Raw genomic sequence first — 144,179 nt, 5'->3', positions numbered from 1 at the left:
AGACACGGAGGGCTGGAGTAAGTTCAGCTTTATTCCTATCTCTAAGCCAGATACTGTCACTGTAAATGTCATCTTCTGGAATGAGTCTGTTCCCCCGCAGGACATTGTGGTGTGGCTCCGGAGGCATTGTGACCTGGTCTCTGACCTCACCAAAAGCAGAGACAGTGATGGTATCTGGACGGGAGGGTGGCGGGTTTTGGTGAAACTGCGCCAATGCAATAATATCACTGCCCATTTACCCAACTCCTTCTATATTGGGAGGGAGAGGGGTGTGTGTTTCTATCCTGGGCAGCCTCGTAAGTGCTTTAAATGTGGCAAGGCAGGTCACCTGGCAAATACCTGTACTGTGGTGAAGTGCAGCCTGTGTGGGGAGGTCGGCCATCTAGCTGCAGACTGCCAGAACATCAGGTGCAACCTCTGTGGGAAGATCGGTCACCCTCACAGGGACTGTCCAGACGCCTGGCACAATATCTGTAAGGACTTTCCTGACGAGGACTTGGTGGCAGGGGCAGAGATTCTGGAGGAGGCAGCTTTACTGTCAGGGGAAATACTGACCAGACCAGAGGTCCACCAGGGGTCTACTCAGCTAACTCCAGAGCAGCAGGGTTCAGGGAGAGAACAGGGGAGTATGGAGGTTGTACCTCAGGAGCAGCAGTCACAGGAAGGCATTACTTCAGTGCTACCATCCGTGTCTGAAGAGTATAGCAATAATCAGAAAAGGAAGAAAAAGGACAAGGCCTCCCGTAAACCTGAGGGGTATGACACTGGCCAAGGAGCCGGGAAGAAATTCCAGAGCTCTGCAGGTGTAATGGTCGTATCTAACAGGTTTGATGTTCTGTCTGAGTCTGACGGCGAATTTGAAGATGACCTTAAAAGAATTGACGCAGAGTGTGATAGGGACATAGAGGACTGTCCTCCGCCAAAGCGGAAGCCCTTACCTGAGGGCACTCGAGTAGAGTCTGAGATGGAGACCGGTGGTGAACAGAATAACTCCGACTCAGATCTGTGACGCTGTCAACCAGATAATGTCTGAACTCAGGGAAAATCATTAGGAGAAATTAGGAAATGTTAAGATAGAGAAGGATAAGTCACTGGGTAGGAACACGATGAGCTCTGTTTGCAAGTGTTTTTTTTTTTTTAGTTTTTTTTTTCTCTCCTCAAACTAGGAGTATGGACTCTAAGTTAATTTGATATGTATAAACTGGATATGTAATGAATGTATGTACAATCCTAGTGAATTCAGTTTTGTATTATTGGAGGAATGTTATTTGTATTTGTTTTGTTTTTACAATAAAAATTGCCCCTATGTAGAAGAATATAACTACTATAATACTGCTCCTATATACAAGAATATAACTACTATAATACTGCTCCTATGTACAAGAATATAACTACTATAATACTGCTCCTATATACAAGAATATAACTACTATAATACTGCCCCTATATACAAGAATATAACTACTATAATACTGCTCCTATGTACAAGAATATAACTACTATAATACTGCTCCTATGTACAAGAATAGAACTACTATAATACTGCTCCTATGTACAAAAATATAACTACTATAATACTGCCCCATGTACAAGAATATAACTACTATAACACTGCCCCTATATACAAGAATATAACTACTATAATACTGCTCCTATGTACAAGAATATAACTACTATAATACTGCTCCTATGTACAAGAATATAACTACTATAATACTGCTCCTATATACAAGAATATAACTACTATAATACTGCCCCTATATACAAGAATATAACTACTATAATACTGCTCCTATGTACAAGAATATAACTACTATAATACTGCTCCTATGTACAAGAATAGAACTACTATAATACTGCTCCTATGTACAAAAATATAACTACTATAATACTGCCCCATGTACAAGAATATAACTACTATAACACTGCCCCTATATACAAGAATATAACTACTATAATACTGCCCCATGTACAAGAATATAACTACTATAATACTGCTCCTATGTACAAGAATGTAACTACTATAATACTGCTCCTATATACAAGAATATAACTACTATAATACTGCCCCATGTACAAGAATATAACTACTATAATACTGCTCCTATGTACAAGAAAAATAACTACTATAATACTGCTCCTATATACAAGAATATAACTACTATAATACTGCCCCTATGTAGAAGAATATAACTACTATAATACTGCTCCTATATGCAAGAATATAACTACTATAATACTGCCCCTATGTAGAAGAATATAACTACTATAATACTGCTCCTATATACAAGAATATAACTACTATAATACTGCTCCTATGTACAAGAATATAACTACTATAATACTGCTCCTATATACAAGAATATAACTACTATAATACTGCCCCTATATACAAGAATATAACTACTATAATACTGCTCCTATGTACAAGAATATAACTACTATAATACTGCTCCTATGTACAAGAATATAACTACTATAATACTGCTCCTATGTACAAAAATATAACTACTATAATATTGCCCCATGTACAAGAATATAACTACTATAATACTGCCCCTATATACAAGAATATAACTACTATAATACTGCTCCTATGTACAAGAATATAACTACTATAATACTGCCCCATGTACAAGAATATAACTACTATAATACTGCCCCATGTACAAGAATATAACTACTATAATACTGCCCGTATATACAAGAATATAACTACTATAATACTGCTCCTATGTACAAGAATATAACTACTATAATACTGCTCCTATATACAAGAATATAACTACTATAATACTGCCCCTATATACAAGAATATAACTACTATAATACTGCTCCTATGTACAAGAATATAACTACTATAATACTGCTCCTATGTACAAGAATATAACTACTATAATACTGCTCCTATGTACAAAAATATAACTACTATAATACTGCCCCATGTACAAGAATATAACTACTATAATACTGCCCCTATATACAAGAATATAACTACTATAATACTGCTCCTATGTACAAGAATATAACTACTATAATACTGCCCCATGTACAAGAATATAACTACTATAATAATGCCCCCTATGTACAAGAATATAACTCCATGTGATGGTGTGATATGTTATGTGGATATCATTTTTTGTATATTCCTATTTTTAACAATTCCAGTTATTTTCATAGTGTTTTTCTTATTACATTGTAAGTCTACAGCCTCACTGTATCTGTCTCTTGATGACCCCCTGTAGTGCATTAATCCCTTAAAGGCATGTCACACTAAGCGATATCGCTGTGTCTGATACTTAACTACGACCGGCTCCCCCGCTGGTTATCGTTGATCGCACGAGAACGTCCAGGACTGTTTCTCGTCGTCAGCTTCCTGCGGCGCTTCCTGCTGTGACGACGAGCGACGCGTGGAGCCAGGCGGGAGGACGCAGGATCGCCTGGTGTGACAGGTAAGTAGCGATCCCCGTCCCCAGCGATGTCGCTAGTGAGATCTGCCTGTGTGGCAGCTCACTACCGACCACTTAGCGATGCACCAGCGATCCTGACCGCGTCATATCGCTGGTCGGGATCGCTGGTACATCGCTAAGTGTGACAGGGCCTTAAGGCCTTTTGTTCTCCTCTGGGAGGCAACTTGTTTGACTACCCCTGGACAAGGAAGGGGGTGGGGGGAAGAACGGCAGCTGGACAAGTCAGTTCCGGTAGAGACAAGATGGTGAAATGGCTGCATTTCAGAGAGAAGGACCTATTTTTATCCTCTGGTGCTAGAGTGTTTTGGAATCTCGTTTCCCTGGACATTTTATCCTGATACTGGACTGCATTCTTATTCTGGACTATCTTATCCTTTGTGTGGTGGACTGAATATGGACCTTTTCGTATTTTTGACTGAATAAAGGTCTTGGAATTGTTCACTCTTCGCTTGCTCTGTTGATTGTGTGATACCAGAGAAGGACCCCGTGACAACTGGTGGCAGCAGTGGGATCAACAGAGCGTCACCCAATGGAGAACCACCCACAGAGTGAGTACAGAAATTGGACTGTATGCAGTTTACAGGAAAGAGCCAGAGACCTGGGCCTGAACAACCAGGGACTGACTAAAGAGGCCTTAATCGATCTACTGGTGGGCGCTAGCCCGGCCACCTCCTCCCAGATGTTTGAAGGTCGGGCACTGGAGACAGGGATCCCCATCCAGAAAAGCCAGTGGTTGGTGTGGTACGAAGAACAGATGGCGGTTCTGGGCCCCGGCGTCTATCAGGAGTACAAGGAGGAGGCTGCCAGCCGGGCACAGCGGAGACAGGGAGCAATGGAGCTTGAAAAAGGGAGTAACGCAATGTGGAGTGTAACCCCAACAATCCGGGAGCCTGTATGGATCACCCGGACAGAGTTTAAGCCGTTTGATGAGGCTTCTGGAGATGTGGAGGGGTTCTTCAAAGACTTTGAGCAGCAGTGTGCTGTGATGGAGGTGCCCCACTCTAGCTGGATGCGTTTGTTAGTGGGGCTCCTGAACGGAAGCTTGGCGGAGGCTTACCGAACCATTGATGCACTGCGGAATCGGGATTATAACATTGTAAAGCGAACTATCCTGGATTACCATGCTATCACCCCAGACTCATATAGGGCCAAGTTCCGAGACCTCCCATGCACCACAAGGGGATAGTTTAGGATGTATGCACATAAGATGTCCGAGGCATGTCGGAGATGGCTGGAAGCAGAAAACGCCTTTACTATGGAAGATGTTATACAGGCGTTCCTTATAGAACAATTTCTTGCCAAGTGCCCTGCAGAGGTACGGGAATGGGTCCGGGAGCGCACGCCGTGTACCGTGGATAGAGCTGTAGCCCTGGCCGATGAAGCCCTTACTATCCGGCCGCAATGGAGGAGGCTTCTGGACAATGAACCACGGCCTGCTCCCGCGCCCCGTCCCCCTCCAATTATATCTGCCCTTCCACCTAGTCGCAAGCCGATGACAATCACGCCTCACAATCCTAGGCCCCAACAGTTCCGACCACGATCTGGGGGTATCACAGAGAGGAGGTGTTATGGGTGTGGGCAACCTGGACATTTGCAGTCTGGCTGTCCCTCCAGGATTCAGAGGGAGCCCCACGCAGCCCCACCTCATCCAGTGCATCTTGTACATTCCACCACACCTGAGGAAGAGCTACCACCACCCCCACCAGAGTGGACCACCGACCACGGCACCATAGATACCCCTCCTGGAGTGTACGGACTCCGGCCTCTGTCCTTTAGCTACTCAAAGCAACGGCAACGCCACCTGCAGGATGTCTTTATTGATGGATACAAAGTGTCTGGATTTAGAGACACGGGGGCATTCTTGACTATCGCTGCCCCCCGTGTGGTTCGACCCGAGGCAATTTACCAGGGTCCGGGAATTCCCATTGTCCTGGCGGGCGGTGCCCGCAAATATATACAGCGAGCTTCTGTGCATTTGGATTATGGTTGTGGAGAAAAACTGTGTTGGATTGGAGTTATGGAAGGACTTCCTGCAGATATCCTCCTTGGGAACGACATTGGGGAGTTACAGTGCCAATTTGTGGGAGCAGTCACCCGACTACAGGCCCTTCAAGCACTACGTCATCCGAACCCCACCGGGGAGCAACCACCACGAACCGCATCAGAGTCGGTAAGCAATACTTTCGCCGCTACTACATTGGGAGAGTCTTGGGACAGAGAGGAGTTTAGGAGAGAAATAGAGGGTGACACTACCTTAGCAGCCCTTAGGCGAAAGGCAGAAACTGGGCACATGGGAGATAATGGGGATGGCTTCACTCGAGAAAACGGACTGTATTATCGTGTAACAAAGGGCAGTGACCAGGGCAACCCTGACGCAACGACCAGGCAACTCATTGTCCCTCAGAAGTACAGGGCACAGCTACTTCAACTGGCCCATGACATCCCCTTGGCTGGGCATCAAGGGAGAAAAAGGACTGAAAAGAGACTCACCCAAAGTTTTTACTGGCCGGGCGTCTCGCAGTCGGTAGCCCTTTATTGCCGCACCTGTGATGTGTGCCAGCGAATGCGGCATCCAGAAGCTCAACATAAGGTACCCCTGCAATCCCTGCCCATAATTGAGGAACGTGTAGCCGTCGACATCATAGGTCCTCTGGCCCACCCCAGCAGGTCAGGGAAAAAATATATCCTGACCGTGGTGCATTATGCCACTAGGTATCCTGAAGCTGTGGCCCTGTCCAGTATTACAGCAGTAAAGGTAGCCGAGGCCCTTGTTACCATCTTTACCCGGGTAGGGTTTCCTAGTGAAATATTGTCGGATCAAGGCACTCAGTTCATGTCAGATCTGGTCCAGTCCCTATGGCATACCTGTGGTGTTCGAGCCATTCGCACCACCCCATACCACCCGCAGACCAACGGACTATGTGAACGCTTTAATGGAACCCTAAAAAATATGCTGAGGGCTTTTGTTGACGTTGAAAAAGACTGGGAAAAATACCTGCCACATCTCCTCTTTGCCTATCGGGAGGTTCCCCAAGAGTCCACAGGGTTCTCTCCCTTCGAACTACTGTTTAGCCGGAAGGTCCGTGGGCCTCTCACTCTTCTGAAAGAACATTTGGAGGGAGACATCTCAGATACCGGAATGCCCATCGTTCCCTATGTTCTAGAGCTCAGAGACCGTCTCGCCCAGCTAGCTACCTTCGCTAAAGAACATCAGCGAATGGCCCAGTCCAGACAAAAAACCTGGTATGACCGTAATGCCAGGAACCCGGAATTTATGGAAGGACAGCAAGTGCTCATGATTACTGCTTCCCCTGCCAACAAGCTTCAAGCAGTGTGGGAAGGCCCTTATCAGGTTGTCAAGAAAACTAATGACACTAACTATGTTATTGCCCTGGACTCTAGTGGTCGACGACAGAAAACCGTCCACATTAACATGCTGAAAGACTACCACGACCGATCTCTGCCTGTTCTAGCTGTCTGCCACCCCCCTAGTGATACCACCGACGACGAGTATCTCCCAGATCTCCTCCAGGTTGCCCAAGCGGGAGGATCACTGGAACAAGTGCCCCTAGGCTCCCATTTATCGGATATACAAAAGGACGATATTGTCGCCGTACTAAGGCCGAGGGCTGCTGCTTTCTCCTCAAAGCCGGGGAAGACTACTCTCACCAGTCACCATGTGGAAACCCCCGGACAACGCCCCATCCAGCAGGCTGCCTACCGGGTTCCAGAGGCTGTTCAAGGCATGATAAAGAACGAACTGGAGTAGATGAAACAACTGGGAGTTATTCAGCCATCTCACAGTTCTTGGGCCTCTCCTGTCGTCCTGGTCCCCAAGAAGGATGGTACAACACGATTCTGCGTTGATTACAGACGACTAAATGATGCCACCAAGAGTGATGCTTATCCCATGCCCAGGATTGAAGATCTATTGGATCGTCTGGCCAGTGCCCAATTTGTGACCACGTTAGACTTGAGCAAAGGGTACTGGCAGATACCCCTAACGGGGGACGCTCGGGAGCGCTCAGCCTTTATTACTCCATTTGGGCTTTATGAGTTCCTGGGAATGCCCTTTGGGATGAAAACTGACCCCGCTACTTTCCAGAGACTGGTGGATCGACTGTTACAACAATGTCAGGACTTTGCCTGTGCTTACTTAGACGACATCGCCATTTTTAGCACAACCTGGGAGGAACATCTTAAACACTTGGGCATAGTGCTGGACTGTATCCTTACTGCAGAACTGACCATTCGCCCTGATAAGTGCCAAATAGGGATGGCTGAGGTGCAGTACCTCAGGCATAGAGTAGGGGGTGGGACACTAAGGTCTGAGCCTGCCAAGGTGGAAGCCATTAGCAACTGGTGTAGACCCCAGACTAAAAAGCAGGTTTTTAGGAACTGCTGGTTACTATCGCAAATTTGTTTCTAACTTCAGCACCTTGGCCAAGCCCCTAACCGACCTGACCCACAAGAACATGCCTACGAATGTGACATGGACGCCTGAATGCGAGGATGTCTTTTCAGCGTTAAAGACTGCCCTCGTCACTGCTCCTGTCTTGGCTGCCCCGGATTATAAATGCAGGTTCCTCGTGCAGACAGATACATCCATCTTTGGGATTGGGGCAGTACTTAGCCAAGTGAACGCCGCCGGAGAAGAACATCCTGTTGCTTTTGCCAGTCGGAAACTACTGGATCGGGAAGTTGCCTATGCCACTATTGAAAAGGAGTGCCTTGCCATCGTATGGGCGCTAAAAAAATTGCAGCCCTACTTGTATTGCAGAGACTTTACAATTGTTACAGACCACAACCCCCTCACATGGCTGAATCGCGTATCAGGGGACAATGGAAGATTGCTGCGGTAGAGCTTGTCCTTACAACCCTACAGCTTCTCCATCCAATACAAGCGGGGAAGCCAACACCTGAACGCCGATGGACTGTCTCGACAAGAAGAACCATAGGCTCCCCAGGCCGACCTACCCCTGCCACTGTACAAGGAACTATAAATAACTGAGCAAAGTGGACTAAAGTGAGCAGGCCAGAGGTCTGTGTAGACTTCATGGTGTGCTCACTTATTATGGGGGGGGAGAGGTTGTGATGGTGTGATATGCTATGTGGATGTCATTTTTTGTATATTCCTATTTTTAACAATTCCAGTTATTTTCACAGTGTTTTTCTTATTACATTGTAAGTCTACAGCCTCACTGTATCTGTCTCTTGATGACCACCTGTAGTGCATTAATCCCTAAGGCCTTTTGTTCTCCTCTGGGAGGTAACTTGTTTGACTACCCCTGGACAAGGAAGGGGGTGGGGGGAAGAACGGCAGCTGGACAAGTCAGTTCCAGTAGAGACAAGATGGTGAAAAGGCTGCATTTCAGAGAGAAGGACCCATTTTTATCCTCTGGTGCTAGAGTGTTTTGGAATAAAATAAAGGATGGAATCTCCAGCACTGGACTTCAGTTAAAAATACATCATTTATTGTAAATTCTTAAAATCGAACAGAAAAAAGTATGGATAAGGACATACAGGCAGATGGGGTCTCTGGTGGTCTCCAACCAACGCGTTTCGACCTAGAGGGTCTTAACCATGAGTAAGACCCTCTAGGTCGAAACGCGTTGGTTGGAGACCACCAGAGACCCCATCTGCCTGTATGTCCTTATCCATACTTTTTTCTGTTCGATTTTAAGAATTTACAATAAATGATGTATTTTTAACTGAAGTCCAGCGCTGGAGATTCCATCCTTTATTTTGCTTCAGTCAACACCCCTGATCAAGGTGACTCCGTGCGCAGGAGGATTATGGATCGCAACCGAGACTGGTGAGCTGACCTCCCTTCATTTTCCCTATCCTTCTATAATTATAGTGTTTTGGAATCTCGTTTCCCTGGACATTTTATCCTGATACTGGACTGCATTCTTATTCTGGACTATCTTATCCTTTGTGTGGTGGACTGAATATGGACCTTTTCGTATTTTTGCCTGAATAAAGGTCTTGGAATTGTTCACTCTTCGCTTGCTCTGTTGATTGTGTAATACCAGAGAAGGACCCCGTGACACTCCCTATGTACAAGAATATAACTACTATAATACTGCCCCTATGTACAAGAATATAACTACTATAATACTGCCTCCTAGCTGTGAGGTTGTGTGTTTGTAGCTCTCCTGATGTCTGGAGCAAGCCCAGGGGGAGGCCACCCTGGGCGGGGTAACTCCCCAAGCAAGGCCCAGGCTTCCAGGCCTACACTTGGAAATAACGCTCAAGTTGTGTCTAAGGCGGATGCAAGTCCCAAAGTTGTTTCTGAGGGAAAGAAAGCTCAGAATGGAAGTAGCAGCAGCAGCAAGAAAGATGAAGCTGTGAAAGTGCAAAAAGTAACGGAACAAGGAAAAGCCATGGCTGTGGGTAAGAAAGCTCCAGTTAAGCAGTCAGCCAGCCAAGGCAAGCAGAGTGAAGGACAATTAGGAGAAATCCAAAAGAAATCTGGTGAGAAGCTGAATGGAGGAAAGCAGCCTGCAGCTCAGGAGCTGCCATCACCGGCCTCAGGTGTGCAGCTGACTCCCAGCAGGCAGAGGAGAACCTCACTGGAGAGACAGACACTCCAGGAGAACCTGCAGCAGAAGCATGTGGTGGCCAGCATGGCGCGCTCTGGGCGCACAAGGTCGCAGTCAGGTGGCAGCAGTAAAAGTGCTGTGGAGCCTGGAACCATGAAACCAGCGGTGGTGAAAGTTAAGGATACGTCTGGTTTCAAGCATCCAGGGACATTGCTGAAAGCAGGATCCCAGGAGGAGACGCCATGTGCACCCAAGCTTCAGGCCGCAGAGGAGAACCCAGGACTGGTCAAGAGGATCGGTGAGTTACAGCAGCACAAAGACTTGCTGCAGATACAAATAGACATGGGCTATAAGGTAAAGGCTGCTAATCCTGGTGGGGATCACACCTTTTGTGATCAGACTCTGAACATGCTTGGTATACAGCTGGCAAAAGTGGTGAGGGACATGGACTGTGTCCTAGAGAAGATGGGGCCCCTGGCAGAGACTTAAGGTACTGTCACACTTAGCGATGTACCAGCGATCTCGACCAGCGATATGACGCGGTCAGGATCGCTGGTACATTGCCAAGTGGTCGCTAGTGAGCTGCCTCACAGGCAGATCTCATCAGTGACATCGCTGGGGACGGGGGTCTCTACTTACCTGTCACACCAGGCGATCCTGCGTCCTCCCGCCCGGCTCCACGCGTCGCTCGTCTTCACAGCAGGAAGCGCCACAGGAAGCTGACGACGAGAAACAGTCCAGGACGTTCTCGCGCGATCAGCGATAACCAGCGGGGGAGCGGTCGGAGGTAAGTATCAGACACAGAGATATCGCTAGCAATATCGCTATAACGTCACTAGTTATAGCGATATTGCTAGCGATATCTCTTAGTGTGACATGCCCTTTATAGGAAGCAGGAACTGTTTATGTCACACAAGCAGGACTCTGCAGGTTCCAGCTCAGACATTGGCCCAGGTGGGCCCCAGAAGCCGATGCGGCCAGTGCTGCAGCCTGCAAGTTTCTGCTTCCAAAAGGGTCAAATACTGCAGCCGCAGCAGCCTGCGTCAGACCCCAAGCAGCAACATGTTATGCAGATTCCAGCAGGTGTACCACAAGTCTCAGAATGCCCAGCACAGCAGCCTGCAGCAGATTCCAAGCAGCAGCATGGACTGCACTTTCCAGCAGAGGTACTACAAGTCTCAGAATGCCAAGCACAACAGTTAGGCAGTGGACATGTGCCAGTCATTACTGATGGGGCCCAGCAGGGCTCTGATGCTGGGGATAACCGCACTGTATCTGGGGGGTTGGGGGCTTGGGGGAGCACAGTATCTTTGGTGGACGCTGCACAGTCTGATAATGACATTGATGCTGATGATAACAATGTGCATGATAATGTCTGTGATTTCCCCCCTTTAATTTAAAGCACACAAGGTGTGGCTGCCCCACCTGCTGCAGACATTCACCCCGTCAGTCAACCCAATGTGACCCCGCACGGTCCCCCCAGTAATGCCTGGAGTCGTGGTGCTCCGTCTTTTACCTCTGGTACCAATTATACAGGCCAGGCGTTGAAAACGGAGAAACATCGTGCGTTTCCGGCACAGAGGTGCCAAGGAGGACCTGCCAGACAGGAGGTTTGTCGTCAGGGAGCTCTTGTGCCACCAGATGGGGTTTGTGCCAGTCAGCATCCTGGCAGTGATTAATCTTCCAGACAGGCAGGGCTATGATGTCAGCTTTAAGCTCATGTCTGACCTGGACAGATTCTGGTCTAGTTTCCCCAAGTTTAGAGACACGGAGGGCTGGAGTAAGTTCAGCTTTATTCCTATCTCTAAGCCAGATACTGTCACCGTAAATGTCATCTTCTGGAATGAGTCTGTTCCCCCGCAGGACATTGTGGTGTGGCTCCGGAGACATTGTGACCTGGTCTCTGACCTCACCAAAAGCAGAGACAGTGATGGGATCTGGACGGGAGGGTGGCGGGTTTTGGTGAAGCTGCGCCAATGCAATAACATCACTGCCCATTTACCCAACTCCTTCTTTATTGGGAGGGAGAGGGGTGTGTGTTTCTATCCTGGGCAGCCTCGTAAGTGCTTTAAATGTGGCAAGGCAGGTCACCTGGCAAATACCTGTACTGTGGTGAAGTGCAACCTGTGTGGGGAGGTCGGCCATCTAGCTGCAGACTGCCAGAACATCAGGTGCAACCTCTGTGGGAAGATCGGTCACCCTCACAGGGACTGTCCAGACGCCTGGCACAATATCTGTAAGGACTTTCCTGACGAGGACTTGGTGGCAGGGGCAGAGATTCTGGAGGAGGCAGCTTTACTGTCAGGGGAAATACTGACCAGTCCAGAGGTCCACCAGGGGTCTACTCAGCTAACACCAGAGCAGCAGGGTTCAGAGAGAGAACAGGGGAGTATGGAGGTTGTACCTCAGGGGCAGCGGTCACAGGAAGGCATTACTTCAGTGCTACCATCTGTGTCTGAAGAGTATAGCAATAATCAGAAAAGGAAGAAAAAGGACAAGGCCTCCCGTAAACCTGAGGGGTATGACACTGGCCAAGGAGCCGGGAAGAAATTCCACAGTTCTGCAGGTGTAATGGTCGTATCTAACAGGTTTGATGTTCTGTCTGAGTCTGACGGCGATTTTGAAGATGACCTTAAAAGAATTGACGCAGAGTGTGATAGGGACGTAGAGGACTGTCCTCCGCCAAAGCGGAAGCCCTTACCTGAGGGCACTCGAGTAGAGTCTGAGATGGAGACCGGTGGTGAACAGAATAACTCCGACTCAGATCTGTGACGCTGTCAACCAGATAATGTCTGAACTCAGATAGGGAAAATCATTAGGAGAAATTAGGAAATGTTAAGATACGGAAGGATGAGTCACTGGGTAGGAACATGATGAGCTCTGTTTGCAAAGTTTTGTTTTTTTTTCCCTTTTTTCCTTTTCTTTTTTTTTTCTCTCCTCAAACTAGGAGTATGGACTCTAAGTTAATTTGATATGTATAAACTGGATATGTAATGAATGTATGTACAAACCTAGTGAATTCAGTTTTGTATTATAGGAGGAATGTTATTTGTATTTGTTTGGTTTTTACAATAAAAATTGCCCCTATGTACAAGAATATAACTACTATAATACTGCCCCTATGTACAAGAATATAACTACTATAATACTGCCCCTATGTACAAGAATATAACTACTATAATACTACCCCCTATGTACAGGAATATAACTACTATAATACTGCCCCCTATGTACAAGAATATAACTACTATAATACTGCTCCCTATGTACAAGAATATAACTACTATAATACTGCTCCCTATGTACAAGAATATAACTACTATAATACTGCCCCCTATGTACAAGAATATAACTACTATAATACCGCTCCTATGTACAAGAATATAACTACTATAATACTGCCCCTATGTACAAGAATATAACTACTATAATACTGCCCCTATGTACACTATAACTACTATAATACAGCCCCCAATGTACAAGAATATAACTACTATAATACTACCCCCTATGTACAGGAATATAACTACTATAATACTGTCCCTATGTACAAGAATATAACTACTATAATACTGCTCCTATGTACAAGAATATAACTACTATTATGCTGCCCCCTATATACAAGAATATAACTACTATAATACTGCTCCTATATACAAGAATATAACTACTATAATACTGCCCCTATGTACAAGAATATAACTACTATAATACTGCCCCCTATGTACAAGAATATAACTACTATAATACTGCTCCTATATACAAGAATATAACTACTATAATACTGCCCCTGTGTACAAGAATATAACTACTATAATACTGCTCCCTATGTACAAGAATATAACTACTATAATACTGCCCCTATGTACAAGAATATAACTACTATAATACTGCCCCTATGTACAAGAATATAACTACTATAATACTGCCCCCTATATACAAGAATATAACTACTATAATACTGCTCCTATGTACAAGAATATAACTACTATAATACTGCCCCTATGTACAAGAATATAACTACTTTAATACTGCCCCTATGTACAAGAATATAACTACTATAATACTACCCCCTATGTACAGGAATATAACTACTATAATACTGTCCCTATGTACAAGAATATAACTACTATAATACTACCCCCTATGTACAGGAATATAACTACTATAATACTGCTCCTATGTACAAGAATATAACTACTATAATACTACCCCCTATGTACAGGAATATAACTACTATAATACTGCTCCTATGTACAAGAATATAACTACTATAATACTGCCCCATATGTACAAGAATATAACTACTATAATACTGCTCCCTATGTACAAGAATATAACTACTATAATACTGCTCCTATGTACAAGAATATAACTACTATAATACTGCCCCTATGTACAAGAATATAACTACTATAATACTGCCCCTATGTACACTATAACTACTATAATACAGCCCCCAATGTACAAGAATATAACTACTATAATACTACCCCCTATGTACAGGAATATAACTACTATAATACTGTCCCTATGTACAAGAATATAACTACTATAATACTGCTCCTATGTACAAGAATATAACTACTATTATGCTGCCCCCTATATACAAGAATATAACTACTATAATACTGCTCCTATATACAAGAATATAACTACTATAATACTGCCCCTATGTACAAGAATATAACTACTATAATACTGCCCCCTATGTACAAGAATATAACTACTATAATACTGCTCCTATATACAAGAATATAACTACTATAATACTGCCCCTATGTACAAGAATATAACTACTATAATACTGCTCCCTATGTACAAGAATATAACTACTATAATACTGCCCCTATGTACAAGAATATAACTACTATAATACTGCCCCTATGTACAAGAATATAACTACTATAATACTGCCCCCTATATACAAGAATATAACTACTATAATACTGCTCCTATGTACAAGAATATAACTACTATAATACTGCCCCTATGTACAAGAATATAACTACTATAATACTGCCCCTATGTACACTATAACTACTATAATACTGCCCCAATGTACAAGAATATAACTACTATAATACTGCCCCTATGTACAGGAATATAACTACTATAATACTGTCCCTATGTACAAGAATATAACTACTATAATGCTGCTCCTATGTACAAGAATATAACTACTATTATGCTGCCCCCTATATGCAAGAATATAACTACTATAATACTGCTCCTATATACAAGAATATAACTACTATAATACTGCCCCTATGTACAAGAATATAACTACTATAATACTGCTCCCTATGTACAAGAATATAACTACTATAATACTGCCCCTATGTACAGAAATATAACTACTATAATACTGTCCCTATGTACAAGAATATAACTACTATAATGCTGCTCCTATGTACAAGAATATAACTACTATTATGCTGCCCCTATATGCAAGAATATAACTACTATAATACTGCTCCTATATACAAGAATATAACTACTATAATACTGCCCCTATGTACAAGAATATAACTATAATACTGCCTCCTAGCTGTGAGGTTGTGTTTCTGTGGTTCTCCTCATGTCTGGAGCAAGCCCAGGGAGGGGCCACCCTGGGCGGGGAAGCTCCCCAAGCAAAGCCCTGGCTTCCAGGCCTACACTGGGAGGAAACTCCCAACCTTCTCATGTGGATGGAAATCCCAGAGTTGCCTCTGGGGAAATTAAACCTCAGAATGGAAGTCCCAACAGCATGGAGAAAGATCCTGTGTTGAAGTTCAGCACAGGAAAGAAACAGGAGAAAGTTTTGTCTGTGTGCAAGGATGGTGCAGTTAAACCGTCGGCCAGTCAAGGCAAACAGTATCCAGAGCCTGGAAGGAAATCCCAGAAGGCATCTTCTGCTGAGAACCTGAGTGCTGGAGGGCAGGTGGCTGCACAGAAGGTGAGGCAGAGTCCATCACCAGTTTCAGGTGTGCAGCTCACTCCAGGCAGACAGAGACGGACATCTCTGGAGAAGCAAACACTCCAGGAGAACCTTCAGCTGGGACATGTGGTGACCAGCATGGCGAGCTCTGGACGCACGAGATTGCAGGCTGGTGGCAGCGGTAAAAGTGTTGCGGAGGCTGGAGTCACAAAACCAGCAACATTAAAAACTAATGTGTCAACCCCTAAAGCAAGACCCCAGAAGGAGCCGCCGCGTGCCCCAGAGCTACAGCTGGCAGAGGAGATACCAGGACTGGTCAGGAGGATGGGTGAGTTACAGCAGCAGAGGAATCTTCTGCAAATGGAAATTGACTGCATTTACAAGGTGAAGGCTGCTAATCCTGGGGATCACTCTGTATATGACCAGAGACTGAATGCACTGGGGGTAGAGCTGGCAACTGTGGTGCGGGACATAGACTGTGTGCTGGCGAGGATGGGGCCCCTGGCAGAGACATATAGGAACCAGGATCGGTTTAGGTCCTACACGCAGGACTCTGCTGGTTCCCGCACAGACATTGTCCCAGGGGGGACCCGGCAGCAGGTACGGCCGGTGCTGCAGCCCGCTAGCTTCTGTTTTAAGGAGGGTCAGATACTGCACCAGCAGCTGCAACTACCTGCGGCAGACCCCAAGCAGGAGCAAGAGGCTCAGATCCCAGCGGTACCACAAGTCCCAGCATGCCCAGCACAACAGCAAGACAGTGGACATGAGACTGCATCTACTGTTGGTGTCCAGGAGAGCACTAATTCTGGGGATATTGATACTGTTCATGTGGGGTTGGGGGCTGAAGGGGGTACAGAGTCTGTGGTGGACATTGCGCATCCTGATGACGCTATTGAGATTGATGATGATGATGTTGATATAAATGTGCAAAATGTCTGTGATTTCCCCCCTTTGGTTTCCAGCACACAAGGTGCAACAGGCCCCTCCGCTGCAGACCCTCGCCCTGTCAGTCAGCCCAGTGTGGCCCCACAGGTCCCTCCCAGTAATGTTTGGAGCCGCGGCGCTCCGTCCTTTACCTCCGGCGCCAATTACACCGGGCAGGCTTTCAAAAGGAGGAATGTGGTGCGGTTCAGGCACAGAGGTGCCAAGGAGGATCTGCTGGAGAGGAGGCTGGTGGTCAGGGAGCTTCTGTGCAGCCAGATGGGGTTTGCGCCGGTTAATATCTTGGTGGTCATCAATCTGCCAGACAGACAGGGCTATGATATCAGCTTTAAGCTTATGTCTGATCTGGACAGATTCTGGGCCAATTTCCCCAAGTTCAGGGACGCTGATGGCTGGAATAAGTTCAGCTTCATTCCAATATCTAAGCCGGATACCGCCACGGTTAACATCATCTTTTGGAATGAGGCTGTTCCCCCGCAGGACAATGTGGTGTGGCTCCGGAGGCATTGTGACCTTGTCTCCGACCTCACCAAAAACAGGGATGAGGATGGTATATGGACCGGTGGATGGAAGGTGCTGGTGAAATTGCGCCAGCACAACAACATCACGGCTCACTTACCCAACTCCTTCTTTATCGGGAGGGAGAAGGGGGTTTGCTTCTACCCTGGGCAGCCACGAAAGTGTTTTAAGTGTGGTAAAGTGGGTCACCTGGCAAACACCTGTACCGTGGTAAAGTGCAGCCTGTGCGGGGAAGGCGGCCACTTAGCGGCAGATTGCCAGAACATCAAGTGCAATCTCTGTGGGGAGATCGGCCACCCTCACAGGGACTGTCCAGATGCCTGGCACAATATATGCAAGCTCCTTCCTGATGAGGAGTTAGTGACAGGGACAGAGGCTCAGGAGGAGGAGGCTTTAATGTCAGGGACAGTACTGACCAGGTCAGAGGTCCACCAGGGGTCCGCTCAGGTAACATCAGAGCAGCTTTGCACAGAGGGTACAGAGGGGAGCATGGAGGTCGTCCCTCAGGTCCAGCAGCCACATGTAGCCACCACTTCAGTATCACCATCTCTAGCTGAAGAAAGTGGCTGTAATCAGGTAAAAAGGAAAAAAAAGGACAAGGCCTCCCGTAAACCTGAGGAGGAGTATGTCACTAGCCAGGGTGGCAGGAAAAAAGTCCAGAGTTCGGCAGGTGTGATGGTCATGTCCAATAAGTTTGATGTTTTGTCTGAGTCTGATGGGGACTTGGAGGAAGAGATAAAAAGAATAGAGACTGAGTATGACAGGGACGTAGCGGACCTTCCCCCTACAAAACGGAAGCCCGTACCTGCTGACACTGAGATACAGTCTGACATGGAGACCGGTGGTAGTCAGAACATCTGTGACCCAGACTTATGATGGCGGCTTTTACATCTCTGCTCCTCTGTTGTGGTATTGTGATGACGGATTTCTCATTAAAAGTAACATCCAGTAATGTGAACAGCATTAAGGTGAGGAGGACGAGGCACGCTGTCTATGACCATCTCCGATACCTGGACGCAGATGTCATCTTTCTGCAGGAGACGCGGCTGACGACTCGGGCTCATGAGGGAGGCTGAGAGGGAATGGCGGTCTGGTCCCTCTTTTTGGTCACTGGCTGTGGAGTCGTACGCCGGGGTCGCCATTCTGTTTAACACCAGGGATGTGACAGTACATAGGATGACGGAGGTGGTTATGGGAAGGTGTCTGGTCCTGGAAGTCACTGTCCATGGGAGGCGACTCCGGCTTATTAACATCTATGGGCCACAGACGGTGACTGACAGGATACAGTTATTTAATGATGTCAAGCCTTATCTGTTCACCTCTCTTCCAGTGATAATGGTGGGGGACTTTAATGCCATACTGACATCTGGTGACAGCTCCTCAGGTAGAACCGTGACGAGGGATGGTAGGATCTTGAATAACATAGTCCTGCAGGCCGGATTAGGTGACGTCTTTAAACGGGGAGGACGAAAGCCAAAATTAACCTATTCCTGCTCCAATAGAGGCAGTAGAATAGATCTGGCTTTTGTAAGTCCCATGGAAGTCATTGGTGCCATGAGTGAGAGAGTCGTCCCATACTCAGACCATCTTGCCCTATATTTCTGCCTGGGGGCCACTAAGCGAGCTGATGTTGGTAGGGGGTTATGGAGACTCAATTCTAGCCTCCTCCATGATGTCTCTGTCCAGAGTTGTGTCCACTCCCTTTTGCAGGGTCATCTACAGAGAGTGCACTTCTATGACAACATGGCCGACTGGTGGGAGGACGTCAAGGATGATATCAGATACCTCTTGAAGAGACTGTCAGTTAAGAAAGGCAGGAGTAAGTATAGCCAGTACCTAAGGCTGCGCAAAGAATTGGAGTCACTGTATTCGGAGGGCGGGGGTAACCAAGAGAAGATCGACCGGCTGAAATCTGAGATAAGGCAGTATCAGTACAGCAGGTATACCTCCTTGGTTCTTGAACGGGATTATGGGGTCTTAGGGGCACCTGATCCCTTTGAGAATTGCCGGGAGCGGGTGACCAATAAATTGGTCACAGGTCTCATTGACTCCCAGGGTGTATTGCAGGAATCTCGGGAGGGTATCCTGGGGGTTGTGAAATCTTATTATACTGACTTGTTTCAGAGGAAGGCTTTGGATAAACATAAAATGACTCAGTTCTTGGAGGCAACTCCAACGCCTGATACTAATGATCTGGACTTTTCTCCTTTGACAGCAGAATTAACGGTGGAGGAGGTTAAGGAGGCCATTGATAAGTTACATCTGAAGAAGGCACCAGGTCCGGATGGTATAACAGCAGAATTTTATAAGAAATTCAGAGACCTCCTGGCTCCAATTCTTGTGAATGTTTACAAAAATTGTCTAGAAAATCACCTGATGCCCCCATCCATGAGAGTGTCCTCATTAATTCTGCTGTCTAAAGGTAAGGAGCCAAGCGACATCAAGAACTGGAGGCCAATTGCCCTGTTGAATGTTGACAGGAAGATTCTGGCAAAGATCCTGTTTTGTAGGTTAGTCTGTTTGTCCTCGGCACTGTTGGCAGGCTCTCAGTTTGGCACGGTAAAAGGGCGGAACATCTCTGGAGCGGTCATCTCGATACAGGAGATGTTTGAGAGATGTAAAGCTCTGCGGTGTGGGAGATATGTTGTCAGTCTGGACCAGGCTAAAGCCTTTGACAGAGTTGATCATGACTATCTGTGGGCCACTTTGTCAAAGTACGGTATTCCAGGACAATTTGTGGATTGGCTGAAGATTTTGTACAGAGAGGCGGTGAGCTTTCCTCTGATTAATGGTTGGCAGGGTGGCACTTTTGGAGTTGAGGCGGGGGTGAGACAGGGCTGCCCGCTGAGTCCACTCCTGTATGTTTTTGCCATAGACCCGTTTTTGAGGTCACTGCAGGAGTGTAACTTTTGGGTGGTGCCGGTCCCCCACTGCTTGCCTCTGAAGGTGGTTGCCTACGCGGATGATGTGACGCTGGTGATATCTAATCCTCATGAGGTGCAGATGTTGTCTGCGGCCATCAGAAGTTACTCAGAGGCCTCCGGGTCTCTGGTCAACCTTGAGAAGAGTCAAGCTCTGTGGACATTGCAATCTGACCCAGACTTTGATCTGCCGCAGTTTGTTAAGGCCTCCACCCATATTAAGATCTTAGGGGTTAAATTTGGGAGGGAAGATAATGCCAGCCTAAATTGGGAGGAGAAATTGGAGACCGGAAATGCAAAGGTTCAGCGATGGAAGAACTGGAGGCTGACCTACAGAGAAAGGGTTGCTATGTTGAAGACTTACCTGGTCCCCGTTTTCTTGTATGTCTCTGTCGTTTTCCCTTTGCCAGAATCTTTCTCAGCGAGGCTCTTCAGCCTGTTCTTCCAGCTCTTGTGGGGGAACAGGATGAACCTGATAAAGAGGGGAATAACGTACCTACGGCGGAGTGAGGGCGGGCTGGATATGTTGAATCCAAGGGTTTTCTTTGACTCCTTGAAAGTAAATTTTGGGAGCATGGATTCAAACAGTAGCTCCCTGTGGGCGAATAGTATCATGTATTGGATATTGCCTTTTGCGGAATCTTGGGTGCGAGGCGGCAGTCTCAAGAGGAGGAGATGGACAGGTGACCACCTCCCCCAGTATCTGGAATATGGTCTGAAGTGTGTCAGGAAGTGGGGACTGGAGAAGTCCTACATTGAGAGTAATACGAGGAAAGATCTGTGTGCTCATATATGTAGGACTTTCTTCCACTCTCCACTGGCCTTAAGGGATTGTGCCACCAGGACCCTTCAGGACAGTCTCCGATTCCTCAATGGGAGGCGACTTCCAGCAAAGTTTTTTGACATTGCTTGGCTGTCGCTACATGGGAAGTTCTTTGTGAGGGGGAAATTAAAATATTTAAGTGTTTCGGATCGGAACTGTCCCCTTGGTTGTCAGCAGGAGGAAACCATGGAGCATTTTATTTGTGATTGCTGGGGAGGTAGGGAAATATGGACGGAAGTATCGACCAAGCTGAAAATCCCCAGACTGCTGTCCCTGAATTACCCTGACATTGTCTATGGAGTCCCATCCACTGGCGGTAACATCGACAGGGGGACAATGTACCTGATCATTACCACCATTAAGTATTACCACTGGCACATGAGAACCCGAGTGTCCCTCCACAGCGAGCCCTTCCATCCCGTCACCGCAGCCACACAGATACTGTCCGAGCTCAGATGGATAAGAGCGATAGAGATAAAGAAAAGTCAGAGTAATGAGAAACTGTGGAGGAATGTGTCTGTGGGATAATAACATGATCGTGTTACTAAAAGTGTTTATTTCATATTCTTCCATCCACAGGAGTGAATTCTAAGTTACCTTTATTCCTAATGTATTAATTTAGTTCTATAATTATTGTCTGATGCATTCATGAGAATTTATGTTTTGTATTAAGGAAGAATTCTGTTTATTTTAATTGTATTTGTGGGTTTTATACAATAAAAATTGCCCCCTATGTACAAGAATATAACTACTATAATACTGCTCCTATGTACAAGAATATAACTACTATAATACTGCTCCCTATGTACAAGAATATAACTACTATAATACTGCCCCTATGTACAAGAATATAACTACTATAATACTGCTCCTATGTACAAGAACATAACTACTATAATACTACCCCCTATATACAAGAATATAACTACTATAATACTGCCCCTATGTACAAGAATATAACTACTATAATACTGCTCCTATGTACAAGAATATAACTACTATAATACTGCCTCTATGTACAAGAATATAACTACTATAATACTGCCCCTATGTACAAGAATATAACTACTATAATACTGCTCCTATATACAAGAATATAACTACTATAATACTGCTCCTATGTACAAGAATATAACTACTATAATACTGCCCCTATGTACAAGAATATAACTACTATAATACTGCCCCTATGTACAAGAATATAACTACTATAATACTGCTCCTATATACAAGAATATAACTACTATAATACTGCTCCTATGTACAAGAATATAACTACTATAATACTGCTCCTATGTACAAGAATATAACTACTATAATACTGCCTCCTATATACAAGAATATAACTACTATAATACTGCTCCTATGTACAAGAACATAACTACTATAATACTACCCCCTATATACAAGAATATAACTACTATAATACTGCCCCCGTGTAGCAGAGTATTTCCGCTGCTGTCTGCAGCAGTGCGGTCACCGGTGACATGGTTGCGTGCTGCTCTCACAGATGTCTCTGTGTATTGGGCTGGTGTTGTGTTGCCCTGTGCAGACCCCTGAGTGTAATATACAGGTGGGCCTTGTAATAACGCTATTAATACTTCACTGTTAGATAAACAGAACATTTGCCTCTGAGGGTCTTGACTGACAGCAGCACATGTTTCTTGCTCTTGAGCCTCCCTCACTCCGATCCTCACTCTGGCAGCGGCTCCTCAAGAGCTGATAATGTTACAACTGGTTCATTACTTCCGTCCTGACCCAGAGCTTGTAGCGTAATATATGTAATATACCAGGTGATTAGGGTTAGCGGCGGGGAGAGCAGCGTCAGTCTAATTCCAACAGAGTTGTCAGCCATGTTGTCAGGGCTTTGTAACAGTCTGCATTGTGTGATCTGTGCCCGGGGTCCGGGTGAGCCGCTCAGTGACAACTGCACCGCCGATCTCTGGTTATAGTTTTACCATCAGCTTTTGGTAGTTTGTGGTGGGGGTCCTGGGAGGGTAGTCTGTGGTGGGGGTCCTGGGAGGGTAGTCTGTGGTGGGAGTCCTTCTGGGAGGGTAGTCTGTGTTGGGGGGTCCTTCTGGGAGGGTAGTCTGTGATAGGGGTCCTTCTGGTAGGGTAGTCTGTGGTGGGGGTCCTTCGGGGAGGGTAGTCTGTAGTTGGGGGTCCTTCTGGGACAGTAGTCTGTGGTGAGGATCCTTCTGGGAGGGTAGTCTGTGATGGGGGTCCTTCTAGGAGGGTAGTCTGTGGAGGGGATCCTTCTGGGAGGGTAATCTGTGATGGGGGTCCTTCGGGGAGGGTAGTCTGTGGTGTGGGTCCTTCTGGGAGAGTAATCTGTGATGGGGGTCCTACGGGGAGGGTAGTCTGTGGTGTGAGTCCTTCTGGGAGAGTAATCTGTGATGGGGGTCCTACGGGGAGGGTAGTCTGTGGTGAGGGTCCTTCTGGGAGGGTAATCTGTGATGGGGGTCCTTCGGGGAGGGTAGTCTGTGGTTGGGCGTCCTTCAGGGAGAGTAGTCTGTGGTGGGGTCCTTCGGGGAGGGTAGTCTGTGGTGGGGGTCCTTCTGGGAGGGTAGTCTGTGGTGGGGGTTCTTCTGTGAGGGTAGTCTGTGATGGGGTTTCTTCTGCGAGAGTTGTCTGTGGTGGTGGTCTTTCTGGGAGGGTAATCTGTGATGGGGGTCCTTTGGTGAGGGTAATCTGTGATGGTGGTCCTTCGGGGAGGGTAGTCTGTGGTGGGGGTCCTTCTGGGAGGGTAATCTGTGGTGGGGGGTCCTTCTGGGAGGGTAATTTGTGGTGGGGGTCCTTGTGGGAGGGTAGTCTGTGGTGGGGCGTCCTTCAGGGAGAGTAGTCTGTGGTGGTGGGATCCTTCGTGGAGGGTAGTCTGTGGTGCGGGGTCCTTCTGGGAGGGTAATCTTTGGTGGGGGTCCTTGTGGGAGGGTAGTCCATGGTAGCGGTCCTTCTGGGAGAGTAGTCTTTGGTGGGGGTCCTTTTTAGAGGGTAGCCTGTGGTGGGGGTCTTTCTGGGAGGGTAATCTGTGGTGGGGCGTCCGTCGGGGAGGGTAGTCTGTGGTGGGAGGGTCCTTCTGGGAGGGTAGTCTGTGGTGGGGGTCCTTCTGGGAGTGTAGTCTGTGGTCAGGCCGTCCTTCGAGGACGGTAGTCTGTGGTGGGGGGGTCCTTCTGGGAGGGTAATCTGTGGTGGAGGGTCCTTCTGGGAGGGTAATCTGTGGATCTGTAGTGGGGGTCCTTCTGGGAGGGCAATCTGTTGTGGGGGTCCATCTGGGAGGGTAGTCTGTGGTGGAGGGTCCTTCTGGGAGGGTAATCTGTGGTGGGGGGTCCTTCTGGGAGAGTAATCTGTGGTGGGGGTCCTTCTAGCAGGGTAATCTGTGGTGGGGGGTCCTTCTGGCAGGGTAATCTGTGGTGGGGGGTCATTCTGGGAGGGTAGTCTGTGGTGGGGGGGTTCTTCTGGGAGGGTAATCTGTGATGGGGAGTCTGTTATGGGGGTCCTTCTGGGAGGGTAGTCTGTGGTGGGGGTTCTTCTGTGAGGGTAGTCTGTGGTGGGGGGTCCTTCTGGGAGGGTAATCTGTGGTGGGAGGGTCCTTCTGGGAGGGTAGTCTGTGGTGAGGGTCCTTCTGGGAGGGTAGTCTGTGGTCAGGCCCTCCTTCGAGGATGGTAGTCTGTGGTGGGGGGTCCTTCTGGGTGGGTAATCTGTGGTGGAGGGTCCTTCTGGGAGTGTAATCTGTGGTGGGAGTCCTTCTGGGAGGGTAATCTGTGGAGGGGGGTCCTTCTGGGAGGGTAATCTGTGGTGGGGGGTCCTTCTGGCAGGGTAACCTGTGGTGGACGGTCCTTCTGGGAGGGTAATCTGTGGTGGGGGGTCCTTCTGGGAGGGTAGTCTGTGGTGGGGAGTCTGTTATGGGGATCCTTCTGGGAGGGTAGTATGTGGTGGGGGGTCCTTCTGGGAGGGTAATCTGTGGTGGAGGGTCCTTCTGGGAGGGTAGTCTGTGGTGGGGGTCCTTCTGGGAGGGTAGTCTATGGTGGGGGGTCCTTCTGGGAGGATAGTCTGTGGTGGGCGGTCCTTCTGGGAGGGTAATCTGTGGTGGGGGGTGTTACGTGCTACAGAACCACTCAGCACCCAGAATATGTTGTGCAGTTATATGTATGTATAATAGGTTCTATGTGAGATGCATGTCCCTAATGCATCAGCCCACAGGCTGCACCCCTGGGCAGAGGGGACACGATATTCTCCTTTTGTCCGCCCTCCCCCCACCTCTGTAATTCCCACAGTAAACATCGGCAGGCTCCGGCCACCTGCGGCTTTTGTAATGCATGTCTGGCCTGCCGCTTTTCTATTGGCCAGCCCTCTGTATCTGTGTGATATATTCTGTGTCCTGTGAGTAAAGTTTTGTCAGACTGGAAATACGTGGAGAAGCAGTGATCTTTTATATGCGCCCATGCACTCAGAGGAATTCCAGCCAGCGTCATTCATTCAGACTGCAGCCAACGCAGAGCGGACCTCCAAAAACACGGGGTGGTACTGAAAGAGGTACTCCAGCTTGGTAGACCCCGTTACACTGGTGGCAGCGGCGGGATATGATACCCCTTCTACAGGAGGAAAGGAATGAATGGAAAATAACTTCCAGAAGTTAAAGAGGACTACATTAAAAGATCTGGTGGAAGCCCGAGGGTTGATCGCCAGCAACAAAACAAAAGTGGATTTGATAGCAGCCATCATGGAACACGACAGTGCAGCGCCCCCCAATGTGAACGTGGAGGAGACCGAATTCCAGAGGGAGGTAAAGAACAGACTGGTGTTCTATGGCCCAAACCCTGCAGTAGAGATCATACGAGAGGTGATGGCTGATGTGCGTACTGATCTGAAGGAAAAGATGGCAGAGCGGACCAGGATAGAGCTAGCCAAGATGGAGATGGCAGAGCGGACCAAAGTGGAGCTGGCCAAGATGGAGATGGCAGAGCGGAGAGAGGAGAGCCAGCGAGCAGGGAGAGCTCTGGCCTTCGACCAGGTACCTTCAACAGTAAGCCACAAAAAGATCCAGCATAATGCCTTCCGACAGTTGGGGGAGGCAGAGGAAGACATTGATGGCTTTCTGCAGGACTTTGAGCGGCAGTGTGCCCTTCATCAAGTGAAGCCGGAGGAACGGGTTCAGATTCTGGCCAGCAAGCTGACAGGCCGGGCAGCGGACGCCTATCGCACGGTACCTGATGAGGAGTGTATGGACTATGAGCGGATCAAAGAAGTGATCTTGGCCCGGTATGCGCTGACACCAGAGGCATACCGCCAAAGGTTGCGCGGACTTATAAAACGTGTAACCGATAGCCACGCTGAATGGGCCTGTAAATTACGGCGGTCACTGCTACAGTGGGTACAAGGGAGCCAAGCAACCACTAAGGAGGACGTCCTCCAGCTCTTCCTGTTAGAACGATTCTTTAATGGCTTCGGGACAGGCGGCCAACGACTCTTGAGGAAGCCGCTTGTCTGGCCGATGAACATCATGATGCCAGGAGGCCGCAGTTGTCCGGATCAAAGGTGTTCACTAGGGGCCCACCCATGGACCTGGAGGGCCCCAAACCACCGAAGATTGTAGGGGGACCAGCTAGAAACCCGGCCTACCACAGTCCCCCTGGGGCGCGATGCCACACCTGTCATCAGCTGGGCCACCTGCAAAGACAATGTCCCAACCGGACTCAGCATACCCAGTGGCCAAAGGCGGGAACAGCTACCTTCAGCTGGGCTGCTGTACACTGCTACCAAGGCGAAGCTGACCCGGCATTGGGGACTACGACTAACCAAGGGGTGGAAGAGATGGAGGAAGAGCTGCATGAATTAGACCCCGTGCAGGCAGCCCGGGCAGATAATCGACAACAGCATCGACAGCTCGTGTGGGTTAATGGGAAACGTATGCAGGGACTAAGAGATTCTGGGGCAACTTTCACCCTTGTGAAGCCTCATCTCGTCCGGGACCAAGAGAAGACGGACCGGACAGTGGCAGTCCGTGTAGCAGTGTAGCATCGACTGCCCACTGCCAGGATTCACCTGAACTGGGGAGTCGGGGATGGCCTTGTTGAGTTCGGCTTGATGGAGGATTTGCCTGCAGACGTCTTGCTGGGAAATGACTTGGGGCCCATGTTGTCTGCATTCACGGTGGCCCCTCTGGCTGAGACCTATTCTGTGACCACCCGGAGACAAGCTCGAGCTGCGGAGGCGGAATCACACTCAGAGGAGGCCCAGGTAAGACATCCCAGCCCTGCACGTATTCCCATAGCCAGACACATTTCTTGGGCCACCCCAGATGAATTTAAGAGGGAGTTACTTGAGGATCCTTCATTAGAGGGATATCGTGGGAAGGCACAGGAGGGGAGAGGAGTACTGGAAGGGGAACAGTTTGTATGGAAGCAGGGACTCCTCTACCGGATCACAGAGCAGCACCACACAGGGACGAGCCCCACTATAAAACAACAGCTGGTAGTTCCCAAGAAGTATAGGCAGGAGTTACTGCGAATCTCTCATTATATACCCTTGCCCGGGCACTTCGGAGTCAGTCGCACCAGGCATCGTCTGACACAAAACTTCTTTTGGCCGGGCGTAACCTATGATATTCTTCAGTGCTGCCAGACCTGTGACAGTTGTCAGCGCATTGGCAAGAGGGGGGATCAATGCAAGGCCAAATTACGCCCCCTCCCCATTGTGGAGGAACCATTTAGCCGAGTAGCGGTCGATCTAATAGGGCTGTTAGCCAAACCCAGTCCGTCCGGGAAAAGGTATATATTGACAGTGGTAGATTATGCCACACGGTATCCAGAGGCGGTTGCGTTACCTAACATACTGGCAGAGATGGTGGCGGCCGCCCTGCTCCAGGTGTTCTCACGGGTTGGATTTCCCCGGGAGATTATCTCGGACCAGGGTACCCAGTTTACAGCAGAGGTGACCAACCAACTGTGGAAGCTGTGCGGCGTAAAGTCCATTAGAAGCGCCCCATACCACCCGCAAGCCAAGGGGTTGTGTGAACGTTTTAACGGGACATTAAAACAGCTCATTGGGACTTTTACCAGGACCTACAGGGACTGGGAGAAATTCTTGCCACACCTCCTGTTTGCCTATCGGGAGGTGCCCCAAGAATCCACGGGGTCCTCCCCGTTCGAGCTGGTATACGGGAGATGGGTAAGGGGACCCCTAGACTTAGTGCTGGAACACTGGGAGGGGGAGGGCCTCATAGAAGGGGTACCTATTGTACCCTATGTGCTGGAATTCCGGGACCGCCTGCAGGAGCTGACCCAGGTTGTACGTGAGAACCTGCAGGCGACCCAGCGGCGCCAGCGCGTATGGTACGATCGGAGGGCCAGAGAGCGCACTTTGGAAATAGGACAGAAGGTCCTGGTGTTAGAGCCCACTAAGCAGAATAAGGTTCAAGCTTCATGGCAGGGGCCCTACCAGTGGGGAAAATAGCCGACACAACCTATAATGTCGCCGATTGTGATGACCCCAGGGTTATCCGCATGTTCCACGTGAATATGCTGAAGCCCTACCGGGAGCGCCATGAAGAGGTAGTGGCCATGTGTGCACCTGAAGCAGAAGATTTAGCCGGACTTCCCTTGCCGGATGTCTTAGGGGAAAGGACTCAGTTTAAAACATGGGACCAGGTACACTTGGGTGAAGACCTAGGCTGTTATGAATGAGTCACCGTAGGAGGCAGACACAAAAATAGAAGCTACGTCCAGAAAACCGGAGAAGTTGGCAACTATCAGATTGCAGACCCCTGAACCTATAAACACAACTAGCAGTAGCCGTGGGGGGGTCCTACGGTGCCCTAGACCCCTCGATCACAGCTGGAGAACTAAATAGCCTAAAGACAGAAAAGGAAATCTAAACTGCCCCAGAGCAGACCCCAAAGTAAAAGGCAGCCCCCAACATATAATGACGGTGAAGCAAGATGAAAAAACACTCACACAGATAGAAGGATAGGCTGAGCAAACAATGGGGCCCAAACTAAACAGGACAGGAAAGGACGGTTGCTGTCTGCAATCTGCAAAAACCCTATGAAAGACAAAAGCCAACAGGCTGATATGGAAAAAGGCCCTGAAGCAGCTAGGCTTCAAAAACTAAATCAGCACTCAGGTATTTTCTGAAGACAGAGCTAAAGGAATTCAGCTCACCCCAGCAGGGAATAGCAGAAATCCAGCAAAAGAAAGTCAAAGCACAAATGCAAAAGGCAGAGCAGAAAACTTAGCTTTGGAAGAGCAGGAATTCAGACTGGTATCCAAGGATCCCACAGAGAAATAACCCACAGGGCAGAAGGGCGTCGACGGCCTTATATCCAGTCAGTAACTGCACTCAGCCAGTCATCATCATTAGTCTCAGATGTTTGATAATCAGGCTCACTACCCTTCTTAACCAGCAGAGGGAGTTCATCGGGCCTGAGTGGTGAAGGGGAAAATGAACTCACAACAGTACCTCCCCCTTGAGGAGGGGTCACCGAACCCTCAACCACGCCACCAGGGCGATCAGGGTGAGCCCGATGAAAGGCACGCACCAATCTTTTGGCATGAATATCAGAGGCAGAGACCCAGGAATTATCCTCCTGACCATAACCCTTCCACTTAACCAAATACTGGAGTCTCCGTCTAGCCAGACGGGAATCCAGTATTTTCTCTACCTCATATTCCATGTTACCTTCCACCAATACAGGGTCTGGAGGTGCCACCCCCGGAACAACAGGCTCAACAAACCTCTTCAACAAAGACTTATGGAACACATTATGGATTTTAAATGTGACAGGAAGAGCCAAACGAAGAGACCGGATTAATAATCTCCAAAATCTTGTAAGGTCCAATAAATCTAGGCTTAAACTTAGGAGAAGCCACCTTCATAGCAATATTTTTTGACGATAACCACACCATATCACCAACCTTAAACTGGGGACCCATGGTCCTATGTCGGTTGGAAAACCGCTGGGCCTTTTCCTGGGAGAGAGATAACTTATCCACCACTAGGTCCCAGATCTGGTGCATTCTCTCCACCACAGTGTCAACACCTGGGCTGGCAGAGGGCTCCACCTGCCCTGAAGAAAATCGAGGATGAAACCCAAAGTTACAAAAAAAAGGTGACATCAAAGTGGCAGAACTAGCTCTATTATTTAAAGCAAATTCGGCCAAGGGCAAAAATGAAACCCAATCATCCTGATCAGCGGAAATAAAACATCTCAAATATGACTCCAAGGTCTGGTTTGTTCTCTCTGTCTGCCCATTGGTCTGAGGGTGAAAAGCAGAGGAGAAGGACAACTGAATTCCCAGCTTGGAACAGAAAGTTCTCCAAAATCTAGACACAAACTGAACTCCTCTGTCAGATACAATGTTCTCAGGAATCCCGTGCAAGTGAACCACCTGTTGCAAAAACAATGGCACCAACTCAGAGGAAGATGGCAACTTAGGGAGTGGTACAAGATGGACCATCTTAGAGAATCTATCACAAATCACCCAAATAACAGTCATTCTCTGAGAGACAGGCATATCAGAGATAAAACCCATTGAAATATGGGTCCATGGCCTCTTGGGGACAGGCAAAGGCATCAACAACCCACTAGAGTGAGAACACGATTTAGACCGGGAGCAAGTCCCACAGGACTGCACAAAATTCCTGACATCACAAGACAAGGAGGGCCACCAAAAAGACCGACTCACCAGATCTCTAGTACCAAAAATACCTGGATGACAAGCCAAAGCAGAGCAATGAACTTCAGACATCACTCTCTTCTTCCACTGGTCAGGAACATACAACTTTCCACTGGGACAACGCTCAGGTTTGTCCTCCTGGAACTCCTCCAGAGCACGTCTCAAATCGGGCGAGATGGCAGAAAGAACTACCCCTTCGCCTAAGATGGTAGCAGGCTTGGTCACCACAGGAGAATCAGCAAAGAAGCTCCTAGAGAGGGCGTCTGCCTTGACATTCTTAGTTCCAGGAAGAAAAGAAACCACAAAATCAAAACGTGTAAAAAACAAGGCCCACCTAGCCTGTCTAGGGTTCAAGCGCTTAGCCGACTCTAGGTAAATCAAATTCTTGTGGTCAGTGAGGACCACGACTTGATGCTTAGCTCCCTCCAACCAATGTCTCCACTCCTCAAATGCCCATTTCATGGCCAACAGTTCCCGATTCCCCACATACGTTCAGATGGAGAGAACTTTCTGGAAAAGAAAGCACAGGGATTCATTTTAGATGTTACAGGATCCTTTTGGGACAAAACAGCTCCTGCACCAATCTCAGAAGCATCCACCTCTACCTGGAACGGAAGTGAGACATCAGGTTGCCGCAAAACCGGGGCGGAGGTGAATCTTCGCTTCAGCTCCTGAAAGGAAGAAACAGCCTCTAGAGACCAATTTAACACATCAGCACCCTTCTTAGTCAAATCAGTCAATGGCTTGGCAATACTAGAAAATTTTGCTATAAATTTCCGATAAAAATTAGCAAAACCCAAAAACTTCTGAAGGGCCTTCAAAGAAGTGGGCTGAACCCAATCGTAAATGGCCTGTACCTTGGCCGGGTCCATTTCAATAGTTGACGGAGACAAAATAAATCCCAAAAAAGAAATCCTCTGTACTCCAAAAAGGCATTTAGATCCTTTGACATACAGGGAATTCTCCCTCAAGATCCGGAACACAGTTCGAATATGTTCCACATGAGAATCCCAATCCTTGGAGAAGATCAAAATATCATCCAGATAGATAATCAAAAATTTATCGACAAAATCTCGGAAAATATCGTTCATGAAGCACTGGAAGACAGAAGGGGCATTAGTGAGCCCAAAAGGCATCACCAGGTACTCAAAATGTCCCTCAGGAGTATTAAACGCCGTCTTCCATTCATCCCCATGCTTAATGCGAATAAGATTATACGCCCCCCTGAGGTCAAGCTTGGTAAACCAGCAAGCACCTTTAACTCTAGAGAATAGATCCGAAATCAGGGATAACGGATACTGATATTTAACAGTAATTTTGTTGAGGGCACGATAATCAATACAAGGTCTTAATGATCCATCCTTTTTGGCTACAAAAAAAAACCTGGCACCTAAGGGTGACGAGGATGGTCTAATATGACCCTTCTCCAACGCCTCCTTAATATAGGATCGCATAGCCTCGTGCTCGGGTACAGATAAATTGAAGAGCCGACCCTTGGGGAATTTACACCCCGGGCTCAGTTCAATTGCACAGTCATAACTCCTATGAGGAGGCAGAGACGCAGACTCATTCTCACTAAATACATCATAAAAGTCCGCCAAATAATCAGGAACATCATGCGACTGAGGAGAGGTGGAAAACACCGGAGCCTCACTAAAGGCACACCGACAACCCCAACTCACCACAGACACAGATTTCCAATCCAAAACTGGATTATGAATTTGCAACCAGGGAAACCCCAGAACAATGGTATCATGCAGATTATGCAACACCAAAAATCTGCAATTTTCTTGATGGTCTGGGGCGACCCGCATTACCACCTGGGTCCAAAACTGAGGTTTATTTTTTGCCAAAGGAGTAGCATCAAACCCCCTCAAAGGGATAGGCGTCCGCAGAGGTGTCATCGGAAATCCACAACGTTTAGCAAAATCCAAGTCCATTAGGTTCAGAGCTGCTCCCGAATCCACAAAAGCTTTGGGGGAAAATGTGGACAGGGAGCAGATCAGAGTAATAGCCAGAAGAAACTTAGGTTGAACACCACCCACAGAAAACGTGTGTGCAAAGCGTTTCTCTCGTTTAGGACAGACAGAAATAATATGCGAGGCATCTCCACAGAAAAAACACAACTTATTACGCCTTCTAAACTCCTGATGCTGCTCTCTGGACAAAACTCTATCACATTGCATAGGTTCAGACATTTGTTCAACAAGTGGCAACACTTCTCGTGCAGTTTTGCGTTCGCGCAAACGCCGATCAATCTGAATGGCCAATGACATAGAATCGTCAAGACCAGAGGGAATAGGAAATCCCACCATAGTATCTTTTACGGCTTCTGACAAACCCTTCCGAAAGAAAGCAGCCAGGGCATTATCATTCCAGGTAGTAAGTACCGCCCACTTTTGGAATTTTTGACAGTACGATTCTGCAGAATCTTGACCCTGGTTCAATGCCAGCAGGGTCTTTTCAGCCTGATCAATGGCATTAGGTTCGTCATACAACAACCCCAAGGCTTGAAAAAATGCGTTCACATTAGTCAGAATAGGATCATCAGGTTTCAAAGAAAACGCCCAATCCTGGGGATCGCCGCGCAGCAAAGAGATGACAATTTTAACCTGCTGCACGGAGCTCCCTGACGAGTTAGGCTTCAAGGCAAAAAATAATTTACAATTATTTTTGAAATTCAAAAATTTAGACCGATCCCCAAAAAATACATCAGGTGTGGGAATCTTTGGTTCAACAGCATGTGAATAAGCAAGGTAGGCGGAAATTCCCCGCACTTCCGCAGCGAGCTGCTCCACACGATCAGACAATTGCTTTATCTCCATTGAGAGAAAAAAAAATTCCCCCTACGGCCTCAGAGATATAGAGGAAAAAATATACACTTTTTTTTTTTTTTTTTACAATTCTTTCCTGCTACTGAGTACCCTAGGATCTGCAGTATGGCGGGTGATTCTGTTATGAATGAGTCACCGTAGGAGGCAGACACAAAAATAGAAGCTACGTCCAGAAAACCGGAGAAGTTGGCAACTATCAGATTGCAGACCCCTGAACCTATAAACACAACTAGCAGTAGCCGTGGGGGGTTCCTACGGTGCCCTAGACCCCTCGATCACAGCCGGAGAACTAAATAGCCTAAAGACAGAAAAGGAAATCTAAACTGCCCCAGAGCAGACCCCAAAGTAAAAGGCAGCCCCCAACATATAATGACGGTGAAGCAAGATGAAAAAACACTCACACAGATAGAAGGATAGGCTGAGCAAACAATGGGGCCCAAACTAACTAAACAGGACAGGAAAGGACGGTTGCTGTCTGCAATCTGCAAAAACCCTATGAAAGACAAAAGCCAACAGGCTGATATGGAAAAAGGCCCTGAAGCAGCTAGGCTTCAAAAGCTAAATCAGCACTCAGGTATTTTCTGAAGACAGAGCTAAAGGAATTCAGCTCACCCCAGCAGGGAATGGCAGAAATCCAGCAAAAGAAAGTCAAAGCACAAATGCAAAAGGCAGAGCAGAAAACTTAGCTTTGGAAGAGCAGGAATTCAGACTGGTATCCAAGGATCCCACAGAGAAATAACCCGCAGGGCAGAAGGGCGTCGACGGCCTTATATCCAGTCAGTAACTCCACTCAGCCAGTCATCATCATTAGTCTCAGATGTTTGATAATCAGGCTCACTACCCTTCTTAACCAGCAGAGGGAGTTCATCGGGCCTGAGTGGTGAAGGGGAAAATGAACTCACAACACTAGGTCCCCGGGAGAGACAGCAGGCGGAGGCGTTGTTGAGGCTGCGACAGAGGATGTTTTCAGAGAGACCGGGGTACACTCGCCTGGCACAACACAAGGTTGAGACCCAGGATCAGACCCCCCTGCGACAAAACCCCTTCCGCGTCCCTGAGTCTGTACGAGAGGGGATGCGACAAGAGATACAAGAGATGCTGCGTTTAGGGGTCATTGAAGAGTCAGATAGTCCCTGGGCATCCCCCGTAGTGTTAGTGCCCAAGAAGGATGGGACTATACGGTTTTGTGTAGACTATCGTAAGCTCAATGAGAAAACAGTGACGGATGCATATCCCATGCCGTATGTGGATGAGTTGTTAGACCGGCTGGCGGGGGCAAAGTATTTGACCACCATCGATCTATGCAAAGGCAACTGGCAGATTCCCCTTAGTCCTGACGCTATTCCCAAGTCGGCATTTGTCACCCCGTTCGGCTTATTCCAGTTTTGAGTTATGCCATTCGAGATGAAGAATTCCCCAGCGACCTTCCAAAGGCTGGCTGACCGGCTTCTGGATGGTCTCCAGGTGTCATGTCGGACACTGTTCACACCAGGGTGTCTGGCAGACAGCGGTAATACCCCATCCTACCACATGGTTCTCAGCGGCGCTGGTTGCTCTTCTGATCCGGCTTGGATTGGGTTAACCAGGTTGTCATTCTGGCTGAGGGCTTAGCCACGCCCTCTGTCTTTAAATTGCCCTGTGTGACTATGGGCATCGCCGACTATAGCTCTTGCCTTGTACTAAGCGATACCGGTCTGGAGTGGTGGTCTAAGGAGCATACGGTTTCTGGTGTAGTATATTCCATTGTTGCCATTTTGCCTCCCTGTGTTGTATTTTTTGGTTGCCCTTGCACATTATTGTATTCTCTTGTGTGTACGTGGTGTGGTGCGTTTCCTTTATCCCTGTCCATACTTATTTGTGGGGTCTGGTGTTTGGTCTCCTCACTGGGTGGAGGGTGGTGGGTTCAGCTTAGGGCTGGACAGGAGACAAGGATAGAGTGGAGGCCCAGGCAGGCACACCTTCAGTGTAAACCCTGGGTTGAGGGACAGACAGGGTTTCCCCTAGTCTGAGGGACACCGCAGGGACCCCGTGGTTTCAGCCTAAAGTTACATAGGCTTCCCTTGACATTATAGTCGGCCCAAGAATTAGTTACCATGGATCCTATAGTCTCCATAACCAAGCAGCTGGAGGCTCTGTCCATACAGGTCGCTGAACTGAGGGGGGCGGTCCAGCAACAAGGCCTGTCAGTCCCTGCTGTGCAAACTGAGGCAGCAGTCAGGGCAGCTGAACCCAAGTTGCCTCTCCCTGAACGATTTTCTGGTGATCGCTGTAAGTTCGTTGTATTTCGTGAATCCTGCAAATTGTATTTTCGCATGCGTCCTGTCTCCTCAAGAAATGAGGCTCAGTGTGTGGGCTTGGTAGTTTCCTTGCTGGGTGGTGATCCACAAGCATGGGCGTTTTCACTACCTTCTGAGTCACCTGCATTTGAGTCCGTAGACTTTTTTTTTTCTGCTCTGGGTTTAATCTATGACGATCCTGACAGACTGGCGTTAGCAGAGTCTAAAATACGCTCTCTACTCCAGGGTGAGCGACTGGCGGAGGATTATTGTACGGAATTTCGTCGCTGGGCTGTGGACACGCAATGGAATGACCCTGCACTAAGGAGTCAACTTTGCAGTTGCTCAGGGAAAACAAGCTCTATGCCAAGCTTGAGAAATGTGTATTTGTCGTCCAAGAATTACCTTTTTTGGTTATGTAATTTCCGCCCCAGGGTTTAAAATGGACACCGCTAAGGTGCAAGCGGTGCTGCAGTGGGATCGGCCTGATAATCTCAAGGCGCTTCAGCGTTTCCTGGGCTTTTCAAACTATTATAGGAAATTTATTTTTATTAAGAATTTTTCTATGATTGCTAAGCCGCTCACCGACATGACTAAAAAAGGTACCAATTTTTCTGACTGGCCTGAGGCTGCTGTGCGCGCGTTTGAATTCCTCAAAAACAGTTTTGCTTCAGCTCCCATCCTGGTTCAGCCTGATGTCTCCCTAACTTTTACCGTGGAGGTGGATGCATCTGAGGTTGGAGTGGGGGCGGTACTGTCTCAGGGTCCATCCTTGGGCGAATTGCATCCGTGTGCCTACTTCTCCAAGAAACTGTCGCCGGCCGAGCGTAATTACGATATTGGTAACAGGGAATTGTTGGCCATCAAGTTGGCATTTGAGGAATGGCGACACTTCTTGGAGGGGGCTGTCCATCAGATTACTGTCATAACAGACCATAAGAATCTGCTTTATTTAGAGTCTGCTAAACGCCTGTCCCCCAGACAGGCTCGCTGGGCGTTATTCTCCACCCGGTTCAATTTATTTGTGACATACCGACCAGGTTCTAAGAATACTAAGGCGGACGCCTTGTCCAGATGTTTTCCGGGTGGAGAGCCACGTGAGGATCCGGTGCCTATCCTCCAAAAGGGAGTTGTGGTCTTGGCTCTCACGACAGAGGTTGAGGCAGAGATTGCTGATGCTCAGGAGGAGGTACCGCCGGATCTGCCTCCTAATAAATCGTTTGTGCCATTACACCTACGCTTAAAAGTGTTAGGGGAACATCACGATACTGTCCTGGCGGGTCACCCAGGAGTTAAGGGCACTCTGGAACGTGTATCACGTCGTTTTTGGTGGCCCAAAATCCGGCAGGACGTGGCCTCATATGTGTCAGCCTGTACCACGTGCGCACGGGCCAAGACACCACGCTCCCGTCCTGCTGGCACATTGCATCCTCTCTGTGTGCCCAGTAAGCCATGGACTGAGATTTCCATGGATTTCATTACGGATTTGCCCTCCTCGGCTGGGAACACGGTCATTCTGGTAATAGTTGATCGGTTCTCTAAAATGTCGCATTTCGTTGCTTTGCCATCTTTGCCCAATGCGAAGACCCTTGCTCAGGTATTTATTCACGAGGTGGTCAGACTTCATGGTGTCCCATCTGACATTGTATCTGATAGAGGTACACAATTTGTGGCAAAATTTTGGAGAGCTTTTTGTTCACGCCTAGGGATTAAATTGTCTCATTCATCGGCTTTCCATCCTCAGTCGAATGGGCAGACTGAGCGTATGAACCAAAACCTGGAACAATACTTATGCTGTTTTGTGTCTGACAATAAGGAAGAGTGGTCGGCGTTTCTTCCTCTGGCTGAATTCGCGATAAACAATCATTATCAGGAATAGTCTGGGGAATCTCCTTTCTTTTGTGTTTATGGTCAACATCCCCAATTCTGTACCTTGCGCCAAGGGAGCTCTGCGGGCGTCCCTGAGGAGGACCAGTTGGGAGCACAATTGTCATCCGTTTTGAGGAGAGTAAAGCAGCGCTTGCTGAATGTAGGTTCTAGGTATAAACGTGTGGCTGACGGTTGACGTGTGCCTGGTCCGGACCTGTGTGTGGGTGATTGGGTGTGGTTGTCTACATGGAACATCAAGCTCAAAATACCATCGCTTAAGTTGGGGCCCAGGTTCATTGGTCCATTTAGGATCTCCGCAATTATCAACCCTGTGGCATTTCGTTTAGAGTTACCTGCCGTCTACAAGATACATAATGTGTTTCACAAGGCGTTACTTAAGAAAGTCGTGGGTGCTGTTGATGTTTCTCCCGTGCCACCACCTCCCGTCTTGGTGGATGGCAATTTGGAGTTTGAGGTTTCCAAGGTGGTTGACTCTCGGGTAGTGCGTCGCACTCTACAGTACCTGGTCCACTGGCGTGGCTATGGTCCTGAGGAGAGGACTTGGGTGCCGGCCTCGGACATACATGCGGACCGACTGATTACAGTGTTTCATCGCCGCCATCCGGACAAGCCGGGTCCTCGACATTGTGAGGTTCCTGGGGTCCCTCGTAGAAGGCGGGGTACTGTCATGTCGGACACTGTTCGCACCAGGGTGTCCGGCAGACAGCGGTAATACCCCATCCTACCACATGGTTCTCAGCGGCGCTGGTTGCTCTTCTGATCCGGCTTGGATTGGGTTAACCAGGAGGTCATTCTGGCTGAGGGCTTAGCCCTCTGTCTTTAAATTGCCCTGTGTGACTATGGGCGTCGCCGACTATAGCTCTTGCCTTGTGCTAAGCGATACCGGTCTGGAGTGGTGGTCTAAGGAGCATACGGTTGCTAGTGTAGTATATTCCATTGTTGCCATTTTGCCTCCCTGTGTTGTATTATTTGGTTGCCCTTGCACATTACTGTATTCCCGTGTGTACGCGGTGTGGTGCATTTCCGTTATCCCTGTCCATACTTATTTGTGGGGTCTGGTGTTTGGTCTCCTCACTGAGTGGAGGGTGGTGGGTTCAGCTTAGGGCTGGACAGAAGACAAGGACAGGGTGGAGGCCCAGGCAGGCACACCTTCAGTGTAAACCCTGGGTTGAGGGACAGACAGGGTTTCCCCTAGTCTGAGGGACACCACAGGGGCCCCGGGGTTTCAGCCTAAAGTTACCTAGGCTTCCCATGACACCAGAACTATGCTTGTGCCTACCTGGACAACATCGCCATCTACAGTGCAACATGGGAAGAGCATCTAAATCACCTAGAGACAGTATTGGACAGGATCCACCAGGCCGGAATCACCCTGAACCCAAACAAGTGTCACGTGGGCAAAGCAGAGGTTCAGTATTTAGGGCATTGGGTGGGAAGTGGGAAACAGCGACCAGAACCAGCCAAGATTGAGGCCATAGCCAAATGGCCCATCCCACGCACTAAAACCCAGGTCATGGCGTTTCTAAGGACAGCGGGGTATTACAGGAAATTTGTTCCCAATTACAGCAGCGTAGCCAGGCCCCTCACTGATCTGACCCGTAAGAACCAACCCCGCCAGGTAACCTGGACCTCAGAGTGTGAGGAAGCCTTCCGCCAACTAAAGGGCGCCCTCACCAATACCCCTGTATTGGCCATACCCAATCCAACTAAACGTTTCCTGGTTCACACAGACGCTTCTATGTTTGGATTGGGGGCAGTACTGAGCCAAGTCGGGCCGGACGGCCAAGAACACCCGGTAGCTTACCTGAGTCGGAAACTACTGCCCCGTGAAGTAAGCTATGCGGCCATCGAGAAGGAGTGCCTGGCGGTAGTATGGGCACTCAAGAAGTTGCAACCATATTTGTATGGACGACAGTTTTCCCTCCTAACGGACCATAATCCCCTAGTCTGGCTTAATCGGGTCTCCGGAGACAACGCCAGATTGCTGCGGTGGAGTTTAGCCCTACAACCTCTGGACTTCACCATCCACCACAGACCTGGCAAACAAAACGGTAACGCCGATGGACTAAGTCGACAAACGGAACTTGTACCAACCCCATAAACTTCGGTCATCCCCAAACCGATCCGTTGAGGATCAGACTGTGTATGCCGATCGCGTCGCTGAAGAGGGGGAGCCGTGTTACGTGCTACAGAACCACTCAGCACCCAGAATATGTTGTGCAGTTATATGTATGTATAATAGGTTCTATGTGAGATGCATGTCCCTAATGCATCAGCCCACAGGCTGCGCCCCTGGACAGAGGGGACACGATATTCTCCTTTTGTCCGCCCTCCCCACACCTTTGTAATTCCCACAGTAAACATCGGCAGGCTCCGGCCACCTGCGGCTTTTGTAATGCATGTCTAGCCTGACGCTTTTCTATTGGCCTGCCCTCTGTATCTGTGTGATATATTCTGTGTCCTGTGAGTAAAGTTTTGTCAGACTGGAAATACGTGGAGAAGCAGTGATCTTTTATATGCGCCCATGTAACCAAGGAATTCCAACCAACGTCATTTCCCCTCTCTATAATCTTTGAAAATTCTTGGAGAACAGGAGAAGTGCCAGAAGACTGGAGAAGAGCAAATGTTGTTCCTATCTTCAAAAAGGGGAAGAAGGTGGACCCAGGTAACTATAGGCCGGTGAGTCTGACTTCTATACCAGGAAAGATCTTTGAACAAATTATTAAACAACATGTATGTCAATACCTGGATAAGAATGAAGTGATTAAACAGAGTCAGCATGGGTTTGTAACTAATAAGTCATGTCAGACTAACTTAATTTCCTTCTATGATGGTATCACTGATTGGGTGGATCAAGGAAATGCTGTAGATATAGTATATCTTGACTTCAGCAAAGCATTTGACAAAGTCTCTCATACAATCCTTATTGAAAAAATGATTAAGTATGGAATGGACAAGGCAACTGTTAGGTGGATTCATAACTGGCTTAGTGATCGGACCCAAAGAGTGGTCGTAAATGGCTGCACATCCAGTTGGAAGAATGTCTCAAGTGGGGTACCACAGGGCTCTGTCCTGGGCCCTGTATTGTTCAACATCTTTATCAACGATTTAGATGAAGGCATTGAGGGTAAACTGATTAAATTTGCTGATGACACAAAGCTAGGAGGGATAGCTAATACTAGAGAAGAGAGAGAGAGGATTCAAAAAGATTTAAATAAACTGGAGAAGTGGGCAGCAACAAACAGAATGGTTTTTAACAGGGAGAAATGCAAAGTACTACATCTGGGCAATAAAAATGGAAAAAGCATATATAGAATGGGAGGAATAGGGCTAAGTGACAGCACATGTGAAAAAGACTTGGGTATACTAATAGATCACAGACTGAATATGAGTCAACAGTGTGATGCAGCAGCAAAAAAGGCAAATGCAATTCTAGGGTGTATTAACAGAAGCATACAGTCTAGATCACGTGAAGTCATTATTTCCCTCTACTCCTCTTTGGTCAGACCTCATCTGGAATATTGTGTCCAGTTTTGGGCACCACATTTTAAAAAAGACATCAACAAACTGGAGCAAGTTCAGAAAAGAGCGACCAGAATGGTGACCGGTCTGCAAACCCTGTCTTATGAGGAAAGGTTGCAGGATTTGGGAATGTTTAGTTTGCAAAAGAGAAGACTGAGAGGAGACTTAATAGCTGTCTACAAATATCTAAAGGGCTGTCACATTGCAGAAGGATCAACTTTATTCTCATTTGCACAAGGAAAGACTAGAAGCAATGGGATGAAACTGAATGGGAGGAGACACAGATTAGATATTAGAAAAAACTTTTTGACAGTTAGAGTGATCAATGAGTGGAACAGGCTGCCACGAGAAGTGGTGAGTTCTCCTTCAATGGAAGTCTTCAAACAGAGGCTGGACAGACATCTGACTGGGATGATTTAGCGAATCCTGCTTTGAGCAGGGGGTTGGACCAGATGGCCCAGGAGGTCCCTTCCAACTCTACGATTCTATGATTCTATGATTCTATGATTCAGACTCCAGCCAATGCAGAGCGGACCTCCGAAAACACAGGGTGGTACTGAAAGAGGTACTCCAGCTTGGTAGACCCCGTTACAGGGGGTCCTTCTGGGAGGGTAATCTGTGGTGGGGGGTCCTTCTGGGAGGGTAGTCTGTGGTCGGGCCATCCTTCGGGGATGGTAGTCTGTGGTGGGGAGGGTAATCTGTGGTCGGGGTTCTTCTGGGATGGCAATCTGTGTTAGGGGGTCCTTCTGGGAGGGTAATCTGTGGTGGAGGGTCCTTCTGGGAGGGTAATCTGTGGTGGGGGGTCCTTCTGGGAGGGTAGTCTGTGGTGGGGGTCCGAGTGTAACAATATGCTCGTTACAAGTGTGAAGACTACTTAGAACCTGTCCATGGCCTTTCTCCCGATGGAGCGAGATCAGAGCTGAGCTGTGGGTACCTTGTTACACAGAGGAGTTCATGGTCTGGAGGCTGCACCACCAGCACAAGTCACCCCTCCACCACTGCGCCTGACAGCTGCTACCAGTGATATTTGCTGGGTTTGGTTTTCATCAAACATGGCAAAGGACATTACGGACAAATATCTCCACTTTGGTTTCGTCTCTCCACAGGACATTGTTCCAGCAGTTCAGATGCAATGATGCAAACTTCAGCCTTTCTGCCATGTTATTTTTGGAAGGTTGAAGCCTTCTCCTGATAACCCCACACAAGTCTCACTTGTCGAATCTCTTTCTAAATTGTAATGCCATGATCTTGAAGATTTTACGTGCTGAGGCCTTTAGAGGCTGAGCAGTAACTTTAGTTTTTTTGTTGCAATCTCTATAAGCATTGGACTGATCAGACCCTGAGGGACATTTGCAGGGACTCCTGTGAAGATTGTCATGGGTCTTCAGTGCTGTCCACTTTTGAACAATACTTCTCTCTCTATCAAGACACCAAATTCTGAGGAAACCTTATAACTCTTCCCGGATTGATAGGCAACAATTGACTGGGTGACCGCCCGTCGCCTGCATCATCAGTATCTGGTGGCCACCCGTCGCCTCTATCATCAGTATCTGGTGGCCACCCGTCACCTCTATCATCAGTATCTGGCGACCACCCATCGTCTCCATCTTAAGTAACTGTTGACCGCCCATCGCCTGCATCATCAGTATCTGTTGGATACCCGTCGTCTCTATCATCAGTATCTGGTGACCACCCATCATCTCCATCTTAAGTAACTGTTGACCGCCCATCACCTGCATCAGTATCTGGTGGCTACCCGTCGTCTCTATCATCAGTATCTGGTGACCACCTGTCACCTCCATCATCAGTATCTGGTGGCCACTCATCGCCTCTATCATCAGTATCTGGTGACCACTCATCGCCTCCATCTTAAGTAACTGTTGACCGCCCATCGCCTGCATCATCAGTATCTGGTGGCCACCCGTCGTCTCTATCAGTATCTGGTGACCACCCATCATCTCCATCTTAAGTAAGTGTTGACTGCCCGTCACCTGCATCATCAGTATCTGGTGACCACCCATCGTCTCCATCTTAAGTAACTGTTGACCGCCCGTTGCCTGCATCATCAGTATCTGGGGGCCACCCGTCGCCTGCATCATCAGTATCTGGTGAACACCAGTCTCTTCCGTCATCAGTATATGTTGACTTTTGCCTCCATCAGTATCTGGTGATCGCCCGTCGCCTCCATCATCAGTATCTGGTGACTGCCCGTCTCTTCCGTCATCAGTATCTGGTGACGGCCCGTCGCCTCAATCATCAGTATCTGGTGACCCCGTCTCCTCCATCATCAGTATCTGGTGACCGTCTGTCGCCTCCATCATCAGTATCTGGTGACCGCCCGTTGCCTCCATCATCAGTATCTAGTGACCACCTGTTGCCTCCATCACCAGTATCTGTTGACCACCCGTTGCCTCCATCATCAGTATCTGGTGACCGCCCGTTGCCTCCATCATCAGTATCTGGTGACTGCCCGTTGCCTCCATCATCAGTATCTAGTGACCACCTGTCGCCTCCATCATCAGTATATGTTGACCGCCCGTTGCCTCCATCATCAGTATCTGGTGACCATTTGCCAAGCATGTAGGAGACCCAACCCCAGATCTTCTGTGTATGAGGCTTGTGCGGATCCTTCTGTCTCTTCATGTGATCCCAGACAGACAGGATGATGTGAGATCAGGGCTCTGTGGGGTCGGATCATCACCTCCAGGAGTCATTTCTTAAAGATACAGGTTGAATGTTTCGGATCACTGTCCGACTGCAGAATACATCTGGAACGGATCAGACGCCTCCTGATGGTATCACGTGATGGAGAAATACAGGGGCTTCTCACAAAATTAGAAAATCATCAAAAAGTGAATTTTATTTTATTTCTTCAATATAAAAAGTGACTCTCCTCTATTCTATAGAGTCATTACAGAGTGATCTATGTCACGTGTTTATTTCTGGTAATGTTGATGATTATGGCTTACAGCCAATGAGAACCCAAAAGTCATTATCTCAGGAAATTAGAATAATTCACAATAAGCACCTGTAAAGGCTCCTAAGTGTTTATAAAGGTCCCTTAGTCTGTTTCAGTAGCTCCACAATCATGGGGAAGACTGCTGACCTGACAGATGTCCAGAAGGCAGTCACTGACTATCAGGGATTTACTTGTCTATCCCACTCTCAGTTCCCGATTCGGAACTTGCAGCTCTCCGGCGCCCCCCTTACCCTTAGGTCAGTCAGGGAACTACACCTAGGATAAGTATTTGCCAGAAAGGCTGCCTTGCTGTGTACTGGCTATTGGGCACTTTGCAGTGAGGGCGGTATGTATAGCCCCAGGCTCAGGCTGCAAATACACACATAAGCCTCCGTTCCGTCACTTCCAGGGTCTCAAAAAATCCCCCAGAACACTTTGCTGCCACCAGCTCCTCATTTGACATTAAAACCAATATCGGGTCAGGAGCCAACCCACAGAGTAGCGTAATTGTGTCCCATGAATGGGAACAGCCTGTAATGTATATTCCCGGCGTTGATTTTTTTCCTCCAATCAGCAAATTCCCTGTTGTTGCTAGGTAGAATTAGACGGTGAAGATTGTCCCTATGTCCCTCCTGTAGTTGGGCTCTGTATTAGGTCGCTCCTCCCTTCCTCTTCAGCTTAGTCTACAGCAGCCATTACTTTAGACGCATGTGTACTGCCCTGTACAGATTACTCCTTTTTAGCTACTGTTTATTGTAAACTAATACAATATTTTGGAAGAAAACAGCATCGATTCACTTTTTGTATTGAAGAACTGAAATAAATTCACTTTCTGATGATATTCTGATTTTGTGACCAGCTCCTGTATCTGCCTGGATTTCTTGACATTGAGGACTCCATTAATCCTGACTAAATGCAGTCCCAAACTTCCAAGACCCTCCACTATGTTTCCCTGTTGCTTGCAGTCAGTCATTATTGTGCCGCTCTCCAGTGCTTCTGTTAAAAATATTTCACATTTTTCTCCTCAGAATGCGAATTGCTTTGTTATTTTTGGGCCCCCAGTTCCTATCTTTTTTTTGCATAACTGAGTCGATTGGCCTTAGTCCCATACTGAAGTTCTGGCTTTTTAGCCACAATTCTCCCACTTCAGGCCCGACTTCTCTGCATAGGATATGAGTGTAGCTGGTGCTCACTGGTTGCTGCCAGTTCTGGATTATGCCACTGTTGGACATATTTCCGTTTCATAGGGAAGTAACGTGATGTGTCTCATCTGCTGCACAAAGGTTTCTTGACCGATCACTGCTTCTACGGTCCTCAGCATTGCCCAGTTCTTGATGCGTCTTGGAAGGAGCTGGAATAGCTCATCAAGATGCTGATGCGGTATAACTACAGAAGGATGTGCACAAGATTACATCCACTGTGTGCAGGGTCCAAGGGAGGTCCCAACAAATATTGGTTTTATATATTTGCTTTTTGTTCATTCATTTTGCATGTTATAAAAATAAATGACTAACACTTCAACGTTTGACGTGTCTTTCATCGGTTGCAAAATTTTCCATGGTGGACCACTAAGTCTACGGGTTGACCTGCACATCGTAAATCCATCTGCTTTAAAATCTTTGTCTGGGAGAGACCCAGATGATGCAGTGTAACTACCTTGTGTCTTATTGCTCTGCTCAGTCTAGTCATAGCCTATGACCTGTGACATGAAACGTTCTTCCACAACCTCACCCTTGTCGCAGAGTTTGGCTGTTAATGACTTATTTCAACCTTAATATGAGAACGATGATCTTTATCTTCTCCCCTGCCTGGAATAAGTGGTGAATCATACAGTGGGGCAAAAAAGTATTTAGTCAGTCAGCAATAGTGCAAGTTCCACCACTTAAAAAGATGAGAGGCGTCTGTAATTTACATCATAGGTAGACCTCAACTATGGGAGACAAACTGAGAAAAAAAAATCCAGAAAATCACATTGTCTGTTTTTTTTTCATTTTATTTGCATATTATGGTGGAAAATAAGTATTTGGTCAGAAACAAGCAATCAAGATTTCTGGCTCTCACAGACCTGTAACTTCTTCTTTAAGAGTCTCCGCTTTCCTCCACTCATTACCTGTAGTAATGGCACCTGTTTAAACTTGTTATCAGTATAAAAAGACACCTGTGCACACCCTCAAACAGTCTGACTCCAAACTCCACTATGGTGAAGACCAAAGAGCTGTCAAAGGACACCAGAAACAAAATTGTAGCCCTGCACCAGGCTGGGAAGACTGAATCTGCAATAGCCAACCAGCTTGGAGTGAAGAAATCAACTGTGGGAGCAATAATTAGAAAATGGAAGACATACAAGACCACTGATAATCTCCCTCGATCTGGTGCTCCACGCAAAATCCCACCCCGTGGGGTCAGAATGATCACAAGAACGGTGAGCAAAAATCCCAGAACCACGCGGGGGGACCTAGTGAATGAACTGCAGAGAGCTGGGACCAATGTAACAAGGCCTACCATAAGTAACACACTACGCCACCATGGACTCAGATCCTGCAGTGCCAGACGTGTCCCACTGCTTAAGCCTGTACATGTCCGGGCCCGTCTGAAGTTTGCTAGAGAGCATTTGGATGATCCAGAGGAGTTTTGGGAGAATGTCCTATGGTCTGATGAAACCAAACTGGAACTGTTTGGTAGAAACACAACTTGTCGTGTTTGGAGGAAAAAGAATACTGAGTTGCATCCATCAAACACCATACCTACTGTAAAGCATGGTGGTGGAAACATCATGCTTTGGGGCTGTTTCTCTGCAAAGGGGCCAGGACGACTGATCCGGGTACATGAAAGAATGAATGGGGCCATGTATCGTGAGATTTTGAGTGCAAACCTCCTTCCATCAGCAAGGGCATTGATGATGAAACGTGGCTGGGTCTTTCAACATGACAATGATCCAAAGCACACCGCCAGGGCAACGAAGGAGTGGCTTTGTAAGAAGCATTTCAAGGTCCTGGAGTGGCCTAGCCAGTCTCCAGATCTCAACCCTATAAAAAACCTTTGGAGGGAGTTGAAAGTCCGTGTTGCCAAGCGAAAAGCCAAAAACATCACTGCTCTAGAGGAGATCTGCATGGAGGAATGGGCCAACATACCAACAACAGTGTGTGGCAACCTTGTGAAGACTTACAGAAAACGTTTGACCTCTGTCATTGCCAACAAAGGATATATCACAAAGTATTGAGATGAAATTTTGTTTCTGACCAAATACTTATTTTCCACCATAATATGCAAATAAAGTGAAAAAAAAACAGACAATGTGATTTTCTGGATTTTTTTTTCCTCAGTTTGTCTCCCATAGTTGAGGTCTACCTATGATGTAAATTACAGACGCCTCTCATCTTTTTAAGTGGTGGAACTTGCACTATTGCTGACTGACTAAATACTTTTTTGCCCCACTGTATATACAACTACAATCTGACAAAATCCCTGACTTTGTGCAAGTGATGAAGGCAAAAGTAGGTGACACCAAATATTAATGGGATTCACATTTCTCTTTCAGCCACTTTGCATTTTCTCGACTGATACAGAGGAAACGATTTAGTCTTCTATTTCTTACTTTGCAGTATTTTGTAACAACTGCCTAATACGTTTGCACAGTACAATACGGTGAATGTTATATATAATATATATAGATCTCCTTCTGTCACGGGGGCTGCAGCGGCTGCTGACTTCTCGCCCTGTATAAATCAGGGGGTCTCCCTAGTGGATGGCCCCTGACACTGGTTATGTCGTCACTATGCACTGACATGAGGTCCATCCTGGGATCGGTGATGTAGCAGAGCGCCATGGTGTTGGACATGCTACATCGCACCTCGTTTCCATTCCTGCCAGTGGCTCCTTGCTTTCCGCACAGCACATTGGACATGACGTCTGTTCACACTTCAGCTTCTCTCCTGGTGGAATTTTCTAGACCTGGCTTTTAGCTGACACTACATGGAAGCTCACATTTCATCATAATCTTGGATCAGCAGCGGCCGGAGCTTGGAGTCTCTGGTAGAGGAACATGCGATTCCCTCAGTCTAAATATAAAATGTGAAGAGGATGGAAAGAGTGAAAGCAGCGGTGACATGAAGGTGACCGCTGCACGGGGGGCCGCAGATTCCTGGCCTTATCCCTGTCCATCACTGGGCGACACCTGCTTCATTTCCGTCACCCCGACATGTAGCTCAGTACACGATGAGGCAGAGAGTGGTCCTGACACGATGAGGCAGAGGACCGATCCTGACACGACGAGGCAGAGGACCGGTCCTGGCACGACGAGGCAGAGGACCGGTCCTGGCACGACGAGGCAGAGGACCGGTCCTGGCACGACGAGGCAGAGGACCGGTCCTGGCACGACGAGGCAGAGGACCGGTCCTGACACGACGAGGCAGAGGACCGGTCCTGACACGACGAGGCAGAGGGCCGGTCCTGACACGACGAGGCAGAGGGCCGGTCCTGACACGACGAGGCAGAGGACCGGTCCTGACACGACGAGGCAGAGGACCGGTCCTGACACGACGAGGCAGAGGGCCGGTCCTGACACGACGAGGCAGAGGGCCGGTCCTGACACGACGAGGCAGAGGGCCGGTCCTGACACGACGAGGCAGAGGGCCGGTCCTGACACGACGAGGCAGAGGGCCGGTCCTGACACGACGAGGCAGAGGGCCGGTCCTGACACGACGAGGCAGAGGGCCGGTCCTGACACGACGAGGCAGAGGGCCGGTCCTGACACGACGAGGCAGAGGGCCGGTCCTGACACGACGAGGCAGAGGACCGGTCCTGACACGACGAGGCAGAGGACCGGTCCTGACACGACGAGGCAGAGGACTGGTTTTGACACGATGAAGCAGAGGACCGGTCCTCACAGTCACCCATTCCTGCTGGAAGAGTGGACATCCTGCATTGTGCAGAGTTGGTGCCTCTGTAAGCAGGTTGTGGGATGCAGTGACGGACAGGAGGCAGAGCAAGGGTTAACAGTTTTATTTAACATGGGAATACTCCAGGCAGGGAGGTAAAGGGTTAAGCAGTGGATTAATCAGTATAAATATCAAAGGATATGGTGAGGTGAAGAACAGCGGTTTAGATAATGGCAATTCGGTTGTACTTATGTCAGGAGTTCCTCAAACTTTAACTCCTGCTGTGAACTCAATAGCACCGGCAACAGCTGGCGCGGTGTCTTTTCCAGGAAGGTCCTGTGGGCATCAATGCTCCGTCTTCTGGTGGCAGCGGTCGGTCTCCGGTACCTTCCGCTCAGCCTATACTGATGTGGCTGGAGAAGCGTGGGCCACGGCACTGTCTGAGCCCGACATGGCCCCTGCACGACTCTCCTCACAGTCTGTCAGCGGTGGTGGGGCTTGGGCGCGGGCCTACGCTGTCCGGATGCTCTGGAACCGAAGCACTCACTGGTCCCTGCTGCAGTGTCTGACAAGGGGACGGGCCACAGTTCTGTACGGGCCCAACGTGGCAAATATCTACTGGCACAGTCAGGGTGCAAGTGTCTGTCCTGTCCCTAGTCACTCTTATGGGGCACGTGTGCTGTACTTACAAAGTACTGTATGCTACATTTTATCCCTATGGCCGGTGTTGTGTTTGGTTCTCCTACAGGCTATGCCTGTGGCCGTAGCTGGGAATGTGGGAGCTCTGGTCCACTAGATGAACCATACATCATACAGTAGATGGGGATATAGTACAGCCTGCATTACACTAGCGATGAGATAGTTAATAAAGCTGGGATTAGCTCACAGTTTGGGAATGGTTAGAGTCCTGAACCTAAGGTTCCGAAGAGGCCTAGAGAATTGTGCCTCTGTCTCCCTGCTGAGGAAGATGTCAGGCTGGAACATCACTAAAAAGAGATTTTCTCTTAATCTGTGTGCTGCAGCCATGTGTGAATGAATTGCACAGTAAATTTGAACCTGTTAACCCGACCCAAGGTCTTCTGTCGTTTTGTAGCCTGCAGCGATCCCATAGACGGGGAGTTAACGAGGGCGCCCCCAAAAAAAGAAGCGTACTCCACCACACCACACACTCCACCCAGACATCCGCTTAGAAGACAGGTTGCTGAGCAATCAGAACTCGGTTCCGGCCCACAGCAGACGCAAACCCGCGTGCCCCTGCCCTGCCTCAGGAGTGTGAGGTTCCATCTTTGGTGGTGATGGTTATGGCAGAGCCCCACTTGTGTCGATGAGTTCTTTTAAGAGGATCTTTGTGATGGGAGAATTCCCTCGGGTTGGGAGTTGGTGGATATATCAGTACAGACGATGGCATCGGTGGATCCCAGTGACACTGAGAGCACTTGCTCCATAAGGAGGTAGAGGTGCAATGTTCACGTCTCGGGGTGCAGAGGCAGGGGCACTTTTAGGTTTAGGAACGCGATGTGTCCTATCCATGATCAAGTCCCCAGCAGACTCTGGGATTAGCTTCACAAAGAAGTCCGCTCAGAAATCCTTTCTCTGTTTTCACACTTTTGGGGATCTGCCTGAACCTGAGGTTTTCTGTGGAGTGATCCTCCTCATCTGCACATTTCAGTGTTAACGCAGTTATTTCATCCTCAGCCTGGTTGTACACATCCATTAGATTATCATGTGCTCCTGTGATCTCCATCTTGGCCTCCAGATGAGCAGCATCTGTCTCTATCTGCCTCAGTTCACATCGGAGAGCAAACACTGAGGAGCTGATGTCGTGTGGTGACTCCAGGGGGAAAACCCTCATCATGGCCTCCGAGGCTCACTGACATAAAGTGCACCTAGTGTTGATCCTCTGGGGTCTTCCTGAAGATGGTGTGCTGCATTACGTCTGAAGGACCGATGCATCGCTGATTGGCGTTCCCTGCCTACCTCCTCCTCCTCTCTGCGCTGGTGAAGAAGAGAGGTGGAGCCGCGGACCAACGGCTCCACACAGCCCGGCCTATCTCTCCCTCGCTTTACCCTCCCTTGCGGTGACCGCGGATCGTTCCTGACCCAGTCATGACTTGGTTGGTGCTATGTTCCCTCTATACTCTGTACTATGAGCCACTAATACTGCCAGGAGCGAAGCGGACTCCGCCCAGCTAACATCTACAGTAAGTATAGTTTCATATCAATGCTGAGCGCAACTAGAGCAATGACATCGATACAAACGATAATGAGGCCAAAACGCCAAGGCCGAGCTCCATAACTTGATGAATGGAACCATGAAAACCTGTGGTGAAACGTTCCTGCTGGTGAATCTGCGTGTGGCCGATACACAATGAGGATGATCACATGATGACACCGCCATCTCCTGCAGTCATGTGGATCACACCGATATTACACCGATCACTGGCTCCTACAATCGTGGGGATCACCAAGACACTACACCCATCGCTGGCTCCTGCAATCAAGGGGATCACCGAGACACTAAGCCAGTCACTGGCTCCTGCAGTCATGGGGATCACTGAGCCATTACACCGAGCGATGGCTCCTGCAGTCATGGGGATCATTGAGACCCTACACCGATCGCTGGCTCCTGCAGTCATGGGGATCATGGAGATATTACACCGATCGCTGGCTCCTGCAATCATGGGGATCACCGTGACAAAATACTGATTGCTGGCTCCCGCAGTCATGGGGATCACCAAGACAATAAGCCTATCGCTGGCTCCTGCAGTCATGGGGATCACCGAGACACTAAGCCAATCACTGGCTCCTGCAGTCATGGGGATCACCAAGACCATACACCGATCGCTGGCTCCTGCAGTCATGGGGATCACCAAGACCCTTCGCCGATCGCTGGCTCCTGCAGTCATGGGGATCACCAAGACCCTACACCGATCGCTGGCTCCTGCAGTCATGGGGATCACCGAGACCCTACACCGATCACTGGCTCCTGCAGTCATGGGGATCACTGAGACACTAAGTCAATCACTGGCTCCTGCAGTCATGGGGATCACCGAGACCCTACACCGATCGCTGGCTCCTGCAGTAATGGGGATCACCGAGACCCTATACCGATCGCTGGTTCCTGCAGTCATGGGGATAACTGAGCCATTACACCGATCGCTGGCTCCTGCAGTCATGGGGATCACCGAGACCCTACACTGATTGCTGGCTCCTGCAGTCATGGGGATCACTGAGTCGTTACACCGATCACTGGCTCCTGTGGTAATGGGGATCACTGAGACCCTACACTGATCGCTGGCTCCTGCAGTCATGGGGATCACCGAGACCCTACACCGATCGCTGGCTCCTGCAGTCATGGGGATCACTGAGCCATTACACCGATCGCTGGCTCCTGCGGTCATGGGGATCACTGAGCCATTACACTGATCGCTGGCCCCTGCGGTCATGGGGATCAATGAGCCATTACACCGATCGCTGGCTCCTGCAGTCATGGGGATCACCGAGACCCTACACCGATCGTTGGCTCCTGCGGTCATGGGGATCACTGAGCCATTACACCGATCGCTGGCTCCTGCGGTCATGGGGATCAATGAGTCATTACACCGATCGCTGGCTCCTGCAGTCATGGGGATCACGGAGATATTACACCGATCGCTGGCTCCTGCAGTCATGGGGATCACTGAGACCCTACACCGATGGCTGGCTTCTGCAGTCATGGGGATCACCGAGACACTACACTGATCGCTGGCTCCTGTAGTGATGGGGATCACTGAAACCCTACACTGATCACTGGCTCCTGCAGTCATGGGGATCACTGAAACTCTACGCCGACAGATGGCTCCTGCAGTCATGGGGATCACTGAGACCCTACACCCATCGCTGGCTCCTGCAGTCAAAGGGATCAGTGAGCCATTACAACGATTGCTGGCTCCTGCAGTCATGGGGATCACCAAGACACTACACCGATCTCTGGCTCCTGCAGTCATGGGGATCACTGAGCCATTACACCAATCGCTGGCTCCTGCAGTCATGGGGATCACTGAGCCATTACAACGATCGCTGGCTCCTGCAGTCATGGGGATCACTGAGCCATTACGCCGATTGCTGGCTCCTGCAGTCATGGGGATCACTGAGACCCTACACCGATCGCTGGCTCCTGCAGTCATGGGGATCACTGAGACACTACACCAATCGCTGGCTCCTGCAATCATGGGGATCACCGAGACAAAATACTGATTGCTGGCTCCTGCAGTCATGAGGATCACCAAGACAATAAGCCAATCACTAGCTCCTGCAGTCATGGGAATCACAGACAAAGCACTGATTGCTGGCTCCTGCAGTCATGGGGATCATCGAGACACTAAGCCAACCACTGGCTCCTGCAGTCATGGGGATCACCGAGACAAAACACTGATTGCTGGCTCCTGCAGTCATAGGGATCACCGAGACAAAACACTCATTGCTGGCTCCTGCAGTCATGGGAATCACCGAGACACCAAGCCAATCACTGGCTCCTGCAGTCATGGGGATCACCGAGACCCTACACCGTTCGCTGGCTCCTGCAGTCATGTGGATCACCGAGACCCTACACCGATAGCTGGCTCCTGCAGTCATGGGGATCACCGAGATCCTACACCGATCGCTGGCTCCTGCAGTCATGGGGATCACCGAGACCCTACACCGATCGCTGGCTCCTGCAGTCATGGGGATCACTGAGCCATTACACCTATTGCTGTACAGTCACGGGTATCACCGAGACCCTACACCGATTGCTGGCTCCTGCAGTCATGGGGATCACTGAGTTATTGCACTGATCGCTGGCTCCTGCAGTCATGGGGATCACTGAGCCATTACACCGATCACTGGCTCCTGCAGTCATGGGGATCACTGAGACCCTACACCTGTCGCTGGCTCCTGCAGTCATGGGGATCACTGAGACCCTACACCGATCACTGGCTCCTGCAGTCATGAGGATCACTGTACTATTTTATGCACTATAATGAAATCTGTGTTCATGTTTTTGCCATCATCCATAGGTGATTTATAACACAGAAATGACTAAAGGTATGTTTCCACGTTAAGGATTTGGTCAGGATTTGCTGCGGAATGGACGCTGTATACAGCCACAGCTTCCTGTCCGCAGCGTCCAGATGTTACAGCATAGTGGTGGGGAGTTCATGAAATCCCGTCTCCACTATGCGTGCAGGGCTGCATCCGGCGGCTTCCTGTGTAACAGGACATGCAGCATGTCTTTCAAGACCGCAGCATGTCTATTTATCTTGCGGAGACGCTCCGTCTATGGATATGATGCAGTGATTCTACGAGTGTTCAATGAACAGATCCGGAATCACGGCGCATACAACAAGCGGCGGCACTTTGGGCGGAGCGGGGTTTCCACTGCGTCCAAAGCGCTGCCAGTACACGGTGTGGAGACATACCCTAAGGAGTTTCCCTGCGGACGGTGTCTGGAGAGTCCGCAGCCTCAGCCATCGCACTCTGGCTCCAGTGTCACTAGTTCTATCAGCTCATACAGCCGTGTGATGAGAACGCGAGTTATCACCCAATCCCTCTCCTAGTCCTGATTTCCAGCATCAGGAACGTCGCTCGCTGTTCTGTAGATGATTTATAACGACGTCACAGAAGATGACAAATACCGACCATTGTCCGTCCTAATAAACAGCAGCGTCTGCATTTGTCTTTACAGACTCACACTGTGTGTTCTTTGTGGATTTATCCTGTGAATCACTGACCTGATGTTTAGTTGTTACCCACAGTTTTTTAGATCTTCTTCACGTCTATGTGTCATGGAGTCTCCAACTTCTGGCCGCTGTCACCTGTTATTCCAGCCCAGGATGCTTGGACGGAATCACACTAGTTTTTGGCATTTGTTGACTTTTCCTCAGAAATGGCATTTTTAATGTCGCCCCACAAGTGTCCTATCAGATTAAGGTCCGGGGATCGGGCCGGATGCTCCATAACCTCAATTATGTTGGACTGGAACCATTTACTGGTGTGTTTAGGGTCGTTGTCTCGGTGAATCCCCATTTCATGGACACATCCTCTTCAGTGTAAGGCGACATGATCTCTTCCAGTCTTGTAATATCTGTAGACTGGTCCATGATCCCTGGTGTGCGGTAAATAGGTCCGGCCCCATAGTAAGGGAAACATGGCCATCTCATGAGGCTTCACGGTCTGCAGAGTGGACTGCGGCTGCAGAGTTTGGGGGTCGTCTGATGAACTGGCTGCGGCCTTGGACCAAAAAGAACAATTTTACTTTCATCAGTCCACAAAATGTCTCTCCATTTCTCTTCAGGCCGGGTGATGTGTTCTTTAACACATTGTATCCGCTTCAGTTCATGTCTTTATTAACAGCGGGACGTTGGGGGAATTCTTGGTAAGAGATCATCGTCACACAGGCGTCTTCTGTCACAGTCCTCACAGGTAACGTGAGACTGTGATCATCCTGGAGCCGATCACTGGTAACGTGAGACTGTCTGTGATCATCCTGCAGCCAATCACTGGTAACGTGAGACTGTCTGTGATCATCCTGGAGCTGATCATTGGTAACGTGAGACTGTCTGTGATCATCCTGGAGCCGATCATTGGTAACGTGAGACGGTCTGTGATCATCCTGGAGCCGATCATTGGTAACGTGAGACTGTCTGTGATCATCCTGAAGCCGATCATTGGTAACGTGAGACTGTGAGATCATCCTGGAGCCGATCACTGGTAACGTGAGACGGTCTGTGATCATCCTGCAGCTGATCATTGGTAACGTGAGACGGTGTGTGATCATCCTGCAGCCGATCATTGGTAACGTGAGACGGTGTGTGATCATCCTGGAGCCGATCACAGGTAACGTGAGACTGTCTGTGATCATCCTGCAGCCGATCTTTGGTAACGTGTGACTGTGATCGTCCTGGAGCCGATCATTGGTAACGTGAGACGGTGTGTGATCTTCCTGGAGCCGATCACTGGTAACGTGAGACGGTCTGGGATCATCCTGCAGCCGATCATTGGTAATGTGAGACGGTGTGTGATCATCCTGGAGCCGATCACTAGTAACGTGAGACTGTGATCATCCTGGAGCTGATCATTGGTAACGTGAGACGGTGTGTGATCATCCGTGGCAGCATGGTGGCTCAGTGGTTAGCGCTGCAGCCTTGCAGCACTGGGGTCCTGGGTTTGAATCCCACCAAGGACATCTGCAAGGAGTTTGTATGTTCTCCCTGTGTTTGCGTGGGTTTCCTCCGGGTACTCTGGTTTCCTCCCACACTCCAAAGACATACTGATAGGGAATTTAGATTGTGAGCCCTTCGGGGACAGTGATGAAAATGTGTGCAAACTGTAAAGCGCTGTGGAATATGTTAGCGCTATATAAAAATAAAGATTATTATTTATTTATCCGTGAGACGGTCTGTGATCATTCTTGAGCCGAACACAGGTAACGTGAGACTGTCTGTGATCACCCTGGAGCCGATCATTGGTGACGTGGGACTGTGATCATCCTGCAGCTGATCATTGGTAACGTGAGACTGTGATCATCCTGGAGCCGGTCACAGGTAACATCATCATCGGCAGAGCCTTTGCCATTCCAGCGATTCTTCCATCCATTACAGGGGTCGCCTTACGCGTCTCTCCGGTTTGGCTTTCCATTATAAAGCAATGGAGATCATTGTAGCTGATCGGCCGATCATTGTCTGCTCTTCTTTATAAGTTTTACGCTCTCCAACTTTTTAATCAATATACGCTGTTATGGACTGACCTGGTTTGGAGCAGTGGTATTGCAAACACTAGGGGCAGCAGCAGGTAGAGTAGTCAGGGACAGCCAGAGTCCGGTACACAGAGCAGCAGGAGGAAGGAAACTTTACAAGCGGCTAGGAGCGCAATAATCTCACAAGGAATGGAGTGCTAAGCCAGGTTTACATAGGGTGTTCAATCAGGATAGAGCCAATCAGAAACACAGGGTGGAGACCATCAGACACTGCATAGGTACAAATATTGGGATTTGCAGAGAAGTCTAGTGAGCTGAATAGCTCAGCGGGAAGAGCTGCTGTCTGGTACACACGAGCTGCTGGGTTTGAATCCTGACATATGCTGTTCTACTGAACAACGTCCCATATTTCTCAGGCTTTCAAGGAGAAACTCATGTACAACATGTCCTGGCTTCACCCTTATATAAGGCCCGTGTCTTCACAGAATGATTGATCTCCACATTACTGTTATTCTGAACACTTACTACTTTCATGAATGCGGAGGCTGGGGGTTCTCTTATCTACTGTAAATTGCGGGACATGTGATGATGAGATAATTTATACAAAATACACTGATTAATCTGTTACTTAAATAATTGTTAACACTACTGTATATAAAAGTAAGAAATAAGGTGCGGCGCCTCCTGAGGGAGGGTGGTGAGTGCCCCCTACTGGGCGAGAGATGTTCATACTACAGGATATGGATGAGCAGTGACAACGCTCTGATAATGGTCGGAGCAACAGCAGTATAGTAAGTGAGGCTCTGGAGGATAAGACACGATACAGCAGAATAGTGTGAGTGCAGCTCTGGAGGTGACCGGAGGATAAGACACGATGTAACAGCAGAATAGTGAGTGCAGCTCTGGAGGTGACTGGAGGATAAGACATGATGTAATAGCAGAATAGTGACTGCAGCTCTGGAGGATGACACGATATAACAGCAGAATAGTGAGTGCAGCTCTGGAGGTGACTGGAGGATAAAACAGTGGCCCTTGCATTCAGGCACTCCTCACGGACTTATTGTATGGAGCCGTGTTCTTCTATGTGATGGGACCGCAGCAGCCGAGACATCAGACAAGAAACAAGAGTCGAACAGTGATTTTATTGTCGTCCACAGAAGATGACAAACGTCCTCAGAACGAAGCACAAAACACAGAAGATACAGAAATCATGTCTCCTCTAGGAGCCAGCAGTGGCGTTCACAAGGACAGCCTGCAGGTCGATAAGTGAACTGGCCACCATGTTTATCACTGAGCCATTATCAGATTGGAGCAATTTAAACACAGCAAGACAGAAGAATTCACCCCTCATCATCATCACATCGAGGCCACAATACACACTGTACAGTATGAGTGCAGCTCTGGAGCATGCTGCTTCCCACCAATTCTGTGTATAGAGTAAATACCATCAGAGCAGCAATCACACGCTGTACCGTCCAGAGGTGTACTAGTAACACAATCCTGGAGGGTCCTGGATCGCCCACACCCCAATCTGTTGTTTAATGGAGAGACATGAGGCCTCACAATGACCCCCATAACGGTGCCTCACCGTATAACATATTGCATACATCATCTACCTTGTATCCCGGACTGTTAAAGTGATGTGGAGAATAAAGAGTTAATGCTTCCCTGTCCACATACTACCATTACATGCGAGTGGGCAATGACGGGAGGTCTGCTGTAGACAAGAAATTCTGCGGGACGCCAGATCCTAGAATCTGGCCCATGTCAAACATGGCCTCAGACACCATGTATAACCGAACAAAATAGATAACCAACCCTACACACAGACAGATAAAGCAAAAATCTCTCATAAGAAACACAAAGTGCAGACCCTGAACCTGCCCTGAGCCAAACACATCACCAAACCTGCCCTGAGCCCAACAGATCACCAAAAATGCACCAAGCCCAACAAACATATCCCCAAATCTGACCTGAGCCCAACAAACACATCACCAAATCTGACCGGAGCCCAACAGACACATCAACAAACCTGCCCCGAGCCCAACAAACACATCACCAAACCTGCCCCAAGCCAAACATCACTAAACCTGCTTCAAGCCAGACACGGCCCCCAGCCTGCCCCGAGCCAAACAAACACATCACCAAACCTGCCCCGAGTCAAACACGTCTTCAAATCTGTCCCAATCCAATCAAGGTCCTTAACCTGCCCTGCACCGAGCCCAACGCAGGACCAAACCTTTCCGATCCCAGCACAGCACAAAACCTGCCCTGAGCTCAAAAATGCACCAAACTTGCCCAGAGCCCAACACAGCACCAAACTTGACCAGAGCCCAACACAGTACCAAATCTGTAAAAAAAACCTCCAAAAAATATTTATAGGATCAAAGACAAAAAGAAAACCAAGGTAGCAACAGAGAAAAATGATCCCTAAGACTTCACTTTTAATCAATATTTAAAATCTGGACAATCCCAGTTCATAGGGACTAGGGTAATATTTAAACAGACACCAGACAAAGAATAATAATAAATACTCCGGGCCACTACACTCGCCCTAATAGGCCCTAGCAGTCCCTGCCTAACCGCGGTTAGGCAGGGACTGCTAGGGCCTATTAGGGCGAGTGTAGTGGCCCGGAGTATTTATTATTATTCTTTGTCTGGTGTCTGTTTAAATATTACCCTAGTCCCTATGAACTGGGATTGTCCAGATTTTAAATACAGTACCAAATCTGCCCTGAGCTCAACACTGCACCAAACTTACCCTGAGCCCAATACAGCTCCAAACTTGCCCCGAGCCTAACAGCATCAAGCCTGCCCTGAGCCCAACACAGCACCAAACCTGCCCTAAGCTAAATAAACACGTCACCAAACTTGCCCCAAGCCCAATAAGTTCCCAAACTTGCTCTGAGCCAATCATGGCCAAACCTACCCCGTGCCCAACAAACAAGTCACCAAATCTGCCCTGAGCCAAAAGTGTCCCTAAATCTGCCCCAAGTCATATATGGTCCCAAACTTGACCCCAGCTGCACACAGACCCAAATCTGACCTGAGACTAACAAATCATCGAACCTGCTCTGAGGCACTCATGGCCCTTAACATGCCCCAAGCCAAACAAACACAGCCCCAAACCTACACCAAGACGCACATTGCCTCAAACCCGGCCTGAGCTCAATATGGCTCCAAACCTTCCCCTCGAGCCCAATACAGCTCCAGACATGCCCAGCGCCTAACACAGCACCAAACCTCCCAAGAGACCAACACAGCATCACACCTGCCCCAAGCCCAACACAGTTTACAACCTGCCCAAAGCCCAACATAACATTAAGCCTGCCCACAGCCTAACACAGCACAAAGCCTGCCCCAAGCTCAACAGCTTCAAACCTGCCCAAAGCCCAACACAACATCAAACCTGCCCCAAGCCAAACATAATACTAAACCTGCCCAGAGCCCAACACAGCACCACACCTGCCCAGAGCCCAACACAGGACCAAACTTTCCCCGAGTCCAAAACAGCACCAAACCTGCCCCAAGCCACATACGGCCCTAAACTACTCTGGGCACTCCAGAATCCTTCCCAATTTCCTCAGTTTTTTAAGTAACAATGCTTTAATTAACGGGTGGGACCCCAGGAGCAGCAAACAGCACAGACCCCCTCCCTGCACAGCCTGGTGACCGCCAGGCCACACAGCTGGGTGACACCCATGGGCCACGCAGTGGGGGACCCACAGGCCACGCACCCGCTGAGCCAGACAGGTGACCGCCAGGCTGAACAGCCGGGGGTCCCATGGGCCATGCAGCCAGGGAACCCACGGGCCGCTCAGCCGCTGGCCCCCCACAGGCAGCACAGCCGGGAAACCACGGGCCGCAAAAGTGCTGGGCCACCCACAGGCAGCACAGCCGGGAGACCCACGGGCCGCACAGCCAGGAGGCTGCAAGGCTGCACAGCCGGGTGACCCATGGGTCATGCAAGCGCTGGGCCACCCACAGGCAGCACAGCCGGGTGACCACAGGCCGTGCAGGCGCTGGGCCACCCACAGGCAGCACAGCCGGGAGACCTACGGGCCGCACAAGGGCTGGGCCACCCACAGGCAGCACAGCTGGGAGACCCATGGGCCGCACAGCCAGGAGACTGCAAGGCTGCACAGCCGGGTCACCCACAGGCTGGAACGTATAGAAGACACTTCATATATTTAGGCACCAGGAGCCATCACCTGAGGTCTAGTCACTGGAGACACATTTGAGGCCGCACAGACATAAAAACAACAAAAGAACAACACAAGACTTTACACACACCAAAGCTAGAATGCGAGTGCTTACAGGACAGACAGCGTGTCTCATGCCAGTGAATGGACCCAGCAATGATGCCGCCATCTGTCAGCTCTGGAACATGGCGACACTGGCAACAGAAACCAGATCTCCAGTCACACATTCACATTAACAAGTGAGACGTGATTGTCTGAAGCCACAGAGGAGACCATTGCTGTGACACCACAGGGGGAGGTAAATCTACAGCACACAATGAAGGAAAGATTTGGTAAACTCTTAAATACTCTGCATCAGCCAGATAAACCTATGAGAATATGTACCTCTACTATAGACGGACTAGAATTCCTGAGTAAATAGATTAAAAACAGCATTTAGTAAAATAGATTCATACCCAAAATAAATACGGAATGTATATCCCTTTAAATAAGATCTGGTAAATTAACTATACCTCATAAGAAGTGCAAACTAGATTAAATAGTCATTCCACGGTCAACATAAAACAGGAGTGTCATCCTGAGCGATAGTACACCCATGTATATAATAGTATAGACGTCACAGGAGATCAGAACCTCTCACTTCCTGCGCTTCTCGGTCCTGATCTCCTGATCGATGAGATAAATACAGGACTTATCCTACGTATAACTACTTTAGTGGCAGAAAGGGTTAATATATCTACAATATATTCTCATGCATCGATTGCAGCTATGCCAAGTGGTTGGAACAGCAATAATAATCCAGATCATGATCACCGCACCCAGTCATGACGCAGGTATCTGTAAGCAGGGTCAGTGCTCTGCTTGTTTGGCACAAAAAAAAAAAAACTGTACTGACCACTTTGGATATCTCTGTAACACACTAATATAAAAATGATCCCCTTCACAGAAGAACTCTGGTAACCTACCATAGAAATAATAAAAAAAAAAATATGTAGGGACCGCCATGGGTCTACTATGACACGGTGTAAATGCTGTCCCCTTCATACATGAACACTGGTAACTTACCATTTAAAGTTGGGATTGCGATGGGTCTAACGTAACCCTCCTAGTGTAAAAACTGTCGCTTTCATATGTGAACTTGGGTAACTTACCACAGAAATTAAAGTTGTAGGGACCACAATGGGCCTGTCATAAATTTCTGGTGTAAAAACTATCCTCTTTGCACATGAACACTGGTAACTTGCCATAAAAGTGAAAATTGTGGGGACCACTTTGAATCATACCATAACCCCTAGAGTAAAAATTGTCCTAATCATACATGAATACTGGTAAATTACTATAAAAATCATACAAAACTGTAGGGACTGCGATGAGTCTAAAGCAATCCTGAAAGTGTAAAAATTGTCCCTTTCATACATGGACACTAGTTACTTACCATAGAAGTAAAATTAACATTATTGGGTCTGCTAAGGGTCTAACTTAAGCCCCCAGTGTAAGAGTGTCCCTTTCATACATGAACACTGATAACTTACAATAGAAATAAAATGAAGATTATTAGGACCGCTATGGGTCTACATAAACCCTTAGTGTAAAAACTGTCCAGTTATACGTGAACTTATTAAAGAAATAAAGTAGGTGTATATACAAAATGATACAATAATTGAGCACCGTAAAGTGGTTGCCCCATGAAAAAAAGTTCATTTTAAACAATAAATATTGGAATAATAATAAGTTCCACAACTGGTTGTGTTTAAAAAGGTTCCTGTGCTGAGAAAATCTTATAAATGTTCCCCTGCTATATCTGATAAAGTAGAGCTAATGCAGGTCATGGTCACACACACGTAGCTCCTGGCTAAGGAAGAAAGCTTAAGTGATGACACACCAGGGAATTTCAGCTGCTTTTATTGTGTGAGGTAACCACATTCGCCTGCTCGCTTGTTTTATCACAGGTGTGATTGTTTCTGCCATTTTGCCGGCCTTGTGAGCGCATCACAAATCAAGTCAGGTATGTAAAAGTGTGATTGGCCATTGAACTCTTATGTCAGTAATTTAATTTATGATGAGCTTACAAGGCGGGTGACACGGCAGATCACAGCTGTGATAAAACAAACAGACAAAGAAATGTGTTCCCTTACACAAGCAAGCATCTGAGAGTCCCTGTGGTGGTGTCAGTGTATTCATCTATGCCTTCTTCAGCCAGGAGCTGTGTATGCACGACCTAGAGCTGCGGCAGCTCTACATGGTCAGACACAGCAAGAAACACAGCACATAGCAGGGCAACATTAATAAGATTATCTCGGCACAGGAACATTTTTTTTTTTAAACATATCCAATTGTTGGACTTAATATCCTAAGATCTATTGATTAAATTGCTTTTGTTTGTGAGAGAACTCCTTGAATAAAGGCCTCTTCCCTTCATACACAGAACAGATAACAGGTGCGGTACTAAAATACCATAGAAATGCAGCAGAAGGTGCAGATAGAAAAATCATACAAAGACTGACATTAAAGCTTCCACCTGATGGTGGAGTCACCTAGAGATGTGCCTGCACTACACTCATGAACTGACCCCTGGCTGGAGGCGGCTGCGGATCTAAGGGAGTGTACCGCCGTCTCTACCAGACCCAAAGCCGATATCTGCGTGTAGCTCCACTTCTGTGCTCGGCGGCTTCGCGGGACACAGCTCTTGTAAGGCTCTTTCGATATCTTCCTGCTTCACAGTGACACCCGATGAGGACTTAGACAAAGTCATCTGTAGAGAACACCACAGGGCCGTCCGCGCCCTCCTTGTGGACAATGCCAGCTCCTTAATGGCGGCTGCCAGAGCCAGGACATCTGAGAAAAGAAAGTAATAATGAAACCTGCCAGGACATACAATGTGGGTACAAGGGCCCATAAAGAACCCAACCAGGCAGCGCCAGATGGGGCACATTCACCACGGCCGTTTATGACGCCATGTGAATGACCGGTACCGATGTAAGGAGGGGAGAGTTACCCAGCTCAGTCCAAGGGCCACACTGTGGTAGGCCGACTACCATAGAAGTTGTAACGGCCTATTACAGGCACGAGAAACACTGAGTCACCTTCTTTGAATTCGATAGTTTTACGCATCAGAATATAATAAAAAAAGTCTAGTCCTTAGAATAGTCTGTAAATGAGGCAAGTACAAAACGAAGCCTTAATCTGAGAGAAGCAATCGCTGCTGCACATCAATCAGGGATGTCATAAAAACATTTCAATTTGGAGTCCACCTCTCCATATAGAAAAAGATGAAAATCTTCCAGGAGAGGAAATCCCAACAAATCCACTCCAAGGTCGCACTGTGTAATGCTCAGAAACTGAAGAGCCCCCAAGAGCTGCAGCTCAGACTCTGAGGCTTCGTGCACACGGTGCAACGTTTCTGCAAAAACACAACAGAAAAAATCACGTGTCTTTTATGCATTTTTCTACAGCAATGAATACTTTTGGATATATTTGAAAAAGGGAAAAGAACAAACTTTGTGGTGTAATTTCCTTGTTCAGTGACTTCTTTTTCCTTCTTATTTGCCCCATCCCAGGCCTCAGCTGCCCCAGAAATGGCACAATGTTCCCAAAGCCCTGGTGCAGCTGTATTGGGGTAATGGGATTAGGGGTTGGGTCAGCAGCTCTCACTGTCAGCCAGACCTCTCATTACTAAACCTCAGACTATAGAGGGAGTTAGTGGAGAATATTCTGCGCGGCCGGAAGAATGGAGACGTACAGTTAGGTCCATATATATTTGGACACAGACAACATTTTTCTAATTTTGGTTCTAGACATTACCAGAATGAATTTTAACAAAACAATTCAGCTGCAGTTGAAGTTCAGACTTTCAGCTTTCATTTGAGGGTGTCCTCATTAACATTGGATGAAGGGTTTAGGAGTTTCAGCTCCTTAACATGTGCCACTCTGTTTTTAAAGGGACCAAAAGTAATTGGACAGATTAAATAATTGTAAATAAAATGTTCATTTCTAGTACTTGGTTGAAAACCCTTTGTTGGCAATGACTGCCTGAAGTCTTGGACTCATGGACATCGCCAGACGCTGTGTCTCCTCCTTTTTGATGCTCTGCCAGGCCTTCACTGCGGTGGTTTTCAGTTGCTGTTTGTTTGTGGGCCTTTCTGTCTGAAGTTTAGTCTTTAACAAGTGACATGCTCCATTGGGTTGAGATCAGGTGACTTGGCCATTCAAGAATATTCCACTTCTTTGCTTTAATAAACTCCTGGGTTGCTTTGGCTTTATGTTTTGGGTCATTGTCCATCTGTAGTACGAAGCGACGACCAATCAGTTTGGCTGCATTTGGCTGGATCTGAGCACACAGTATGGCTCTGAATACCTCAGAATTCATTCGGCTGCTTCTGTCCTGTGTCACATCATCAATAAACACTAGTGACCCAGTGTCACTGGCAGCCATGCATGCCCCAGCCATCACACTGCCTCCGCCGTGTCTTACAGATGATGTGGTATGCTTTGGATCATGAGCTGTACCACGCCTTCGCCATACTTTTCTCTTTCCATCATTCTGGTAGAGGTTGATCTTGGTTTCATCTGTCCAAAGAATGTTCTTCCAGAACTGTGCTGGCTTTTTTAGATGATTTTTAGCAGAGTCCAGTCTGGCCTTGTGATTCTTGATGCTTATGAGTGTCTTGCACCGTGCAGTGAACCCTCTGTATTTACTTTCATGCAGTCTTCTCTTTATGGTAGATTTGGATATTGATACGCCTGCCTCCTGGAGAGTGTTGGTCACTTGGTTGGCTGTTGTGAAGGGGTTTCTCTTCACCATGGAGATTATTCTGCGATCATCCACCACTGTTGTCTTCCGTGGGCGCCCAGGTCTTTTTGCATTGATGAGTTCACCAGTGCTTTCTTCCTTTCTCAGGATGTACCAAACTGTAGATTTTGCCTCTCCTAATGTTGTAGCAATTTCTCGGATGGGTTTTTTCTGTTTTTGCAGCTTAAGGATGGCTTGTTTCACCTGCATGGAGAGCTCCTTTGACCGCATGTTTCCTTCACAGCAAAACCTTCCAAATGCAAGCACCACACCTCAACTCAACTCCAGGCCTTTTATCTGCTTAATTGAGAATGACATAACGAAGGGATTGCCCACACCTGGCCATGAAATAGCCTTGGAGTCAACTGTCCAATTACTTTTGGTCCCTTTAAAAACAGGGTGACACATGTTAAGGAGCTGAAACTCCTAAACCCTTCATCCAATGTTAATGAGGAGACCCTCAAATGAAAGCTGAAAGTCTGAACTTCAACTGCAGCTGAATTGTTTTGTTTAAAATTCATTGTGGTAATGTCTAGAACCAAAATTAGAAAAATGTTGTCTCTGTCGAAATATCTATGGACCTAACTGTATATATGGTACAGTAAGGTCGGGGGTAATTTCAACGAGTTTTGAAGTAAAACCACCAGAATAGGTGCTTAAATGGATAATCACCTGAGGTATTAAAAAGAAAGAATTGTTGTAAAAATTGTTTATGAATTTTGCTTATTTGAGAATTCAAAAATCAAAATAAAATGGATAGCAATTGTATTGTGAATTCATAGAATCGTAGAGTTGGAAGGGACCTCCTGGGCCACACGAAACTGTGCAAAAAAAAGTACACCATTGTTGAGAACAATGGTAATTCCCCTGGGGATTGATGGAGTGGGAGAGTCAGAAGCCATTCTGCTGCGCTGCCTCTCCGACCATTCCCAGGACAGTCAGCGCAGAGACAGAGGGAGATTGTGAGGTCGCAGTGATGGAGATTTAGGAGGAAAGAAGTGACCTGGAGGTCATTATGAGAGATCATGAACCGAGTCGCTGGAGGGGAACTGCAGGTGGAGCCGAAGCCACCGGACATGGAAGAAACAATGCGAGTACAAGGAACTAAAAGGGCGGAAAGAAGAGCGTCAAGGTGTAAGAGAGCAGAACTCAGGGAAGAATGACACACCTGATACCATGTGGCGACTAGAGACATGTGCAGGGCTGGGTCTCATTCAGGAGCGCTCCTGGTATAGGAGAAGGGGTTTCTTTGGAAGTGATAAATATGTGGGACCCCTGAGGACGCATTAGTGACAATTCATTACATTATGGTGGTTCTTACAATTATTGTGTAGGCGCGGTTTCTCATCTGATATTGCCGCAGGCATGCTGAACCGAGAGGGGGCAGGCAGGTAATAAAAGCTAGTGATAAAAAACGCTTGGTTATTAAGAAAAAACTAAAATTGTATATTTATAAAATTATAAAGACTTATGTGACCTCATTGAGGCCATGCAGTTTAAGAGTGTTGAGTCTGTAAATCTGTTTAATTTCTGGATCTGATTACGTGTGTTCAGCTCACAACTGTATACTGAGCTTTTCCTGGTTATAAAAATTTGGGACCCCCCTAAAATATAACATAGGGTCCCCTTTTATTTAATAACCAGCAAAGGCTAGGCAGACAGCTGCGGGATGACATTAATAGTCTAGGAAGGGGCCATGGATCTTGACCTCCCCGGCTAAAAACATCAGCTCCCATAAGATGCGCCAATTCTGGCACTTATCCTCACTCTTCCCACTTGCCCTGTAGCGGTGGCAAGTGGGGTGATATTTGAGGGGGGTTGATGTCACCTTTGTATTGTTCAGTGACATAAAACCCATAAACGCCCCCAATACTAACCCCATAGTAATATAAAAATACAGACACCCAGAAAAAGTCCTTTACTTGAAATAACGACACTGACTCCTTTATTGAATCTAATTTAAACCATACTCACATTGCCTAGTCCACTGAAGCCAACGTTCTCACTGTCCAAAAGTGAAGAGATAATCCATAATGTCCCACGACAATCCTGATCACATCCGGTTACACATTCACACAGGAGCGTGTAATCGCTCCTGCAGTGTGTAGCGCTGAGCTGCAGTGAGAAAGTTCACTGGAGTCCATCAGCTGATGAGCCTCGGTGACCTCACTTACAGCACCTCTGTTGCGCGAGAACTTTCTTGCCGTAACATGATTACACACTCCTGTGTCAATGTGTAACCGACTGTGGGATAGAGCACTCGCATCAGCTGATATGACTGTTCTACAAGTGATCTGAATCGTCGTGGGATAGTATGGATTACGCCGGATAGGTGAGGGATATGGTGGTTTATTATTTTTTCCCTTTTCTAGGTGACATGGGCATTGGGGATTAAGGTGAGTATATGGTGTTTTTTTTAGTTTTTTTCTTTTACAAGAGACAAAGTGTTTCAGGAATTAGGTGTAAGGCGAGTATAACTGTGTTTTTTTATTTTTATGTTAATATTTCAACTTTTTTTTTTACTTTGAACACAGGGGTCGGCTCATGGCTACGCCCATCAGCCACGGCCTAATCTGCTGTAATCAGTGACAGCAGGGAGTAGTCGTTTCTCATCAGCCGACGCCCGTGACCTGCGGTAAGCTTTTTACTGCGGGTGACAGTCATATCTGCAGGGTCATGCTGTCACGCAGCGCTCTGAACTATTTTATCGGCCGTAACTTTACCGCCGATCAGAAGTCCGTAAAAATGCAAGCAAAAACTCCGCAAATCCACAAACATTTTTATAAACGCATTTTTGGTGAGTATTTGACTGACTCAATTTAGGACAATGGTCAAAAAAAGGGGCAAAGAATACACAAAGAACTGACAAACTGCAGATATAACCGCATTATGAGCTCGGCACTACAGGAGTCTCGGTGACTCTGATGGCATAAGGATTCCCTAACGACTGTGTGGAAAAAACGCTGTAAAAAGCGCACAGTGTGCACACAGCCTAAAGCGCTCAGCTTCAATGTTTCATGACAGAATAATTAGAAAAAGACTGCACGAGTGCGGCTTGTGAGGAAGGGTTTCCTGGAGGACGTCTCTGCTAACTAAAAGCAACATGGCAGCCAGGCTGAACCAAGCACAGGTCTTCTGGAGCAATGGATACACGAGACTGGACCCCGGACATTAAAGACGGCGGTCCTGCACAGTCGCACGCCGTAACACAATATTAACGCTGTGATGGGGCGGCCAGGAAACAAACTGAAGAAGAGCGGCCGAACCCTGCGGAGGCAGAGAGAGTCGCCGAGGAAACCAGGACTTCATGTAAGGGAGCTTCCACAAGCTGCAGAGTCGTGGGGTGTACTTAATTCTTCACACAGGTTAGTTTAGGGAAAATGTCACATGGTAATGGCACAAAGTAATTTCTGATTTCTCGTTCTTCGTCTCTAGTTGGATTTACAAAACGTTAAGACATTCTAAGGACTAGATGTTGAATGTACCCCAGAGCATCCGCGGGGGGTGTACTCAGTATTTCAGGTGACGTGGACACTAGTGGGGTCATTCCCAGAGCATCCGCGGGGGTGTACTCAGTATTTCAGGTGACGTGGACACTAGTGGGGTCATTCCCAGAGCGTCCGCGGGGGGTGTACTCAGTATTTCAGGTGACGTGGACACTAGTGGGGTCATTCCCAGAGCGTCCGCGGGGGGTGTACTCAGTATTTCAGGTGACGTGGACACTAGTGGGGTCATTCCCAGAGCATCCGCGGGGGTGTACTCAGTATTTCAGGTGACGTGGACACTAGTGGGGTCATTCCCAGAGCGTCCGCGGAGGGTGTACTCAGTATTTCTAGTGACGTGGACACTAGTGGGGTCATTCCCAGAGAGTCTGCGGGGGGTGTACTCAGTATTTCTAGTGACGTGGACACTAATAGGGTCATTCCCAGAGCATCCGCGGGGGGTGTACTCAGTATTTCTGGTGACGCGGACACTAGTGGGGTCATTCCCAGAGCGTCCGCGGGGGGTGTACTCAGTATTTCTGGTGGCGCGGACACTAGTGGGGCCATTCCCAGAGCGTCCGCGGGGGGTGTACTCAGTATTTCTAGTGACGTGGACACTAGTGGGGTCATTCCAAGAGCGTCCGCGGGGGGTGTACTCAGTATTTCTAGTGACGCGGACACTAGTGGGGTCATTCCCAGAGCGTCCGCGGGGGGTGTACTCAGTATTTCTGGTGACGCGGACACTAGTGGGGTCATTACCAGAGCGTCCGCGGAGGGTGTGCTCAGTATTTCTAGTGACGCGGACACTAGTGGGGTCATTCCCAGAGCATCCGCGGGGGTGTACTCAGTATTTCTGGTGGCGCGGACACTAGTGGGGCCATTCCCAGAGCGTCCGCGGGGGGTGTACTCAGTATTTCTAGTGACGCGGACACTAGTGGGGTCATTCCAAGAGCGTCCGCGGGGGGTGTACTCAGTATTTCTAGTGACGCGGACACTAGTGGGGTCATTCCCAGAGCGTCCGCGGGGGGTGTACTCAGTATTTCTGGTGACGCGGACACTAGTGGGGTCATTACCAGAGCGTCCGCGGAGGGTGTGCTCAGTATTTCTAGTGACGCGGACACTAGTGGGGTCATTCCCAGAGCATCCGCGGGGGTGTACTCAGTATTTCTGGTGGCGCGGACACTAGTGGGGCCATTCCCAGAGCGTCCGCGGGGGGTGTACTCAGTATTTCTAGTGACGCGGACACTAGTGGGGTCATTCCAAGAGCGTCCGCGGGGGGTGTACTCAGTATTTCTAGTGACGCGGACACTAGTGGGGTCATTCCCAGAGCGTCCGCGGGGGGTGTACTCAGTATTTCTGGTGACGCGGACACTAGTGGGGTCATTACCAGAGCGTCCGCGGAGGGTGTGCTCAGTATTTCTAGTGACGCGGACACTAGTGGGGTCATTCCCAGAGCGTCCGCGGGGGGTGTCCTCAGTATTTCTGGTGACGCGGACACTAGTGGGGTCATTCCCAGAGCGTCCGCGGGGGTGTACTCAGTATTTCTAGTGACGCGGACACTAGTGGGGTCATTCCCAGAGCGTCCGCGGGGGGTGTCCTCAGTATTTCTGGTGACGCGGACACTAGTGGGGTCATTCCCAGAGCGTCCGCGGGGGTGTACTCAGTATTTCTAGTGACGCGGACACTAGTGGGGTCATTACCAGAGCGTCCGCGGAGGGTGTGCTCAGTATTTCTAGTGACGCGGACACTAGTGGGGTCATTCCCAGAGCGTCCGCGGGGGGTGTCCTCAGTATTTCTGGTGACGCGGACACTAGTGGGGTCATTCCCAGAGCGTCCGCGGGGGTGTACTCAGTATTTCTAGTGACGCGGACACTAGTGGGGTCATTCCCAGAGCGTCCGCGGGGGGTGTACTCAGTATTTCTAGTGATGCGGACACTAGTGGGGTCATTCCCAGAGCGTCCACGGGGGGTGTGCTCAGTATTTCTGGTGACGCGGACACTAGTGGGGTCATTCCCAGAGCGTCCGCGGGGGGTGTACTCAGTATTTCTAGTGATGCGGACACTAGTGGGGTCATTCCCAGAGCGTCCGCGGGGGGTGTACTCAGTATTTCTGGTGACGCGGACACTAGTGGGGTCATTCCCAGAGCGTCCACAGGGGGTGTGCTCAGTATTTCTAGTGACGCGGACACTAGTGGGGTCATTCCCAGAGCGTCCTCGGGGGGTGTACTCAGTATTTCTAGTGATGCGGACACTAGTGGGGTCATTCCCAGAGCGTCCGCGGGGGGTGTACTCAGTATTTCTGGTGACTCGGACACTAGTGGGGTCATTCCCAGAGCGTCCACGGGGGGTGTACTCAGTATTTCTGGTGACGCGGACACTAGTGGGGTCATTCCCAGAGCGTCCACGGGGGGTGTACTCAGTATTTCTAGTGACGCGGACACTAGTGGGGTCATTCCCAGAGCGTCTGCGGGGGGTGTACTCAGTATTTCTGGTGATGCGGACACTAGTGGGGTCATTCCCAGAGCGTCCGCGGGGGGTGTACTCAGTATTTCTAGTGACGCGGACACTAGTGGGGTCATTCCCAGAGCGTCCGCGGGGGGTGTACTCAGTATTTCTGGTGACGCGGACACTAGTGGGGTCATTCCCAGAGCGTCCGCGGGGGGTGTACTCAGTATTTCTGGTGACGCGGACACTAGTGGGGTCATTCCCAGAGCGTCCGCGGGGGGTGTACTCAGTATTTCTGGTGACGCGGACACTAGTGGGGTCATTCCCACCCGGCTCCACGAGTTGAGGCTTCATGCCCCTCAGACCATGGATGGAGCGTCAGGGTGATGGGATGAGGGCAGGTGGCTGCAGGACCCTGGAGTAGGGATGCATGGGGCCCCTGGGACAACACTGACTCTAGGACTCCCCCTACAGGACCACGCCTGTCTTGCACCTGCTGACAGCACACACTGTCCGTACCCCTCTCGTTGTTGTACCGCGGGACGCCTTGCTTCTGGCGGTTGGCAGCATTAATAATCTCATCTTTCCGCCGCGCTTGTGTGAGGTGCACGGCCTCCAGGTGATGCTCCAGGGCGATGGGTATGTTCACATGAAGAGGCTCTCCGCGGATTTTCTCCATTATCGTCACCAATGAGACGGCCTGGCGAGAGGCAGAGAGATGTGAGAGAATGACCCTTCTCCACTCACATCCAAAGCTGCTTTCAAAATTCAGAATAGATTTATCTCCGAGCGTCCAGCTGATCTGTCACCTAACACCTGAGGACCAACCATCAGAACAAGGGACCCTCAGAACGTAAGTGCAGCTTTGGAGGTGACTAGAGGAGGAGGCATGATGTACCCCCGCATCAGCGCATGGTCTATGTGTATAGAGACTTACCCGCGCCTGCTCCCGAAACTGATCTACAACCAAGCGGTCAACACGGGAGGGATTTGGTGGAAGTCGTGGGATTGTGGAGCTGTAAGAACTGGAGATCAGGTGTCCTGGAAACTTCGCTGCAAGTTCTGCCTCCGTCTAATGTGAGAACAGCACAAACCGCCATCACTAAGCCACACAACACTGTGCGTAATGGTGCAATCCTGTGCGTAATGGTGCAATCCTGTGTGATATCACCAGACCTCCCCATATAACCCGCCCCTCACTGTGTGACATCACCAGACCTCCCCATATGACCCGCCCCTCACTGTGCGACATCACCAGGCCTCCCCATATAACCCGCCCCTCACTGTGCGACATCACCAGGCCTCCCCATATAACCCGCCCCTCACTGTGCGACATCACCAGACCTCCCCATATAACCCGCCCCTCACTGTGCGACATCACCAGGCCTCCCCATATAACCCGCCCCTCACTGTGTGACATCACCAGGCCTCCCCATATAACCCGCCCCTCACTGTGTGACATCACCAGGCCTCCCCATATAACCCGCCCCTCACTGTGTGACATCACCAGGCCTCCCCATATAACCCGCCCCTCACTGTGTGACATCACCAGGCCTCCCCATATAACCCGCCCCTCACTGTGTGACATCACCAGGCCTCCCCATATAACCCGCCCCTCACTGTGTGACATCCCCAGGCCTCCCCATATAACCCGCCCCTCACTGTGTGACATCCCCAGGCCTCCCCATATAATCCGCCCCTCACTGTGTGACATCACCAGGCCTCCCCATATAACCCGCCCCTCACTGTGTGACATCACCAGGCCTCCCCATATAACCCGCCCCTCACTGTGTGACATCACCAGGCCTCCCCATATAACCCGCCCCTCACTGTGTGACATCACCAGGCCTCCCCATATAACCCGCCCCTCACTGTGTGACATCCCCAGGCCTCCCCATATAACCCTCCCCTCACTGTGTGACATCACCAGGCCTCCCCATATAACCCGCCCCTCACTGTGTGACATCACCAGGCCTCCCCATATAACCCGCCCCTCACTGTGTGACATCACCAGGCCTCCCCATATAACCCGCCCCTCACTGTGTGACATCACCAGGCCTCCCCATATAACCCGCCCCTCACTGTGTGACATCCCCAGGCCTCCCCATATAACCCACCCCTCACTGTGTGACATCACCAGGCCTCCCCATATAACCCACCCCTCACTGTGTGACATCACCAGGCCTCCCCATATAACCCGCCCCTCACTGTGTGACATCCCCAGGCCTCCCCATATAACCCACCCCTCACTGTGTGACATCACCAGGCCTCCCCATATAACCCACCCCTCACTGTGTGACATCACCAGGCCTCCCCATATAACCCACCCCTCACTGTGTGACATCCCCAGGCCTCCCCATATAACCCGCCCCTCACTGTGTGACATCCCCAGGCCTCCCCATATAACCCGCCCCTCACTGTGTGACATCCCCAGGCCTCCCCATATAACCCGCCCCTCACTGTGTGACATCACTAGGCCTCCCCATATAACCCGCCCCTCACTGTGTGATATCCCCAGGCCTCCCCATATAACCCGCCCCTCACTGTGTGACATCACCAGGCCTCCCCATATAACCCACCCCTCACTGTGTGACATCACCAGGCCTCCCCATATAACCCGCCCCTCACTGTGTGACATCCCCAGGCCTCCCCATATACCCCGCCCCTCACTGTGACATCACCAGGCCTCCCCATATAACCTGCCCCTCACTGTGTGACATCACTAGGCCTCCCCATATAACCCGCCCCTCACTGTGTGATATCCCCAGGCCTCCCCATATAACCCGCCCCTCACTGTGTGACATCACCAGGCCTCCCCATATAACCCACCCCTCACTGTGTGACATCACCAGGCCTCCCCATATAACCCGCCCCTCACTGTGTGACATCCCCAGGCCTCCCCATATTATCCGCCCCTCACTGTGTGACATCCCCAGGCCTCCCTATATAACCCGCCCCTCATTTTTCTTCTTTTTCAGTTTACCTCGGGGAGCTTATCTACAGCATTACAGAATACTGTAGATAAGCCCCTGAGGGTGGTGGCCGCATCTCATAGCCCAAAAAATAGGTGACAGATTCCCTTCAAAGGGTTTTTCCCACAATCAAAAGTTCATTTTAACCAACAAGTCTTGGAATAATAATAATTTCTACAATTGGATGTGATTAACTAAAATGTTCCTGTGCTGAGATAATCTTGTAAATGTTCCCCTGCTGTACTGTGTAATAGTCATGTCTTACCGTGCAGGAACATGGTCTGATCATACTACAGCTCCTGGGCAGGGGAGGAAGCAGAAGATTATATAGACATTACAGTATGGGATCACAGCTGATTCTTTTTGTGAGGTAAAACACTTCATTGCTTGTTTTTAAACAATATTTGACCTCAAAGAAAGTATCAGCTGTGATCCTGTGCTGTAATGTCTGTATACTCTCGTGTTTCCTCTTGTGCCCAGGAGTTGCGGTACGATCAGACCATGTACCTCTACGGTCAGACACGACCATTACACACTACACAGCATGGGCACATTTATAAGATTACATCAGTACGGGAACATTTTATTGATCACATCCAATTGTGGAAATTTATATTATTCCAAGATCTATTGATTAAAACAACTTTTGTTCTTGGAAAATCCCCTTTAATCGTCTACCGACAAGGAGGTGGGAAGGTGATGTTTCTATACAAGTTATCACATGTCTGCAGCTATTGGCTCCGACCACACCGTTACCTTTTTCCTCTCCTTCTCCAGCACTCTCCACTGCTCGCAGCACTCCTCCAGCTGCATGTGTAGCTCATTAGCGGGGCCGCTACGATTCCTCGATGGGCGATATTTGTTGAATGGAGCAGAAAAGGGGAGGAATGGCGGAGGAGCATCACCGCAGAACAAGTCACTAATAAACGGGGGAAAGGGGCCAAGATCATCACAGTGGAACAGATCGATGAGGTCAGAGTATGGGAAGGGAGGAGGAAAAGGGAGGCTAGTGGGAGGAGAAAACGATGGGTGGTTAAATGGGAGGTTTTGGCTTTGCTTGAGGTCGGCCATTAATGAAAAGGAGGGCAGGAAGGAAGCGTTGATGAAGTCAGACATATTTCCCACCCTGGAATCCTGCTTTCTCTGGAACCCACTATAGATGGGTGGGATCGGCTTTCCATATTGGGGGTTCCACCCTCGTCTCCCCCTTCTGTCTGTATTAGTAATGGGTGGGCTTGTTTTTTTGGCATATCTCTCAGGGCGGCCAGGGGCAGACGTCTGCTGTGGAGGGGACCAGTTGGGTGGGTAGTTTGGTGGAGAGTTACAATACACCCCCTCCTTACTGGGAGACAAATGACTGAAGGCCTTCCTTCGATTTTCTTGGTAAGGTGGGCCATTTTGTTGCCCCTCTTTTTTGGCCAAGTGTAAACCAGACAAATGTCCGGGATGATGAGTGGGTGATCCATCAGACATCGTGGAGACTACGGGTGACGGTAACTGGCTGCTCGCTTGATTTTGGTTTCTAGCCGTCTCCATTTCTAACCATTGCTGGCGAAACCCTTCACTTGGTGAGAGGGGCAGCTCTCGACAATTAAAGTTGTCAACCTTAAGAAAGGTGTTGAAGTTGTTTGGAGCTCCGCTGTAGGGCATCCTGTGTGCAGACTCTCTAGGATTGTAGTACGCTGGTGCATAGACGCTCAGAGGTGTGAAATCACCGGCGGACCTTCCATACAGGTCTTTATCCCAGGAGTCTCTCATACCTGAACGGGATTTTGGACCCATTGGAGTCGGCTTTGTCACTCTTCCCTTTGTCTTGTCATTTCTGCACCAGGGTCGATGGACACCTGCATATTCCTGAGGTCCCTTCTGGGACTGAGAGTTAGCTGAGGGGTTCAGACAGTCCATGCACTGGTCAGTTTCCTCCATCGGCTGTAAAGAACTACTCAGATCTAGTGCTGGATTTTCGATGTAGAGATCCTTCAGGAAATCTTCCATGTGAGCACTACAGGCTTTTGGGCTGGAAATCCAAGTGTCCAGCAGGCCGAGGTCCTCAAACCCTCTGTGAAGAGACTCCATGTCCGGCAGCTTCCTCCCCATCTCCTCATAGATCGGAGGGCTGAGGACACTGGGAAAGTCTGGATGTCCTGGAGCCATACTGGAAGAAGACTCAGAAAGGTGATGATGGTCGGCAGCGGCCCAGAGTGGAGGGAACAGTCTAGAGAGCGAATTCCTGAAAATCACAAGCACACTAGTAAGAAAGGAGGATAAAGTTGTGACTGCACCCTAAAGAACGTATGCGAGACGTGCCGCATTCAACCCAGCCCCATTCCCCCGCTATCAGCAGCAACGTCCGACTCCCCCGCTATCAGCAGCAATGTCCGACTCCCCCGCTATCAGCAGCAACGTCCGACTCCCCCGCTATCAGCAGCAATGTCCGACTCCCCCCGCTATCAGCAGCAATGTCCGACTCCCCCGCTATCAGCAGCAATGTCCGACTCCCCCGCTATCAGCAGCAACGTCCGACTCCCCCGCTAGCAGCAGCAATGTCCGACTCCCCCGCTATAACCAGCAACGTCCGACTCCCCCGCTATCAGCAGCAACGTCCGACTCCCCCGCTATCAGCAGCAATGTCCGACTCCCCCGCTATCAGCAGCAACGTCCGACTCCCCCGCTATCAGCAGCAAATTCCGACTCCCCCGCTATAACCAGCAACGTCCGAGTCCCCCGCTATAACCAGCAACGTCCGACTCCCCCCGCTATAACCAGCAACGTTCGACTCCCCCCGCTATAACCAGCAACGTCCGACTCCCTCCGCTATAATCAGTAACGTCCGACTCCCCCCCGCTATAACCAGCAATGTCCGACTCCGCCCGCTATAACCAGCAACGTCCGAGTCCCCCGCTATAACCAGCAACGTCCGAGTCCCCCGCTATAACCAGCAACGTTCGACTCCCCCCGCTATAACCAGTAACGTCCGACTCCCCCGCTATAACCAGTAACGTCCGACTCCCCCGCTTTAACCAACACTGTCCGAGTCCCCCGCTATAACCAGTAACATCCGACTCCCCCCGCTATAACCAGCAACGTCCGACTCCGCCCGCTATAACCAGCAACGTCCGACTCCCCCCGCTATAACCAGTAACGTCCGACTCCCCCCACTATAACCAGCAGCAACATCCGACTCCCCCGCTATAATCAGCAGCAACATCCGACTCCCCCGTTACATAATCGGCAGCAATGTCAGACTTCTGCCCAGACCTTCCCCATTAGCAGTACAGCATCACTGAGGACCAGCAGACACAGACATGACACCCAGCTCCATCATCACATATATGTCACCCCCGGATTGCCGGCGTCCACTCTGCTATTTTTTTTTTTTTTTTTTTAAATCAAATCATTGTATTGAAACAATTTTTTATCATTTAGTTTTGTTACAAACATCATTATCAACCTTCACATAAAGGCGCACAAACATCATAACCTAAGGGGAGCAAACGCAGGATCTCAGTGCAGCGGACGACCTGGCTCAGCGCTGGCCGGCCATTCACATTCATTGTACCTCACAGTCAGAAGAGTGTGACCTTAACTTCCCGGAGAAGACAGAATTCTTATAGAAAACATTTCTATTAGACGCCTAAATATGACTCGTAAATAACATCTCCAAAACCAGCTGATAAACCCCATCATAATATAACGCTGTAAGCGTCACTCTGTCCGAAGCCTTTATAGACTGCGCAAGCGCGACGCGCCTGAGGGGTACCATGCATACCAGAATAGGGGGTTGACGGGTACCATGCATACCAGTATTGGGGGATGAGGGGTACCATGCATACCAGAATAGGGGGTTGACGGGTACCATGCATACCAGTATTGGGGGATGAGGGGTACCATGCATACCAGTATTGGGGGATGAGAGGTGCCATGCATACCAGAATAGGGGGGTGAGGGGTACCATACATACCAGGATTGAGGGGTGAGGGGACCATGCATACCAGGATTGGGGGGTGAAGGGACCATGCATACCAGGATAGGGGGGTGAGGGGTACCATGCATACCAGGATTGGGGGATGAGGGGTACCATGCATACCAGAATAGGGGGGAGAGGGGTACTATACATACCAGGATTGGGAGATGAGGGGTACCATGCATACCAGAATAGGGGGGTGAGGGGTACCATACATACCAGGATTGGGGGATGAGGGGTACCATGCATAGCAGGATTGGGGGATGAGGGGGGGTGAGGGGTACCATGCATACCAGGATAGGGGGGTGAGGGGACCATGCATACCAGGATTGGGGGATGAGGGGTACCATGCATAGCAGGATTGGGGGATGAGGGGGGGTGAGGGGTACTATACATACCAGGATTGGGAGATGAGGGGTACCATGCATACCAGAATAGGGGGGTGAGGGGTACCATACATACCAGGATTGGGGGATGAGGGGTACCATGCATAGCAGGATTGGGGGATGAGGGGGGGTGAGGGGTACCATGCATACCAGGATAGGGGGGTGAGGGGACCATACATACCAGGATTGGGGGATGAGGGGGGGTGAGGGGTACCATGCATACCAGGATAGGGGGGTGAGGGGACCATGCATACCAGGATTGGGGGATGAGGAGTACCATGCATACCAGAATAGGGGGTTGACGGGTACCATGCATACCAGGATTAGGGGATGAGGGGTACCATGCATACCAGAATAGGGGGTTGACGGGTACCATGCATACCAGGATTGGGGAGTGAGGGGTACCATGCATACCAGGATTTGGGGATGAGGGGTACCATGCATACCAGAATAGAGGGTTGACGGGTACCATGCATACCAGGATTGGGGGATGAGGGGTACCATGCATACCAGGATTGGGGGATGAGGGGTACCATGCATACCAGAATAGGGGGTTGACGGGTACCATGTATACCAGGATTGGGGGGTGAGGGGTACCATGCATACCAGGATTTGGGGATGAGGGGTACCATGCATACCAGAACAGGGGGTTGATGGGTACCATGCATACCAGTAGTGGGGGATGAGGGGTACCATGCATAGCAGGATTGGGGGATGAGGGGGGGTGAGGGGTACCATGCCTACCAGGATAGGGGGGTGAGGGTACCATGCATACCAGGTTTGGGGAATGAGGGGTGCCATGCATACCAGAATAGGGGGGTGAGGGGTACCATACATACCAGGATTGGGGGATGAGGGGTACCATGCATACCAGAATAGGGGGGTGAGGGGTACCATATATACCAGGATTGGGGGATGAGGGGCACCATGCATACCAGAATAGGGGGGTGAGGGGTACCATACATACCAGGATTGGGGGGATGAGGGGTACCATGCATACCAGGATTGGGGGGATGAGGGGTACCATACATACCAGGATTGGGGGGATAAGGGGTACCATGCATACCAGAAAAGGGGGGTGAGGGGTACCATACATACCAGGATTGGGGGATGAGGAGTGCCATGCATACCAGGATGGGGGGTGAGGGGTACCATACATACCAGAATAGGGGGGTGAGGGGTACCATACATACCAGGATTGGGGGGTGAGGGGTACCATGTATACCAGGATAGGGGGATGAGGGGTACCATGCATACCAGGATAGGGGGGTGAGGGGTACCATACATACCAGGATAGGGGGATGAGGGGTACCATGCATACCAGGATAGGGGGGTGAGGGGTACCATACATACCAGGATTGTACAAATCACTCGACAGACCACACTTGGAGTATTGTGTGCAATTTTGGACGCCGGTGCTCAAGAAAGACATTACTGAACTTGAAAGGGTTCAAAGGCGGGCTACTAAAATGGCAGGCATGGTACCGCATAGGGAACGGGCCTCAGACTGCGGAGCCCCTATGGTAAAGTTAGGAGAAAACACCGTGTAGTGCCAGTTCCCTCCTCCCACTACTCCCCCAGGTGATGTTTAGGTGGGACGCCCATCTGACCAACAAGAAGGAAGAGGAAGGGGCGTCCGGCCACACCCACAAGGGTTAAACCCAGTCGCCGGGGTCTGTATCTTCCTCATTCTCCCCGGCTGACCCCTTGGAAGCAGTGATCCTCAATCTCCCCAGCTGACCCCTTGGAAGCAGTTGTCGTCCCGGACCTCCTGACAACCATGTCCAAAGCCATGATCGTGGCCCTGCGGCAGAGAGCAGCACAGGAAGGTAAGCAATGGGTTATAGACCTCTTATCTGGCCTGGATGCTCACCCTCCTGTGCCCTCTCACAACCCCCTATCCTCCGGGGCTCCGTCCTCTCCCATCCTTTTTCTGGGCACACGGGCAGCGTCTCCATTGCTCCCACCGCCCCCTCTTCTGGACTGCCGGTCATCCCTCCCCCGGCTGGGTACTCACCGCTATCCACCGCAGAGGCGATGGGCAACTGATCCACCGGGTTCAGATCCCACATCCTATTTCCCCCCTTGATGAGTTGATGGCTGAATGGTTAAGTTTCTGGTTTATGGAATAGAAAATGTGAGTTCGAGTCCTGTGAAAGTTTTTCGCAGCAGTCTCCCCTGGAGGCGTGGGTTTGGATCCCACTTATGACAGCAATGGTTTCTTACACTCACGTAGATCTTGAGATAAAACAGAAAATATGGGATAACGATTACGTGGAGATATTATCGGCAGACCAATAGTCTGTAGATAAGGAGAGGGGGACAGGGTACGAAAGAAACAGACCAAAAGTAGCCCAAACAATGAACAACTGGCTCCAGGCCTTCGCAGTCCTAGGCTGCATTATGGGTCAGAAACACCCGGAACGCTGTTCCGAGCTATTCATCTACCAGGATCTAGTATATAATTCATATAAGTCTCACAGCGGTTCAGCTTGGAAGCGGTAAGACGAAAATTCCGCAGGCGGGTGGCCATGCAACCTGACCTCGGCTGGGGCGTAAAAGCGACGGACGTTTGGTTAAGACTCATGCTATCCCAAAAACAGCCCCCCCTTCTGTCGTCGGCCACTAATAACCCAGCCACCGCAGGCCAAAATTCAGTCGTCATACGGAGACCAGGGGCCTGCCTGCTGTACAACGAGGGGTACAGCCGCTTCCATGGGGCCTGTAAATATAAGCACGACTGCTCTGCCTGCGGAAGCGGACACCCTGCAGCAAGATGTACACGCCAAGCACCTACAAGGCATAACCCCGGCGAACGTAACCGCGATGGCCCTCTGGCTAAGCCTCTACCCCGATAGAGAGGCAGCGCAGCACCTCGATCACGGTTTCAAATTCGGTTTCTTTACCCCTTTTAATTTTAGTCGCGCTCCAACATTGGCGAAAATATCGGTTAATACATCACCTCTCATACCCCAAAGGCAACTCGGTTAATGACACAATACTCCCGGAAGAAGCATCCGTAACCTATGCTTCATTTGACAGGGCAGTCGAACTCGCGCGATCAGCTGGGCCGGGTGCCCTGCTGGCAAAATCGGACATAGAGTCAGCATTCCGCCTACTACCCGTTCACCCCGAGTGCTTCCACCTCTTAGGTTGTAAGGTGGACCAGCTCTTTTACTTTGACAGGTGCCTACCGACGGGCTGCTCCATCTCCTGTCATTATTTCGAGCTGTTCAGTACCTTCCTGAACTGGGTAGTACGTTACAAAACCGGCAGCAATTCCACGGTTCACTACCTCGACGATTTTTGTTCGTCGGACCAAAAGACTCCAATCTTTGCTCCTTCCTCCTCCAAAAATGTAAGTTTCTAACCAGTCATTTCGGCGTACCGCTCTCTACCGAAAAAACAGTCAGCCCGTGCAATGTGCTGCCTTTCCTCAGCATCGAAATAGATACCATCGCAATGGTTTTTAGATTGCCAGAGGATAAATTGAAAAGAAATCAGCAAATGGTATAAGATTTCTACGGCGTTAAAAAAGTCACCCTCCATCAGATGCAGTCCCTGCTAGGTTTACTCAATTTCGCTTGCCGTGTAATGCCGGCGGGCAGAGCCTTTTCACGCCGTTTAGCGCTGGCAACGAAAGGCATCTCCCAGCCAGGCCATAGAATTAGGCTCACTCGCACACTGAAGGAAGACTTGCTAGTCTGGAAAACATTCCTAGATTCCTACAGTTGTGGCCAAAAGTATTGACACCCCTGCAATTCTGTCAGATAATACTCAGTTTCTTCCTGAAAATGATTGCAAACACAAATTCTTTGGTATTATTATCTTCATTTAATTTGTCTTAAATGAAAAAACACAAAAAGAATTGTCCTAAAGCCAAATTGGATATAATTCCACACCAAACATAAAAAAGAGGGTGGACAAAAGTATTGACACTGTTCGAAAAATCATGTGATGCTTCTCTAATTTGTGTAATTAACAGCACCTGTAACTTACCTGTGGCACCTAACAGGTGTTGGCAATAACTAAATCACACTTGCAGCCAGCTGACATGGATTAAAGTTGACTCCACCTCTGTCCTGTGTCCTTGTGTGTACCACATTGAGCATGGAGAAAAGAAAGAAGACCAAAGAACTGTCTGAGGACTTGAGAAACCAAATTGTGAGGAAGCATGAGCAATCTCAAGGCTACAAGTCCATCTCCAAAGACCTGAATGTTCCTGTGTCTACCGTGCGCAGTGTCATCAAGAAGTGTAAAGCCCATGGCACTGTGGCTAACCTCCCTAGATGTGGACGGAAAAGAAAAATTGACAAGAGATTTCAACGCAAGATTGTGCGGATGTTGGATAAAGAACCTCGACTAACATCCAAACAAGTTCAAGCTGCCCTGCAGTCCGAGGGTACAACAGTGTCAACCCGTACTATCCGTCGGCGTCTGAATGAAAAGGGACTGTATGGTAGGAGACCCAGGAAGACCCCACTTCTTATCCCGAGACATAAAAAAGCCAGGCTGGAGTTTGCCAAAACTTACCTGAAAAAGCCTAAAATGTTTTGGAAGAATGTTCTCTGGTCAGATGAGACAAAAGTAGAGCTTTTTGGGCAAAGGCATGAACATAGAGTTTACAGGAGAAAAAAAGAGGCATTCAAAGAAAAGAACACGGTCCCTACAGTCAAACATGGCGGAGGTTCCCTGATGTTTTGGGGTTGCTTTGCTGCCTCTTGCACTGGACTGCTTGACCGTGTGCATGGCATTATGAAGTCTGAAGACTACCAACAAATTTTGCAGCATAATGTAGGGCCCAGTGTGAGAAAGCTGGGTTTCCCTCAGAGGTCATGGGTCTTCCAGCAGGACAATGACCCAAAACACACTTCAAAAAGCACTAGAAAATGGTTTGAGAGAAAGCACTGGAGACTCCTAAGGTGGCTAGCAATGAGTCCAGACCTAAATCCCATAGAACACCTGTGGAGAGATCTAAAAATGGCAGTTTGGAGAAGGCACCCTTCAAATATCAGGGACCGGGAGCAGTTTGCCAAAGAAGAATGGTCTAAAATTCCAGCAGAGCATTGTAAGAAACTCATTGATGGTTACCGGAAGCGGTTGGTCGCAGTTATTTTGGCTAAAGGTTGTGCAACCAAGTATTAGGCTGAGGGTGCCAATACTTTTGTCTGGCCCATTTTTGGAGTTTTGTGTGAAATGATCAATGTTTTGCTTTTTGCTTCATTCTCTTTTGTGTTTTTTCATTTAAGACAAATTAAATGAAGATAATAATACCAAAGAATTTGTGTTTGCAATCATTTTCAGGAAGAAACTGAGTATTATCTGACAGAATTGCAGGGGTGTCAATACTTTTGGCCACAACTGTACAACGGACATACCTGCGTCATGGCTCGAGAAACGCTAAGCAAAGACTTAGGACTAGCAGCAGGAGAAACTCTTAGAGACGGTTTTGTGGCAATCTACCAAGACCAGTGGTGCAAAGGCAGCTGGCCAGCACTATGGATCACAGCCGGCTGGGGCCGCGACCCAGCACTGCTAGAAGTCTTCGCAATAGTTGCAGCAGTCGAGCTCTGGGGCGCACAACTAGAGAACAGAAACATCAGATTTTTAACAAAACACCCCGGCACAGCAAAGAGCTTAAACAGCATGTCCTCTGCATCCCCACCTTTACTTGCTCTCCTGCGCCACCTAGCATTACTATACTTAAAACACAACATCTGGTGTCGCGCCACAGTAACGTCAGCGGTCGATGATAACCTTGTTAACTCTTTGTTATTTTCCAATTGGCAGGCCTTCAAAGCTCTCCTACCCAACGCGCAACCATCGGGCGTCCAGTGTCCAGCACTCCTTTTGGACACAGTAGCCAATCAATGATGCCATTGATCCGCGCATCGGTTACTCCAGCTACCTGGCAGGGTTACGGTAAGGCGTGGCACGAGTGGTGCTCTTTAATTAACGGAAGACCGGTCGATAAGTGCGATCGGGCAAGATGCGAGGTGCTGGTAGACCTCTTGAATCTGCTCAGACAAAGAGGCGCATCAAGAACGTCTGCGCAGCGGCATCTTTCGGGAATAGCCTTTTTCTTCCAGCTAATGGGGTGGGCGGACGTGACAAAATATTTTTTCATCAGACAAGCCATTAAAGGCTGGAAGAGACTCCAACCTAGTCAGGAGTGTCGTCGTCCCATTTCTTTGAGGCTTTTACATGATATAATCGCAATTTCCCCATCGGTGTGCAAGTCCCAATACGAGTCATTCCTATTATCAGCCGCGTTCGCCGTCGCCTTTTTCGGAGCGCTTCGTATTAGCGAGCTCGTGCCGCGGACTAAAACTTCGTCAGAAGGCGGCCTAATCAACGAAGACCTCGTCGTATGCAGCGACGCACTGCGCATTAGGGTGCGCAAACACAAATACGACCCCACTGGTAGAGGGACGTGGGTCCTCGTTAAGTTGGAGGTTGGTTCCGTATGCCCACTTAACATAGTAAAACGTTACATGGCAGTAAGACACGCAAGTAGATTCTGTCACATACAGACGGGTCCCCCCTTACTAAATACCAGTTTCACACAATTTTCAATCGGTCTCTCGAGGCAGCTGGCGTTGACCCGTCGGAATATGGCACACATTCCTTCCGAATAGGGGCCGCTGCCGAAGCAGCTAAGGCCGGGATACATAAGACCCGACTTGCTCAATTAACATATCATGTCTCTTCCAGGCGTAGAAAAACCAGTAGTTTGGGTGGTCGGACACTCGTACGTCCACTGGGCTAAGAAAAGGGCCGAACATTGGCCGGGCGGCGTGAATTTAGGCTTCCGGAACGTAGAGACCAACTGGAGAGGGATAAGAGGGCTGCAATGGCAAAAGATCTTCCCAGAAGTAGTCAGCATCGCTAAGAGGGCTAAAGCGCCAGTGATACTAGTCCTGCACGCCGGCGGGAACGACCTGGGTAAACGGAGATGTGTCGAGCTCAGTTCAACGATGACGGCTGACATTGAGCGCTTTTTCTATCTGCTACCGGATATGATATTGGTATGGTCAGAGATAGTGCCACGAGCTGTCTGGCACGGAGCCAAGGACCCAAAATCCATAGAACGTTCAAGAAGAAAGGTCAACCTGAGAGTGGCAAGATTCGTAAAGGGAAAATATGGCATCGTAGTTCGCCACCACCAACTGGAAGGTGACAACTCAGGGTTACTAAGGTCCGATGGCATTCACCTCGCGGACATCGGGCTCGACATAATTTTGTCAGGTCTGTAGGACGGAATCGAACAGGCCCTGATGCTGATGGGTGGGGGTCGGAGTCACGTGTAGGTAGTACACCTGATCCTCCATGGCGGAATTTGAGGAAGGGGCAAAGGGTCGTAGCCGCTCATTGGCTGCCCGCCTGCCCGTCGCGGACTGGGCCCCCGGCGGTGAGCACGTTGTGAGATGTAATTGCCCCTCCCCGCTTATCAAATTAATAAACTGTGACCGACCTGTTTCAACCCATCTAGGCCTGTTTTGCGTTCTCATTTCGGGATTGGTGGGATGGGGGACGGCACCGTTTACGACACACGGGTCTCCGCAGTCTGATAAATGGAGTTGGTTCACTACAATACCCAGAAAGGTTATCAAAATTAGGTCTATTTACTCTAGAAAAGAGAAGACTTAGGGGAGACCTAATATATATGTACAAGTATATCAGAGGGCAATACAGAGATCTCTCCAATGAACTGTTTGTACCAAGGACTGTGACAAGAACAAGGGGGCATACTCTTCATTTGGAGGAAAGACAATTTCTGCACCAGCATAGAACAGGGTTCTTCACGGTAAGAGCAGTGAGGCTCTGGAATTCTCTTCCTGAGGAAGTGGTGATGGCAAACTCACTGAATGAATGTAAGAAAGGAATGGAGGCTTTTCCTGTGAGTAACAGTATAGAAGGTTACGAATAACAGAATATTATAGGTAGATGGTTGACCCAGCTTAGGGGAAGGAATTTTTTTCCCTATGGAGAAAATTGGCTTCTACTCTGTGGGTTTTTTGCCTTCCCCAGGATCAACAATGCAGAACAGCTGCACTAAAAATAGGCTGAACTAGATGGACATAAGGTCTTCCTTCAGCCTTCAAAACTATGTTACTATGTTATGTTATTGGGGGGTGAGGGGTACCATGCATACCAGAATAGGGGGGTGAGGGGTACCATGCATACCAGAATAGGGGGGTGAGGGGTACCATGCACACCAGAATAGGGGGGTGAGGGGTACCATGCATACCAGAATAGGGGGGTGAGGGGACCATGCATACCAGGATTGGGGGATGAGGGGTACCATGCATACCAGGATAGGGGGGTGAGGGGACCATGCATACCAGGATTGGGGGGTGAGGGGATCATGCATACCAGAATAGGGGGGTGAGGGGTACCATACATACCAGGATTGGGGGGATGAGGAGTACAATGCATACCAGGATTGGGGGATGAGGGCTACCATGCATACCAGGATAGGGGGTGAGGGGACCATGCATACAAGGATTGGGGGGTGAGGGGACCATGCATACCAGGATTGAGGGAAGAGGGGTACCATGCAGGGCCGCCATCAGGGCATTACAGCTCTTACTAGTGTATGGGGCCCCATGAATTGGGGGGGCCCGGCTGCCCGAGCACGCTGGCAGCCCAGGCCGCGCGCTCGGGCCCCCCCGATTTGTTCAGGCAGCAGCAGGCGCTTTAAGCTACGGCCCGCCCCAGTGCATTATGGGTCCCGTCCAGCCAGCCTCCCGTGACGTCACACGTTGCTCTGCAGCTCTGCTCCACTTCCTCATTCGGAGCAGAGCGTGCAGCGTGTGCGGTGTCAGTGTGTGTGCACGTGGGTGGCTGGGAGCGGTGGACGGGCGGCAGACACCAGGAGAGAAGAGGCAGCGGCGTGCGCAGCGGACCAGACGTGGAGGCAGCAGGCGAGTGAGCAGGTGAGTAGTTTCAGGGCAAGGGGCCGGGGGGCCCAGCCAGCCACACAGCACCAGTCCCACCACAGCCACAGGGCCCCAGGGCAGGCAGGGGCCAGGGGGGGCCCTGTGCAGCCAGCCGCACGGCAGCAGTTCCACCACAGCCACAGGGCCCCAGGGCAAGCAGGGGCCAGGGGGGCTCCGTGCAGCCAGCCGCACGGCAGCAATCCCACCACAGCCACAGGTCCCCAGAACAGGCAGGGGCCAGGGGGGGCCCTGCGCAGCCAGCCACATGGCAGCAGTCCCACCACAGCCACAGGGCCCCAGGGCAAGCAGGGGCCAGGGGGGGCTCCGTGCAGCCAGCCGCACGGCAGCAGTCCCACCACAGCCACAGGGCCCCAGGGCAGGCAGGGGCCAGGGGGGCCCTGCGCAGCCAGCCACAATGCAGCAGTCCCACCACAGCCACAGGTCCCCAGAACAGGCAGGGGCCAGGGGGGCCCTGTGCAGCCAGCCGCACTGCAGCAATCCCACCACAGCCACAGGGCCCCAGGGCAGGCAGGGGCCAGGGGGGCTCTGCACAGCCAACCGCACGGCAGGAGCCCCACCACAGCCACAGGGCCCCAGGGCAGGCAGGGGGCAGAATGTGAGACATGGGGGCAGAATAAGACACGGGGGGCTGGGAGCAGAATGTGAGACATGAGGGCAGAATGTGAGACATGGGGGCAGAATGAGACCCCGGGGGAAGAATGTGAGACATGGGGGAAGAATGTGAGACATGGGGGAAGAATGTGAGACATGGGGGAAGAATGTGAGACATGGGGGAAGAATGTGAGACATGGGGGAAGAATGTGAGACATGGGGGAAGAATGTGAGACATGGGGGAAGAATGTGAGACATGGGGGCAGAATGTGAGACATGGAGGCAGAATGTGAGACATGGGGGCAGAATGTGAGACACAGGGGGGCGGGGGCAGAATGGACATGAGGGCTGAATGTGACAGTGAGAAACAGGAGGGACAGAATGGATACGGGGCAGAATGTGGCAGACACTGACACACGGGGCAGAATGTGAGACACGGGGCCAGAATGTGACAGTGAGACACAGAAGGGAGCAGAACGGATATGGGGGTAGAATATGAGACACGGGGGGGAAGAATGTGACAGTGAGACACAGGAGGGGCAGAATGGATACGGGGACAGAATGTGAGACACATGAGGGGGCAGGATGGGAGACACATGGGGCAGGATGGATACGATGTAGACAGATGGGGCAGGATCGGGAGATTATATGGGGCAGAAAGGATACTCATGAGGGCAAGATGAGAGAAAATATGGCTGGAGTCAGGAATGAGACAGGATGGGGGATATTGGAGGCTAGGATGGGGCATATTATTACCATAGGGGCTAATTAAGGGATATTATTACTGCGGTGATGTATTTATTTTATTTTTTTGAGGATACTGTTTTAAATGGGGGGGGTCCTGTTACTGTGCAGAGCGACACTGTCACCTTTTTTTCTTCATCTGGTGTAGAGTAGAAGTTGGGAAAAAAATTAAGTAATGGGTTCTGCAAGTGGAGCTCTAACTAACTGTGTTATTTCCTGCAGAGACAAGCCCTGGCTGGAAGACGTGATGGCGTTCTGTGCTGAATGAAAGATGAAAAGCGAAGATAAAGGACTTCACCTAGACACGACACTGGTGAGTCAGTTTGTTGCCTGTACACTGACACTATATACAGAGTGCCTTTGTACAATGTCACCAATGATCACTGTACACTATATACAGAGTTCCTGTGTACAATGTCACCAGTGATCACTGTATTACCTGTACACTGACACTATATACAGCGCTCCTGTGTATAATGTCACCGGTGATCCCTGTATTACCTGTACACTGGCACTTTATACAGAGTTCCTGTGTACAATGTCACCAGTGATCACTGTATTATCTGTACTCTGACACTATATACAGGGGTCCTGTTCATAATGTAACTGGTGATCACTATTACCTGTACACTGGCACTATATACAGAGCTCCTGTGTATAATGTCACCGGTGATCACTGTATTACCTGTACACAGACACTGCATACTAAGTACAGATCTCCTGTGTATAATGACACTTATGGTGATAATATTATGTTTTTTTTTATTAATGATCAGTATTGTTGTATTCTGTCACTGTGGTGATAATATGTGGTCTGGGCATGATGCAGTGGTATTTGTCCTTTGTATGTGCTATTATTCTGTCACTGGTGGTAATTTGTGGCCTGGTCATGGTATAGCTGTATTTGTTCTTGTATGTGTTATTATTGGTCACCATGTGTTGGTAATATGGTGTCTGGACATGGTGCGGTGGTATTTGTCCCTTTTTGACGTGATATTATTGGTCATTTTAAAAATTGAAAAATAAAATATATACCTAAATTGTATTGGATATTTTAACAAATGTTTAATAGGATAGAGTAGAGTAGGGCCTGGCCAAAAGAGTCTACCTTGTCGTGGTGGCAGATTTAAAAAATCTTTTGGCCAAAACAAGAGCTGCTGGCTATGTGTGTGATCTGGAGATGGGACCTGTTAATATGTGATTGGTGAGAAGTGGAGTTTTTCCAAGAGAGAGCCGTGGGACTGTGGACAGTTCTGGGGTGGAGCCTGGGCGGAGTCTCAAGGGGGACCCGAATATTTTGCCAGTATGGGGTCCCGAAATTCCTAGTGGCAGCCCTGGTACCATGCATACCAGGATTGGGGTATGAGGGGTACGATGCATACCAGGATTGGGGGATGAGGGGTACCATGCATACCAGGATTAGGGGAAGAGGGGACCATATACCAGGATTGGGGGATGAGGGGTACCATGCATACCAGGAAAGGGGGTCATACATACCAGGATAGAGGGTGAGGGGACCATGCATACCAGGATTGGGGGATGAGGGGTGGCATGCATACCAGGATAGGGGGTTGAGGGGACCATGCATACCAGGATTGGGGGGTGAGGGGACCATGGATACCAGGATTGGGGGATGAGGGGGACCATGCATACCATGATTGGGGGGGATGAGGAGTACCATGCATACCAGGTTTGGGGATGAGAGGTACCATACATACCAGAATAGGGGGGTGAGGGGTACCATGCATACCAGAATAGGGGGGTGAGGGGTACCATGCATGCTAGGATTGGGGGGTGAGGGGACCATGCATACCAGAATAGAGGGGTGAGGGGTACCATGCATACCAGGATTGGGGGATGAGGGGTACCATACATACCAGGATTGGGGGTGAGGGGACCATGCATACCAGGATTGGGGGATGAGGGGTACCATGCATACCAGGATAGGGGGGTGAGGGGTATCATGCATATCAGGATTGGGGGGTGAAGGGACCATGCATACCAGGATTGGGGGATGAGGGGTACCATACATACCAGGATTGGGGGATGAGGGGTACCATGCATACTAGAATAGGGGGGGGGGAGGGGTACCATACATACCAGGATTGTACAAATCACTCGTCAGACCACACTTGGAGGATTGTGTGCAATTTTGGACGCCGGTGCTCAAGAAAGACATTACTGAACTTGAAAGGGTTGAAAGGCGGGCTACTAAAATGATAAATGGAGTTGGTTCACTACAATACCCAGAAAGGTTATCAAAATTAGGTCTATTTACTCTAGAAAAGAGAAGACTTAGGGGAGACCTAATATATATGTACAAGTATATCAGAGGGCAATACAGAGATCTCTCCAAAGAACTGTTTGTACCAAGGACTGTGACAAGAACAAGGGGGCATTCTCTTCGTATGGAGGAAAGACAATTTCTGCACCAGCATAGAAGAGGGTTCTTCACGGTAAGAGCAGTGAGGCTCTGGAATTCTCTTCCTGAGGAAGTGGTGATGGCCAACTCACTGAATTAATTTAAGAAAGGAATGGAGGCTTTTCTTGTGAGTAACAGTATAGAAGGTTATGAATAACATAATATTATAGGTAGATGGTTGACCCAGCTTAGGGGAAGGAATTTTTTTCCCTATGGAGAAAATTGGCTTCTACTCTGTGGGTTTTTTTGACTTCCCCAGGATCAACAATGCAGAACAGCTGCACTAAAAATAGGCTGAACTAGATGGACATAAGGTCTTCCTTCAGCCTTCAAAACTATGTTACTATGTTATGTTATTGGGGGAGGAGGAGTACCATGCATACCAGAATATGGGGGTGAGGGGTACCATACATACCAGGATTGGGGGGTGAGGGGTACCATGCATACCAGGATTGGGGGATGAGAGGTGCCATGCATACCAGGATAGGGGGGTGAGGGTACCATGCATACCAGGATTGGGGGATGAGGGGTACCATGCATACCAGGATAGGGGGGGTGAGGGGACCATGCATGCCAGGATTGGGGGATGAGAGGTACCATGCATACCAGGATAGGGGGGTGAGGGGACCATGCATACCAGGATTGGGGGATGAGGGGTACCATGCATACCAGGATAGGGGGGTGAGGGGACCATGCATACCAGGATTGGGGGATGAGGGGTACCATGCATACCAGGATAGGGGGTCATACATACCAGGATAGGGGGTGAGGGGACCATGCAAACCAGGATTGGGGGGCGAGACGACCATGCATACCAGGATTGGGGGGTGAGACGACCATGCATACCAGGATAGGGAGTGAGGGGACCATGCATACCAGGATTGGGGGATGAGAGGACTATGCATACCAGGATAGGGGGTGAGGGGACCATACATACCAGGATTGGGGGATGAGAGGACTATGCATACCAGGCTTGGGGGATGAGGGGACCATACATACCAGGATTGGGGGTGAGAGGACCATGCATACCAGGAAAGGGATGAGGGAGTACCATGCATACCATGATTGGGGGGTGAGGGTACCATGCATACCAGGATAGGAATGAGGGGTGCCATGCATACCAGGATAGGAATGAGGGGTGCCATGCATACCAGGAAGGTGGCAGCACATACCAGGATGGGAGACCATATACCAATTAAAATGCTCACCACCCGGGCGTAGAACGGGTTCATAGCTAGTATTATATAGTGAGGGATCAGCCCAGGAGGTCGCATCGCCTCTCCTCCACAATCCTTCCAGAAGCTTCCAGCCATGGACTCCGGATTCTCTCTAATGTAGTCATTATGTTTCGCTTTTTGTATATTCCCTTTTGCAGTCTAATAATATTGTTTATCCTATTTTTCAAATCGCTAATCAATGGAGGGAAGGGGTTAATCGATTTGGATGCAATATGTTTCCTGGCCTGGAATAAAATGTGTGAAATTCCTACAGGTACTGGATCCAGTTCCATCCTCTAGGATTCCCAAGAGACATTACAACACTTTTGTAGACTTTCATTATGATAGACAGGCCTCCTCTCCAGTGTCCTCCCAGGTCCCATGTAATAATCCCGCATCGTACATGGTGGACGCTCAGCGTCAGTCCTACACCCTATAAGACTCTGGGCACCCGGCGTTTCCTCTGCATTAATAGAATTTGAGAAAATCTCTGCGCCTCATTTAGAGATAATTGAGGTATCGGCTCTAATGCCAGACTCCACCGATCTTCTGAAATCTGCCCTATATCTTCCTCCCATTTTTCTCTAGCTAATGAAGGGAAATTTTAAAAAAAAATATTTAGAAGAAGTCAGTATATATGAGAAATACAGCCCTTGATATTTCCTTTTTCCAATACCAGATTAATAAAGGAATTATTACCTATCAGCAAAAGGTCAATTTTATTTGTGCATAAAATGAATTCCTAAGCTGCAAATACTGCGGGAATTAATTGATCAAGTTATTGTAATATATCATCAGCTAATATCTGTTGACCGGTCAGTATTGCTTTACCCTCCAGTTTATAGAGCGCGACATATTGGGCGTATATCCCCACTCCCTTATAGAGTGACGCTGGTGTCGGGCACAGCGACTTCTCATCCGCCAGCTGTGTAGGGTTAGGTGTCGCTGAGGGCGTCTGCGCACAATGCTGGAGTTGTGCGGCCACATGATCTATTACCGCCTCTGGCTCCGCAGCGCACCACACTCCTTGTCCCTTTGTAAGAGCTCACATTTTATTCTTGCAGCTTTTTTTCAGACAGTGATACTATCAATGTTCTGACATAAGAACTAGGGATCCACATGGGGCATTGTGCAGAACATACAGAAGTTTCCTCTCCCCGCGGCTGGTCGTGGTCGCCGGCACCAGGCTTCTATTTTCCTTGTAAACCTTTCCGGCGGACGGTGCAGTGAGATTACGGATATATGATCCTGAGGGATTTGTGGAATATTGATACCACGGTATTTCCATTCCTCCACTATCTGTATCTATATACGCTGTAGTATAACCGAGCTAGGGGATGATCAATCGTCCTCGCCGTGTGCCCAACGCAATCACATCTGATAAAAAGACCATTGCTTCTTATTTTAGCATGATATGATAACAATGTAGGACCCCCCAGTCATTGAAGAACCTTCCACCGGTGACAGAGAGGATCGCGCTACGTCCCGATGTTACATTCGATTTGTGAATGTTTAAGTAAAGTCTTCTTAGACTTCTTGCTCCGGTTTGGCAGAAAGCCTGACTGATCCTGGGGAATGACCTCGGTAACAATGTGAAATAATCGAGTTGCTAAGGCCTTCACGATAATCTTGGTGTCCACTGATAGGAGAGAGATGGGGCGACATGACTCCGGTCACAAGGATCTTTTCCTGGTAATAAAATGACTACTACAATCGCTTCACACATAGATTTTGGCATTTGACCAGATTTTAGGGCCTCGTTAAAAGTTTCCAGTAACTTGGGAATCAAAATATCCTCATACTTTTTGAAACCTTCACAGGTCAGTCCATCAGAAGCCGGAGCCATTGATTGGCGAGGGATTGAAGGCTTCCTCACATTCAGCTATGGTCAATGGGGCCTCGAAATAGGAAACACTCTCCATCTTGGGCAATTGTATTCCATCCAAACCCCGCTCCAGCTCTTCCCCATCACCATGAAACCTTGAATCATATAAACTGTTGTAATATGAATGAAAGGCTTTAGGAATGTTTTCATCTCCCTGATTATAGCTCCATTTTCTGTAACTAATTGGATGACACATGACGGAGCCTCCTGTGATTTATCTACTGTAGACACAAGGTCTCCACACGTCCCCTGCTCAGAAGATCTCGGCTTTATAAGAAACGCTTGTTTCCTGCTCTAGATATAAGATGATCATTCATCTCTGAGCTGCTTCTAGTTCTTGCCGAGCGCTCACCGATGGGCGCAGAACACATTGTCCTTCAGCTTGCTGCACATTATTATGGAGAGTCTCCTTGGCTTTATACCTAAAAAGATCTCTTCTAAATCTTCCTCTGACATCCGCTTTCCTGGTGTCCTACAATAATAGTTTTGACGCTGATCCTTCATTTATTTCCCTGAATTCTGTTAATTCTTCCATAATAGACTTAGCTCCTAACATAAGCCAATCAGAATTCACTCGCCCCGGGCGTCTCATTACCCACGCTATTTCACCTGCACTCGGAGAAGGGTCCCTGAGGTCAATCCGTGACAAAGAATGGTGTGACATTGAGGAGCATGAATGCGGCCCAGTGTCTCCAAATATCAAGATACCCAATCTCATTCTAGATGTCACTGTAGGGCCAGCCGAGGCCGGTACATCACCGTGTGGAGTCTGCCCCAAAGCGGAGGAATAGAATTGGTATACCCCCTATTAACAGAACTGGGGTTGTAGGGAATATGGAGGGGGCATAAATAGAGGGGGCATATATGGAGGGGGCATATATGGAGGGGGCATTGTTATGATTGGGAGACCGAGGAGGAAAAACAAGACAACAAGAAAAGTCTCAGAAAACCAGAGAAGTTGGAATCTATGCAGATTGCAGATCCCTGATCTTAACCGCACAACTAGAAGCAGTCGTGGAGCGTTCCTACGTTGGTCCTAGACGCCTCGTCACAACCGGAGAACTACATAAGCCTAAGGAAGGAAAAGAGGAAAACTAACTGCCCCAGAGCAGACCCCAAAGGAAAGACAGCCCTCCACATGTATTGACGGTGAAGCAAGATGAAAATACAAACAAAGGAAGGAAAATAGGCTGAGCAAACGATGGGGCCCGGCTAACTAAAAAGGACAGGAAAGGAAAGACACTGTCTGCAATCTGCCAAAAACAACCTACAAAAATATTGTCCAACACTTCTGGTAGCAAAATTAACCCTGAAGTCACTAGACTTCTAAACCTATATCAGCACTCTGAAATATTCTGAGACAGAGCAAAAAAGAGGCCAATCTAATAAGGGACAAAAAGCAGATTGGCAAATACTGATTAATAGGAGTGGAATTTCAGCCTAGCCCCAGCAGGGGCAGGCTGATTACACAACAAACTGAATTGACCAACAAGCGCAAGTGTGAACATTAGCAAAAAACAAACTTAACTTGAGAAGACTGGAAGAGAGCTGAAGTCTAGGACCTGAGAAGCTGACTGAATCACCAGCACCCGGATAGGGCGTCGGCTGTCTTATATCCAGTCTGATACTCCAGAGATCCAATCGTTATCTTCCTCATCAGGTGGCAGATCACTACCACTTAAACCAACCGCACTACCTCCTGTCACCACCAGAGAACGGAAGGGGAACTCTCAATTGGTGGAGCAGAAAATGAGTTCATGACAGTACCGCCCCCTTGAGGAGGGGTCACCGAACCCTCATCCATGCCACCAGGCCGATCAGAATGGGCCCGGTGAAAAGCACGAACCAATTTATTGGCATGAATATCAGAGGCAGAGACCCAAGAATTATCCTCATGACCATAACCCTTCCATTTGACCAAATACTGGAGTCTCTGTCTAACCAAACGAGAATCCAATATTTTCTCTACCTCATATTCCACACTGCCTTTAACCAATACAGGATCAGGAGGTGCCGCCACAGGAACTACTGGCTCAACAAACGTTTTCAACAGTGACTTGTGAAATACGTTATGGATTTTGAACGTAACTGGAAGAGCCAATCGAAAAGAAACAGGATTAAGAATCTCCAAAATCTTATAAGGTCCAATAAATCTTGGCTTAAATTTTGGAGATGTAACATTCATAGGAATATTCTTAGACGACAGCCAAACCATATCACCCACTTTAAACCGGGGACCAATTGTCCTACACCGGTTTGAAAAACGCTGGGCCTTTTCCTGAGAGAGTGACAACTTATCCACCACTTGGTCCCATATCTGCTGCATTCTCACAACCACAGTGTCCACACCTGGGCAGGACGAAGATTCCACTTGCCCTGAAGAGAATCGAGGATGAAACCCAAAATTACAGAAAAAGGGTGACATCAGAGTGGCAGAACTAGCTCTATTGTTCAGCGCAAATTCGGCCAAGGGCAAAAATGAGACCAATCATCTTGATCAGCAGATATAAAACATCTTAAATAAGACTCCAGGGTCTGGTTTGTTCTCTCAGTCTGCCCGTTGGTCTGGGGATGAAATGCGGAGGAGAAGGATAACTGAATTCCCAGATTGGAACAAAAGGCTTTCCAAAATCTGGAAACAAACTGGACCCCTCTATCGGACACAATGTTCTCAGGAATTCCGTGTAACCGAACCACCTGTTGTAAAAACAAGGGCACCAACTCAGCGGAAGATGGCAACTTTGGGAGTGGTACAAGATGGACCATCTTCGAAAATCTATCACAAATCACCCAGATAAAAGCCATTCTCTGAGAGACAGGAAGATCAGAAATAAAATCAATTGAGATATGGGGCCATGGCCTCTTGGGCACCGGCAGGGGCATCAGCAACCCACTAGAACAAGAACAGGGTTTAGACCGAGAACAAGTCCCACAGGACTGTACAAAATTCCTAACATCACGAGATAAGGCAGGCCACCAAAACGACCGACTCACCAAATCTCTGGTACCAAAAATACCCGGATGACCAGCCAATGCGGAGCAATGGACTTCAGACATCACTCTCTTTCTCCACTGGTCAGGAACATACAATCTTCCCATAGGGCAACGCTCAGGTTTATCCTCCTGAAATTCCTCCAGGGCGCGTCTCAAATCGGACGAAATGGCAGAAAGAACTACCCCCTCACCTAGGATGGTAGTAGGCTCGGTCACACTAAGAGAATCAGCAAAGAAACTCCTAGAAAGGGCGTCTGCCTTAACATTCTTAGTGCCCGGAAGAAAAGAGACCACAAAATTAAAACGCGTGAAAAACAAGGCCCATCTAGCCTGTCTAGGATCCAAGCGTTTGGCCGACTCCAGATAAATCAAATTCTTGTGATCGGTGAGGACCACAAATTGATGTCTAGCTCCCTCCAACCAATGTCTCCACTCCTCAAATGCCCATTTCATGGCCAACAATTCCCGATTCCCCACGTCATAGTTGTGTTCAGATGGGGAGAACTTTCGAGAAAAGAAGGCACAGGGATTCATCTTAGAAGTCACAGGGTCTTTTTGGGACAACACAGCTCCTGCACCAATCTCAGAAGCGTCCACCTCCACTTGAAATGGAAGTGAGACATCAGGTTGCCGTAAAACTGGAGCTGAAGTAAATCTCTGCTTAAGCTCCTGAAATGCTGAGATAGCCTCAGGAGACCAATTCAGCACATCAGCGCCGTTCTTGGTCAGATCAGTCAGTGGTTTGACAATACTAAAAAAATTACCTATAAATTTACGATAGAAATTAGAAAAACCCAAAAACTTCTGGAGAGCCTTCAAAGAAGTAGGCTGAACCCAATCATAAATGGCCTGTACCGTGGCCGGGTCCATTTCAATAGTCGATGGAGACAAGATAAATCCCAAAAATGAAATCCTCTGTACACCAAAGAGGCACTTCGATCCCTTAACAAACAGGGAATTCTCCCTCAAAATCCGGAACACAGTCCGGACGTGTTCCACATTGGAATCCCAATCACTAGAAAAGATCAAAATATCATCCAGATAGATGATCAAAAACTTATCCACAAAGTCTCGGAAAATATCATTCATAAAGGACTGGAAGACAGAAGGGGCATTAGAGAGCCCAAAAGGCATCACCAGGTACTCAAAATGTCCCTCCAGAGTATTAAACGTAGTCTTCCATTCATCCCCATGCTTGATGCGAATAAGATTATACGCCCCCCTGAGGTCAAGGTTAGTAAACCAGCAGGCACTCTTAACTCTGGAGAATAAATCAGACATCAGAGGTAACGGGTACTGATATTTAACCGTCATCTTGTTAAGGGAACGATAATCAATACACAGTCTTAATGAACCATCTTTCTTGGCCACAAAAAAAAAAACAGCGCCTAACGGTGACGAGGATGGTCTAATATGACCCTTCTCCAACGACTCCTTAATATAGGATCGCATAGCATCATGTTCGGGTACAGATAAGTTGAAAAGCCGACCCTTGGGAAATTTACACCCAGGCATCAACTCAATTGCACAGTCATAACTCCTATGAGGAGGCAAAAACGCAGACTTACTCTCACTAAGTACATCAGAAAAATCGGCTAGATAATCAGGAACATCATGAGACTGAGGAGAGGTGGAGAAAATAGGAGCGTCCCTAAGAACACACTGACAACCCCAACTCACCACAGACACAGATTTCCAATCCAAAACTGGGTTATGAGTTTGCAACCAAGGAAACCCCAGAACATTAGTATCATGCAAATTATGCAGCACCAAAAATGTACAATTTTCTTGGTGGTCTGGGGCAACTCGCATTATCACCTGGGTCCAAAACTGAGGTTTATTCTCAGCCAAAGGAGTGGCATCAATACCCCTCAAAGGAATAGGCATCTGCAGAGGCGTCATGGACAAACCACAACGTTTAGCAAAGTCCAAATCCATCAGATTCAGAGCTGCTCCTGAATCCACAAAAGCCTTAGTGGAAAATGTGGACAAGGAGCAGATCAGAGTAATTGCCAAAAGGAACTTAGGTTGTACACTGCCCACAGCAAATGTGTGTGCAAAACGTTTCTCTCATTTAGGGCAGACAGAAATAGTATGAGAGGCGTCTCCACAGAAAAAACACAGCTTATTACGCCTTCTAAACTCCTGACATTGCGCACTAAACAAAAAACCCCATCACATTGCATAGGTTCAGACATTTGTTCAAAAGGTGGCAGCACCTCCCGTGTAGTTTTACGTTCATGTAAGCGCCGATCAACTTGAATGGCTAATGCCATAGAGCCATCTAGACCAGAGGGAACAGTAAATCCCACCATAGTATCTTTTACGGTCTCTGACAAACCTTTCCGAAAGAGAGCTGCCAATGCACCATCATTCCATGTAGTAAGGACCGCCCACTTTTGGAATTTTTGACAGTATAACTCTGCAGGATCCTGACCCTGGTTTAATGCCAACAGGGTTCTCTCAGCTTGATCAACGGCATTAGGTTCATCATACAACAACCCCAAGGCCTGAAAAAATGCATCCACATTAGTCAGAATAGGATTTTCAGGTGTCAGAGAAAAAGCCTAATCTTGGGGATCGCCGCGCAGCAAGGAGATGACAATTTTAACCTGCTGCACAGAGCTCCTCGATGAGTTAGGCTTCAAAGCAAGAAATAATTTACAATTATTCTTAAAATTCAGAAATTTAGACCGATCCCCAGAAAACACATCAGGAGTAGGAATTTTGGGTTCAGCAGCATGTGACTGAATAAGGTAGGTGGGAATTCCCTGTACTTCAGCAGCAAGCTGCTCCACACGATCAGACAGTTGCTTAATCTCCATTAGGAAAAAAAAAATCCTCCTACGGCCCCAGAAAAAAAAAAAAGGATAAAATACACAAAAAAAAAAAAAAAACCTCTGACCCTTTTTTTTTTTTTTTCTCTCTAACAATTCTTTCCTGCTTTTGAGTACCCTAGAATCTGCGGTATGGCTGGTGATTCTGTTATGAATGGGAAACAGAGGAGGAAAAAAAGACAACAAGCTAAGCCACAGAAAAACAGAGAAGTTGGTAACTATGCAGATGGCAGATCCCTGATCTTAACCGCACAACTAGAAGCAGTCGTAGAGCGTTCCTAGGTTGGTCCTAGACGCCTCGTCACAACCGGAGAACTACATAAGCCTAAAGAAGGAAAAGAGGAAAACTAACTGCCCCAGAGCAGACCCCAAAGGAAAGGCAGCCCCCACATGTATTGACGGTGAAACAAGATGAAAATACAAACAAAGGCAGGAAAATAGGCTGAGCAAACGATAGGGCCCCCGGCTAACTAAAAAGGACAGGAAAGGAAAGACACTGTCTGAAATCTGCCAAAAACAACCTACAAAAATATTGTCCAACACTTCTGATAGCAAAATTAACCCTGAAGTCACTAGACTTCTAAACCTATATCAGCACTCTGAAATATTCTGAGACAGAGCAAAAAAGAGGCCAATCTAATAAGGGACAAAAAGCAGATTGGCAAATACTGATTAATAGGAGTGGAAGTTCAGCACAGCCCCAGCAGGGGCAGGCTGATTACACAAAAAACTGAATTGACCAACAAGCGCAAGTGTGAACATTAGCAAAAAACAAACTTAACAAGACTGGAAGAGAGCCGAAGTCCAGGACCTGAGAAGCTGACTGAATCACCAGCACCCGGATAGGGCGTCGGCTGTCTTATATCCAGTCTGATACTCCAGAGATCCAATCGTTATCTTCCTCATCAGGTGGCAGATCATTACCACTTAAACCAACCTCACTACCTCCTGTCACCACCAGAGGGAGAACGGAAGGGGAACTCTCAACTGGTGGAGCAGAAAATGAGTTCATGACAGGGCATATATAGAGGGGGCATACATGGAGGGGGTATAAATGGAGGGGGCATATATAGAGGGGGCATATATAGAGGGGGCATATATAGAGGGGGCATATGTGGAGGGGGCATATATGGAGGGGGCATATATGGAGGGGGCATATATGGAAGGGGCATATATGGAGGGGGCATATACAGAGGGGGCATATACAGAGGGGGCATATACAGAGGGGGCATATATGAAGGGGGTATCTATAGAGGGGGTATATATAGAGGGGTATATATGGAGGGGACATATATGGAGGGGACATATATGGAGGGGACATATATGGAGGGGACATATATGGAGGGGGTATATATGGAGGGGACATATATGGAGGGGGTATATTTACAGCCACTAAAATTAATGTAACCATCTATATGGCACAGCAGAGCGATGTACCGACCCTTTACATCCATAACAGATTTTAAATATTTAAATGGGATTAATCTATGTATGAATACACTCACCCTTCTCTCATGGGAAGAGAATATGGAGTGGAGGGAACGACCTCCCCAGCTCTTACTTAGTTGCGTTTCTAATAGACAGATGAGCCCTGGATGCCGCCATGTATATATTGGCACCTCTTAGCGCTCCCGTGCCCCTCACATTCCAGATATTTACAAGCTTAGCCATATGGAAAGAGAAGATAATGACCACTGCACCACCTGGAGCATTTTCTCCATCCTCCCTTCTTTTTCCCCCTTATTAACATATAACACAGAACTTAACACAAAACCATAACCAACCAAACACAGAGGAGAGATTCAGGGGCCATACAAGTCCAAAGCCTGACATAGAAGGACAAAAAAACAAACACCCCAGAAACAATTGAAAAAGATGTGAAGAGTCCTCCAGAAGAGCGCCCTCCCGCAGAGCGCCCTCCCGCAGAGCGCCCTCCCGCAGAGCGCCCTCCCGCAGAGCGCCCTCCAGCAGAGCGCCCTCCAGCAGAGCGCCCTCCCGCAGAGCGCCCTCCCGCAGAGCCCCCTCCAGCAGAGCCCCCTCCAGCAGAGCCCCCTCCAGCAGAGCCCCCTCCAGCAGAGCGCCCTCCCGCAGAGCCCCCTCCCGCAGAGCCCCCTCCCGCAGAGCGCCCTCCAGAAGAGCGCCCTCCCGCAGAGCGCCCTCCAGAAGAGCGCCCTCCCGCAGAGCGCCCTCCAGCAGAGCGCCCTCCCGCAGAGCGCCCTCCAGCAGAGCGCCCTCCAGCAGAGCGCCCTCCAGCAGAGCGCCCTCCAGCAGAGCGCCCTCCAGCAGCGTCTTGGGGCTTCCCGCTATCCACGTTATATGGTATCAGGATACAGAAATCACTGATCCGCATGTGTTGACTCTCAGGGGTTAGCAGAGTTCTCCGCTGTCTGTTTTGCCTCATTATTGTCCAGCCGATGTGATGGGGAATCAGGAATTACCTCTTTCCAGACACTAGGACCCTCACTCGTGCAGGACACATCGAGTATAGAAGCTGCAGGTCTCATCCTTTTCTTGACATGTGGAGATTTTGCTCTGCCTTTCTGCAGAGAAATCAGGAAAAATGGCCGTCGTAGTGTTTCCAATAAACAGATGAGGACGGTCCCGTGCTTCACGCTGGATGGAGTCTCTATAATGCTATAGCTTCAGAACACAAGGTCCTGGTGGGCCGGCGGTGGATTTCTGGATGGCATCCTGTGAGCTCGCTCGATTGCAGGAGATTGTGCCTCTTTCCCACACACTTCCATGAGCCAGGATTCCATGAAATCAGCTGAGTTTTTGCCCTCGAACCTTCCTGCGACTCCTATAAGGCGGAAATGATTTCTTCGGAGTCTATTTTCCAGGTCGTCCGTTTTACTGAACATTCCGATCTCGTTTAGACATTTTCCTATCACGCTGCATCGGACGCAGCAGGTCCTCAGTATTACTCACTCTCCCTTCTGGTTCTTTAGTTCTTTCCAGCGCCCTCTGAATGTGTCTCCTGACAGACGACGTCTCTTCCTTCATAAGGTGGCATCACTGCTCAGGGTTGTATTAGACACATAGTGACCGCCAGCAGCACATCCGTCATTGTGGGCTCCTGCCGGTCACAGACGCTGTGAGTGCTGAAGATGTCTGCTGCTGCTGGGTCTAAGGGGGCTTCATCAGCGATGTTTCAGGAGATAACCGCTCTCCATGCTCCTCTCCTCCCCCGACTGACCTGCAGAAGAGCCATCCACAGGTGCCTCTGCCACCAAAGTGCCTCAGAGGTGTTACAGCATCCACCATCTCCTCTCTGCTGTGTCATCAGCCTGGGCCATGGTGGACCGCCAGGCTTCCTTACCAGCAGCTCAGGCCCCTGCTCGTCCCCTCCGCTTTTTACTCACCAGTCTGTAACTCCATCCCGGCCGTTATCCTCTTCCGAAAATCGTGACTCCGACCCAATCACTGTGGAACGCTGCTCCTCCAAGAAAGCCACAGGGGAACTGTGCGAATAAAGGAAGGGTTAATTTCACTAGATAAAGACACAGAAAAAACATCCATAGGCCCGGAGGACCCCGCGGTATTATATCTACTCCACAAGGTCCCCCCATACAGCGATATACAACCCCTCCCACATACAGTAAAATACGACCCCGTCCCCCATACAGCGATATACGACCCCTCCCCCATACAGTAAAATACGACCCCTCCCCCATACAGCGATATACGACCCCGCCACCATACAGCGATATACGACCCCTCCCCCATACAGCGATATACGACCCCTCCCCTATACAACGATATACGACCCCTCCCCCATACAGTAAAATACGCCCCTCCCCCATACAGCGATATACGACCCCTCCCCCATACAGCGATATACGACCCCTCCCCCATACAGCGATATACGACCCCGCCCCCATACAGCGATATACGACCCCTCCCCCATACAGTAAAATACGACCCCTCCCCCATACAGCGATATACGACCCCTCCCCCATACAGCGATATACGACCCCGACCCCATACAGCGATATACGACCCCGACCCCATACAGTAAAATACGACCCCTCCCCCATACAGCGATATACGACCCCTCCCCCATACAGCGATATACGACCCAGGGGAAGAGTCTTGAGGAGATCATTTGCATATTCCCAGTGCCTTCTGGAATAAGTGAAGAGTCTCCGCGAGCTCAACGATCACTGGGTTTTGGCCGTTGCAGCTGAAAAGAGGAAATCGGAAAACCAGGGGAAGAGTCTTGAGGAGATCATTTGCATATTCCCAGTGCCTTCTGGGATAAGTGAAGAGTCTCCGCGAGCTCAACGATCACTGGGTTTTGGCCGTTGCAGCTGAAAAGAGGAAATCGGAAAACCAGGGGAAGAGTCTTGAGGAGATCATTTGCATATTCCCAGTGCCTTCTGGGATAAGTGAAGAGTCTCCGCGAGCTCAACGATCACTGGGTTTTGGCCGTTGCAGCTGAAAAGAGGAAATCGGAAAACCAGGGGAAGAGTCTTGAGGAGATCATTTGCATATTCCCAGTGCCTTCTGGGATAAGTGAAGAGTCTCCGCGAGCTCAACGATCACTGGGTTTTGGCCGTTGCAGCTGAAAAGAGGAAATCGGAAAACCAGGGGAAGAGTCTTGAGGAGATCATTTGCATATTCCCAGTGCCTTCTGGGATAAGTGAAGAGTCTCCGCGAGCTCAACGATCACTGGGTTTTGGCCGTTGCAGCTGAAAAGAGGAAATCGGAAAAACCGCGCGCCGATAATTTTGGCTCATCTTTCATCGTTTTTAAGAAATCTCAAGATGGAAGAGGCCAGGAGCCATTTGGTGAGCTGCATTTCTTGCTACATGTTCACAGATTTACCAGTGGAAAAGCCAAACTTCACATGCCACAAATGCAAGCTTGTGACCCTGTTGGAGGAAAAGTTGCAAAATCTCGAAGAGAGGTTAGCTACGTTGAAGATCATTAAGGAAGGTGAAGAGTTCTTGGACAGAGCAGAATTATCTCTTCATGATACAGAAAGAGAAGAAATTCGAAGTGCACCTGAAGAAACAGAGGAATGGAGACATGTGACCCGGAGAAGCAGGAGGATCAGGAGGCAGTCAGCACCCATACTGCTCAGAAACCAGTACCAGGCTCTCACGCAGGAGAACGATGAAGAAATACATCAGGATAAGACTTTGCCAACAAACAGCAACCTTGTACGCCTTCAGAGTCCTCCTGGATGGAGAAAGAAAAATGTTGTGAAGAAGAAACAGAGAGTGGTGGTCATGGGGGATTCCCTGTTGAGAGGAACAGAGGCCGCTATCTGCAGACCGGATATAACTACAAGAGAAATGTGCTGTCTTCCAGGTGCAAAAATTAAAGATGTGTCTGACAGGATATCAGGACTCTTCAGACCTACAGATGACTACCCATTCCTGCTACTACATGTGGGGACAAATGACACTGCAAGAAACGACCTGGAAACCATCTGCAGAGACTTTGAAGACTTAGGCAAGAAAGTGAAAGAACTGGGAGCGCAGGTGGTCTTCTCTTCCATCCTCCCAGTGGATGGCCATGGAACAAGGAGGTGGAATAAGATTCTGCAGGTGAACAACTGGCTACGTCGATGGTGCCGTCAGCAACGATTTGGATTTCTGGATCACGGAGTGAACTACTTATACGATGGACTACTTGCTAGAGATAGGGTGCACCTTACGAAGACTGGAAAGCATGTATTTGGAAGTCGCCTTGCTACACTTGTAAGGAGAGCTTTAAACTAGAACAACATGGGAAGGGAAGCAAAAGACCAGAAAAAGCCATACACCTGACAAATGCTATTGAGAACTCTGCTATTAGAAGTGGAAAGGAAGAACAAAGACGAAAGAATCTAATTAATAAAAATATTGGAGAAAGAGAAACCAATCACAAACTAAAATGTTTCTATACTAATGCACAAAGCATGGGCAACAAACAAGGAGAATTGGAACTACTAACACAGGAACAGAAATATGATGTCATTGGAATCACTGAAACTTGGTGGGACAATACACATGATTGGAATACAAGACTAGAAGGATACAACTTATTTGCAAGAAACAGACTTGATAAACGAGGAGGGGGTGTCGCATTGTATGTTAGAAATGCGTATATCTGCACAGAGATTGAAGCTTCAGAGACTGGGAGTTCTGTGGAAACTGTTTGGGTAAGAATACAAGGACAGAACAATGGAAAGGACACCATTGTAGGCATTTACTACAGGCCGCCTGTGCAAGCTGAAGATATGGATGAACTCTTTATGCATCAAATGGCCAAGTTCTCCAAAAAATATGACATAGTTGTCATGGGAGATTTCAACCATCCAGACATTTGTTGGGAATCTCTCTCAGGCAAAACTAACAGGTCAAGGAAATTCTTATCCTCTCTTGCTGACAACTTTATCTTCCAAAAGGTAAAGGAGAAAACAAGGGGAACTGCTACCTTGGATCTAATCCTTATAAACAGGGAGGAAATGGTTGAGGAGGTAAAAGTGGCTGGGACCCTAGGAGGTAGCGACCATGCTATTTTAGAATTTTGGATAACTAGAGGCGGAAGACCTGTGAAGACTCAGACGTCAAGGTTAGATTTCAGAAAGGCAGATTTTAAGGGATTCAGAAAGAGAATTGGAGGGATCCAATGGCTGGATATCCTTAAAGACAAAAATGTCCAGGAAGGATGGGAAATCTTGAAAAATGAAATTCTCAAAGCACAGTTGTTAACAATTCCGAAAAGAGGGAAGAATAGGAAGCATTTAATGAAACCAGGATGGATGAACACAGAACTTAAGCACATGCTAAAAAGGAAGAAAAAAATGTTTATAAAATGGAAAGAGGGAGGCATATCTAAAGAAGAATATAATGCTGTCTGCAGAACCTGCAGGGCACAAATCAGATTAGCTAAAGCTGAAAATGAATTGAGGCTTGCAAGAGATGTCAAAAGCAATAATAAAGGATTTTGGGGATATGTCAAAAGTAAAAGAAAAGTCAAAGATGCTATAGGATTTTTACAGGATGAAAATGATGAAATGGTAAGACAGGATGTTGAGAAGGCTGAACTTTTAAATTCCTATTTTCTGTTTTCTCTCAGAAAGGAAATGTAACATCAACTGTTATTCACTGTCCTATTAAGGGAATAGAAGAATCCAGGATATCTATAAACAGAAAGATAGTGAGGAAACACTTAGCTAACCTAAATGAATTCAAGTCTCCAGGTCCAGATAAATTACACCCCAGAGTACTGAAGGAGATAGCAGAAGAAATTTTTGAACCCCTCTCCATAATCTTTGAAAATTCTTGGAGAACAGGAGAAGTGCCAGAAGACTGGAGAAGAGCAAATGTTGTTCCTATCTTCAAAAAGGGGAAGAAGGTGGACCCAGGCAACTATAGGCCGGTGAGTCTGACTTCTATACCAGGAAAGATCTTTGAACAAATTATTAAACAACATGTATGTCAATACCTGGATAAGAATGAAGTGATTAAACAGAGTCAGCATGGGTTTGTAACTAATAAGCCATGTCAGACTAATTTAATTTCCTTCTATGACGGTATTACTGATTGGGTGGATCAAGGAAATGCTGTAGATATAGTATATCTTGACTTCAGCAAAGCATTTGACAAAGTCTCTCATACAATCCTTATTGAAAAAATGACTAAGTATGGAATGGACAAGGCAACTGTTAGGTGGATTCATAACTGGCTTAGTGATCGGACCCAAAGAGTGGTCGTAAATGGCTGCACATCCAGTTGGAAGAATGTCTCAAGTGGGGTACCACAGGGCTCTGTCCTGGGCCCTGTATTGTTCAACATCTTTATCAACGATTTAGATGAAGGAATTGAGGGTAAACTGATTAAATTTGCTGATGACACAAAGCTAGGAGGGATAGCTAATACTAGAGAAGAGAGAGAGAGGATTCATAAAGATTTAAATAAACTGGAGAAGTGGGCAGCAACTAACAGAATGGTTTTTAACAGGGAGAAATGCAAAGTACTACATCTGGGCAATAAAAATGAAAAAAGCATATATAGAATGGGAGGAATAGGGCTAAGTGACAGCACATGTGAAAAAGACTTGGGTATACTAATAGATCACAGACTGAATATGAGTCAACAGTGTGATGCAGCAGCAAAAAAGGCAAATGCAATTCTAGGATGTATTAACAGAAGCATACAGTCTAGATCACGTGAAGTAATTATTTCCCTCTACTCCTCTTTGGTCAGACCTCATCTGGAATATTGTGTCCAATTTTGGGCACCACATTTTAAAAAAGACATCAACAAACTGGAGCAAGTTCAGAAAAGAGCGACCAGAATGGTGACCGGTCTGCAAACCCTGTCTTATGAGGAAAGGTTGCAGGATTTGGGAATGTTTAGTTTGCAAAAGAGAAGACTGAGAGGAGACTTAATAGCTGTCTACAAATATCTAAAGGGCTGTCACATTGTAGAAGGATCAACTTTATTCTCATTTGCACAAGGAAAGACTAGAAGCAATGGGATGAAGCTGAATGGGAGGAGACACAGATTAGATATTAGAAAAAACTTTTTGACAGTTAGAGTGATCAATGAGTGGAACAGGCTGCCACGAGAAGTGGTGAGTTCCCCTTCAATGGAAGTCTTCAAACAGAGGCTGGACAGACATCTAACTGGGATGATTTAGCGAATCCTGCTTTGAGCAGGGGGTTGGACCAGATGGCCCAGGAGGTCCCTTCCAACTCTACCATTCTATGATTCTATGATTCTATGACCCCTCCCCCATACAGCGATATACGACCCCTCCCCCATACAGCGATATACGACCCCTCCCCCATACAGCGATATACGACCCCTCCCCATACAGCGATATACGACCCCTCCCCCATACAGTGATATACGACCCCTCCCACATACAGTAAAATACGACCCCTCCCCCATACAGTGATATACGACCCCTCCCCCATACAGTGATATACGACCCCTCCCCCATACAGTGATATACGACCCCTCCCCCATACAGTGATATACGACCCCTCCCCCATACAGTGATATACGACCCCTCCCCCATACAGTGATATACGACCCCTCCCCCATACAGTGATATACGACCCCGTCCCCCCATACAGTGATATACGACCCCTCCCCCATACAGTGATATACGACCCCGTCCCCCATACAGCGATATACGACCCCTCCCCCATACAGTAAAATACGACCCCTCCCCCATACAGCGATATACGACCCCGCCCCCATACAGCGATATACGACCCCGCCCCCATACAGCGATATACGACCCCTCCCCCATACAGGGATATACGACCCCTCCCCCATACAGCGATATACGACCCCGCCCCCATACAGTAAAATACGACCCCTCCCCCATACAGCGATATACGACCCCTCCCCCATACAGCGATATACGACCCCTCCCCCATACAGCGATATACGACCCCGCCCCCATACAGTAAAATACGACCCCTCCCCCATACAGTGATATACGACCCCTCCCCCATACAGCGATATACGACCCCTCCCCCATACAGTGATATACGACCCCTCCCCCATACAGTAAAATACGACCCCTCCCCCATACAGTAAAATACGACCCCTCCCCCATACAGTAAAATACGACCCCTCCCCCATACAGTAAAATACGACCCCTCCCCCATACAGTAAAATACGACCCCTCCCCCATACAGTGATATACGACCCCGCTCCCCCATAGTGATATACGACCCCGCCCCCCCATACAGTGATATGCAACCCCTCCCCATACAGTAAAATACGACCCCGTCCCCCCATACAGTGATATACGACCCCTCCCCCATACAGTAAAATACGACCCGTCCCCCCACACAGTGATATACAACCCCTCCCCCATACAGTGATATACGACCCCTCCCCCAAACAGTAAACTACGACCCCGTACCCCCATACAGTAAAATACGACCCCCTTCCCCACAGTGATATACGACCCCTCCCCCATACAGTGATATACGACCCCTCCCCCATATAGTAAAATACGACCCCGTCCCCCCAGTGATATATGACCCATCCCCCATACAGTGATATACGACCCCTCCCCCATACAGTAAAATATGACCCCTCCCCATACAGTGATATACGACCCAGCCCCCCATACAGTGAAATACGACCCCTCCCCATACAGTGATATACGACCCCGCCCCCCATACAGTGATATACGACCCCTCCCCCCATACAGTAAAATACGACCCCTCCCCCATACACTAAAATACGACCCCGTCCCCCCCATACTGTGATATACGACCCGTCCCCCATAGAGTGATATACGTACCGTCCCCCCATACAGTGATATACGACCCCTCCCCCAGTGATATACGACCCCTTCCCCAAACAGTAAACTATGACCCCGTACCCCCATACAGTAAAATACGATTCCCTCCCCCATACAGTGATATACGACCCCTCCCCCATACAGTGATATACGACCCCGTCCCCCCATACAGTGATATACGACCCCTCCCCCATACAGTGATATACGACCCCGTCCCCCATACAGTGATATATGACCCCTCCCCCATACAGTAAAATACAACCCCGTCCCCCCATACAGTAAAATACGACCCCTCCCCCATACAGTAAAATACAACCCCCGTCCCCCCATACAGTGACATATGACTCCTCCCCCATACAGTAAAATACAACCCCGTCCCCCATACAGTGATATACGACCCCTCCCCCATACAGTAAAATACAACCCCGTCCCCCATACAGTGATATACGACCCCTCCACCATACAGTAAAATACGACCCCCTCCCCCCATACAGTGATATATGACCCCACCCCCACACAGTAAAATACGACCCCGTCCCCCCATACAGTGATATACGACCCCTCCCTATACAGTAAAATACGACCCCGTCCCCCTATACAGTGATATACGACCCCTCCCCATACAGTAAAATTCGACACCTCCCCCACAGTAAAATTTGACCCCTCCCCCATACAGTGATATACGACCCCTCCCCCATATAGTAAAATACGACCCTGCCCCCCCACAGTGATATACGACCACTCCCCCACACAGTAAAATACGACCCTGTCCCCCACACAGTGATATACGACCCCTCCCCCATACAATATAAAAACAAATAGTCCGAGTGAATGGGGCACTTCAACCATATGGTTACAACTAGTCCCTCATAATTAAATGAAGGGCAAAGAAGAGATCCCACTATGAATTTCAATTAAAAGATATATTTTTATTGAAAAAAATCCTAAGAACAATGTGAACTAGCAGCAAGCTAGCCATGATAGAGGACACCAAACAAATGAATTATAGTAGTAGTACTGTGTGGTATAGCACATAGGGCTACTACATATCAATTATCCTTAGTTGTAAACAGTGAAGGGCTCTAATAGAGAATAATCCCCTAGGACGCCCCCGGAAGAAGCTGGCGGCGAAACGCGCGTCGGGGTGTGGGGACACCTTATGATCCTGTGCCACAGGTAGATATCAATTTTGGCTCCTTTTTGCACTTTATTTTTCTATTTCGGCTCATTCATGGACTGTATCATGGCCCTCAGTAATGGAGCTTAGTCATTGCTTACCTAATGTTATGGCTAATTGTGATCTTTAGGGCTTTGTCAGCATTTGAATGGTGTATCTATTTATGCAGCGGGGGTTTTATTATGTTGATTAAGCTATTGTGCTAGGGGATTATTCTCTACTAGAGCCCTTCACTGTTTACAACTAAGGATAATTGATATGTAGTAGCCCTATGTGCTTACCTGTATTGATTTGCATTATACCACATTGCATGACCTTAAGGGTCTGTCACACTAAGCGATATCGCTATAACTTGTGACGTTGCAGTGATACTGCTAGCGACATCGCTGTGTGTGATACTTACCTCCGACTGCTCCCCCGCTGGCTATCGCTGATCGCGCGAGAACATCCTGGACCGTTTCTCGTCGTCAGCTTCCTGCTGTGGAGACGAGCAACGAGTGGAGCCGGGCGGGAGGACGCAGGATCGCCTCGTCTGACGGGTAAGTAGCGACCCCCGACCCCTGCGATGTCGCTGGTGAGATCTGCCTGTGTGGCAGCTCACTAGCGACCACTTAGCGATGCACCAGCGATCCTGACCGCGTCATATCGCTGGTCGGGATCGCTGGTGCATCGCTAAATGTGACAGTACCTTTATAGCCTACTATAATTCATTTGTTTGGTGTCCTCTGTCATGGCTAACTTGCTGCTTGTTCACATTGTTCTTAGGATTTTTTTCAATAATAATATATCTTTTAATTGAAATTCATAGTGGGATCTCTTCTTTGCCCTTCATTTAGTTATGTGGGACTAGTTGTATCCCTCCTCCATACAGTAAAATATGACCTGTCCCCCCACACAGTGATATACAACCCCTCCCCCATACAGTAAACTACGACCCCCTCCCCCCACACAGTGATATACGACCCCTCCTCCATACAGTAAAATATGACCCGTCCCCCCACACAGTGATATACGACCCCTCCTCCATACAGTAAAATACGACCCGTCCCCCCACACAGTGATATACAACCCCTCCCCCATACAGTAAAATATGACCCGTCCCCCCACACAGTGATATACAACCCCTCCCCCATACAGTAAAATTTGACCCCGTCCCCCCACACAGTGATATACCACCCCTCCCCCATACCGTAAAATTCGACCCTGGCCCCCCATACAGTGATATACGACCCCTCCCCATACAGTAAAATACGACCCCCTCCCCCATACAGTGATATATGACCCCTCCCCATACAGTAAAATACGACCCCCTCCCCCCATACAGTGATATACGATCCCTCCCCCATACAGTAAAATATGACCCCTCCCCCATACAGAAAAATACAACCCCCTCCCCCATACAGTGATATACGATCCCTCCCCCATACAGTAAAATACGACCCCCTCCCCCATACAGAAAAATACAACCCCCTCCCCCCATACAGTGATATATGACCCCTGCCCCATACAGTAAAATACGACCCCCTCCCCCATACAGTGATATATGACCCCTCCCCATACAGTAAAATACGACCCCCTCCCCCCATACAGTGATATACGGACCCCGTCCCCCACATGCAGTGATATAAGGACCCCGTCCCCCACATACAGTGATATAATGACCCCGTCCCCCACATGCAGTGATATAAGGACCCCGTCCCCCACATGCAGTGATATAAGGACCCCGTCCCCCACATGCAGTGATATAAGGACCCCTCCCCCATACAGTAAAATGCGACCCCTCCCCCATACAGAAAAATACAACCCCCTCCCCCATACAGTGATATATGACCCCTGCCCCATACAGTAAAATACGACCCCCTCCCCCATACAGTGATATACAACCCCTCCCCCATACAGTAAAATACGACCCCCTCCCCCATACAGTGATATACGACCCCTCCCCCATACAGTAAAATACGACCCCCTCCCCCATACAGTAAAATACGACCCCCTCCCCCATAGAGTGAAATACGACCCCTCCCCATACAGTAAAATACAACCCCCTCCCTATACAGTGATATAAGACCACTCCCCCATACAGTAAAATTCGACCCCGTCCTCCCACACAGTGATATACCACCCCTCCCCCATACAGTAAAATTCGACCCTGGCCCCCCATACAGTGATATACGACCCCTCCCCCATACAGTAAAATACGACCCCCTCCCCCATACAGTAAAATACGACCCCCTCCCCCCATACAGTAAAATACGACCCCTCCCCATACAGTAAAAGACGACCCCCTCCCCCCATACAGTGATATACGACCCCTCCCCCATACAGTAAAATACGACCCCTCCCCCATACAGTAAAATACGACCCCCTCCCCCATAGAGTGATATACGACCCCTCCCCATACAGTAAAATACAACTCCCTCCCTATACAGTGATATAAGACCACTCCCCCATACAGTAAAATTCGACTCCGTCCTCCCACACAGTGATATACCACCCCTCCCCCATACAGTAAAATTCGACCCTGGCCCCCCATACAGTGATATACGACCCCTCCCCCATACAGTAAAATACGACCCCCTCCCCCATACAGTGATATACGACCCCTCCCCCATACAGTAAAATACGACCCCTCCCCCATACAGTAAAATACGACCCCCTTCCCCCATACAGAAAAATACAACCCCCTCCCTCCATACAGTGATATATGACCCCTGCCCCATACAGTAAAATACGACCCCTCCCCCATACAGTGATATAAGGACCCCGTCCCCCACATGCAGTGATATACGGACCCCGTCCCCCACATGCAGTGATATACGGACCCCGTCCCCCACATACAGTGATATACGGACCCCGTCCCCCACATACAGTGATATACGGACCCCATCCCCCACATCAGGGCTGTGGAGTCGGTAAGCCAAACCTGCGACTCCGACTCAATTTCCCTTACACCGACTCCGACTCCCACATATATTGCTTATATTTAGGTGAAAAATGTATTGTAGTACAATGTGAACATCAGACATTTAATCATTTCTATGATCCAATAATCAAGATATTTAGATAGAACATAATATCTATTTATTGGAATACAACTTTAGAACACAAAAAACTGTAATAAATTGTAAATATGTAATACACTGTATACATGTATACAGTACAGACTAAAGTTTGGACACACCTTCTCATTCAAAGAGTTTTCTTTATTTTCATGACTATGAAAATTGTAGATTCACTCTGAAGGCATCAAAACTATGAATTACCACATGTGGAATTATATAATTAAAGTGTGAAACAACTGAAAATACTGTGTCTTATATTCTAGGTTCTTCAGAGTAGCCACCTTTTGCTTTGATTACTGCTTTGCACACTCTTGGCATTCTCTTGATGAGCTTCAAGAGGTAGTCACCGGAAATGGTCTTCCAACAGTCTTGAAGGAGTTCCCAGAGATGCTTAGCACTTGTTGGCCCTTTTGCCTTCACTCTGCGGTCCAGCTCACCCCAAACCATCTCGATAGGGTTCAGGTCTGGTGACTGTGGAGGCCAGGTCATCTGGCGTAGCACCCCATCCCTCTCCTTCTTGGTCAGATAGCCCTTACACAGCCTGGAGGTGTGTTTGAGGTCATTGTCCTGTTGAAAAATAAATGATGGTCCAACTAAATACAAACCGGATGGAATAGCATGCCGCTGCAAGATGCTGTGGTAGCCATGCTGGTTCAGTATGCCTTCAATTTTGAATAAATCCCCAACAGTGTCACCAGCAAATCACCCCCACACCATCACACCTCCTCCTCCATGCTTCACGGTGGGAGCCAGGCATGTAGAGTCCATCCGTTCACCTTTTCTGCGTCGCACAAAGACAAGGTGGTTGGAACCAAAGATCTCAAATTTGGACTCATCAGACCAAAGCACAGATTTCCACTGGTCTAATGTCCATTCCTTGTGTTCTTTAGCCCAAACAAGTCTCTTCTGCTTGTTGCCTGTCCTTAGCAGTGGTTTCTTAGCAGCTATTTTACCATGAAGGCCTGCTGCACAAAGTCTCCTCTTAACAGTTGTTGTAGAGATGCGTCTGCTGCTAGAACTCTGTGTGGCATTGACCTGGTCTCTATTCTGAGCTGCTGTTAACCTGCGATTTCTGAGGCTGGTGACTCGAATGAACTTATCCTCCGCAGCAGAGGTGACTCTTGGTCTTCCTTTCCTTGCGCGGTCCTCATGTGAGCCAGTTTCTTTGTAGCGCTTGATGGTTTTTGCCCATGCACTTGGGGACACTTTCAAAGTTTTCCCAATTTTTCGGACTGACTGACCTTCATTTCTTAAAGTAATGATGGCCACTCGTTTTTCTTTACTCAGCTGCATTATTCTTGCCATAATACAAATTCTAACAGTCTATTCAGTAGGACTATCACCTGTGTATCCACCAGACTTCTGCACAACACAACTGATGGTCCCAACCCCATTTATAAGGCAAAAAATCCCACCATTTCCGGTGACTACCTCTTGAAGCTCATCAAGAGAATGCCAAGAGTGTGCAAAGCAGAAATCAAAGCAAAAGGTGGCTACTTTGAAGAACCTAGAATATAAGACATACAGTATTTTCAGTTGTTTCACACTTTTTTGTTAATTATATAATTCCACATGTGGTAATTCATAGTTTTGATGCCTTCAGAGTGAATCTACAATTTTCATAGTCATGAAAATAAAGAAAACGCTTTGATTGAGGAGGTGTGTCCAAATTTTTGGTCTGTACTGTGTGTGTGTGTATATATATATATATATATATATATATATATATATATATATATATATATATATACACATATACACACACACTATGACTTATCGCGGCTAAGATAAATCCTAGATCCTCAGGCTACATTCACACTATGGGCGTAGCCAGGATCAAACCTGGGGGGGGGCAGAATCTCATACTGTTCCACAGAATTTCATACTGCACACCTCAGCTGCTGCAGAACCTCATACTGCACACTCCTACACTTGAAAAATTGAAAATAAAGCCTGCACCTTAAGAAAATGTGGTGGTGAATGCAGTCTATTTATTCCAACTATCAGTTGATGTTACTGAAGACGAGCAATGCCTGTCCTGGGCGTCCTTTTGGGCAGCTATGAGGTGTCCCTGACTGGTGCTAAATAAAAGGAGTGTTAGTCTGTGTGCTACCCGGCTTTCATTCTTTTTGGTACAGATATGATATGGATAGACAGATATGGATAAATGGATATATAGATAGAGCAGATTTCTAATCTGCTTTTGCTATTGAAAACATTATCTATGAGCTCAAAAACCTTTCAGGTGATGCGGTTTTTTAAAAAGCTGATCTGCTTTTGCAATTGAAAAACGTATCCTCAAAAAACGCAGCAAAAACGCTGTGTGTGAATGTAGCCTTAGATCAAGAATAGAACAGCCATTTATAGGACATTTCATAACTTTCCCAAATTCCTATGAAAAAATATTCTGCACTGAACTACTGTACCCAATTTATTATATATTTTAGGAGTCGGAGTCGGTCCATTTTATACCAACTCCACCAAAATGAGCACCGACTCCGACTCCACAGCCCTGCCCCACATACAGTGATATAAGGACCCCGTCCTCCACATGTAGTGATATAAGGACCCTGTCCCCCACATACAGTGATATACGGACCCCGCCCCCACATACAGTGATATACGGACCCCGCCCCCACATACAGTGATATAAGGACCCCGTCCTCCACATACAGTGATATAAGGACCCCGTCCCCACATACGGTGATATAAGGACCCCGTCCCCCACATGCGGTGATATAAGGACCCCGTCCTCCACATGCAGTGATATAAGGACCCCGTCCTCCACATGCAGTGATATAAGGACCCCGTCCCCCACATACAGTGATATAAGAACCCCGTCCTCCACATGCAGTGATATAAGGACCCCGTCCTCCACATGCAGTGATATAAGGACCCCGTCCTCCACATGCAGTGATATAAGGACCCCGTCCCCCACATACAGTGATATAAGGACCCCGTCCTCCACATGCAGTGATATAAGGACCCCGTCCTCCACATGCAGTGATATAAGGACCCCGTCCTCCACATGCAGTGATATAAGGACCCCGTCCCCCACATACAGTGATATAAGGACCCCGTCCCCCACATAGTGATATAAGGACCCCGTCCCCCACATACAGTGATATAAGGACCCTGTCCCCCACATACAGTGATATAAGAACCCCGTCCCCCACATACAGTGATATAAGGACCCTGTCCCCCACATACAGTGATATAAGGACCCCGTCCTCCACATGCAGTGATATAAGGACCCCGTCCTCCACATGCAGTGATATAAGGACCCCGTCCGCCACATGCAGTGATATAAGAACCCCGTCCCCCACATGCAGGGCTGTGGAGTCGGAGTCGTGGAGTCGGTGCTCATTTTGGTGGAGTTGGAGTCGGTATAAAATGGACCGACTCCGACTCCTAAAATATATAATAAATTGGGTACAGTAATTCAGTGCAGGATGTCCTGAATATTTTTTCATAGGAATTTGGGAAAGTTATGAAATGTCCTGTAAATGGCTGTTCTATTCCTGATCTAAGGCTACATTCACACACAGCGTTTTTGCTGCGTTTTTTGAGGATACGTTTTTCAGCTGCAAAAGCAGATCATCTTTTTAAAAAACCGCATCACCTGAAAGGTTTTTGAGCTCATAGATAATGTTTTCAATAGCAAAAGCAGATTAGAAATCTGCTCTATCCATTTATCCATATCTGTCTATCCATATCTTATCTGTACCAAAAAGAATGAAAGCCGGGTAGCACACAGACTGACACTTCCGCCAGGCAAAGGAGGAGGAAAGAGCGTCTCAAACATCATTAACAAGATATTTTGTGTAACAATGACAGCAGATATGTCTAACAGACGGCTCCTCCAGCTTGTTGTGAAGGACGGTGTACCATTATCACTATTGGCACGACCAGCTTTTACAGCTCTTAATGGAGAAATGGCCGCAAACTTGGTGTTTCTCTGGAAAGAGAAAGTATTAGAAAATTAGTGATTGAAGAAGCCCTTAACCAAAAGGAAGATCTTAAAAAGACTCTCAAAAGACGCTTCATGTTTCTTACACTGGACGCCTGCACACGTCACAGAGTGAACTATTTTGCCATCAATGTTCGATGTTTGTGACAACAAAGAAATTGTTACCAACACGCTGGCAGTAAAAGATACTAGACCTCATCACAGCAGCCAGTTTCTCCAGGCCTTAATGGAAAAAGTGCTGCAAGATTAGGAACTCAAAGAGAACAGGTTCTTGCTATTGTAGCGGACAATGCTTCACACATAAGTACAATTACACTGATGAATGAGAGTAATGAACAACAGCCAGAGGAACATTCAGGATTCAGTATGAGATGGAAGGCCACAGTGCTGTTCATGTAACTGAGGAACAAACAGATATTACTACAGAAGAACAGCAACAATATACTGTAGAAATAGATGATCTTGTTGAAGCTGCTTCACACCTCTTTCCTATTCATCACATGCGTGTTGTGCACACGCTGCAGCTGGCAATAAGAGATAGTCTGCAAGAGGGACATGCTGGAAATCTGATTGGAAAAGTGAGGAAATTAGTTATTGTCGCCAGAACCCGTAAAATTGATTCCATCTTGAAGAGACGTGCTGGAAAAGGGCAATTGTGGATCACCTAAAACAGTTTCTTATAGATATGGCGAACCCTCAGGTAACCCTAAATGAAGGTCAATGGACACAGGTGGCTGAATTGAAGGAATTGCTCAATCACCCATTTACTGTGACTAAAAAATTACAAGCTGAGGATTTAACTCCTGGCATTTTCATGAGGGAGCGGAAGAACTTGCTATTTTGCTGTTTAATCGCAGATGGCATTTCTGTTTCAATAAAACGGAGACAGACACAGCTATTGGAAAATAAATTTTTTCTGGCAGCTGTTTATGTGGACCCAAGTCATCGTATACTGCTTGATGATCAACAGCTTACTAAAGGAAAAGAAGCTCTGACTGAGGTAGCAGTTAGGAAGAGTGGCCTACAGGAGGACTGCCAGGAGCAAGAGGACCTGGGTCCTGACAGCGGTACTGCTGCCATATCTTCATCCTCATCAGATGAGGAGTTTGACTTTGACAAGTATTTGGATGACATGGAGCAGGCAAAGCGTTGCCGCAAGGAAAAAGATTTCACTCCGTCTCCTATAGCAGCAGATTGACCATATTTTTTTTTTGAACAATAAATTTTTTTTATTGAAAGCTTACATTTTACAAATAAGGTGATAGCAAATCTCAATACAGAGCTGTATTTGCAATATGCATAAGAGAGCATGTAAACGGTTGACAAACAGACAGACAAACTAACAACAGGGTAGGAGGTAAAGGAGGGGAGGGGGGAAGCCCGAGGAGGGGGGTATGTTGTGTCCAATTATCATTAATGATTCAATCAGAATCAGGGGGATCTGGGTTGGTTAGATGAAATACCGGTGTGGCAAAGGGGGTGTGGTTGGCGTACTCCGCCCAGGGAAGCCACATTTTCTCAAACTTACCGACTTTATCTGTAAGTATGGCAGATAATTTTTTGTTGATCATATACCAAGAAAGGCGTGTTTAACCGCAGATAAATCTAAATTTGTTTTTTTTCCATGCCATAGCTATGGTTTGTTTGGCTGCCAGGAATAAGAATGCAATGAGGGTTTGAGTGTGTTTAGGGATGTTGGGGATGTGTTTGCTGAGTAAGGCCTCCCAAGGGTTTTTTTTAAGGTTTATATTTGTTATAGAGGAAACCAAATGGTAGATTCTGATCCAAAATCTACGTACGGTTGGGCATAGCCACCATGTATGGAACATATCTCCTGTGGAGTTGCACCCTCTAAAGCAATTTGGAGAATAGTTGGTGACTGCCTTAGCCACTCTGGCTGGGGTCAGGTACCATCGGGTTAACACCTTATAGTTAGTTTCCAGCATAAGGGTATTTAATATTCCTCCAGTAGAGGAGGACCAAATTTGGGACCACTCCGAATCTGTCAAGGTGGAACCAATGTCGGACTCCCAGCGAGAAGTGTATTTTAAGCAGCGCCTATGAGATGAGGAGTTGATATGTGAGTAGAGGAGAGATATAGTACCTGGAGCATGTGGATTTTGACGGCATTTTTGTTCAAAGGGAGTAAAGGAGTAGGGAGGAGTAGAATTTTTTAGTAATGAGTTGACAAAGCTTTTAAGTTGTAGATAGCGAAATATCTCTCCAGGGGAGAAATTATATTTTTCACTCAGGACCGAGAATGGAATAATCCCGTCAACGTTAAAAAGATGGTGGACTCTGGTTATCCCTGCAGCGACCCATAAACGAAAGTTCCTAAGGGATTCCATGCCTGGGGGAAACTGGAGATTGCCCCAAAGGGGGGGCGAGGGGTAAAAATGGTGAGATTAGCTGCGAGGAATATTTCAACGAGTCCCAAATCCTAAGAGAGTGCGTTATAATAGGATTCGAGATGTGTTTTCGCTGGGCTGGGAGAATCTATAGTAGTGTGTCGAGGGTACCTGAGTGAAATTCAGGGGCCTCTAGAGATAGCCACAGTGGGGGTTCAGTGTAGGCATGATATAGGGTCAGTTGACCCAATTGGGCTGCATGGTAATATTTAGAAAGATTGGGAACTCCCAAGCCTCCTTTCTATGATTCTATGATTCAAACGGTGACAGTAGCTCTATTAACCCTGGGGAGGCCACCTCTCCAAACAAAAGCATCCACTAATCGTTGGGCTATTTTGAGGTAGTGTGAAGGGACAGGGACTGGCAAGACACGAAATAAGTAAAGTAATTTGGGGAGAATGGTCATCTTTAGTGCTCGCACCCGGCCGAGCCAGGAGAGATGTAGCTTCTCCCATGACTGAAGTAGTAGACGGAGTTTGCGGAGCATGTGAGGATAATTGGCTGCATAAACGGAGTCTAAACTGGCAGTCAGTTTCACCCCTAGGTAATCCAGATGGTTAGTGGCCCATTGAAACGGAAAGTCGTGTTGGAGCTGTGAAACAATAGGTGAAGGGAGGGATATATTCACGGCATAAGATTTTGAAGGATTAACTTGTCGACCGGAGATAGATTCAAAATTAGTAAGGGTTTGAAGTAGGGCTGGCAAAGATGTCTGAGGGGTTGATAGAAGAAGTAGCATGTCATCTGCGAAGAAAAAGAGCTTGTGAGAAACTGACGCTATTTCTACACCCTGAATATTAGAGTTGAGGAGAAGATGAATAGCTAATGGTTCGAATGCCAAAAGGAATAATAAGGGCGAAAGAGGGCATCCTTGCCGAGTGCCTCTACTAATGGGGAAAAGTGCAGAGGAAAAGCCATTGTAGCGTATGTAAGCGGATGGGGAGCTGTAAAGAGCGTCAATCCAAGAAAGAAAGTGGTCAGGGAACTTCCACAAGACCGCAAACAGATAAGGCCAGGAAATGGAGTCCAAGGCTTTTTTAATATCCAGTGACAGTAACCTGCTTGATATGTTGCGCTGTTTGCAGAGGTGCAGCAGGTGGGAGACCCTCCGTATGTTGTCTGAGGCTTGTCTACAAGGGACAAAGCCTACTTGATCTCTATGTATTAGGGTTCCCAAACCTGAGTTCAACCGCTGAGATAGAATTTTAGCTAGTATTTTAAGGTCTACGTTAATAAGGGATATTGGTCTATAATTAGACCAGAGTAAGTGGTCTGAGTTGGGTTTTGGTATCATGGATATAGCGGCCATTAAAGAGGCTCCTCCTGGATTGTTACCGTCCCTTAAAGAGTTAAAGTAGTTAGTGAGGTGGGGAATTAGTACCGATGCGTATTTTTTATAATAGAGGGCCGTAAATCCGTCGGGACCTGGTTTTTTATTAATTTTCAGGTGCTGAATAGCTAGTTCTGTTTCACTAGGAGTAATGGCTTGATTTAGGAGTTCGATCATGTCAGAGCTAAGGGCTGGGAGGGGGTAGAATCTAAAAAGCATCTAACGTTTCTGAGTTTATAGTGGTAGAGACGTTATATAACTGCCTAAGTTTTTGTTGGAACATATGAGTAATCTGTTGTGGGTAGGATGTAATGCCCGAAGGTGTACGTAAACGTACGGGGTAGGGGTAGGCATTTTAAGCGACGAGCTAAGTTAGAATTATTCTTATGAAGCGTTGTTGTGACCAGCGCATGGCCCGGTCCGCGTTCTCAGAAAGACAGAGGTCTAATTCTGTACGAGCGTGGGAAAGGTTTTGGTACGTAGCAGGTGAGGGTGAGTTCTTCATCCAGGACTCTAAAACCGATACCTTGCTCTCTAATTCAGCTGCCCTTGCACGTCTGTCTTTTTTCTTGCGCGAGGCCTCTTGAATACAGAAGCCTCTTAGCACTGCCTTATGAGCTTCCCATAGGGAAATTGGCGAGGAAGCTGGTTGTTGATTCAGAGAGAAGTAATCATCAAGGTGGTTTTTCAGTTTTTGAGCGATATCAGGGTAAGAGAGCAACGAATCGTTCAGAGTCCAGTTGAATGATCGGGGCTGTGGGTGGAGAGTAGAGCATGTGAGTTGAATTGGAGAGTGATCTGACCATGGAGTAGATTGAATAGAAATATTTGACACATTTGGAATAAAGGGTGGATGAACAAAGATATGGTCAATTCTAGTGTACACTATGTGGCGTGAGGAGATGTATAGTCTTTATCTGAGGGATGCAAGTCTCTCCATAAGTCCACCCAATGATGTTGGGACAGGAGCTTGTTAAGGGCAGCTGAGTCCGCAGAAGAGTATAATGGCAAGGGAGTAGGGGATTGAGGGCTTGTGGACTTGTCAAGGCTGGCTTCAAGTATACAGTTGGAGTCCCCGCATAATAGCGTAGTCCCTTGGGCATGTTCGGAGACTAGTTCCAATAATTGGGAAAAAAAGGCAACTTGAGTGTTAGGAGCATAGTAGGAAACAATAGTCACCAATTCATCTGAAATTGAGCCCGTCACCATTAAAAAACGGCCTTCTTTGTCTACGACCGAGGATTTAAAAACAAAGGGAACCGAATTTTTGAAGCAGATAGCGACGCCTTTGGTTTTGTTTGGGGCGTTCGCTAAATAAAAAAGCGGGTAAGAGGTGGACATAAACTTAGGGTGAGAGCTAGTTGAGAAGTGTGTCTCTTGGAGACATACCACGTCTGCTTGTTGAGATCTGTAGTAGCGGAAGGCCTTAGTGCGTTTATGGAGAATTAAGGCCTCGCACGTTGTGTGATACGATTGTTAGTGGCATGGTGAAAAGATGTTAGACACGCCTTTGATAGCTGATAATCGTGGTTTGTAGGTAAAAGTAGAGGTATTAATATGGAATGGACTAAATTGGTGGAATTCACTCGGGCAAGTAGTAGGAATGGGAGATTGGGTAGACGGAACAATACATGTAGTTTGAATAGGATAGGATAAACCTATAGGGGAAAAAGGGGCAACTTTAACATTGGCTAAGCACGACGTGCTGAGCGGCAGTGTGTAAAAACACTGGGGGGTCATGTGGAATTGTTAGGGACAACGCAATATAATAAGTAAAATAAGATGCAGGGGGTGTATAAGAGTGAGGTGGGTCAAAGTGAGCTGGATATATAAGTCAACGGACTTAGGAGTATTCAAACAATTACCAGGAGTTTAGATAACTATGTTTATAATGTAGGGAGTGTGGTACGGGTAAACGACAAAGTGGATCTAGTTATGGTCTTGTGTCCCTGAAAAAAGAATTAGACAACGCAATTGTAGAAGAGGGGTAATCCTATTAAGTAGTTACGTACCCAAAGTGGAAGGTAACATAGCATAGTATATTACTGGATTAACAAGAGAACAATAGAATTAGAACAAGTCGCATAGAGGTAACAGTATTAATTACCAACATAGCCAAAGTAAACCGTTATAAGGCATTGTATAATATTTGGTTTGCAACAGTATAGTAAAATATAGAACAAATCTCTGGTATATAATGGATGGAGTAAAAACCATCGACATGTAAATTGAGCATAGTCACTTAACCTTCTTGGAGATCGAGTCGAGGGGCAATCACCAGTCCAGATCGCCAGAAAAAACGAAGAACTCGACTATCTCCGAAGGAATGAATGTTGGAACTGCGCGCTCCGAAGATACCTGAAAAAATAGACTGAGAAACCATATATAACGACTTTGTCAAAGAGGACGTTGAGATATTTCTAGAACTCGGGGTGAATATGCACAGTCAAAGTTTCTAAGCAAAAAAGAAGAATAGGCTGACAGTTTGTATATAAGGCCATAGAGACATCATGTAAAATAGCCTATGTCCTAAACTCAAAGTAGAACTAATGTTTACTTAGATTATCAAGGGGGAATAGGTGGATCTTGCGGACTGGAGCGGCGATGCCTGGGCTGAGGCTGTGAAGAAGATGGTTGGGGGGGGCGAAGGGGGATCCATGAGCTGTAGCTTAGTGAGGCAGCGGCTCGCCCCTTTGGGGGAGAGAACTGTGTGGACCATTTCGAGATGAGTGAACATCAGTTTAAAGGGGAATCCCCAATGATACTTAATGTTCTTGGAGCGGAGAATGTCTAGGTATGGTTTCATAGCTCGCCTTTTGGCGATGGTGGTAGGGGCCAAGTCAGGGAAAAGTTCGTAGTGGTGGCCTTGGAATACCAAAGGTGCTGACTTTCTCGCCGCCTGTAAGAGTTGTTCTTTTGTTTTGTAGAAATGCAGCTTAAGAATTATGCCCCTTGGTGGGCCTTCTGGCTTCCGTTTGCTCAAAGCTCTGTGGATGCGGTCCATTTCCAAGCGCTCAATTGAGATACCCAGTAGAAGTTCCCGAAACAGAGCTGTCGCCGTGGACTGAAGATCAGTGATTGTCTCAGGCAGTCCCCCGATTCTAATGTTACTCCTACGGGCTCGATTTTCAAAATCTTCTAATCTATTATTGAGGGTGTAGATCTCGTCATGAAGCATCTCAATATCTTTTTCATGAGTGGCAAGATTTGTGAGGGTAGAGTCCATCTTGTCTTCAAGGTCAGAAGTACGGGAACCCAGCTCTCTGATCTCTTTAGTTAGGTCTTTAGTCAATTTGTCCGACATTTTGTGTAATTCGGTGTAAAATAGACTGGAACTGCGAAAGTAGAGCTGTTTGGTCTGAAGTTGGGGTGTTAGGGATTCTGGTTGTGGAAGCTGGAATCATCTCTGAGTCTGCTCCATCTGGTATAGAAGAGTTGGAGGATTCTGACTGGGAGAGTGGTCCATGTTGGCGTCCAGATCCGTTAGTGGGAGAAACCTATTGCTAGAGTACTTTGAGTTGGTTTTGCGCAGTTTAGGCATGAGAGCGACTATATACTGTAAGGAATCCCAGTATTATATGTCCAGCTTTAGAAAAATGAAGTCAGAGGTGAAGCATGTGACGTGTTGTCCCCTGCAAGGTGTGAGGGGGTGTGGATTAAGTCATTATGGAAGTCTCAGGGTATAGTATAGAATAGATCTAGGCTGACTGATGGTATATTTTTGAATTGGCCAGCAGGTGGCGTAATTTGACTAAAAGTCTGAAAAGTGGCCAAAGTAGTAGAGTAGAATGGCTTTAGAGCAAGTTATATGGAATGGACACTAGGTGTCGCTGTAGAATCATTGGAAAGAGATATGAATGCAGATCGTGCAAAACAAATAAGATGCAGGTATATTGTTTTGAAAATCTTTGTATCCAAAAGGTAATGTAGTCTGTCCTTCTGCAATAATAGAAGGACTTTTCTATTTCACAGGTTCTGTGAGTCTCTCCTGCTCAGAGCCTGAGGCAATATGGCTTCACAAACACTGCAGGGATAGCGCTAATCAGCACTTAATAACTCCCCTGTATTAGCTGGGCCTCCGAGAGCGGCTTTGTGACTAATTTAATTCAGGGGATCTTGTCTCACTGCCCTGTATGGACGGCACCACTGCTCCTTACACCAGAGGATACAAGGAGAGAGCTTGTGATGCTGAAACCGTCCGGAACTATGTATATCCCTCTGTCTGTAGGTACGATGCAGCTCACCCAGTTTTGCAAATAATCCCTTGTTTGTGCCACCCCCGGTCAGTTATCAGAGGGTCTCCCGAGGTTGGGGTAAGTGCCCACAGGTACCGTAATGTGCCAGTAAGGTGGCACACCTCGTTTCTCATGTGCGGGGTGGACGCTGACCGGTGGTATCCCTCCGCGTCTCCTCTGCTGTGGTGCTCTTCTCCGGGTCGGTGCTGCCGATGTTTCTGCCTCTGTGTCCCACACGGAGGGTGGAAGGGCTCCCTTGTGGCGGTGGGATTAGTTTGGTAGTCTCCGCTGCTGTCCTCTTCTGGACGATGTGGTTCTTTTGAGAAGCTGTGTGGCAGGGTGTCCGTCCGCCTTTCCCCCCACAGCTGCAGCTTCGGAGAGGCTGTAACTTCTGGTGTCTTTATCCCAGGTCAACCATCCAGGTGTCAGAATGTTCAGTCCGGATTAGGGAATAAAGCCAGATAAAAAAGCCTCTCCTGTGCTTTGTAGGTCGCTTCAAAGAGGTTCCGGAGTGGGAGCTCAGATCCCCTGCACCAGCAGAGCTCAGCAGACTGACCGGATTTCAGCAAAATGTTTCTCCTGCTCTCAAAGAAATAGAAAAATTCAACCGTTCATCAAAACTGACTGTGCAGGAGGCAATTCCTTCACACCCTGACATTGTTAGAGATGTTCCCATGTGGTTACGGCTTTGCCTCCAGCACAAGTTACTGTAGGGAGGTTGTTCTCTGGCCGTAACATTATTAGGTCAGATGTGAGGTCATCTATGAAGGAGGATCTGATGGCGGCGATTCTATTCCTCAGAACAAATTCATAGACTGCACAAATGTTATTCAGTATGTCTTTGTTGAAAACTGCTTTTTGCCACTTACATAGTTTATTACATAGTGTTTTATATATATAAAATCGATATTACATCGTGTATTACATATTTACAATTTATTAGTTTTTTGTGTTGTAAAGTTGTATTCCAATAAATATATATTATGTTCTATCTAAATATCTTGATTATTGGATCATAGAAATGATTAAATGTCTGATGTTCACATTGTACTACAATACATTTTTCACTTAAATATAAGCAATATATGTGGGAGTCGGAGTCGTGGAGTCGGAGTCGTGGAGTCGGAGTCAGTGTAAGGGAAATTGAGGAGTCGGAGTCGCAGGTTTGGCTTACCGACTCCACAGCCCTGCCCACATACAGAAATATAAGGACCCCGTCCCCCACATGCAGTGCTATAAGGACCTCATCCCCCACATGCAGTGATATAAGGACCCCGTCCCCCACATGCAGTGCTATAAGGACCTCATCCCCCACATGCAGTGATATAAGGACCCCGTCCCCCACATACGGTGCTATAAGGACCCCGTCCCCCACATGCGGTGCTATAAGGACCCTGTCCCCCACATGCAGTGATATAAGGACCCCGTCCCCCACATACGGTGCTATAAGGACCCCGTCCCCCACATGCGGTGCTATAAGGACCCTGTCCCCCACATGCAGTGCTATAAGGACCTCATCCCCCACATGCAGTGATATAAGGACCCCGTCCCCCACATACGGTGCTATAAGGACCCCGTCCCCCACATGCGGTGCTATAAGGACCCTGTCCTCCACAAGCAGTGATATAAGGACCCCGTCCCCCACATGCAGTGATATAAGGACCCCGTCCCCCACATACGGTGATATAAGGACCCCGTCCCCCACATACGGTGCTATAAGGACCCCGTCCCCCACATGCGGTGCTATAAGGACCCCATCCCCCACATGCAGTGATAGAAGGACCCCGTCCCCCACATGCAGTGATATAAGGACCCTGTCCCCCACAAGCAGTGATATAAGGACCCCGTCCCCCACATGCAGTGCTATAAGGACCCCGTCCCCCACATGCAGTGCTATAAGGACCCCGTCCCCCACATACGGTGATATAAGGACCCCGTCCCCCACATACGGTGCTATAAGGACCCCGTCCCCCACATGCGGTGCTATAAGGACCCCGTCCTCCACATACGGTGATATAAGGACCCCGTCCCCCACATACAGTGATATAAGGACCCCGTCCCCCACATACAGTGATATAAGGACCCCGTCCCCCACAAGCAGTGATATAAGGACCCCGTCCCCCACATACAGTGATATAAGGACCCCGTCCCCCACATACGGTGATATAAGGACCCCGTCCCCCACATACGGTGCTATAAGGACCCCGTCCCCCACATGCGGTGCTATAAGGACCCCGTCCTCCACATACGGTGATATAAGGACCCCGTCCCCCACAAGCAGTGATATAAGGACCCCGTCCCCCACAAGCAGTGATATAAGGACCCCGTCCCCCACAAGCAGTGATATAAGGACCCCGTCCCCCACAAGCAGTGATATAAGGACCCTGTCCCCCACAAGCAGTGATATAAGGACCCCGTCCCCCACATGCAGTGCTATAAGGACCCCGTCCCCCACATGCGGTGCTATAAGGACCCCGTCCCCCACATACGGTGATATAAGGACCCCGTCCCCCACATACGGTGCTATAAGGACCCCGTCCCCCACATGCGGTGCTATAAGGACCCCGTCCTCCACATACGGTGATATAAGGACCCCGTCCCCCACATACAGTGATATAAGGACCCCGTCCCCCACATACAGTGATATAAGGACCCCGTCCCCCACATACGGTGATATAAGGACCCCGTCCCCCACATACGGTGATATAAGGACCCCGTCCCCCACATACGGTGATATACGGACCCCGTCCCCCACATGCGGTGATATAATGACCCCGTCTCCCTCCGTGGTACCTTTCGTCCTTATGGCCCCGGGTGCTGGGGGCCCCGGCATCATCCACACATATAGACCAGCTACTGTATAACTTGGACTGGGGAACCGTCACAGCTGCAGCGGGAATCTCAGCCATACATTGGGTGAGCAGAGGCGCGTCCATCCTCCGAATCATCAGCTCCATCTGCAGAGAGAGAAGAGAGAAGTGTAAATCATGGTGGACACTTACAACATGACCACGTACTACAACTCCCAGGATTTCTGCCAGCACAGTACAGAATCTACTGGAGATAGTGGCAGAAACCAGCGATCTCACAGCCTGAGTCCCCAATCCTCACAGAAACCCCCGCAACTGTGACAAGGGCAGCGACACTGAAAGCGACAACGACGACACAGGCAGGAACGACACGGGCAACAACACTGACAGCGACAACAACAGCGACAACGACACAGGCAGGAACGACAAGGGCAACAACACTAACAAGGGCAGCGACGACACTGACAGCGACAACGACGACATAGGCGACACAGGCAACAACACTGACAGTGACAACAACACTGACGACACAGGCAGGAACGACACGGGCAACAACACTGACAAGGGCAGTGACACTGACAGCGACAACAACACGGGCAGCGACAACGACACGGGCAACAACACTGACAAGGGCAGCGACACTGACAGCGACAACAACACGGGCAGCGACAACACTGAGGACACAGGCAGGAACAACACGGGCAACAACACTGACAGCGACAACAACACGGGCAGTGACACTGACAGCGACAACAACACGGGCAGCGACAACAACACGGGCAGCGACACTGACAGCGACGACACAGGCGACAGAGGCAGGAACGTCATGGGCAACAACAGTGACAAGGGCAGCGACACTGACAGCGACAACAACACGGGCAGTGACAACACTGAGGACACAGGCAGGAACAACACGGGCAACAACACTGACAGCGACACTGACAGCGACAACAACACGGGCAGCGACACTGACAGCGACAACAACACGGGCAGCGACACTGACAGCGACGACACAGGCGACAGAGGCAGGAACGACATGGGCAACAACAGTGACAAGGGCAGCGACACCGACAGCAACACGGGCAGCGACACTGACAGCGACAACAACACGGGCAGCGACAACACTGACGACACAGGCAGGAACAACACAGGCAACAACACTGACAGCGACAGCGACAACAACATGGACAGCGACAACGACACTGACGACACAGGCAGGAACGACACGGGCAACAACACTGACAAGGGCAGCGACACCTACACTGACAGCAACAACGACGACACAGGCAGGAACAACACTGACAAGGGCAGCGACACTGACAGCGACAACAACACGGGCAGCGACACTGACAGCGACGACACAGGCGACGGAGGCAGGAACGACACGGGCAACAACAGTGACAAGGGCAGCGACACCGACAGCGACACTGACAGCAACAACGACGACACAGGCATGAACGACACGAGCAACAACACTGACAAGGGCAGCGACATCGACAACAACACGGGCAGCGACACTGACAGCGACAACAACACGGGCAGCGACACTGACAGCGACAACAACACGGGCAGCGACACTGACAGCAACAACAACACGGGCAGCGACACTGACAGCGACAACAACACGGGCAGCGACACTGACAGCGACAACAACACGGGCAGCGACACTGACAGCGACAACAACACGGGCAGCGACACTGACAGCGACAACAACACGGGCAGCGACATCGACAGCGACAACAACACGGGCAGCGACATCGACAGCGACAACAACACGGGCAGCGACATCGACAGCGACAACAACACGGGCAGCGACATCGACAGCGACAACAACACGGGCAGCGACATCGACAGCGACAACAACACGGGCAGCGACATCGACAGCGACAACAACACGGGCAGCGACATCGACAGCGACAACAACACGGGCAGTGACACTGACAGCGACAACAACACGGGCAGCGACATCGACACCGAAAACAACACGGGCAGCGACATCGACACCGAAAACAACAACAACATGGGCAGTGACACTGACAGCGACAACAACACGGGCAGCGACACTGACAGCGACAACAACACGGGCAGTGACACTGACAGCGACAACAACACGGGCAGCGACACTGACAGCGACAACAACACGGGCAGCGACACTGACAGCGACAACAACACGGGCAGCGACACTGACAGCGACGACACAGGCATGAATGACACGAGCAACAACACTGACAAGGGCAGCGACATCGACAGCGACAACAACACGGGCAGCGACACTGACAGCGACAACAACACGGGCAGCGACACTGACAGCGACAACAACACGGGCAGCGACACTGACAGCAACAACAACACGGGCAGCGACATCGACACCGAAAACAACACGGGCAGCGACATCGACACCGAAAACAACAACAACATGGGCAGCGACACTGACAGCGACAACAACACGGGCAGCGACACTGACAGCGACAACAACACGGGCAGCGACACTGACAGCGACAACAACACGGGCAGCGACACTGACAGCGACGACACAGGCGACAGAGGCAGGAACGACATGGGCAACAACAGTGACAAGGGCAGCGACACTGACAGCGACAGCAACACGGGCAGCGACACCGATAGCGACAGCAACACGGGCAGCGACACCGACAGCGACAGCAACACGGGCAGCGACACCGACAGCGACAGCAACACGGGCAGCGACACTGACAGCGACAACAACACGGCCAGCGACATCGACAGCAACACGGGCAGCGACACTGACAGCGACGACACAGGCAGGAACGACAAGGGCAGCGCCACTGACTAGCACTGACAGGAGGAATAACCCGAGCTGGCACCAGTGACAGGAGGAGCAGCCTCACCACCTTCCCCGCCGGGAGCGGCACATACACGGTGTTGCTAAGCGATGAGGAAGCTGCAGACGCCGCCGCCCCTCCCGGGTGAGAACAGGATGAAAGTCAGCGGAGAGCTGGAGACAACATGGCCCCACAGAGCCGCCGTCCCCCGAGCCTGACCGCAGAGCCCGGGCTTCTCCCGGCGCCCACACAGTGAACCGTCCCGCTCCGAGCTCAGGACCCGGGGAGCTTACCCGGTCAGTGACCCGACGCCCGCGGCCATGTCAGGCTCTGAAGTCCTCAGCGGAGGATGGGGCCGAATTCTCGCGTGGAGACACGGAGGGGAAATCACAACACGGTGCAGCTCTCCAGCAGACCACTGGGGGGCAGCAGATGACAATCACAGCGGCAGCGCCCCCCCCATTACACCGCAGAGGGGGGCGAGGACGGGGACGGTTTCTTAGGCTGTGTGCACACGCTGCAGATCTGCTGGTAAAGCGGTTTCTTATTCAGCAATTGTTTCATTCCTGTTTTTTATAATGACACACACTGCAGGGAGGAGCCGGATGAGCATGCACCCAGCCACAGCGAGAGGAAACTGGCCCGAGCAAGGCGCTAATGAAAGGGTTAACGGGCCTTGGGCCACTGAGCTCACACTGCGGACACCGAGGCCCAGATTATTACGCAGCAAATATTTCCTCCTATTTTCTGTAAATTTCCGATATGAATTGCCGTCATTGTTATTTTCCCGTCATCTAATATTCTAGTATAATTGCAATGTTTTTGAACAATCTGCCTATGAAAATAAGAAACTCTCACAATGCAGGTTCCACATTATTATGCTCAGCAGAGTTTTCAGCCTTTTTATTTTTATTTTGAACAAAACAATGGTGAGTTGTGGAATGATAATCATTATCAGCTTATTACAGAATGACATCAAACAGTTTTCAGGTCAGACCTTTCTTCTGGGTGATGTTACATCTGCACATAGGACCCTTGTTGGAAAGAAGCTTCTGAACTCTCTCGTCCATTGGATTTGTCAGTTTTTGGATGGTTTGTGCTTCAGTTGTTTTGCCTGTGGACAGAATCCCCTCCCAGAGCTGCTGCTTAGATGTGAGCTGCCTCCCGCCATCATAGACACTCCTTGTGATGATGCTCCAGAGGTTCTCAGTGGGGTTGAGGTCAGGGGAAGATGGTGGCCGCACCATAAGTTTCTCCTCCCATAGCAGCCAGAGAGGCAGATGTGTTATTTGCAGCAGGAGATGCTGCATTATCAGACACGACAATGATCTTGCTGCGGAAAGCACGGTTCTTCCTCTTGAACCATGGCAGAAGTGCTGTTCTAGAAACTCCACATAGATTATGGAGTTCATCTTTACCCCTTCAGGGATCCTAAAGGGGCCGACAATCTCTCTCCCCATGATTCCAGCCCAAAACATTACTCCACCTCCTCCTTGTTGGCGCCTTAGCCGTGTTTTCATGGGGTGTCCATCAGCCAGCCATCCTCCACTCCATCCATCTGGACCATCGAGCGTTGCACGGCCCTCATCAGTCTTCATGTCTCGTTTGGCCACTGGAGCCGTTTCTGCTTGTGTGCAGTGGATAGAGGTGGTGGACAGGACGGCTTACGCTCAGCTGCAAACCTCTGAAGGACCCTGCATCTTGTTGTTCGGGGGACGTTGGAGGCACCAGCAGCTTCAAAAACTTGTCTGCTGCTATGACAAGGCATTTCTGCAGCTGCTCTTTTAACCTGACACAATTGCCTGTTGGAAAGAGTCCTCAATTTTTCCTTATCAGCCGCACACGTGTGTGCTGGGAATCAGCGACAGACTTCTTGACTGTGCGATGATCACGATGAAGTGTCTTGGCAATGTTGGTTGCAGTCATGCCTTCACCTAAATACTCCACAATTTGTGGCTTCTCAGCAGCCGACACATCCTTTTTCTTTCCCATTTTGGCAAAAAATGTCGGCTGCTTAATAATGTGGAACAGCCTTCTTCAGTATCTTGCCTTTATTTGGACACACCGGCCAAACTAATGTGCACAGGTATCTGCAATTGCTCTCAGTGATATAAAGACCCCTGACACATCACCAGCAATGAGTGTAAAGGACAAAAAAACTCTAACCTTATCACTCCGAAACTCTGCATAATAATTTGGAACACAGTTTAGAACAGGGAGGCCCACATCACACCCCGGACCCTCCAGCCGGGGCCAAATGGGGTCTGGGCATGTGCCCATCAGCCGGTGTGTCAGTGCCAGCGAGGACCCCACAGCCCACCCGTCCCCAGCTCTCCCCTTCTGTCACCTCTGTGACACTTGATGCAAACAACTTGTGCAGATGAATTGTGTGAGTGGCCTTAAGAAGATCCATTTCAGGCTGTGTGCCCACGATGCGATTTTTAAGCGTTTTTGCCGCGATTTTCGGCGCAAAAATGTTTAAAAATCGTGCACAGAACGCCCCCCATGCATTCCTATGGCATTCCGCACATGCTGTGCTAATGCTGCGCTTTTCTCCACAGCGGAATCGCATCGCGGAATAAATCGCAGCATGCTCATTCTTTTGTGCGGAATTGCAAAGAATTGCCGCGACTCTGCACCCATAGGAAAGCATGAGAACCGCTTCCCGCATGTGGCTATGCCCACCATGCGGGAAGATAAGCGCCTCATGTGCGGTTGGTACCCACGGTGTGGAGGAGAGGAGACTGTCCTCCAGGCCCTGGGCACCATACCCCTGTAAAAAAAAGAATAAAAAATCGGGGTATATTTACCTTCCGACATCCCGCGCTGCATTCCCGGCCTCAGCGTTCCCAGTAATGCCTTGCGGCACGGTCCGGTGATGATGTGGTCTCGCGTGACTCTAGCGGTCTCCTAATTATACCCCGATTTTTAATTTATTTTAGCATTTTAACATTCTATCTTTTACTATTGATGCTGCATAGGCGGCCTCAATAGTAAAAACCTGCTCACACTTGTCAAACACTATGTCTGACGACTGTGACCAACCTGTCAATCACTTTCCAAGCGATGCTTCAAATCGCTTGTAAAGTGCTTGAATATCGCACACGAAAATCGCACGGAAAAAACCGCACAATTTCTGGGAAGGAGTCCAGTTTTCAGTGTCCGGAATAAAACAACGCTATGTGGGCCCATAGCCTTAAAGTCCACGAAATCCGGAATCCAGAAGCCCGGTCCCAGAGAGAGGACGGCTCGGTGTGACCTGAGCAGACTGTGGAGACCTGTGTGACCCGTAAGGAGACCCCGGCAATCCCGTAAGGAGACCCCGGCAATCCCGTAAGGAGACCCCGGCAATCCCGTAAGGAGACCCCGGCAATCCCGTAAGGAGACCCCGGCAATCCCGGGTGGGCCGAGCAGCTCGCTCACAGTTTATTCATTACATAATCAGAGAACGGCGATCACACCTCGCAACGGGCGGCCGAGGTCCTGTCCGCATTCAACAGGCGCGTTGGCCCCACGAGCGGTCACGAACCTTTACCCTCCTCCACTTCTCCCGCTGTGACTTAGAAAAGATAAAATGGTGACTCTTATATTCTAAATTTCCCCATGGTGGGACGATTAAAGGATTATCTTATTTACATACCTAATATATAAAGCTCAAGTGTGTGTGTGTATGTCCGGGATAGACATCCGCACCGTCGCAGCTACAGCCACAAAATTTTGCACAGTCACACGTCTGGACCCCGAGAGCGTCCTAGGCTATGTTGTGAGGCGAAATTTTAACCCTGCGCGTCCCAATTTACCAAACAATTTTGCCCGTCTACATAATGGGGAAAAAGTGTGCGCGCGTCAAGCCCCGCCCCTGATTATGATGTCATAATGGTTGACTATGGGATGAAGGATGTGTGATGGGTATATGGGCACGGGACTATGGGATGGAGGATATGTATGATGGGTATATGTGCACAGGACTATGGGATGGAGGATATGTATGATGGGTATATGGGCACGGGACTATGGGATGGAGGATGTGTATGATGGGTATATGGGCACGGGACTATGGGATGGAGGATATGTATGATGGGTATATGGGCACGGGACTATGGGATGGAGGATATGTATGATGGGTATATGTGCACAGGACTATGGGATGGAGGATATGTATGATGGGTATATGGGCACGGGACTATGGGATGGAGGATGTGTGATGGGTATATGGGCACGGGACTATGGGATGGAGGATGTATGATGGGTATATGGGCACGGGACTATGGGATGGAGGATATGTATGATGGGTATATGTGCACAGGACTATGGGATGGAGGATATGTATGATGGGTATATGGGCACGGGACTATGGGATGGAGGATGTGTATGATGGGTATATGGGCACGGGACTATGGGATGGAGGATATGTATGATGGGTATATGGGCACGGGACTATGGGATGGAGGATGTGTATGATGGGTATATGGGCACGGGACTATGGGATGGAGGATATGTATGATGGGTATATGGGCACGGGACTATGGGATGGAGGATGTGTATGATGAGTATATGGGCACGGGACTATGGGATGGAGGATGTGTATGATGGGTATATGGGCATGGGACTATGGGATGGAGGATATGTATGATGGGTATATGTGCACAGGACTATGGGATGGAGGATATGTATGATGGGTATATGGGCATGGGACTATGGGATGGAGGATATGTATGATGGGTATATGTGCACAGGACTATGGGATGGAGGATATGTATGATGGGTATATGGGCACGGGCCTATGGGATGGAGAATATGTATGATGGGTATATGGGCACGGGACTATGGGATGGTGGATGTGTGATGGGTATATGGGCATGGGACTATGGGATGGAGAATATGTATGATGGGTATATGGGCACGGGACTATGGGATGGAGAATATGTATGATGGGTATATGGGCACGGGACTATGGGATGGTGGATGTGTGATGGGTATATGGGCATGGGACTATGGGATGGAGAATATGTATGATGGGTATATGGGCACGGGACTATGGGATGGAGGATGTGTATGATGGGTATATGGGCATGGGACTGTGGGATGGTGGATATGTATGATGGGTATATGGGCATGGGACTGTGGGATGGTGGATATGTATGATGGGTATATGGGCACGGGCCTATGGGATGGAGAATATGTATGATGGGTATATGGGCACGGGACTATGGGATGGTGGATGTGTGATGGGTATATGGGCACGGGACTATGGGATGGAGGATATGTATGATGGGTATATGGGCACTGGACTATGGGATGGAGGATGTGTGATGGGTATATGGGCACGGGACTATGGGATGGAGGATATGTATGATGGGTATATGGGCACGGGACTATGGGATGGAGGATATGTATGATGGGTATATGGGCACGGGACTAAGGGATGGAGGATGTGTGATGGGTATATGGGCACGGGACTATGGGATGGAGAATATGTATGATGGGTATATGGGCACGGGACTATGGGATGGAGGATATGTATGATGGGTATATGGGCACGGGACTATGGGATGGAGGATGTGTGATGGGTATATGGGCACGGGACTATGGGATGGAGGATATGTATGATGGGTATATGGGCACGGGACTATGGGATGGAGGATATGTATGATGGGTATATGGGCACGGGCCTATGGGATTGAGGATATGTATGATGGTATATGGGCACGGGACTATGGGATGGAGAATATGTATGATGGGTATATGGGCACGGGACTATGGGATGGAGGATATGTATGATGGGTATATGGGCACGGGCCTATGGGATGGAGGATATGTATGATGGTATATGGGCACGGGACTATGGGATGGAGAATATGTATGATGGGTATATGGGCACGGGACTATGGGATGGAGGATGTGTGATGGGTATATGGGCACGGGACTATGGGATGGAGGATATGTATGATGGGTATATGGGCACGGGACTATGGGATGGAGGATATGTATGATGGGTATATGGGCACGGGACTATGGGATGGAGGATATGTATGATGGTATATGGGCACGGGACTATGGGATGGAGAATATGTATGATGGGTATATGGGCACGGGACTATGGGATGGAGGATGTGTGATGGGTATATGGGCACGGGCCTATGGGATGGAGGATATGTATGATGGTATATGGGCACGGGACTATGGGATGGAGAATATGTATGATGGGTATATGGGCACGGGACTATGGGATGGAGGATGTGTGATGGGTATATGGGCACGGGACTATGGGATGGAGAATATGTGTGATGGGTATATGGGCACGGGACTATGGGATGGAGGATATGTATGATGGGTATATGGGCACGGGCCTATGGGATGGAGGATATGTATGATGGTATATGGGCACGGGACTATGGGATGGAGAATATGTATGATGGGTATATGGGCACGGGACTATGGGATGGAGGATGTGTGATGGGTATATGGGCACGGGACTATGGGATGGAGGATATGTATGATGGGTATATGGGCACGGGACTATGGGATGGAGGATATGTATGATGGGTATATGGGCACGGGACTATGGGATGGAGGATATGTATGATGGGTATATGGGCACGGGACTATGGGATGGAGGATATGTATGATGGGTATATGGGCACGGGACTATGGGATGGAGAATATGTATGATGGGTATATGGGCACGGGACTATGGGATGGTGGATGTGTGATGGGTATATGGGCACGGGACTATGGGATGGAGGATATGTATGATGGGTATATGGGCACGGGACTATGGGATGGAGAATATGTATGATGGGTATATGGGCACGGGACTATGGGATGGAGGATGTGTGATGGGTATATGGGCACGGGACTATGGGATGGAGGATATGTATGATGGGTATATGGGCACGGGACTATGGGATGGAGGATATGTATGATGGGTATATGGGCACGGGACTATGGGATGGCGGATATGTATGATGGGTATATGGGCACGGGACTATGGGATGGAGGATATGTATGATGGGTATATGGGCACGGGACTATGGGATGGAGAATATGTATGATGGGTATATGGGCACGGGACTATGGGATGGTGGATATGTATGATGGGTATATGGGCACGGGACTATGGGATGGAGGATGTGTGATGGGTATATGGGCACGGGACTATGGGATGGAGGATATGTATGATGGGTATATGGGCACGGGACTATGGGATGGAGGATATGTATGATGGGTATATGGGCATGGGACTATGGGATGGTGGATATGTATGATGGGTATATGGGCACGGGACTATGGGATGGAGGATGTGTGATGGGTATATGGGCACGGGACTATGGGATGGAGGATATGTATGATGGGTATATGGGCACGGGACTATGGGATGGAGGATATGTATGATGGGTATATGGGCACGGGACTATGGGATGGAGGATATGTATGATGGGTATATGGGCACGGGACTATGGGATGGAGGATATGTATGATGGGTATATGGGCATGGGACTATGGGATGGAGGATGTATGATGGGTATATGGGCACGGGACTATGGGATGGTGGATATGTATGATGGGTATATGGGCACGGGACTATGGGATGGAGGATATGTATGATGGGTATATGGGCACGGGACTATGGGATGGAGGATATGTATGACGGGTATATGGGCATGGGACTATGGGATGGAGGATGTATGATGGGTATATGGGCACGGGACTATGGGATGGTGGATATGTATGATGGGTATATGGGCACGGGACTATGGGATGGAGGATATGTATGACGGGTATATGGGCACGGGACTATGGGATGGAGGATATGTATGACGGGTATATGGGCACGGGACTATGGGATGGAGGATGTGTGATGGGTATATGGGCACGGGACTATGGGATGGAGGATGTGTGATGGGTATATGGGCACGGGACTATGGGATGGAGGATGTGTGATGGGTATATGGGCACGGGACTATGGGATGGAGGATATGTATGATGGGTATATGGGCACAGGACTATGGGATGGAGGATATGTATGACGGGTATATGGGCACGGGACTATGGGATGGAGGATGTGTGATGGGTATATGGGCACGGGACTATGGGATGGAGGATATGTATGATGGGTATATGGGCACGGGACTATGGGATGGTGGATATGTATGATGGGTATATGGGCACGGGACTATGGGATGGTGGATATGTATGATGGGTATATGGGCACGGGACTATGGGATGGTGGATATGTATGATGGGTATATGGGCACGGGACTATGGGATGGTGGATATGTATGATGGGTATATGGGCACGGGACTATGGGATGGAGGATATGTATGATGGGTATATGGGCACGGGACTATGGGATGGAGGATGTGTGATGGGTATATGGGCACGGGACTATGGGATGGAGGATATGTATGATGGGTATATGGGCATGGGCTATGGGATGGAGGATATGTATGATGGGTATATGGGCACGGGACTATGGGATGGAGGATGTGTGATGGGTATATGGGCACGGGACTATGGGATGGAGGATATGTATGATGGGTATATGGGCACGGGACTATGGGATGGTGGATATGTATGATGGGTATATGGGCACGGGACTATGGGATGGAGGATATGTATGATGGGTATATGGGCACGGGACTATGGGATGGTGGATATGTATGATGGGTATATGGGCACGGGACTATGGGATGGAGGATATGTATGATGGGTATATGGGCACGGGACTATGGGATGGTGGATATGTATGATGGGTATATGGGCACGGGACTATGGGATGGAGAATGTATGATGGGTATATGGGCACGGGACTATGGGATGGAGGATGTGTGATGGGTATATGGGCATGGGACTGTGGGATGGAGGATATGTATGATGGGTATATGGGAACGGGACTATGGGAGGGCGGATATGTATGATGGGTATATGGGCACGGGACTATGGGATGGAGGATATGTATGATGGGTATATGGGCACGGGACTATGGGATGGTGGATATGTATGATGGGTATATGGGCACGGGACTATGGGATGGAGGATATGTATGATGGGTATATGGGCACGGGACTATGGGATGGAGGATGTGTGATGGGTATATGGGCACGGGACTATGGGATGGAGAATGTATGATGGGTATATGGGCATGGGACTATGGGATGGAGGATATGTATGATGGGTATATGGGCACGGGACTATGGGATGGAGGATATGTATGATGGGTATATGGGCACTGGACTATGGGATGGAGGATATGTATGATGGGTATATGGGCAAGGGACTGTGGGATGGAGGATATGTATGATGGGTATATGGGCACGGGACTATGGGATGGCGGATATGTATGATGGGTATATGGGCACGGGACTATGGGATGGAGGATATGTATGATGGGTATATGGGCACGGGACTATGGGATGGTGGATATGTATGATGGGTATATGGGCATGGGACTGGGATGGAGGATGTATGATGGGTATATGGGCATGGGACTATGGGATGTAGAATATGTATGATGGGTATATGGGCACGGGACTATGGGATGGAGGATATGTATGATGGGTATATGGGCACTGGACTATGGGATGGAGGATATGTATGATGGGTATATGGGCACGGGACTATGGGATGGAGGATGTATGATGGGTATATGGGCACTGGACTATGGGATGGAGGATATGTATGATGGATATATGGGCATGGGACTATGGGATGGAGGATGTATGATGGGTGTATGGGCATGGGACTATGGGATGTAGAATATGTATGATGGGTATATGGGCACTGGACTATGGGATGGAGGATGTATGATGGGTGTATGGGCATGGGACTATGGGATGGAGGATATGTATGATGGGTATATGGGCACTGGACTATGGGATGGAGGATATGTATGATGGGTATATGGGCACGGGACTATGGGATGGAGGATATGTATGATGGGTATATGGGCATGGGACTATGGGATGGAGGATATGTATGATGGGTATATGGGCATGGGACCATGGGATGGAGAATATGTATGATGGGTATATGGGCACTGGACTATGGGATGGAGGATGTATGACGGGTATATGGGCACTGGACTATGGGATGGAGGATATGTATGATGGGTATATGGGCACTGGACTATGGGATGGAGGATATGTATGATGGGTATATGGGCACGGGACTATGGGATGGAGGATATGTATGATGGGTATATGGGCACTGGACTATGGGATGGAGGATATGTATGACGGGTATATGGGCATGGGACCATGGGATGTAGAATATGTATGATGGGTATATGGGCACGGGACTATGGGATGGAGGATGTATGATGGGTGTATGGGCATGGGACTATGGGATGGAGGATATGCATGATGGGTATATGGGCACTGGACTATGGGATGGAGGATATGTATGATGGGTATATGGGCACGGGACTATGGGATGGAGGATATGTATGATGGGTATATGGGCACTGGACTATGGGATGGAGGATATATATGATGGGTATATGGGCAAGGGACTATGGGATGGCGGATATGTATGATGGGTATATGGGCACTGGACTATGGGATGGAGGATATATATGATGGGTATATGGGCACGGGACTATGGGATGGAGGATATGTATGATGGGTATATGGGCACGGGACTATGGGATGGCGGATATGTATGATGGGTATATGGGCACGGGACTATGGGATGGAGGATATGTATGATGGGTATATGGGCACGGGACTATGGGATGGAGGATATATATGATGGGTATATGGGCACGGGACTATGGGATGGAGGATATGTATGATGGGTATATGGGCACGGGACTATGGGATGGAGGATATGTATGATGGGTATATGGGCACGGGACTATGGGATGGAGGATATGTATGATGGGTATATGGGCACGGGACTATGGGATGGAGGATATATATGATGGGTATATGGGCACGGGACTATGGGATGGAGGATATGTATGATAGGTATATGGGCACGGGACTATGGGATGGCGGATATGTATGATGGGTATATGGGCACGGGACTATGGGATGGAGGATGTGTGATGGGTATATGGGCACGGGACTATGGGATGGAGGATGTGTGATGGGTATATGGGCACGGGACTATGAGATGGAGAATATGTATGATGGGTATATGGGCACTGGACTATGGGATGGAGGATATGTATGATGGGTATATGGGCACGGGACAATGGGATGGAGGATATGTATGATGGGTATATGGGCACTGGACTATGGGATGGAGGATATGTATGATGGGTATATGGGCACGGGACTATGAGATGGAGGATATGTATGATGGGTATATGGGCACTGGACTATGGGATGGA

At 48.6% G+C, this 144,179-nt stretch overlaps 1 protein-coding gene across 2 annotated transcripts; it reads right to left on the bottom strand.

Moving 5' to 3' along the window:
• Positions 1 to 62,014: 62,014 nt before the first annotated feature.
• Positions 62,015 to 133,266, bottom strand: LOC141054871 (uncharacterized). Of its 2 annotated transcripts, none has more exons than XM_073551758.1 (7): positions 133,134 to 133,266; positions 130,023 to 130,186; positions 104,141 to 104,239; positions 75,532 to 77,005; positions 72,741 to 72,875; positions 72,323 to 72,503; positions 62,015 to 63,923 (listed from the first exon to the last, which is right to left on the bottom strand). In XM_073551758.1, the coding sequence occupies exons 2-7, from the start codon at positions 130,184 to 130,186 to the stop codon at positions 63,682 to 63,684; spliced, it is 2,295 nt and encodes a 764-aa protein (XP_073407859.1). In that variant the 5' UTR covers positions 133,134 to 133,266; the 3' UTR covers positions 62,015 to 63,681. The 2 variants fall into 2 exon arrangements, with proteins under 2 accessions (XP_073407859.1, XP_073407860.1); XM_073551759.1 differs by lacking the exon at positions 62,015 to 63,923 and adding an exon at positions 63,933 to 64,488.
• Between the last annotated feature and the right edge of the window lie 10,913 nt (positions 133,267 to 144,179).

This window comes from Dendrobates tinctorius, unplaced genomic scaffold (assembly GCF_039654945.1).
Source record: "Dendrobates tinctorius isolate UK_male_01 unplaced genomic scaffold, ASM3965494v1 ptg000179l, whole genome shotgun sequence".
Lineage (NCBI taxonomy): Eukaryota > Metazoa > Chordata > Amphibia > Anura > Dendrobatidae > Dendrobates > Dendrobates tinctorius.
The sequence above is the reverse complement of the archived record's forward strand: the minus strand, read 5'-3'. Positions and strand labels throughout refer to the sequence as shown.

Coding starts and splice junctions, on each gene's coding strand:
- LOC141054871 (XM_073551758.1), bottom strand. CDS start 130,186: ATGGAGCTGATGATTCGGAGGATGGACGCGCCTCTGCTCACCCAATGT. Junction 72,876..75,531: donor TGGAGAAGGAGAGGAAAAAG/GTAACGGTGTGG, acceptor TTCTCACATTAG/ACGGAGGCAGAACTTGCAGC. Junction 72,504..72,740: donor AGTTTCGGGAGCAGGCGCGG/GTAAGTCTCTAT, acceptor GCCTCTCGCCAG/GCCGTCTCATTGGTGACGAT.